Below are 144,179 nucleotides of genomic sequence, written 5' to 3' on the forward strand. Positions count from 1 at the left end.
AGAATGATTTTAGGTCTTTCAGATTTGTCGCTGGCTTGATGTTCTGAATTGCTGCAAATCTTCTGGGATCAGATTTAATTCCAGCGATTGAAACCATATATCTAAGAAATTTTGTCTCGGTGTTGAAGGATTTTTTTTCTCTAGGTTGACCTTCAAGTGAATTTTATCCAATCTGCTAAAAACGGTTTCGATTTTCTTTAAATGTTCTTTAAATGTCTATCTGATCCTCTAAAACATCATTTATCATGCGCTGGAATATCGAAGACGCATTCCTCAGGCCAAGTGTCTTAGAAATTAGTTTTTTCCAGTCTGAGGAATGTTCTTTCTGGGCATCATTTTTATGGAACCCAGATGTCAGATCTATTGTTGTAGAGAAGTTGGCTTCGGCTAGGCTTGCTGGAGTATTCGTAATGTTTGGTACGGACGACACTGTTGCTGTATTCAGCCTTTCAAGTCGATCACCATTCTATATCTTTTTGCACTTGATGAATCAGGGTTTTTGGGCACTATCCAAATTGCTGAATTGTATAGACTTCTCGAAGAGCGAATAATTTCAGCTTTTAACAGCGTTTTGATTTGTTGTTCTACTTGCTTTCTCATACTGGCTGGGTATGGATATGACTTGGTGTACAAAGGCTCCTCAGTACTCGTTTTTGTTATGTATGTAAATACATCTTAATGAATTATAATGTGAACTAACCTTAATCATAAATGTATCATCACATAAAACAGTTATGTTTTATTTATTAGTATTAGCCATATTTTATACCTATGTAATTTTAGTTTTTATAAAATAAAAGCAGTTGTTAATAAGACACTGACTAATGCATTATTACTTTTACAAAATGGTGTCAGGTGTAAAAGAATAAAATCAAAAATGTAAAATTTTTTCTAATTAAAATAAAATAATTTTTAAAAAATTAAAGTCGACACAAATTAAATATGAAATCAAAATAAAAAATAAAATATTTAAATTAAAATTAAAAAATTATAAAGTCATATTGAATGTATATGGTGTAATATCATATATATGTACCTACACGTGTCAAATTGTATATTGATATTAATATTTCAAAGTCAAACAGGTCATATGCGCATGAAATTATTAATTGTAGCGGATAATTAATTAAATTTGTTCAAAATGCCAAACGAGGAAAGTTCATCGAAATCATCAATACCATCATTTTTACCAGCACAAGAAATAAGAAATGTTATCAGTCGCCACAACAATTGCTCCAATGAATTTAAAGGCATCCAATCTTTCTTTAGCTTGGAAAAATTGGAAAAACCAATTTAAAATTTTTCTACGTGCTTCTAGTTTGGAACATGAAACAGAACAACGGAAAGTAGCTTTATTGTTACATCATTTAGGATCTGATTCATTACATATATTTAATTCATTCAACAGTGAAATATGATGATCTAATTAAAAAACTAGATTCATATTTTATACCGAAAGTTAATATAGCTATGGAATGTCACAAATTTTTTAGTCGAAAACAAGCTAATAGTGAAATGATTGAGGAGTATGTAACAGAATTAAAAAATTTGAGTCTCACTTGTGAATTTAATGATCTACGTGAAGATTTGGTTAAAGATATGTTTATTTGTGGGCTGTCGTCAAATCTTTCACATTTTTAAGGAAGATTATTAAGCGAAGGTAATATAAAATTACAAAAAGCGATCGATATAGCTAAAAATATTGAAATTGCAAAAATCAATACATCACAACTACAACAATCAAATGAAAATTCTCCTAATTTCGTCTCAGCTTTAACACGTTCTTTTAACAAAAAAAAATATCAAAAAAGAATACCACAATCTAACCAGAAATCGTCAACAAAAAACTTGGAAAAATTTAGTCAAAATCAAAAGTCGTCAACATGTGGAAAATGTGGACAAATACACAAAACAAAATATCCCGCGTATGGAGTTGTATGTCGTCTATGCAAAAAAACAAATCATTATGTCAAGATGTGTTTTCTTAACAACAAAATTAATATGCGTCAACCAGTCAAATATGTTAAAAATAACATATTTATACAGCAGCAGAAACACAAGAAAATGATTTCTTTATTGGAAATCTTAACATTAACAACATCACATCGAATTCAAAAAAAAGTGCAACAACGTATGAATAGAATGCAGAGGTAACAATTAATGGTAATAAATTTATTTTTCAGATTGACACAGGGGCACAAGCCAATGTTATTCCAATCAATATTATTAAAAAATTGAATTTAATTAAATTTATTAAAAAATCAGAAATTAATATTTTTACATTTAGTGGAGAAAAATTAAATATATTAGGTGTCATAGATCTTAAATTAAATTTTAAAAATGAAATATTTTATGAAAAATTTTACGTGCTCGATATCAATTACTGCAAAAATATTTTAGGACTAAAATTTTAGGATTAAAATTTAACAAGGCCAAATCAAAAATATTTTTAAAAGAAATTAAATTTATAGGTCACGTCTTTAATAAAAATGGAGTTAAACCGGACATTGATAAAATTAGGTCAATTCTAGAAATTCCAACCCCTAAATCGGTGCCAGATGTACAACGTTTCCTTGGCATGATGAATTATTTAGGGAGCTTTGTTGATAATTTGTCAATAAAGCTCCAATTGTCAAAAAAAATAAAAGATAATTTGTCAAAAAAATGAAAGTTATTGATAATCAAAAAATAAAAATTTGCGCGATCTTTTAAAAAAGGACATTCCCTGGGACTGGGACTCGATTCACGAACAGGAGTTCAACAATCTAAAGACTGAATTAACAAAAACGCCAGTTCTAACTTATTTTGACCCAAAAAGACAACTGACTTTATCTGTTGATGCTTCTGGCTACGCATTAGGTGCAACTATTATACTTAACGGATTAACTTATCCTTAACGGATGCGCAACATAACTACGCTCAAATAAAAAAACAGCTTTTAGCTGTACTTTTTGTATGCACTCGCTTCCATCAATACATATATGGTTTAAGTATTTTGGTTGAAACCGATCTTAAGCCATTGGTTTCGTTATTAAAAAGGCCTTTGTATCAAATACCTGCCAGACTACAAGGTTTTATGTTACGCCTTCAGGCATATGATTTAACTGTTCAATATAAACCTGGTAAATTTCTGTATATAGCAGACACACTTTCAAAGGCTTCGTTAAAAAAAAACTCATTAACCGAAGTTGATAAGGATATATCACTTCATTGCAATTTTTTAATGTCACAAATTTCACTTCCTGATTCGGATTTTATTGAAATTAGAAACTGCACTGACTCTGATAGATTATTTGAAAAAATTAAAGAATATTTAAAAAATGGATGGCCTGAAAATAAAAAATTAGTAGATAAAAGTGTAGTATTATATTACAAAATAAAGGATGACATACTTACATATCATAGACAATATTCTATTAAAAAATTTTCAGATTTTAATTCCAACTAGTCTACGTGATAAAATGCTACATCATTTACATGAAAGTCATATGGGAATTCAGCGTTGCCACAATTTAGCTTAATCTTCCATTTATTGGCCAAACATGAACAATGACATTTATAACTTAATATCAAATTGTGAAACTTCTGCAAAATTTCAAAATTCTAATCCTAAACAGGAACTTAAATCTCATGATACGGTCGAAATTCCGTGGCTTAAGGTCGGTTGTGATATATTCGAATTTAACAAAAAACCATATTTATTATTCGTGGACTATTATTCAAAATTTATTGAAATAGATCTTTTAAATTCTGGATATGATAGTCTTCAAGTAATCACAAAACTTAAATCAATATTTGCGAGACATGGTATACCACAAATTTTTTTTTGGATAATGGTCCACCTTATAATTCTAAAGAATTTAAACAATTTTGTCGGGACAAATTTTTATTTGGGATAATGGTCCACCTTATAATTCTAAAGAATTTAATTAATTTTGTCGGGACTGGAGCATTGAACATAAGTCCTTACTTACCTAGGTCAAACGGTTTAGCTGAAATCTCTATTCAAGCAATTAAAAAATTACTTACGAAGTGTGAAGAAACTAAAAATGAGCCATATGTGGCTTTGCTACATTATCGAACCACTCAAACAAATGGTATGGCAAGTTCAGCTCAAATTTTGAGGTCCAGAAGTCTCAGAACAAAAATACCTGCTATCACTAGGAATTTCGAGCCAAAAATTATCAATACATATGTCTTCAAAAACAAAATCAAAATTCTTCAAAATATTATAATAGGGTTTCTAGAAATTTAAAACCAGTCAAACCGGGTGAAAAAGTAATGTTTAAAAAGAATCCAACTTCTATTTGATTTCCTGGAGTCATAACGCAAAACTGTAAAGAACCTCGATCTTTTATTGTTCAGGATAGCGAGGGTGTTCTGTATCGCAGGAATCGTGAGCATATTTTGAAAGGAAAAGAAGAAAAACAAAAAGTTGATGTAGATTTAAATGTTGATATTCAAAAATCAGAAATTGAAAATACAAATAAAATTGAAAGTTTTGATAGTAACAAAAATAATGAAAACGAATATATTACTCAAAAGGGTAGGAAAGTAGTCCAACCTAGTCGATCAAATTACAAATTAAAATAAATGCGTAATATGTAGTCTTATTTGAAAGTAATAAGAATTTAAAGTTAAATTAAGCATTATGTATTTTCTGCGAAATGTACAAAAATATAAATTACTTAATTAAATAATTATGTAAATTCAAAAAAAAAAAACTTCGCTGTCGTTTATTGGATCAAATATTTCTAGTGTTTCCTTATTATTTCCACGATTTTTCCTTGCGTTGCCTTCGTTAAGTTATCAGCTTTTATTTTAATAATAGTAAATTGTGCGTTTGTTTTTAACGAATTTTTATATCTGGCTTGATTCTTAAGGTGCTTTCTCCCTGTCTATTGTAGCCTCAAGTTCTCGCGTTCCGACGAGAAATTTAAGTAGCTTGTTGTCCCTTGTCTCGAATTCTAAGTATGGAACTCTTGAGACGCGTCCGTCACAAAATTTATTTCCACTATTTGTAGTTTTCGATTCTCGTTCATTTTTTCTGCTGGTTTTGGCGGCCTAGGTGGAGCTTACATTACTTTTTGATGTTGTTTTTGATTGGTTCGGTACTCTGCCGGTAATGCTTCCTATTGGTAATACAGCTTTTGTGGACCAATCTTTGATTGTTGACATTTTGAGTCGAACATCTTGTTCAACTGTATATTGGTTTTGCTGTTAACATTTCTGTTGTATATGACGAAGTTTCGACAGCTTTCATTCTTTTGCTCTAGGTACGTTGAATATGCTTGTGGCGGCGTTGACGGTTCTGAAGCATCGAATATCTGGGCAATTCTCCATTAAATCCTCGGATAAAAACGTGCAATTCTTTGTTTCTCTGCTTTTCTATCGTTTTGATATTCTTTACTATTAAAGAGAATCGGTCCACTCTAGCGTAGAACTCGTCAATCGTTGAAGTTCCTTGAGTCAGCAAACTCATTTGGTGTTCCAATGTACGAATAGCTTTATTTCTGGCCAGTCCTCATTGAACAAGTTATACGAGGTGAGAATTGCGTCTGCTCTTCCTCTTCTCTTGCCTCTTAACGCCTGCAAAATCGCTCTACATATGAGTTTATTTTGTAGTACTGATTCTACACTAATCACCCATGACATGTACTGTACTGCATCACCGTCAAAGGTTGCTAAGTGTCTTACGCAGTCTGGAAGCCTTGATTTATCTTTCAGGTCGTTTTTTGGTACTTTCATATATCTTTGTCGTGTTTTGGTCCTGTCACATTTCTTGCCTGTTGTTGTGGCGTGCTTAGCTGTTACTACCACCTTAATTTGGATAGTATTTATAAGGTATGCTTGCGGTAAGAGTCCGCTAAAATCCAATAGAAATCTGGGCGCGATGGACTCACAATTAGCGGCTTTTTGGTCTGCGACTGATCCCTGAGGCACAGCAGAAATTATATGTGCTGCCTTGCACGGGGGAGTTATTCCCAAAGGCTAAAAGAGGAAAACTCCGAAATAAAACGAAACAGATGCAATAAACAAAATACAATGACTGTATACCCCAGGGGATAATCAAGTAATGCTTGAAAATTCAAACTCTTCGGAGGCTGGTCTGATGGATTCTGGGTGAGACCACTAAATTCGTAGTAGATCGGATGTGCGAACTGCAATGAGGTTCACCCTGTTAGCTATTAAGGTTGTTTGGTTGCAAAAGAATTGCAAAAAAGAAAATAAAACCGAACAAAATCAAGTTAAATTTAATGAACAAAGTTCATTAAATTTAACTTGATTTTTCTTCTCCAAAAATGAGAAGAATAACAACACCTAGCAAAGTGTTGAAGGGAGTATCATATTCACAGGCGCTTCAAAGCGAAACAAGATATAAGAATAATAATAAGGAACCTAAGAACAAAACCCTATAAATGAAAAGAACTGGCACAAATATTAAGCAAATGTTGTATAGTATGTCAAAGTAGATACATTGAGGTGTATACGTGAACACCAAAGAAATTAAGAAAAGATGTACGTAAATGAAATACGTATAGTAACTTGGAATGCTAATGGTGTTATATAATGTAATAAGAAACAAGAATTAGAGATATTTCTTAAAATGAGAATATAAATATTTGTTTACTGTCGGAGGTTATGATTGCAATTAAGCAGTAGAAACAGTTGAAATTCAGCTTGTTCCGATAAAAATTAAGTCTACTAAACAAGACTTTAGAGTTGGTGCTATATACTGCCGACCAAATTGCAGGATCAAGAAAAAAAACTTTTAAAGATCTCCTGTAGAAACATGGATATTATATCTAATAGAACGTGACTATAATGCCAAGCATACAGATTGGAGTTTTAAAATCACCTCAACTAATAACTAGGAAGATAGCTAACAGAAGCTATTCAAGAACTAGGTTGTTGCTATTACTGCACCGGCACTCCTACTTATTGGCCTACTGGCACTAACAAGATTTCTGATGTTATAGACTTTTTTATGACTAAAAGAATATCAGAAAACTTTCCAAGCCTTGAAGATAATTATGATTTTAATTCAGATCACTCTGCTGTCATATTAAAACTAAGTGAAGAAACAACTAGAACATTATATATAGCACTTTGACATATAGCACTACAGATGGGGTGAGCATATAATCAAGAGAACAATTAGATCTTGAGCTAGAAGAATTTATTGTAATAATATAAAAAGCTGAATGGAACCATACAAAAATGTCGATGTATAAACGACAGCAAATAGCTATCCTGAAGAAGTAACAGATTTAATAGGTGAAAAGAAAAGTAATCAAGGTGACGCGAACGTAGATGGCAACGTTCGCGTCACCTTGATTGAAAAAACTGTCTTAAACAGACTTTCCCAGGTGCTTAAGAGAATTCCGAGAATTTAATTCGGCGACATATGAAAATTATAAAATATAAAGAACTTGTCAGCCACGAAGGAAACGAATTATTCCTTGTGGAAGGCGATAAAGAACAAAAAGAAAACCGAATTATTTGCTGATCACTTAGAAAGCATATTCACACCAAAAGGAGTAACATTATACGTGAGTTTATGAAGCCAGCAGCATAGTTGCACTTACAAAAGTAGAAATTGCGCAAGAAACAAGATCCCTGAAGTTGAAAAAATCTCCAGATTTTGATCTTATAACTACGGAAGTACTGAGAGAGCTACCAGGCGAAGCTTTGAAATATTTGATGAAAACCATGAATGCAGCTATAGATTTTGGATATTTTCCTTGTGCTTCGAAAGTGGGAGAAGTAATTATGGTATCCAAACCTAGGAAATCCTTGAGAGAAACAGTTTGATTTAGAAGAAACCATTTTACAACAGACCAAGTCCATAGAATAACAAATATTATAGAAAAAAGCATAGAAGGTAAAGGAATCTGTTCTACGTTTAGAAATATTTCTAAACGTAGCACTGGCATTCGGCAAGGTATGGCACAAAGGCCTTATATTTGAATAAGGACAAATGATACCATCACCATTTGTAGCTATTTCGGAATCTTACTAAGCTGATAGATTGGCTCTTCCCAGTATGGGCCTTTCCCAGTATGTCAAATGCATGCAACTGACGTTAGTCATGAATTCCAAGGCAACATGACGCTAGCGTCATAAATCCCAACATATGTTGCTAACGCAATTGATTGTCATTTTAGTTTTTTTCGCATGTTTTTAGAGGCTAATGCATAAGTAATTTGTTTGAAAATTGCTCAAATTACAGGTGATTGTCATTTGCTAAATCAAGCGATTGACGTGATGACATGATCGTCAAATCTTTGACATACTGGGAAAGGGCCTATGTCTTTCTGAGAAAGACATTTGACATACTGGGAAAGGCCCATTATTTAGAATTTGACAAGTCGCTGAATGCTCCACGCTAAGAGAAATAAGAGCAGGTGTGTCTCAAGCGCAACGTTGTACTTACCTTACACGAGTGATCTACCACAAATAGAAAATGCTACGATAACCACTTTTGCTAGCGATACTGCAATATATGCAGTGGGATCGAGCATTGACGGTTCGACAAAAAAAAATACAGGAGGTAAGTAACAAAATAAGCCAGTGGACTAAAGATTGAAAAGTGGAGTTGAATGAAGCAAAATCGGTTCACATAAACTTCAGCAATCCATAACTCAGCAAAATACCAAGGTATGACTTTAGATGTCAAGCTAAGGTGGAAATAGCATATAAAGAAGAAATACATAGAATTAGAAAATAAATATAGAGAAAATTATTGGCTTCCAGGTTGTGAGTACGATTTAGTAATTGATAACAAAGTATTAATTTATAGCCAAATTATCAAACCAGTATGGCTATATGGCATTCAACTGTGGGGTTATGCCAAGAAGACTCATATAACAAAATTCAAACCTTCCACAGTAAAGCTCTACGGGGCATGGTAAATACGCCATACGTATATATGTATGTATGTACGTAACAGTGACATCCATAGAGATTTAGGCATTCCTTTGGTTCTAGATGAAATTAGGGGTTAGTTATTATAGGGCTCGTTTAGAACAGCATGTAAATATAGAAGCAGCTCGGCAGAATGTGGTTAATTGAGTCTGACGCAAATTTATAGCTCACATTTTTTTTTGTTGCGTCGCATTTTTTTTGCTATTCTGCTACACGCGAAAGTGGTAGAAAGTGGTACTTTAAATTTGTTGATGTTAAGTGATTAGAAAATTTAATTATTGGTTTTTAATTAACTGATGACGGAAAAAGCTATACATAATAAATAGTAAATAAGACAAAGGAAGACGATTAGGAACTTTACTTGGTTTTTGGTAAAAGCAGAGAATAAAAGTGATAAAGAAAACTGAAAAATGAGTTTTCCATTAACTCGATTAAAATTTAAAATTGCTGCCGATTGGTCGGTTTTACACTGGAATTAATAAAATTGCTCAATATTGCTATTGAAATATCTAATTATATTTATATCTTTTCCATTTTCTTTAAATATTAGTTTTCAGTCAAATTTGACAAAAAAATGTGACAATTTTCAAAAATGAATATTACAATATGGTATGAATATTTTCATATCATATTGTAAATCGGGCAGCTTCTCTGCAAGATAAACCTAATAAATTTTAGAGATGGTGCAAAAGCAACAACTTCAAGTGTGTTATTCCAAACAAAGGCAACTAATGATTTGAGATTATACAATAAATGGTCAAGTTCTGAGTAAGGTTATTTAACTGAGACGAGTCGATTCAAAATGAAATTTCAAGATCAAAGATCCTATTTTTCGTCCCCCTTATGAGGACAGGCAAAAATTGACTGATTTACCTACTTTAAACAAAAGACCCGACTTTTTTCAAGTTATGAAATCTAATTTCATTTCATCCGATATTTATAATAAAATCGTCGTCAACTCTAGTGTTAGGCCTTGTTCTCCTGATCTTTTTATAGTTCCATTCCATAGACGTTCAGTAGAGTGTTGAATCAGTGTAACAAGTTCAAGAACACTCTTGATTACAAAGGACACGATTAAAAAGCTTCCGCTTGCTTATGGTTAATTTATTCATTTCTAGTTGTTACCAATCTAATTAATACATATGAATATTGTAATTCTAAATATCAGTTATCTTCTATTTGGTTTGAATATACTTTAATATTTGAAATAAATTACTCGTAAATTGTATTTTAAAATAAGTTTTTTCTATAAATCGCCGCGAAATATTTCAGCGTAATAAACTCCAATAGTTCTTACATTCACTCGATATTGAAGATATCGGGATATACTCAGTGCTCTAAGTGAGGCGGGATGGAGTGGGATGCCATCCCAGTACTTTTAAATAATTGGAAATCCATCCTACTACTTAATAGGAGAGAAAAATGCGTTCCGGAACATGTTTTATAAAATTTAAGAAAATTTTCTAATGAATTTTAAAAATTTTTTTAACAAAAAATTAAATATATGTATGTAATTTTAAATAAGACCAATTTCAAATAGTAACGTATAATTTTTTTCTATTAATGAAATTTTCGTTACTACATTTCTTTGGTAACAATTTGCACAGTTTTTGATTCAATTTTTAGTTCATTTAATTTTGAATATAAATATTCTCGTTAGTTTACTTCCAAAGTTTGGTAAGTTTTGTTTAGTTATTTTTTTAAAAAATAACTAAAATAATACTTTTTTTTTTTTTTATTTTTTTTTTTACCATCCTACCACTTTGAGTACCCCACTTCGACCACTGGATATACTTAAATCTAGGTGTTGAGCTCGTATGAAATATACCGATATTACATACACAAATTAAATCATTCCTGCTCAATAAAAACAAATTATGTATAACAAATCTACTATTTTGAGTTGAAAACTTAATCTTCATCCCTGATGATACTCATTATAGAGGTATATAGAGAATAGAACTATTATTTTTTAAGAAAGTGACAAATTTCCTACTGCGTCTGCAAACACTCATAAAATCTATACCGATCCTTCAAAACTGCCTGTATATATAAAATCTTATGGTTGAGCTGAAGAGATGTAGTAAAAGATAATGTTTTGGAAATTATACAACCGAGTAATACTAATACACAAAATTGCCCATTATTACTGATACATAAAAATTTAGGTCCAGGTGGCAGGTAGTTCAAGTAATGCTCCCTCTATTTTTCAAAGTTTAATGTACATAGCAATAACCAGTGAGTTAGGTTTATTCAATAAGACGATTATACAATTTAATGCAAAAATTTAGCTCGACATAATAAAATTGAATAAATTAACTGAATAGTAAGATGCATGCCAGCGTTATGTTTTTAATCCAAATCGATTCTCACTAAAATACCAATTCAGTGCACAATTTTGAAAATATGCATACACATAAATATGTATGAGTTTCCATTTTCAATCCAACAATTTACCTGCAATTTCTTCATACCTCTCTAGCTTAATTGGTAGAGCTCCTGCCTAGAAAGCGGTAAGTCACTGGTTCGAGTCCAGTTCGAGGAGAAACATTTTTTAATTTTTCTACTTTGACTCATTCCTTTGATTATGTCATCCATATGTTCGGCAGTTGTATGAAGCAATTTCCATTAGCTATTGCTTCTCTTACTAAAGCCATAATTTAATAAAAAAATTCAGTAAAAAAATGTAACGATTTATTGTGGAAGACGTTATTTGGACAGCTTTGTTATCATATTTTTTTTCTCCTTAGATAATTAAATATTTTATAAGTAATACTATACATTTTTTTTCGTTTAATTAACAAGTTGTAAATACCGATTCCACGCCAAATTTTTTTATGCAATAATTAACAGCTGCATAAATAAATAACAATCTTTGTTCCACAGCTCGTTTATTATATTCAGTAATAATTTCTGTTTGCTCGTTACTTTTTAAAATTTCATCCACTAAACTTGTTAATGTACCTCCAGAAACAATTTGAAGGTTATTCCAAGTAGTATTTCTTATTAAGCAGCACTGATATAAGGGAGCCAAAATGTCAAAAAATACTTTATTTGGATTTCCAAAAGATTTTCCATTATCTAGAAATATAATGTTTCCTTTCATGATCTCATAGTGATGTCGATCTCCATTTTGAATAAGAAAATCGAAAATTGATAAATCAACATAATCCAATAATTTTTCGTGGTCGATACCTTTTTTTAAAGACCTGAAAATTTATGAAAATATGAAATTAAAGACTGTGGAGTAACTGAATAAATCAATTTAAATAGCATATACTTGCAATAGTCCTTGTTTTCTTCCCATTTAGCTTTCAAATGGTTTTTATAAGTTCTTTGCCAAGGAGATCTAACTTTCTTTAAGATTCCAGGAATTATAAGAATTGCAGCACCCTCAATCAAGTTATCATTGTCACCACAAATGTATTCTTCTTTCCTACAGTAATAACATTTTCCAAAAAGGCAATATTCCCCGGTAGCTGTAATAAAATTGAATATAAAATTATTTTATTCCGTTATGTAAAAGTGTTCATGTGTTTAATGTGAAATTCATGGACCAAGTGACTGTGAGCAAAGTTCATATGTACATTATGAACATATATTTGTATATATAGTTCTCCAGTGTAGAACACATACATATGTATGTTATATAAGGCCATGTGCTACCTAAAAAGTTGCGAGAAGGAACAAAAATGTCAATATCAATATTTCAACTCAAAAGTACAATCATAATTTTACATGGCAAACGATACGTGTATGTTATACGATCGAGCGTATATCACATATTAACAGAAGTTTGGTTACATTTATTAAAAATTATATATATTTAAATTATGAAAAAATAATATAAAAAAAATTTTATATTATTTTATATTATTTTTTAAAAGTAATATTTATAGCTATATCTAAATCTAACCTTATTAAAAATTAAATAAAAAGAATAGAATAAATTAAAAAAGTACTTTTGTGTTTGCTTTCTTATTTATTATTTAAATTTAGGTAAAACTAAAAACTGATGGATATCGACTCCAATGTAAAAAAATAAAATCAAAAGGGGTTTTGCGGACTGCATAAAAAAGACATTCCAATCACACGTTCATCAATATTGCAACCCAATAATATAATCATAATTTTACATGGCAAACGATACGTGCGAATAAACAAAATTTTATTTAAAATAGTACACACTTGACATTTTATGATATTATTTATGTATTATTTTTTATTAACATTGATTGATTTTAATTTGATTTTATTATATTTATAATTTGGTAAGTGTGTTTTCTATTTTGCTTTAATTAAGTAATAGCAAATAAGGTAACAAATAGTCTTGAAGATAATTCTTTGATCAATATCCAGCAAAAAATTGTACTATCGATAGAAAAAAAGGTAGCAGATTTCTCCTGCATATAAATACACTACGAGATACGACATCTTCTAATACGACATTTCGAGTTACGACATGATATAAATTTGGATCATTTTTATTCGGCTTACGACATTGTTCCTAATACGACATTGAAAATTTAAAAAAAAAAATTGTTTTTTTGACAGATTTTACTGTTTTTTGAATAAAAATCTATACCGAATATAGCTATAAGACGAGACTAAAAGCACATACTCCAACAATGAACTCTTTCTAGTTAAAAATTCTAGTAAGTAGTTTAGAATACGAATTGAAGTGATAAAATATCAACTTATTTAGATTTTATTTTATTTATTTTTGTTACATCATTGAATTTTTTTTATTTTGTTATTATATTTTGTTGTTTTTTTTTCCAACTTTGTTTCCTTTTTGTAAAAAAAAAAGTTAATTTTTTTATAAGATAGTTTGTCTAATTCACTTTTTGTTTCAATACATTTTTTTTCCTCCTCAAACGACAATTCGAGTTACGACATAAATTTCTGGGACCAAAAATGTCGTATCTCGAGGACTTAGTGTAAATGATTATAACTTCAGAACCACGCAACATAGAGTAACCATAGACATATTAATAAACTGACACTCTAAGAAACTGAAAAAATACCAACTATCAACATTTTGTAAAAATAAATGAGCTAACAAAAAATGGGTCAAATTCCAATATGCTTTTCTTCTAACTGGTAAATTCAAGCAAGTATTTCAAAAATATACATGAATTTAGTTTTCTAATAAATAATAATAATAATTAAAAAAAAAACTAAGAAATATAATAAATAAAATTTACAATGATAAAAATTAGGAATATATGAAATAACTTGTGGAAATTGTAGCGCTAAATGTATAAGACGAACAAAAAAATATAGCAATTAGAGTTAAAGAACATATAACACATATCAAATAATAGTAGACCCACGTCAACACGTCAAAGACAATAATAAATTAGACGATTGGCAAAATTGATCAACAAACACAAAAGACACCAAAATCTGGTGAACATAAGGCAAAACCAATACTATCGCCACTTTTTATCTTAATAAAACTGTAATATGGACGAATTGAAAATAACGACAAATGATCTTTATATTATTTTTTAGGATTTGTTTGTATTTTATTACTGTTTGATTCTATAAAAAAAATTATGTTATGTCTGTTAGGTTAAATTTTAATTTATTTACTATTAATCTATTTTATTAGTTAAATGTTAAAATAGATTTATTATTTTGAAGATGTTGTTTGCAAGTTTTCAATAATACATATTAATTATTGAATATATGTATGTTAAAAATAATTAAAACTAGATTGTACATTTTTATTTTATCAGAAGTCTTATTTGAATTAGTAAATATATTTCAATAAGAGAAGTTTGATTACATTTATTAAGAATTATATCTTTAAATTATGAAAAAATAATATAAAAAAAGTTTAGTCGAATTGAAGCTGATGATTAAAAATTAAATAATAAAAGTAAATAAAAAGAATAGAATAAATTAAAAAAGTACTTTTGTGTTTGCTTTCTTATTCAATATTTAAATTTAAGTAAAACCAAAAAGTGGTCGAAGTCGACTTCTTTTAAAAAAAAAAAATAAAATCGAAATTGGTTTTACGGACTGTGTTGCACAAATAATATAAAATTTGACATCTTAAATTAGACGTAAAAGTACATTGTATGACCAGTAACTATGCATGTATTATTCGATCAATGTAAATATCCATGTACATATGTATTTCAATTAAGTTCCATCCATGTATGTATTCTTAAAATTAGTAATAGGAAATAGACTGAAACCTATTCGAAATCTTTGCTTCGCCTATTAAAATACAGGTTATAATTCCATGTGTCATTGTTCTTTTGCATATCTGATAAAAACTCAAAGGGAAAGCAAAAGAAATATCACAATAAAAAGAAAAAATAAAACTATAATAACCGAAATTATTTGTCAGGTTGCGTCAATAATATTTTTACAGCGAACGTGCAAATAGATAAAAAGCGAAATGTCTCTAAAAAACTATAAATAGCTCAACATTTGCGAATGAAGAAACAATCAAATATTATTCTTTACATAGCAAACATAATTATCTAAACAAGCCTATGAATACTCTTCAAATTAAAAATGTATTGGCATGTAATCAGCAAACTTAAAAAAATTTTGGAAGAAGTTTTCCTCTAAATAAACCTAACAAAAATATTCAAATACACAGATGTTTATACCAAACCAGGTAAACATCGGGTATGTATTTTTATATTCAGAATCGGGTATTTTTATTTCGATTCATATGACCAAGCACCTTTTCAAAAAGAACTTCAACATTTTCTAAGGGCAATTTCAAAGAATTCATATACTGTTTAGAATTACAAAATATTACAAGAGGATCTTTCAGAAGTTTGCGGGCAATATTGCTGCGTGTATTTACGTTACAGATGTAAAGGTCATAGCATGTATATATTTTTATATATTTTCAACGACCTCAATTTTAACGATAAAACAGTTTTGAAATTGTTTGCAAAATTTTTCTACATCAAGAACAAACGAAAAATTACATGCAAATATGCAAGAAACCGTTTATGTTGGAGTCTGCTCGGATCAGAGCATTGAAAATGTTAGCATTGCTCGGAGCAATTAAAATCAGCAACAAAATATGTCTTTTTGCAACATCGGCGGCCGTCTGTATCAATTTGATAAAACTCTTCACTTCAAAATCTAGTCTGCAGTTCAGCGTTTATATTTCTAATAACATGATGTTTGAAGCCTACCCAATCTGTGGTTTTGTTGACTAAAGTCGTTAAGCTCCGTTTGATAGCTATTTTCTCACTAATATTACAGCTGAGTGATAGAGACTCAAATTGAGATTATCTTTCAAGTTCATAAAATTTGTTCAAATCCGTTTAAATATAAAAAAGTCAATAAAATCCAAGATTTTGTTAGCAATCAGTAGGCCGTTAATTAGCAGAATAGCTCTCCTTAGTTCTCTACCCCTAGTTAAGGTCAATCTCGAGCTCCCATCCACATGTTTGGTATTATAGTTACCTATTCCCTACCCCCCTTCCTGCGCATAAGAGATCTTTAAAAATATCCTTTGTAGCACTTTTCCAAAAAATTTAAAAAAAGAAGTGCTTATTAGTTTCACTCTGTCCGTCCGTCGGTGGACATGGTTACAAAACTTCTACAACCTTTAAGATAGAAAGCTGAAATTTTATATGTACATAGATCTTTACTAGAAACTTATTTCCGTAAAACAAAATTTTTACCTATCTCACCCACTCTAAAAGTTATACGCCCAAAAAACCTAAAAATGCCATTTTTTAACTATTTATTGCAGTGAAACCATAAGCATTTTTCAAATTTTGCAAACGCAGAAAGGCAGTGGATTGCTTCTCCTATCGCAGCATGGTATAGTTAAAATTTAAATCTGCAATTAAGTTTGCAGATGCCCTCTTTCAGCTCCTAACACAGGTTTTCGAAATCGCTTACACGCAAAACTACCATTGGTCAACTTTCCTGATGTAACGGCGCTTTTATATTACCTTCAAAGATTTTACTTTTGTCATAGCCCAAACTTTTGAAAAGGTGTTCACACAATTACACAGTATGTTCAACTACTCGAATCATTCCTTACTAATGGGTTACTTGAAATTAAACAAGAAGAACAATATGCTTCGCTTACAGATTTTGGGCCCAGAGGACCACAGGGAAGAATAATCGGGACCAATATTATACTTATTGTAAACTAATAATATTCCACAAATGGGGTTTATGACTTCGGCAACATTTGCAGACGATACTGCAATAATTGCAATAGGAAAAAATGTAAAAGAGTCAACTAATAAATTACAGAGTGCCAGTAACGAGATGGACTAAAAAATGAAACATAAGCCTTAACAAGGTGAAATCGATCCACGTAGACTTCACCAATAGAAAAATTTATAATTCTCTTTCAGTCTCAATCAATGGTGTAATAATCTCATATGCAAATGATGGGTGTATTATGGCTATAACCCAGCCAGCGTTTTTTCCACTGCCGCCCCCCTGTGATCAGACGCAGACCAGGAAACCGCCCTTTCTAGATCAGGCGCCCCTGAATTTTGTCAGAATTTTAGTGGACTTATACAACAAGCATGCCTGCTATGGGTATTTTACTCCCCAACCCACCGGGAAAATAATTTAGTTACTAGACTTTTTCAGTAGAGCCATTATTTTTATAAAAAGAGTTTATTTAAATATTTAAGGTTCCTACATGCTTATAAAATATAGTTGCATAAATAAACATATTTTCAAAGTTAAAAAAAGGTTGAATTTAAGCAAAAGCAATATGTGCAAACATAAAATTTTGCATGTTTTAATAAAATAAGTACATAAGCTACATAAGTCGGTATTTAGTTATTTAAACCAAATAAAAATTAATTCAAATGAATTAAACATGAATTATTCAAACAAAAATTTTACAAACAACGAGCTTTAAATCTACCTGCATTTTTTTCATTCTTTTCTTATACTTTAAATGTCTCCTTTAGAAGAAATAAAATACATATTAATAATTTTTACAAAATTCAAGAAAAATACCAATGCTCACGTGTAAAAACCAATTTACATTATCGTTTTTAACTTAGCTAATCTTATAAAGTATACATTGCAAAAATTCAATGCTTTAAAATTAGTTTCTTAATTATTTTAAAACGTATAAATTTAATTCACAATTTCTTTACGAGTATATCAAGCAAAATTTAATTTTACATTTTGATCTAGTTTTTGTGTTACCTAATTCTAATATAGTAAACAATTATAAAATATATGTTCAATATGCAAATTTAAGTTTTTTAAATCAGTAAAAGCACACTTGTGATTTTGATTCAATCTATGCTTATAAATTTTTCTATATATTTTTTCTAGGATTTTGCTGAATTCAATTTTGAATAGAAATTGTTTTTCTTTCATTTATATTAATTACACCAAAATCAAAACTTTCTTCATGTCCATCTATAGATCAACCTTTAATTTCCCCGTTTGCACAAGTTATTAGCAAATATTTATAAATTGCTATAAAGCAAAATTCGTTTTTTTTATTTAGTTCAGTTAAAAAAAAAATTCAACAAAATGATTCATAACTTCTTAATTTGCCTTAAGGTGGTAAATCTTTATCCATATTATTAATCTGGTTTCGCAAATATTTTTCCAGAAACACTTTCTTTTGAAGTCCTTTGACATAATATTTATCACTTTAATTAATGTGACCGTGACTTCGTATAAATTACCAAAAATGGAGTTGTTATGAATTGTAGCCATCTCCTTCAGATACTGTTTATTATCGTTTCCGACAATAAATTGCAGATCAATTATTAGCACATTTTGTGCCATGCTTTTTATGTTCGTTTTCAAATAGAAATGAAATTCTATTTTTATAAACTTACTTATTTATATACAAAATTTGTGCACAAACCTATTTTCTTAATCGCTTAAAAAACCAAAGGAATTGTTTGAAAATTATCACGGCAAGCAAGATTCGTAAATATAAACCCAAACTGCTTTTTCATCTTCTGATGTTACTTTAAAATCTAGCGTCTAATTTTATTTGAAGTTGTAAAATAAATATCACTTGCCCCAAAAAAATTTGTAATTATTTCCTTCCTTTAGTGTTGCGGTACTTTTATTACTTGTTATTTCTTTACATTTTACAGTGGTACTATATCCACTTTTGTCAGGATTATAATAACAGTAAGATTAACTTTTAGGAGTAGTCGATACAAATTCTGTACCATAAAAATTTTTGCTACAGAATGCAAATTCGTTTGTTAAATCTCCTATAAAATTTTCTACAATAATAAACAAACATTTTTTTAAAAAGTGTTTTAAAGTAAAGTTACAAACATATAATAATATACATTACCTGTTTGCAGCATACATTCGCGATTCTCAGTATTTTGTACAAATATCATAGAATCTGTATCGGAATAAAGAATTTTTTTTCCAATTTTACTCATTTCGTAATACAACAAACATCTAGCATGTGCTTTAGTTCAATTATAGGAGATTGGATTGATTTTTAAGTACTGGATTCAGTTCTGCAAAATTATATTTCAAACTACTCCAAACTTGATATTCACTTGCAACAAATGTAACTGAAATTGACGATTTTGCTAAATTTTTTAGAGAAGGATTTGAAGCAATTTTAGATTTATCTAATATTTCTCCTTATTTTTCGAAACAATAAATGAAGAGGAAAACTCTTTAAATTTTATCAACACGCTTGAATACCCAAAACAATCAATATTAAATTTCAATTAAAAAAATTACTTAGATCCTAATACCTTAAAAGGATTAAACTATTACAATACATTGTAATATAATAACAAAAAAATTTGTTATTATTTATCAGTAAATTTGTTATTTTTTATTTGTTAATTTATTTAAATTTATAAATAAAAAATAATTTTTTTTTTAACAAATAAATTATTTGTTAATTATTTAAATTTGTTATTCAGTAGAATGCTTAAAGAATCATGCGTAACAAACCGCTAATGCGTAAACAAACCGCTTTTAAAAAGTGAGGACCTTCTTTTAAACTTTATGCATTGAAAATATAGACCTTACGCATTGGTAAGTTTTCGCATAATTAAAACGAAATACAGGAGGAAAGTAATCATGGAGGGAGATACCCTCCAATATTTCCTTCCCTCGAGGCAATTTACATTTATAACAAACAAAAATATAACGGATCACTCCGTTTCCCCCGATTTGAAGAAGGTCATGATGGGTAGGGATGACACAAAATTTCGCGCACGAGTCAAAATAAAAGAATATATCTTATGTACATATATAATTTAAAATATGTTATTTTGAAAAGAAAATATAAATAATAAATACTATAACAAAGTAATTACCAAGACAAAAATTCTGTTTTACTTCATTATTTTTTTACTGTAGGTCAGTGGTCGAAGTGGGATACTCAAAGTGGTGGGATGGTAAAAAGAAAAAAATATTATTTTAGTTATTTTTTAAAAAAATAACTCAACAAAATTTACCAAACTTTGGAAGTAAACTAACGAGAATATTTATATTCAAAATTAAATCAACTAAAAATTGAATCAAAAACTGTGCAAATTGTTACCAAAGAAATGCATAGACTACTATGTACTACGAAAATTTCATTAATAGAAAAAAATTATACACTACTACTTGAAATTGGTCTTATTTAAAATTACATATGTATATTTAATTTTTTGTTAAAAAAATTTTTAAAATTCATTAGAAAATTTTCTTAAATTTTAAAAATCATGTTCCGGAACGCATTTTTCTCTCCTATTAAGTAGTGGGATGGATTTCCAATTATTTAAAAGTACTGGGATGGCATCCCACTCCATCCCGCCACACTTCGAGCACTGCAGTGTAGGTGCAATTAACATGAATGCTGGAGTATTATGAAATTTTTTTTTTCTTTTTTCAATTAATATGAATAAGCACAAAACAATAAACAAATAAAATTTCAGATTTGCTATTCAACTTGAATTAGTATGAATTATGAACTTGAAAAAAAGATCATCTTTATTCTTTTTTTAGTTAGCATGTTACTCAAGCAAAACATAAACAAAATACAAATAGAACTTCTTTCCAACTTAAGTTACACATTTAACAATTGATAGAACACATTGGGGGGATGGGTACGTAAGTGAGAAGTTAACTGAACTGAGTTTAGGGTAAAAAATGAGTGCGGTAAATCTGGAAGCATCTGATCTAGAGCGGACGCCTCTCTAGTCTGCGTCTGATTTCTCAGGAACGGCAGCTTCATATAAAATGGAAAACTTTCAACCTTCCAGAAGGCAACGGAAAACCACTGGAATACATTTTCCCGCGAAAAATCATATGTCAAATAACACAAAACAACGGCCCTCAGTCTCCGGCAAAACGAGGAAATGAGATGCAATGTATGAAAATTCACATATTGGGTTTTAGTAAAAATTGGTGGCTGAACTTGGGAACATGCTCGTAAAATGAAGCCAAACTTTACTATTCAGTATTAGTCGACAGTATTACAACAGGGCGTGTATCCAGCTACAAGTATCTTGGATATTGGGTAAATGAGCATTGGACTTGCGAACAAGAAATCAAATGTCGTATTGAAATGTCGTATTGAAATGTCGAGAAGTGCATTTATTCAGTACAAAAAGTTTTATGCAGTGCAGAATTAAATTTGGACCTTCGACTACGTTTTGTGAAGTTTTATGTACGGACTGTACGTGCTTTTATATGGGGTTGAGTCATGGAAGTTAAGGACTACCGACATGAATAAGCTCGAGACATTTTAGATGTGGATATGTAAGGTATGCTTAATATGTCATGGGTAAATCATGTCACAAAAAATGAAGTGCTTCGAAGATTAAGTACGGATTGAGAACTTCTATCGAACATAAAACGAAGAAAAATAACAAAATTTCAACATGTAGTTAGAGGTCAGAAATGCGAACTCCTTCAGCTCATCCCGCAGGGTAAGATCGAAGGAAAAAGAGGCATGGGGCGTAAGCAAATGTTATGGTTACGCAACATTAGAAACTGGACAGGTGTATCAAATATTGGCGATGTGACACGCATGGCACTGGATTAGGCTGAGTATGAGAGTATTTTACCCAGAATTCAATAGCTGCAACAGGAAAGACATTTGACCGCTAACATCCAATAGTGGATAGGTATGCAAGAGAGAGAGAACACATTGACTTTTTTTTTAAAACCTACAAAAATTCTTTTATTTGTTTCAATAAGAGAAGTTTGATTACATTTATTAAGAATTATATCTTTAAATTATGAAAAAATAATATAAAAAAAGTTTAGTCGAATTGAAGCTGATGATTAAAAATTAAATAATAAAAGTAAATAAAAAGAATAGAATAAATTAAAAAAGTACTTTTGTGTTTGCTTTCTTATTCAATATTTAAATTTAAGTAAAACCAAAAAGTGGTCGAAGTCGACTTCTTTTAAAAAAAAAAATAAAATCGAAATTGGTTTTACGGACTGTGTTGCACAAATAATATAAAATTTGACATCTTAAATTAGACGTAAAAGTACATTGTATGACCAGTAACTATGCATGTATTATTCGATCAATGTAAATATCCATGTACATATGTATTTCAATTAAGTTCCATCCATGTATGTATTCTTAAAATTAGTAATAGGAAATAGACTGAAACCTATTCGAAATCTTTGCTTCGCCTATTAAAATACAGGTTATAATTCCATGTGTCATTGTTCTTTTGCATATCTGATAAAAACTCAAAGGGAAAGCAAAAGAAATATCACAATAAAAAGAAAAAATAAAACTATAATAACCGAAATTATTTGTCAGGTTGCGTCAATAATATTTTTACAGCGAACGTGCAAATAGATAAAAAGCGAAATGTCTCTAAAAAACTATAAATAGCTCAACATTTGCGAATGAAGAAACAATCAAATATTATTCTTTACATAGCAAACATAATTATCTAAACAAGCCTATGAATACTCTTCAAATTAAAAATGTATTGGCATGTAATCAGCAAACTTAAAAAAATTTTGGAAGAAGTTTTCCTCTAAATAAACCTAACAAAAATATTCAAATACACAGATGTTTATACCAAACCAGGTAAACATCGGGTATGTATTTTTATATTCAGAATCGGGTATTTTTATTTCGATTCATATGACCAAGCACCTTTTCAAAAAGAACTTCAACATTTTCTAAGGGCAATTTCAAAGAATTCATATACTGTTTAGAATTACAAAATATTACAAGAGGATCTTTCAGAAGTTTGCGGGCAATATTGCTGCGTGTATTTACGTTACAGATGTAAAGGTCATAGCATGTATATATTTTTATATATTTTCAACGACCTCAATTTTAACGATAAAACAGTTTTGAAATTGTTTGCAAAATTTTTCTACATCAAGAACAAACGAAAAATTACATGCAAATATGCAAGAAACCGTTTATGTTGGAGTCTGCTCGGATCAGAGCATTGAAAATGTTAGCATTGCTCGGAGCAATTAAAATCAGCAACAAAATATGTCTTTTTGCAACATCGGCGGCCGTCTGTATCAATTTGATAAAACTCTTCACTTCAAAATCTAGTCTGCAGTTCAGCGTTTATATTTCTAATAACATGATGTTTGAAGCCTACCCAATCTGTGGTTTTGTTGACTAAAGTCGTTAAGCTCCGTTTGATAGCTATTTTCTCACTAATATTACAGCTGAGTGATAGAGACTCAAATTGAGATTATCTTTCAAGTTCATAAAATTTGTTCAAATCCGTTTAAATATAAAAAAGTCAATAAAATCCAAGATTTTGTTAGCAATCAGTAGGCCGTTAATTAGCAGAATAGCTCTCCTTAGTTCTCTACCCCTAGTTAAGGTCAATCTCGAGCTCCCATCCACATGTTTGGTATTATAGTTACCTATTCCCTACCCCCCTTCCTGCGCATAAGAGATCTTTAAAAATATCCTTTGTAGCACTTTTCCAAAAAATTTAAAAAAAGAAGTGCTTATTAGTTTCACTCTGTCCGTCCGTCGGTGGACATGGTTACAAAACTTCTACAACCTTTAAGATAGAAAGCTGAAATTTTATATGTACATAGATCTTTACTAGAAACTTATTTCCGTAAAACAAAATTTTTACCTATCTCACCCACTCTAAAAGTTATACGCCCAAAAAACCTAAAAATGCCATTTTTTAACTATTTATTGCAGTGAAACCATAAGCATTTTTCAAATTTTGCAAACGCAGAAAGGCAGTGGATTGCTTCTCCTATCGCAGCATGGTATAGTTAAAATTTAAATCTGCAATTAAGTTTGCAGATGCCCTCTTTCAGCTCCTAACACAGGTTTTCGAAATCGCTTACACGCAAAACTACCATTGGTCAACTTTCCTGATGTAACGGCGCTTTTATATTACCTTCAAAGATTTTACTTTTGTCATAGCCCAAACTTTTGAAAAGGTGTTCACACAATTACACAGTATGTTCAACTACTCGAATCATTCCTTACTAATGGGTTACTTGAAATTAAACAAGAAGAACAATATGCTTCGCTTACAGATTTTGGGCCCAGAGGACCACAGGGAAGAATAATCGGGACCAATATTATACTTATTGTAAACTAATAATATTCCACAAATGGGGTTTATGACTTCGGCAACATTTGCAGACGATACTGCAATAATTGCAATAGGAAAAAATGTAAAAGAGTCAACTAATAAATTACAGAGTGCCAGTAACGAGATGGACTAAAAAATGAAACATAAGCCTTAACAAGGTGAAATCGATCCACGTAGACTTCACCAATAGAAAAATTTATAATTCTCTTTCAGTCTCAATCAATGGTGTAATAATCTCATATGCAAATGATGGGTGTATTATGGCTATAACCCAGCCAGCGTTTTTTCCACTGCCGCCCCCCTGTGATCAGACGCAGACCAGGAAACCGCCCTTTCTAGATCAGGCGCCCCTGAATTTTGTCAGAATTTTAGTGGACTTATACAACAAGCATGCCTGCTATGGGTATTTTACTCCCCAACCCACCGGGAAAATAATTTAGTTACTAGACTTTTTCAGTAGAGCCATTATTTTTATAAAAAGAGTTTATTTAAATATTTAAGGTTCCTACATGCTTATAAAATATAGTTGCATAAATAAACATATTTTCAAAGTTAAAAAAAGGTTGAATTTAAGCAAAAGCAATATGTGCAAACATAAAATTTTGCATGTTTTAATAAAATAAGTACATAAGCTACATAAGTCGGTATTTAGTTATTTAAACCAAATAAAAATTAATTCAAATGAATTAAACATGAATTATTCAAACAAAAATTTTACAAACAACGAGCTTTAAATCTACCTGCATTTTTTTCATTCTTTTCTTATACTTTAAATGTCTCCTTTAGAAGAAATAAAATACATATTAATAATTTTTACAAAATTCAAGAAAAATACCAATGCTCACGTGTAAAAACCAATTTACATTATCGTTTTTAACTTAGCTAATCTTATAAAGTATACATTGCAAAAATTCAATGCTTTAAAATTAGTTTCTTAATTATTTTAAAACGTATAAATTTAATTCACAATTTCTTTACGAGTATATCAAGCAAAATTTAATTTTACATTTTGATCTAGTTTTTGTGTTACCTAATTCTAATATAGTAAACAATTATAAAATATATGTTCAATATGCAAATTTAAGTTTTTTAAATCAGTAAAAGCACACTTGTGATTTTGATTCAATCTATGCTTATAAATTTTTCTATATATTTTTTCTAGGATTTTGCTGAATTCAATTTTGAATAGAAATTGTTTTTCTTTCATTTATATTAATTACACCAAAATCAAAACTTTCTTCATGTCCATCTATAGATCAACCTTTAATTTCCCCGTTTGCACAAGTTATTAGCAAATATTTATAAATTGCTATAAAGCAAAATTCGTTTTTTTTATTTAGTTCAGTTAAAAAAAAAATTCAACAAAATGATTCATAACTTCTTAATTTGCCTTAAGGTGGTAAATCTTTATCCATATTATTAATCTGGTTTCGCAAATATTTTTCCAGAAACACTTTCTTTTGAAGTCCTTTGACATAATATTTATCACTTTAATTAATGTGACCGTGACTTCGTATAAATTACCAAAAATGGAGTTGTTATGAATTGTAGCCATCTCCTTCAGATACTGTTTATTATCGTTTCCGACAATAAATTGCAGATCAATTATTAGCACATTTTGTGCCATGCTTTTTATGTTCGTTTTCAAATAGAAATGAAATTCTATTTTTATAAACTTACTTATTTATATACAAAATTTGTGCACAAACCTATTTTCTTAATCGCTTAAAAAACCAAAGGAATTGTTTGAAAATTATCACGGCAAGCAAGATTCGTAAATATAAACCCAAACTGCTTTTTCATCTTCTGATGTTACTTTAAAATCTAGCGTCTAATTTTATTTGAAGTTGTAAAATAAATATCACTTGCCCCAAAAAAATTTGTAATTATTTCCTTCCTTTAGTGTTGCGGTACTTTTATTACTTGTTATTTCTTTACATTTTACAGTGGTACTATATCCACTTTTGTCAGGATTATAATAACAGTAAGATTAACTTTTAGGAGTAGTCGATACAAATTCTGTACCATAAAAATTTTTGCTACAGAATGCAAATTCGTTTGTTAAATCTCCTATAAAATTTTCTACAATAATAAACAAACATTTTTTTAAAAAGTGTTTTAAAGTAAAGTTACAAACATATAATAATATACATTACCTGTTTGCAGCATACATTCGCGATTCTCAGTATTTTGTACAAATATCATAGAATCTGTATCGGAATAAAGAATTTTTTTTCCAATTTTACTCATTTCGTAATACAACAAACATCTAGCATGTGCTTTAGTTCAATTATAGGAGATTGGATTGATTTTTAAGTACTGGATTCAGTTCTGCAAAATTATATTTCAAACTACTCCAAACTTGATATTCACTTGCAACAAATGTAACTGAAATTGACGATTTTGCTAAATTTTTTAGAGAAGGATTTGAAGCAATTTTAGATTTATCTAATATTTCTCCTTATTTTTCGAAACAATAAATGAAGAGGAAAACTCTTTAAATTTTATCAACACGCTTGAATACCCAAAACAATCAATATTAAATTTCAATTAAAAAAATTACTTAGATCCTAATACCTTAAAAGGATTAAACTATTACAATACATTGTAATATAATAACAAAAAAATTTGTTATTATTTATCAGTAAATTTGTTATTTTTTATTTGTTAATTTATTTAAATTTATAAATAAAAAATAATTTTTTTTTTAACAAATAAATTATTTGTTAATTATTTAAATTTGTTATTCAGTAGAATGCTTAAAGAATCATGCGTAACAAACCGCTAATGCGTAAACAAACCGCTTTTAAAAAGTGAGGACCTTCTTTTAAACTTTATGCATTGAAAATATAGACCTTACGCATTGGTAAGTTTTCGCATAATTAAAACGAAATACAGGAGGAAAGTAATCATGGAGGGAGATACCCTCCAATATTTCCTTCCCTCGAGGCAATTTACATTTATAACAAACAAAAATATAACGGATCACTCCGTTTCCCCCGATTTGAAGAAGGTCATGATGGGTAGGGATGACACAAAATTTCGCGCACGAGTCAAAATAAAAGAATATATCTTATGTACATATATAATTTAAAATATGTTATTTTGAAAAGAAAATATAAATAATAAATACTATAACAAAGTAATTACCAAGACAAAAATTCTGTTTTACTTCATTATTTTTTTACTGTAGGTCAGTGGTCGAAGTGGGATACTCAAAGTGGTGGGATGGTAAAAAGAAAAAAATATTATTTTAGTTATTTTTTAAAAAAATAACTCAACAAAATTTACCAAACTTTGGAAGTAAACTAACGAGAATATTTATATTCAAAATTAAATCAACTAAAAATTGAATCAAAAACTGTGCAAATTGTTACCAAAGAAATGCATAGACTACTATGTACTACGAAAATTTCATTAATAGAAAAAAATTATACACTACTACTTGAAATTGGTCTTATTTAAAATTACATATGTATATTTAATTTTTTGTTAAAAAAATTTTTAAAATTCATTAGAAAATTTTCTTAAATTTTAAAAATCATGTTCCGGAACGCATTTTTCTCTCCTATTAAGTAGTGGGATGGATTTCCAATTATTTAAAAGTACTGGGATGGCATCCCACTCCATCCCGCCACACTTCGAGCACTGCAGTGTAGGTGCAATTAACATGAATGCTGGAGTATTATGAAATTTTTTTTTTCTTTTTTCAATTAATATGAATAAGCACAAAACAATAAACAAATAAAATTTCAGATTTGCTATTCAACTTGAATTAGTATGAATTATGAACTTGAAAAAAAGATCATCTTTATTCTTTTTTTAGTTAGCATGTTACTCAAGCAAAACATAAACAAAATACAAATAGAACTTCTTTCCAACTTAAGTTACACATTTAACAATTGATAGAACACATTGGGGGGATGGGTACGTAAGTGAGAAGTTAACTGAACTGAGTTTAGGGTAAAAAATGAGTGCGGTAAATCTGGAAGCATCTGATCTAGAGCGGACGCCTCTCTAGTCTGCGTCTGATTTCTCAGGAACGGCAGCTTCATATAAAATGGAAAACTTTCAACCTTCCAGAAGGCAACGGAAAACCACTGGAATACATTTTCCCGCGAAAAATCATATGTCAAATAACACAAAACAACGGCCCTCAGTCTCCGGCAAAACGAGGAAATGAGATGCAATGTATGAAAATTCACATATTGGGTTTTAGTAAAAATTGGTGGCTGAACTTGGGAACATGCTCGTAAAATGAAGCCAAACTTTACTATTCAGTATTAGTCGACAGTATTACAACAGGGCGTGTATCCAGCTACAAGTATCTTGGATATTGGGTAAATGAGCATTGGACTTGCGAACAAGAAATCAAATGTCGTATTGAAATGTCGTATTGAAATGTCGAGAAGTGCATTTATTCAGTACAAAAAGTTTTATGCAGTGCAGAATTAAATTTGGACCTTCGACTACGTTTTGTGAAGTTTTATGTACGGACTGTACGTGCTTTTATATGGGGTTGAGTCATGGAAGTTAAGGACTACCGACATGAATAAGCTCGAGACATTTTAGATGTGGATATGTAAGGTATGCTTAATATGTCATGGGTAAATCATGTCACAAAAAATGAAGTGCTTCGAAGATTAAGTACGGATTGAGAACTTCTATCGAACATAAAACGAAGAAAAATAACAAAATTTCAACATGTAGTTAGAGGTCAGAAATGCGAACTCCTTCAGCTCATCCCGCAGGGTAAGATCGAAGGAAAAAGAGGCATGGGGCGTAAGCAAATGTTATGGTTACGCAACATTAGAAACTGGACAGGTGTATCAAATATTGGCGATGTGACACGCATGGCACTGGATTAGGCTGAGTATGAGAGTATTTTACCCAGAATTCAATAGCTGCAACAGGAAAGACATTTGACCGCTAACATCCAATAGTGGATAGGTATGCAAGAGAGAGAGAACACATTGACTTTTTTTTTAAAACCTACAAAAATTCTTTTATTTGTTAACATGTTGGTACCTACATCAAAAACAAAATACAAACCTTGCCGACCAAGATTTTACAGATTTGCATCATTTCCTTAGAACAAGTACAATATAAAAATTAACAGCTTTTTTTATTAACTTAAGCTTTCAAAGATCGGCGACCGCAACTTCCACAACAAAAATATCTACAACCAACTACTTTTCTTCATATCTACGAAAACTTTTAAGTATGACACAATCAAATTTTCTTTTTTCATTTACCAATTCGCTTTTCTCATTCTTTTGTACTCCACAAAAAACTTAAAACAAATCAACCATAAAAAGCTTTATACAAACCAACCAATCAAGTACGCGGATTATTTTCACTACCGATTTTTTCCTTGTTATTCAAAGAAAATTTCTCAATAGTTTTCATTGTTTTTTGCATTACTTTCCATTACAAAGTACATGGAGAATCTTCTTGTTCACACAACACATTGCATTTTTATTTAAAATGCAATGTGTCATAAAAACGAGTTAACAAAACTTCTGAATTGTTGGGTTTCACCGGTTATACCGAACGTTCATCTTTAAAGCAACATTAATATGAAACAATAAACTTACTTTTGTCGAACGGACAAATTCAGTCCTGGGGAAATGATTCAATTTCTCCAAAGATCATTTTTGGTAGAGTAGTTTCTTGACGTTATTAATCTTGCGAAATACATAATTAGAAAAATTTGTACCAAAATCTAATGAAAAATTTGTGCCAAATGAAAAATTGGATGAAAATTTTTGGCACATTAAAAATATTGTAAATATGTACAATAAAATATAACTCAGAACAACAAAACTGCAAAGATTTATTTATCAAATTGATACTGAAGATGACCGACCTGTGTTGAAATTACCAATCAAGAAATCAGTTACTAATAAGAGTTAAGTCCTTCGTTTTCTAAATTTATTTTTGGAATTTTATGCTTGGGAAAAATATTAAAAAGACATAAGAAATATTGCAACAATATTTTTCATTTCATCAAGAATATTTTTTAATCGGTAACATGGCTGAAATAGGTTGGACAGACGTTTCAAACTATATTGTTGGTTACATTTTACGGTCAGATGGTTTATCTTTAAAGTTAAGAGTAATTTGCGATACATTTTGTGCAATCTGTTATTTCAACAATCCAGAATATTTTCGACGTTTTCGTCAAATATTGCTTTTATCGTTTTGCTTTATTTGCTAATATTTCTGAAATTGTTTTTTGGCCAGATCATCCTTCAGAAATGATCGACTTTTTCGGGATGAATGCTTCGAATTACGGTTCGACTTTAGCATCCTATCTTGCAACAATATGTCTAAATTTCCTGGCTGATAAGAACCCAGTTTCTAAAAGTAGCAAAAATCATAAAAGAATTTTTTTATTTCTTTTTTGTAATATGGCTACAGGAATCGCATAACCGTTGACTACGTTTTAAGAAGGACTTGACAAATCTTAATTCAGTTAACATAACATGCAAAATTTTATCTTGCATTTTATTACATTAGGTTAAAAATGTTCAATATCATAAAGCAAGAAAACTTCAAAGAACCAAAGAGATTTTTGGTGAAAATTAAAATATAAACAAGTAAAAACGTTTCAGTTGGCTTAGATCGACTGAATCTGAGCATAAAAACTTATTAAGGAAAATATTTAGAATTAGCTTTCATGCTTGTATAGCTTGTTACCGCAATCTGCCAAACTACTCCATAAAAACTCACGCTTGTGTGTGACTTATAACAATTTGTGAAAGTTTGCTGAAATTCCATTATCGGGAATATATACAAGATTTTAAAGACTTAAAATCTTGAAACTTAAATGGTTTTTTAAGCTATAGCTCTTTGACTTAATTACTTAAATTAAAGCTTAAGTAGCCACGCAAAATTATGTAAAGAACAATTTGAAAGTTTTAAACAATTGCACGGGAATTAGTCGGGACGAAAAGCAAAAAAATTAAGGTTGGAAAAAAATTGGAGTTTTTCTAGAGTTCGAATGTTTATGTTCAAGAAAAAAACGCTTTTAATTTAAAGCGCTCTAACAGCCTTTTAAAAAACTGTTTGTTTGAGGCTTCTATCTTTTTTGGAACAGAAGTTATAAGCAAAAAACTCAGATACGTTTAAAATTGTACCAAATTTTCTTAAAATCCAAGTGAATTCGAAACAGTTTCTATTTGGCACTATGTTCCAAAAACAATTTTCATTTTCTTTGACCGTCTATCCGATGGTATATGGCTGCCAATTTGTTATAGAATCACCTTATATATATAATTTTATGTTTTATTGTTTTGATACGAAATTAAAAGACGTTTTTTATTTTTATTTATTCTAAATTTTATTTTGATTTATTGAAATAGTTTTACGATCTCAAAATTCAATTATTCACATATTACACTTTGAAAAAAAAAACAAGATTCATTTTTTTAACAGAATGCTCTTTTACTTTTTAATTCCTAAAACGAACTGTACTTTTTATAATTTCATGATTAATAATTTTGATTCTTACTTAAACTTATTTCTAAAACGACAAACGTTTTACAACAACAAATATCACGTTTGCACTTGACTTACTTATAATTACAAAATTATAATTTAATTTTGTTGTTTTCAAATTTACTTACTAATTTAATGCGATCTAATGTTTCAAGCAAAAAACAAAGTTCATTCGTCTTTTCGCTTGAAACATGAAGTTTTTAAAAACAAAAAAAACAGATGTTGCATTGCAATTTTAATAAAAGAAATAAAAAATAATAATTTTAATTGAAAAGGTAGTTACGAAATAATTATTGGAAAGATGAATTAAGTGCAACTTGGTTGGGTTGGCAAGTGCGTTGTGTTGTTAGCATAATAGCTCCGCCATTAGGATTCGATTACCGGCGAATCTCCTCCGATTGTATAAAAATATTAGGTGACTTTAATTTAAATTTTATAAAAACGAAAATGGAAATAATGAATAAGACTGTAATTATAATTAAATCTTATATTAAATTTGTGTACCAGCTTTTATGATGACTGAATTTCATCATATTATAAATAAATAAGTATTATTTATTTGTGTGTAATACAAATCATCTACATGAAATAGACTTGAAATTTTCGCGACAGTTATGTTGCGGTTTACATATGGTGAAATTCTGTGATGATATTCTTCTTCGAAATTTTCTAATTGGAAAGTTCCGAGAGAAATTTTGCAAAAACAAAAAAAACAGATGTTGCATTGCAATTTTAATAAAAGAAATAAAAAATAATAATTTTAATTGAAAAGGTAGTTACGAAATAATTATTGGAAAGATGAATTAAGTGCAACTTGGTTGGGTTGGCAAGTGCGTTGTGTTGTTAGCATAATAGCTCCGCCATTAGGATTCGATTACCGGCGAATCTCCTCCGATTGTATAAAAATATTAGGTGACTTTAATTTAAATTTTATAAAAACGAAAATGGAAATAATGAATAAGACTGTAATTATAATTAAATCTTATATTAAATTTGTGTACCAGCTTTTATGATGACTGAATTTCATCATATTATAAATAAATAAGTATTATTTATTTGTGTGTAATACAAATCATCTACATGAAATAGACTTGAAATTTTCGCGACAGTTATGTTGCGGTTTACATATGGTGAAATTCTGTGATGATATTCTTCTTCGAAATTTTCTAATTGGAAAGTTCCGAGAGAAATTTTGCAATTGGTAAATTTTATTAAGTTATTTGCTTTAATCATTATATCACTTTGCTGGACACTGTTATTATAAATCGAAGTTTCTTTTAAGATTTTAGTTATTACGATATTTCTTAATATTGGCTTTATTTCTATTAGTAAATTTTTGTTTGTAATGACAAGTCATTAAATTCCTAGTTAGTAAATTTGAAACACATTCATCCTCAATTGGGATAAGGTTTTTTTTCTGAATATTATTATTTTCCACATTTTTAAAAATATTTGTTTTACAACTTATAGCTCTATTATAATTAGTACTTAGTTGTAAATTATTGTCTTTATTTGGTACTTTAACAATTATATTTCTATAGCAATTTTCTTTAAGAAAGTTAGGTAGCAAAATTACAAAAACAATAGTTGTATCATTAAAAAATACAGAATTTCTTATGAATGGTAAGGTTTCTACGCACACATTATGGTTACTGATTTCTTTATTTGAAAGTACATCTTTTGCTAAAATTTCTAATCTGCTTAACAATATTATTTTTTGAATATTTTCTATTTGTTTTAATAAAATCCTTACATTCTCACTAATTTCGTTTTTTATCATGAAAAGTTCAAGTTTAGTTTCAATTTCTACTATACGATTACGAAAATTATTAATAGTTTCACTTATATTTCTTTGCACTAAATTTACATGTTTAGTAATTGCTTCGACTTGATCAAATCAAATCAAATGCAATCAAATTTACTAAACCTAGTTTCGTAACGTGATAAATAATACTATTGAATTCGTCTTTCAAATGATCAAAAAATTGTGTAAAGAGTTGGGATGTCAGTTTTTTCGTGTAATTTGTTTATATTGACTTCTATTGTAGTTACACTTTCTTCGTATTTTGATAAATCTATTATATGAAAAATTTTTTTGTAGTTGTACATGATCTTCAATTCTTGTTCTTGAAACAAAATGTATCCGTTACCGGAGACCAATTCTGTAATTTCTATAGATGATTTTAGTAAAACTGGACATGGACATAAGAAGAGTAATAAAAGGATGATTGCTGAAAAAAAAGAAGGGAAATCTTAACGATTTTGGAATTTATACTTCTTTTTAAATTGATTGCTGTAGCGAGGATGAACTTCTTTATTAATTTTATAATGATCTTCGCCAGCCTGCACCGTTTCGACTTTCTTATGATATGACATTTTGGTCACTCTATTCAATTTTAGATAGCTAGATGGCTTTCCGAAGTTCGTTCTTTTGTTTAAGGAATTTATGGTTTTTTCTTTAATTTGTTTTAAACGATTATGAATTTTCGGGTATTCTTCTGGGGAAATTTTCCCGTTAAGGAATTCTATTGGCCTTCTACCGGTCGAACTATGAATTGTATCATTGTACACTAGCATGCTTTTTATTAATGGGTCTTCGCTTGAGGCTCTTTTTCGTTAACCCCTAAAATTCTAAAGTATTCATTTAGCGTGTTGTGAAAACCTCTCGATGTCAGCATTACTACTATGATTGTTGGGAGTAGTAAAATGAACATCTATTCCCTCGTTCTCTAATGAAGCGATATATTGCATTAAACCGTTTTTGAGGTCATTCCAGTTTCTTGATTTAAATGGGATAATGTTTGCATGCTTGGTAAATTTATCTATAAAGGTTAAATAAGGATTTCCTTTACTTTGAAACTAGATGTCCATATGAAACTATTTGTAAAGGCCTACAGTGTGTCTCACTTACTTTAAACGGTAATCTTAAAGGATTTCTTTCATATTTCGCGCTATTGCAAATGTGACAATCGTTAATTATTTTTGGTATTTCCTCTCTCATTTTAGGGAAATAATATCTTTGTTTTAAATTTAAATAGACGTCGTTAATACCACGGTGGTTAGTTTGTCGGTGCTGATCTAAAATAAATTCTTGGACTTCATTACGATATACAATGTTCTCCAACAAGCGAGAACATTTTTTTAATTATTTTAAAAGTTTATTTCTACAGAAATGTTTCAGATATGTGTTTTGAAATATGGTGTAAATGTTTATATCATCAAACATGACACCTATGTCTAAAAATGTTAATAAAATATTCTTTATCAGGGTTCGTAAAACTTTTCTATTTTAATTTTTGTAGTTGGCCCTGTTTTAAAAATTAATTGGGTTTTATAAAGATTAATTGGACCTTCTGATATTGGGATATGTTCACTATTATCGTCGTTAGCAGAATGTATTGTTGCATTATTTGACCATGTATCGGCGTGTTCTACATCATTTGTGTTGATATGGACTCGAGAAAGGGCATCTGTGACCTTATTCTCTTTTCCAGAGAGATACTCCACGTCGAAATTAAATTCTTCTAATTTGATTTTCCATCTTTGCAATTCGAAGTTGGGCTCCTTTAAATTATAGAGCCACTGGAAAGGCTCATGATCGGTTCTGATTGTAAATTTCCGACCAAAGAGATAAAGGCGAAAATACTTTGTTGCCCATACTATAGCAAGCAGTTCTTTTTCTATAGTCGAATATTTGCACTCATGTTCATTGAGGGTTCTTGAGACATAACAAAGTGGATGGTTATTCTGAGAAAGCACGGCCCTAAGTGCGAAATAGCTAGCGTCGGTGGTCAAAATAAACTTTTTTGAGTAATCAGGATATGCTAAAATAGGATCAGTAGAAATTAATAATTTTAAATTATTGAACGCGTTTTGATATTCTATGTTCTTAATATCAACATGTTTTCCTTTCTTTAAACAGTTGGCTTAGATCGACTGAATCTGAGCATAAAAACTTATTAAGGAAAATATTTAGAATTAGCTTTCATGCTTGTATAGCTTGTTACCGCAATCTGCCAAACTACTCCATAAAAACTCACGCTTGTGTGTGACTTATAACAATTTGTGAAAGTTTGCTGAAATTCCATTATCGGGAATATATACAAGATTTTAAAGACTTAAAATCTTGAAACTTAAATGGTTTTTTAAGCTATAGCTCTTTGACTTAATTACTTAAATTAAAGCTTAAGTAGCCACGCAAAATTATGTAAAGAACAATTTGAAAGTTTTAAACAATTGCATGGGAATTTGTCGGGACGAAAAGCAAAAAAAATTAAGGTTGGAAAAAAATTAGAGTTTTTCTAGAGTTCGAATGTTTATGTTCAAGAAAAAACGCTTTTAATTTAAAGCTCTCTAACAGCCTTTTAAAAAACTGTTTGTTTGAAGTTATAAGCAAAAAACTCAGATACGTTTAAAATTGTACCAAATTTTCTTAAAATCCAAGTGAATTCGAAACAGTTTCTATTTGGCACTATGTTCCAAAAACAATTTTCATTTTCTTTGACCGTCTATCCGATGGTATATGGCTGCCAATTTGTTATAGAATCACCTTATATATATAATTTTATGTTTTATTGTTTTGATACGAAATTAAAAGACGTTTTTTATTTTTATTTATTCTAAATTTTATTTTGATTTATTGAAATAGTTTTACGATCTCAAAATTCAATTATTCACATATTACACTTTGAAAAAAAAAACAAAATTCATTTTTTTAACAGAATGCTCTTTTACTTTTTAATTCCTAAAACGAACTGTACTTTTTATAATTTCATGATTAATAATTTTGATTCTTACTTAAACTTATTTCTAAAACGACAAACGTTTTACAACAACAAATATCACGTTTGCACTTGACTTACTTATAATTACAAAATTATAATTTAATTTTGTTGTTTTCAAATTTACTTACTAATTTAATGCGATCTAATGTTTCAAGCAAAAAACAAAGTTCATTCGTCTTTTCGCTTGAAACATGAAGTTTTTAAAAACAAAAAAAAACAGATGTTGCATTGCAATTTTAATAAAAGAAATAAAAAATAATAATTTTAATTGAAAAGGTAGTTACGAAATAATTATTGGAAAGGTGAATTAAGTGCAACTTGGTTGGGTTGGCAAGTGCGTTGTGTTGTTAGCATAATAGCTCCGCCATTAGGATTCGATTACCGGCGAATCTCCTCCGATTGTATAAAAATATTAGGTGACTTTAATTTAAATTTTATAAAAAAGAAAATGGAAATAATGAATAAGACTGTAATTATAATTAAATCTTATATTAAATTTGTGTACCAGCTTTTATGATGACTGAATTTTATCATATTATAAATAAATAAGTATTATTTATTTGTGTGTAATACAAATCATCTACATGAAATAGACTTGAAATTATCGCGAAAGTTATGTTGCGGTTTACATATGGTGAAATTCTGTGATGATATTCTTCTTCGAAATTTTCTAATTGGAAAGTTCCGAGAGAAATTTTGCAATTGGTAAATTTTATTAAGTTATTTGCTTTAATCATTATATCACTTTGCTGGACACAGTTATTATAAATCGAAGTTTCTTTTAAGTTTTTAGTTATTACGATATTTCTTAATATTGGCTTTATTTCTATTAGTAAATTTTTGTTTGTAATGACAAGTCATTAAATTCCTGGTTAGTAAATTTGAAACACATTCATCCTCAATTGGGATAAGGTTTTTTTTCTGAATATTATTACTTTCCACATTTTTAAAAATATTTGTTTTACAACTTATAGCTCTATTATAATTAGTACTTAGTTGTAAATTATTGTCTTTATTTGGTACTTTAACAATTATATTTCTATAGCAATTTTCTTTAAGAAAGTTAGGTAGCAAAATTACAAAAACAATAGTTGTATCATTAAAAAATACGGAATTTCTTATGAATGGTAAGGTTTCTACGCACACATTATGGTTACTGATTTCTTTATTTGAAAGTACATCTTTTGCTAAAATTTCTAATCTGCTTAACAATATTATTTTTTGAATATTTTCTATTTGTTTTAATAAAATCCTTACATTCTCACTAATTTCGTTTTTTATCATGAAAAGTTCAAGTTTAGTTTCAATTTCTACTATACGATTACGAAAATTATTAATAGTTTCACTTATATTTCTTTGCACTAAATTTACATGTTTAGTAATTGCTTCGACTTGATCAAATCAAATCAAATGCAATCAAATTTACTAAACCTAGTTTCGTAACGTGAAAAATAATACTATTGAATTCGTCTTCCAAATTTTTTTGTAATTGTACATGATCTTCAATTCTTGTTCTTGAAACAAAATGTATCCGTTACCGGAGACCAATTCTGTAATTTCTATAGATGATTTTAGTAAAACTGGACATGGACATAAGAAGAGTAATAAAATGATGATTGCTGAAAAAAAAGAAGGGAAATCTTAACGATTTTGGAATTTATACTTCTTTTTAAATTGATTGCTATAGCTTGGATGAACTTCTTTATTAATTTTATAATGATCTTCGCCAGCCTGCACCGTTTCGACTTTCTTATGATATGACATTTTGGTCACTCTATTCAATTTTAAATAGCCAGATGGCTTTCCGAAGTTCCTTCTTTTGTTTAAGGAATTTATGGTTTTTTCTTTAATTTGTTTTAAACGATTATGAATTTTCGGGTATTCTTCTGGGGAAATTTTCCCGTTAAGGAATTCTATTGGCCTTCTACCGGTCGAACTATGAATTGTATCATTGTACACTAGCATGCTTTTTATTAATGGGTCTTCGCTTGAGGCTCTTTTTCGTTAACCCCTAAAATTCTAAAGTGTTCATTTAGCGTGTTGTGAAAACCTCTCGATGTCAGCATTACTACTATGATTGTTGGGAGTAGTAAAATGAACATCTATTCCCTCGTTCTCTAAGTAATTTTTAAAATTAAAACTATCAAATTCCTTTTCTATGTCTGTAACAATTTTTTCGTATTCTATGTTCTTAATATCAACATGTTTTCCTTTCTTTAAACAACTGGTTATCGGTTTTGCAAGTTTGGCAAACTCTTTAATAAATTTACGATGATATCCGATAAGACCTAAGAAAGATTTTATTTCTTTTTGTATTCTTGGAATCCGGAATTTGTTTATGGCATCTAAATTGTTGGGATTTGGCTTAATACCATTAGTTGTTACAATGTGGCCCAAAAATTCTATCTCCGTTTCATGAACTCGCTTTTATCAAACTGAATTTTCAAATTAACACTATTTAGTTTTTGTAATATTCTATGTAAGGTATCAAAGTGTTCCTCTTTACTAGTGCTAAATACAATAATATCGTCCAAATAGACATAACAGCTTTTGCCGATGAAATCTTTTGAAACAGAATTCATCAGCCTTTGGAAAGTGGCAGGAGCGTTTTTGAGACCAAACGGCATCCTGACAAATTCAAAATGACCATTGTTCGTATTAAAAACTCTTTTTTTATATCGTCTTATTTGGCGAAAGGTGAAAACCTTTCGCCAAATCTAGAGTAGTGAAATACATTGATCTACCCAATTTGTCTAAAATATCCTCGATGTTTTGATAAGATATTTATCGTCAATTGTGATGTTGTTTAGTTTACGATAATCGATGACGACCCTCCATTTTTGTTTGCCCGATGCGTCTTGTTTCTTTGGGACCACCCATAATGACGCGGAATAATGGGAATCTCTATGTCTGATAATACCTTGTTCTAACATGTCATGAATTTGATCGTTAATTTCTTAACGATCTAACGCAGTTTTATATTTGCGTCTACATTAAAACTAGAATTGGGTTCTTCTTTTACTTTATTATTAAGCCTTCTTAAAATTTTTTTGATATTATTGTACAATTCTACACTATTCGACCTAAACGTTACATCCCGTAGTTTATTATAAATTTGGAGTGAACTTTTCTTTTCCCCAAAATTTCGCGTATTTTTGACCACGTCTTAGCATTGTTATTTACATATATCTATTATTCCCCTAACACTATTAGTTAATTTACTTTTAATTCTACTAAACAAAATATTTTGACTACTTATTTCATATTTATTTAATTATTGCTGGTATAATTAATTCTACTATTTCTATAAAATTGTTTAAATCATTACATTTCCCATCGAATTCCGGTAAGCGGGCCTGTTTTACATTTTTCAACATTTTGAAGAAAATATTCAACCGATTTACTTGAAATTTTATATATAAGCTCAGCTCGACCGTCCGCAAAAATTCGTATGTTTTGGAAGAAATCAGGCATCGACAACTAGAGGTTTACTACGGGCCAAATATACATTTTTGTGTATATAAAAAGAAATAATCAACCGATTTCATTGAAATTTAATATATGAACTCCTCATATTAAAGCAATGAACATATAACTTTTTTGGAAAGATCAGGGCTCGAGAACTGATTTGCGGGCCGATTTTACATTTTTCACCATATCCACAGTACAAATTGATGGAATTTCTTGAAATTTAATATTTGAGTTCTGGTTGTTACCGAAACTAACTGGCGAGTATTTCAGGGAATTCAGGTAGCACAAAGCGAAACTCTACTAAGAGCCAAATTTACATTTTTCTAAGTATGCTAACTATAAGCTTACTAATGTCCTAAAAATTGGAAAGAAGTATTTAACAGACATTTTTATAATATTCTGTAACACTTTCATTTAACTAGACAATACACAATGCGGTCGGTTATGTGCTGACCACATCAGATTTTTTTTTTTATTATTACACTTTTAGAGTTTTTATTTTTCTAGACAAATTTATTAAACATAAATTTTTATTTATAATTTTGTAAAAACATTACACGAGTATGTTTTTACAAAATTGTCAATTTAAAGTTTTCTGTTATTATACTTGACGCATCCTACCGACTGCGCCAATTTTATGTTTTGTTGTTTTGATACGAAATTAAAAGACGTTTTTTATTTTTATTTTTTCTAAATTTTATTTTGATTTATTAAAACAGTTTTACGATCTTTTTAATTTCTACAAAATTCAATTATTCACAAGTTAAGTTTTCGCTTGAAACTTGAAGCTTTTAAAAACAAAAAAAAAAAACAGAGGTTGCATTGCAATTTTAATAAAAAAAAATAAAAAACAATAACGAAAAGGTAGTTACGAAATAATTATTGGAAAGGTGAATTAAGTGCAACTTATTTGGGTTGGCACGTGCGTTGTGTTGTTAACATAGCAATATGTATGCACATCCAGCAGACAACTCCATCCTGTTTGTTTCCTTCGACTTTAACCAACTCAATTAGAGTAGGCTATAACGACAATCCGAGACTTTCAAAACGCAGTATAAGAAGTTTTTTTTTCTTTTATTTCTACTTCGCTCCTAAAAGGAGCACACGGCGGGTGCACGATATTATATATAAACATAAACCAGTTTCTTACGTTATTGTGTTTACTAGGTAGGTGACGAACCCACCGCAGTTTTATATTAAATATTTAAGGTTATTGAGATTTAATATTTTATTTGCTGGTATTTCTAATATTGGATATTGTTTACTGCAATGTGGCATTTAGTTAATATTAATTTTTCGTTTTTTTTTATATGCAATATGTATAAAGCTTTATATTATTGAATATGTATATTTGAATCCTTCTGTTAAAGGACCAGTATAATGACCATTGCACCACTGGTCGGTTATCAAAAGTTTTAATACGGTTTAAACGCCGTCTAAATACAGTTTTACAACAACGAAAAGCTTTTTACATCGCTGCATTGTATGTAAGTAGCATTCACTACTTTTTGGAATATTACATCAATATGATGATAAAAAACATTACACATACATATGATGTATATACTATAACGTACGTTGTTCGTTTTCAAATTTGCTTCTAATAAATCGTTGTTGCAAAAAATATATTTTTTTGTGTTTAAAACTTTTGCAATAAGTACGTACACTCCACTATATAAACTCATATATGTACAATATAACTTTCTTACACTATTAGCATATAATATAAATTTCCTATACTGAAACCAATCATATTAAATCATATTACAATTATTTTCCCAGACTATGTATTTCAACAACCATTTAAAGTCACATGTTCTAAACATAGGTATTTAAAATAAATAATTATTTCCCATAAATACTTTAAGTTTATCATTTTTTTATTAAACTAAAATTGCTGAACTAATATAAAATATGTATAAATACTGTATAAATAAAGTGAATAGAATCAGAATAAAACTTAACTTAAGTGAATTAATTAAACTTTTGAATTATAAATAAATAAAGTGTATTTTTGTTGATTTAAATTCGCATTTTTTCCCTAAGTAAGATAGTTCGCATTGAATAAGTATACAACGGTTTACTGTATAATTTTTCGAATTCGGTTCGCAATAACAACTTAAAGCTTTAAAAATAAATTATTTAAAAACATAACAAGTAAAAACGTTTCAGTCGGTATAAACCGATTGAATTATACCCTACACCTTTCGTTATTGTGTAGCAATTACTCGAACCTCTGAAATCATTCTATAGAAACTTCACGGACGTGTCTGACCTATAATTGGACATCCGACTGCCCAGTTTCATGAATCTGACCTTATAATTTTTCCAAATATTTAAAATTAACTTTTGTAGTTGTATGGTAAGTACCTGACCTTTCAATTAATTCTACTAAAACTTCATAAATATATCTGATCTATAATCGGACACACAACTGCCAAGTTTCATGAATCTGACTTTATTATTTTTCCAAATATGTAAAATAAGCTTTTGGAGTTTTATGGCAAGTACCTGAACCTGTCAAGCAATTCCATCAAAACTTCACAAATATATCTGATCTATAATCGGACACACAACTGCCAAGTTTCATGAATCTGACTTTATTATTTTTCCAAATATTAAGAATAAGCTTTTGGAGTTGTATGGCAAGTACCCGAACCTGTCAAGCAATCGCACCAAAACTTTAGAAATATGTGTGACCTTTAATTGGACACACGACTGCCAAGTCTCACGAATTTGACTTCATTATTTTTCCAAATATTTAAAATAAGCTTTTAGACTTGTATGGGAGCTACTCGAACCTGTCGAGCAATTCCACCAAAACTTCAGAAATATATTTGAGCCATAATTGAACACATGACTGCCAAGTTTCATGAATCTGACTTTATTATTTTTCCAAATATTTAAAATTAGCTTCTGGAGTTGTATGGCAGGTACCCGAACCTGTCAAGCGATTCCTCTAAAACTTCAGAAATATATTTGACCTATATTGGACACATGACTGCCAAGTTTCATGAATCTGACTTTATTATTTTTCCGTATATAAAAAATTTGCTGTTGGAGTTGTATGGCAGCCACCCGAACCGGTGCAGCTATCCCATTATAATTTTTAGAACATATGTAGAATATAATTGGACACATGTATACAAAATTTTATATTTATAGCTTTATTAGTTTTTGAAATATTTAAAATAAACTCTTGGAGTTGTATGGCAGCTACCCGAACCCGTTGTCCGACTTAGTCCAATAACAATAGGGTTCGTCCTTGGCACAAAAGAAAAAACTTGTGAAAGTTTGGTGTCGATTGCATTATTCGTTTTTGAGTTATCGTGCGATCGGACGGACGGACGGACGGACGGACGGACGGACGGACGGACATGTCTAAATCGACGCAGAATTTTACGCTGAGCAAGAATATATATATATGTCCATACCGCAGATGACTCCTTCAAGTAGTTACAAACTCCATACCAAAGTTAATATACCCTTCACGAAGTGCAGGGTATAAAAATCATGAATTAAATCTATACAAATTTGAAACTTTGAACTTATACAGTGAATGTTGTTTTAAAAGTGTGATACAAACTTAAAAAAAAATTTATTTTAAAGTGTGTTGTGTGTTGTGCTACAAATCAACGGATTATTGATTAGTGAAGGGTATATTGGTGCTGGTTCTGGTAATCACCCTGCGGATACGGACTTCAACTTGGATTTCAATCCCTCATATACCGATCTAATGGACCTATCGAAATTAATGCTGGAAGAGTTGATGTAAGTGAATTTATTATCATTGATACTATTTCACACAAATTTTTACACAAAAGAAAAGAAAAAAAAATATAAAACATAAATTTTTAAATAAAAACTAGAAATATATTTTTAATTAAAATAAAAATTAAAATCAAAATACATAAAAAAAATTAAATCTTTTATAAAAAAAAAAAATGCAATAATTTTTCAAATTAAATTAAAATTAAACTCATAGAAAATTGTAAAATTAAATGAAAAACCTAAAAGAATTTTCTCTGCACCTTATCCAAAATTCAAATCCAGAAATATTGAAACTAATAGCGAAAATTACAGCTTAACATTAGATTTAACAGATTTATTCGAAAACAAGACTTTTGATGTGGCTACAAACTCTGCTCCAACTACCACTACCCCAGATATTTTTAACTCTTTACGAGTACCTGATGCCATTAAGAATCTGCCACAATTCCAAGGCAATTCCAGACTTTTATTCGATTTTATTAATAATGTAGAAGAAATTCTTCGACTAATTTCGCGTACACCAGGTACACCGTATTTCAAACTTTTACTTAGAGCAATTAGGAACAAAATAGTTTGTCCAGCCAATGAAGTTTTAAATATGTATGGAACGTCTCTAGATTGGGACAGTATAAAACGAAATTTAATATAACATTACTCCAATTTCCTAAACCCGAACCAATGGACATTTCCTCTAGTAATACAAATTTCCGCAAACCTTCTCAAAGCAATTTCTTCAGGCAAACTAACCAACCTACATTTACGGGTAAGCAACTTTTTAACATATCCTCATCTCCCTATCAAAATTTAGACCAATATTACAAAAAAAACTATCAAAACTTATAGCAATATGATGACCAGAATCGTCAGAATTTGGAACCCGAAATTCACGACCAAAATTTTCGTCTCAAGGCCTCGAAGAACCAATCGGATACATAGATATCAAAAAACATGGATCCGTCCTTCCATAAGTTAATATAAACTCTCCTTTCGGAAGACCTTAAATTCCTTATAGACACAGGTTCATCTTCATCTTTCATAAATCCTGAGTATATACACTCGGAAGACCTCCAAAAAACAAATCCTTTAATAATTAATACTATTTTAAATTCTCATACACCAAACAAACAAGTTACATTACCAAATTTTATCGAATTCAAACAACCTTCCTCGTATTCAAATTTCACAATTATTTTGATGGTTTACCTGGTCTAGATACATTAATATTCTTGAGAGCCGCTGTAGATCTTTCAAGCAAAACATTAAACACTAGGAACTCAAAATTACAAGTACTATTTAAACCTAATTTCATGTCGAATAAATATATCATAGAACCAAACTATGATATATTTATAGAACCGTTATCATAGTTTATCATAGATAAATATATACAATATTTATCTATATATACATAGAACCGGTAGATGTGGAAATGGAAACATTTTCATAAATAAAACAGAAATAGCACCAGGGTTATACATCCCTGAAGGAATTTACAATTGTCGCTATTGGTATGGTGTGGTCGAAGTTATAAACTCTTCGAATAAAAGTCAAACGATTTTGGAACAACCACTCCGTACCAATCTGGTGAATTCATTGAAATTAACAATTTTAATGTTAAATGTCCTTCCAATTCTTTTTCTGCCGATATAACTAATTCAATCAGGGCTTCTCACCTTAATAGGGAAGAAAAGAATCTACTTATAAGTATTTGTGAACAATATGACAATATATTTTACAACGAGAACGAAACTCTAACTTTTACTAACCACGTGAAACACAGGATAATGAGAACAGATGACATTTCCATTTATACGAAATCATACAGGTACCCATTCATACACAGAAAGAAGTTAAACGACAAATTAATGACATGCTTAATCAGTCTACCATTAGTGGTAGATACCCGTCGCCAAATATAACAGAAATTTTGGATAAGCTTCTTTTATTATAACAATTATTTTCCCAGACTATGTATTTTAATAGCCAATTAAAGTCACATGTTCTAAACATAGGTATTTAAAATAAATAATTATGTTCCCATAAATACTTTAAGTTATATATCCTATTACATTATTGTTTCTCACAGATTTTTGTCAATTCTAAACATTCAAATTGCATACTGTTACCTAACTTTTATAATTTCTTTGTTAAACTAAAATTGCTGAACTAATATAAAATATGTATAAATACTGTATAAATAAAGCGAATAGAATCAGAATAAATCTTAATTTAAGTGAATTAATTAAACTCTTGAATTATAAATAAATAAAGTGTATTTTTGATAATTTAAATTCGCATTTTTTTTCCTACGTGAGTTAATACGATACGTAATTCGTGCAAGTAAATATTTATAATAAAATAAAGTTGGGTCAAACCAATGGTTTGTATTGTAGCACTTTTCCCTTCAACAAGTGAAAATTTTGCTTTTTAATACAGTCTATGTATACCTATAACACTATTAAAATTTTTTCATTCATATACAAAACTATTCCAAGGATTGCATATATTTAGGATGATGCATATATGCAGTCTTTGAAATAAAGCAAAAATTAATATAAAAAGGGGTTAACATAATGCTCGATTTTAAGGGTTAATTGTGTGAGTTAAGGAAAATAATTATATTTTTTAATGTCATGGAATTTACCGTTAGCTTTTTGCGTTTATAGAAATTTGAAAAAACGTGCGATTTCGGAAATATAAGGTGTCAAAAATTCAAATTTTACAAATTTCAAGGGGCGATAACTTGAGAGGGGGTGGAGATGGAAAAAAAATTTCTTCTAACGAAATGAACTATTTGTTAATGTCTAAAAGTCCCCAAAATTTCAAGCTGCTGCAAGCTGGGGTCTAGAAGAAAAACGACATCAAAAATTTGGAAAAAAAGGACTTTAGATAACGGTAAATTTCAACGGCCATTTTGTTTTTCTAAAGTTTAACTGTAGTACACCGCGCTAGGGAAAACAAGCCGCTGCCTTTCTGCGTTTGCAAATTTCAAAAATGCTTATGGTTTCATTGCAACAAATAGTTAAAAAAGGCCATTTTTAAGGTTTTGGGGGGGTATAACTTCTAGAGGGGGGGAGATAGGTAAAAATTTTGTTCTACGGAAGTAAATTTCTAGTAAAGATCTATGTACATATAAAATTTCAGCTTTCTATCTTCAAGGGTGTAGAAGTTTTGTAAACAAAAAAAGTGTCCACGGACGGGCGGACGGACGGACGGACGGACGGACGGACGGACGGACGGACGGACGGACGGACGGACAGAGTGAAACTAATAAGCACTTTTTTCAAAAAATTTTTTGGAAAAGTGCTAAAAAACACTATAAGATTTTCTTTAAAAAAATACTATAATTTAATTTTAGTAATTTAATATTCATGCCTTTGTATGTCCTTGAATTTCTTTACTTTTTAGCACTTTTCCAAAAAAATTTTGAAAAAAAGTGCTTATTAGTTTCACTCTGTCCGTCCGTCCGTCCGTCCGACCGTCCGTCCGTCCGTCCGTCCGTCCGTCCGTCCGTCCGTCCGTCCGTCCGTCTGTCCGTGTGTCTGTTTACAAAACTTCTACACCCTTGAAGATAGAAAGCTGAAATTTCGTACTTATATAGATCTTTACTAGAAATTTATTTCCGTAGAACAAAATTTTTACCTATCTCCCCCCCTCTAGAAGTTATACCCCCCCAAAACCCTAAAAATTGCCTTTTTTAACTATTTATTGCAATGAAACCATAAGCATTTTTGAAATTTTGCAAACGCAGAAAGGCAGCGGCTTGCTTCCCCTAGTGCGGTGTACTATAGTTAAACTTTAGAAAAACAAAATGGCCGTTCAAATTTACCGTTATCTAAAGTCTTTTTTCCAAATTTTTGATTTCGTTTTTCTTCTAGACCCCAGCCTGTAGAAGCTTAAAATTTTAGATGCTTATAGACATTAACAAATAGTTCATTTCGTTGGAAGAAAATTTTTTTCCATCTCCACCCCCTCTCAAGTTATTGCCTCTTGAAATTTGTAAAATTTGAATTTTTGGTGCCTTATATTTTCGAAACCGCAAACGTTTTCAAATTTCTATAAACATAAAAAGCTAGCGGTAAATTCCGTGACATTAAAAAATATAATTATTTTTCTTAACTCAAACAATTAATCCTTAAAATCGAGCATTATGTTAACCCCTATTAATATTAATTTTTACTTTATTTCAAAGATATGAATGAAAATAATTTTAATAGTGTGGTAGGTATACATAGACTGTATTTAAAAGCAGAATTTTCACTTGTGAAGGGAAAAGTGCTACAATGCAAACCATTGGTTTGACCCAACTTTATTTAAGAAAAATTTTAAAATTTACTAAATACTTTTCTGAAATAATTTCATAAATGAATGTTTTGAAGAATATGGTTATAGACAACGCAATCAATTTCAATTTTGATAGTAATATCTAGAATTAACTTTCACTGTTAAATGGCAATTACTCCAACCTGTCAAAGCATCCAATACAAACTTCACGTATATTATGTCAGACCTTTGAGTGAACGCACGACTGTCAACTTTGATGAGTCTAGCTGCAATATTTTTCCAAATTTTTAAAATTTTCTTTAGATGTTCTATGATAGCTACTCAAAATTGTCCAGTCATTCCACCAAAACTTCAGAGTTGTATCTAACCTGAAATTGGACGCGTGACTGCCGAGTTTCATGAATCTAGCATTATTATTTTCTTCCTGTTAATTAATCCTTCACAAAGGTATAAAAAGCAAGGAAGAAGATATAAAATAGACAAAAGATTAATCCGACAGAATTGAAAAACTCTAAGTTTCTTAAAAGAAAAGTACCTAGATGTTTGCAAAAAGTAATTTCAACTTTTTCGTTACACGCTCTACTTTTATTTTACGTTTTGACCGCGTATTGTACATATTTTAGAATAGTGTTCAAAGTCAAGAGGTCTTAATATACATTTTGGAATATGACACAATGCAAATTTTACCTTTTTGAAATATTCACAATTCACTTTTAGGATAATCTTATAACACTTTATTCTTACTTACACAGTCACGTTGCAACGAAACGTGCTGAGAAAACAAATTTAGCTTTGACTAGAAAATATGCATCAAGCATAAAGTTTGAAATTGAAACGAAAATGCGAAAAATGCTTATGCGCAAAGTTATGTTTCCGTTTGTAAATTATTATTATAAAAGTATGTATATTTTAAAATATGCTATTATAGGGTGTTCCGGTTGTTTCCGTAACTCCCCCACCCTTTGACAAAGGCTTTGACTGAGTTATTTTAATGTTTTTCTTATTTTTATAAAACAAAAATATTACAACTACAATAATTTGACGTTGCTCAAATTTTATCAAATTTGTTCCTTTAAGGTTAATATCAAAACCATTGCAATTGTGAATAAAATTGGTTTTTTCAATATTTTTAGTAATACTTAATCCAACATTTATTTCTTTAACGGGCGGTTCTTTAAATATTTTAAAATTACAGTTAGTTTGATTGTACGTAAAAAGTTTTACACTCATTTATTTTTTCTAAATTTTACTTTAAGTTTTATAACGCGTTTGAATAATATATGGCCCTTTTGCCATCAATTAAAATTTCCAGTTCTATGAAGATTTTAGTATACAATTTACGTGAAAACACTGGTACTAAAATCGTGATAACTAATTCTTTTCCAAATGCAACAGTGCTAATCCTAATATTTAATAGGGTATTTAGACCTAAGATATTTTGAAATTCTCCATCTGTTAATATATTTTTTGTATACCTAGTCTACTAGTTAGAATTGTTTAGCGATATAGCTGTTGAGTATAGGCCCATTTGGTCTTCTAACTGAATTACTTTATTATTTAAATCGACTGTTAAATTTAAAAGTTTGATTCTAAATTGTGGATCATTAATGCTGTCGGTATTAATTTTTACTTCTTTGTTGTTTTCCTTAAAAAGGGTGTTGTTATTATCTGTCAGTATTAATTGTAGTTTGTGATAAATTTCGTTTTCGTCATCGCTATTCATCACGCCGGCAATATATTTTAGAATTTAGAATTCTAGCCCCATTAATGAGGGACGATCAACGTTTAATTTTTGGTGAGAATGCGGAACTAAATTGTTTATTTTTTGTGTCAAGCTATTGTAATAGTGTAGTACTGTACTTAATATTAGTATAGTTAAAGTTGATTTGTCCAAAACGGGATTTGAGGTTTTCCAAATTACCTGCTATATTTCTTTATATTTTGAAATGTTGATAACATGAAAAATTTCAATTATTTGTGAGACCGTGATAGTGATGATTGAGATAAATATATTTATCAACTTGTAGAGAATTTGTATTATGAATTTCATCTGAAATAACAAGCTTTGATAGAAAAAAATTAGTTAAATATTGGTTGAAATATTATAACGGATAATAAAAAAAGTAATATTTTATGTCCTAAAATTTGATTAATAAATCGCTACCAGCAAGACAAAACATCTTTTTGTCAAATTATATCCAATCAAATCCGTGCAAAAATGATCGATTATTGTTCTAGAAGTTGTGCCTATTCTTGTCGCAAATTTATCATTTATATTATTATAAACCACAAAACCATTGCACAATAGTGTATTCAAATAGTTTTTTACATCAGGAATAACACTGTCTAATAAATTAATATTGAAATCCCCTAAGATTAACGAATTTCTAAATTTATCTGTCACCTCACGTTTTTCTACAAAATCGTCCAAATTTGTCTGATGTGCCCTATAAAAACACATCACATGAATATTTAGTTTTGGAAATCTTATTGCAAGGATATTTGAGTCGCAAAAATTTTCCTGAAATACCAAATTACTACCTATATCATTAGATATATATATATATAGCAGCGCCACCATATGATTTGTCACGATTGGAAAAATACGCAGTATATCCGGGAAGATTATAAAATTGGTTTTAATGCTTTAGGAGCCAAATTTCAGTTAAGACAATCACATGAATGTCACAATGACAAGAATTGATCAACACTTCAACATCACTTAATTTGTTTCAAATGCTTTGAATATTCAAATAAATTATATTGAAACCATTTCTATAATTAATCATTGCATTTGCACTTAATCCCGTAAAATAATTAACATTGATTTTCTCTTGGATATCAAGCAACATTTTTGTGACCGGCAACAATAATAGCACTACAGTGTAGCAACATTAGGCAAAAGAGAGTATTTGTCATATTGATAAGATTAGTATCTAAGAAAAGGTGCTTTAAGCCAAATAAAACAAATAGTGTAAAGTGCAAAATGTAAAGCACAGTTTTTTGTAGTGTAAAGTTAAATTCAAATAAAATATTTAATAGTGTGATAAAATATTTAATAGTGTAATAAAATATTTAATAGTGTGATAAAATATTAAATAGTAAGTAAAATTAAAATTATTTTTGCTTTGAAAATAAAACATGTGCTTTTGAGTGATGAATATAAAAAAAAAAGTATATATGTTTTCAAAATTATTTAAAAATAATAGAATGCCTAAGATTTCATAAAATAAAAAAAAAAGAATATTTTATCAAGAAAAATTAAAATTAAGATTAAAGGTTTAAAAATTAAAAAATTTGTTATAAAAAAATTAAATAATTAATTGTGTACAAGAAAAAAGAACAAGAATAAAATAGAACAAAGTTAGGTGTATGTAGTGTTGTAATTCCAGCAGGAAAGAGAAAGATATATAAATTAGAAATCATTTTAATTAGTAGTATAAGTTTAATTATCATTAGTTTATATATTAAATTTTTTTTAAAGTGCTGTGATATCATTAAAATTATTGATGTTATAAATTTTGCTGGAGGCGGTTTTTATTTCTGATTTGTTTTGCCTCATAATAAATTTTTCTGTCTTTTTTGCAGACTAGAAAAATGATTTCAAATATATATTTTTCTGTTACCCATTTCTGTTGGACAAATTCTGCAATGAAAATATGCGGTTTTTTTTGGCTGACATTAAATTCTGTTTTGCTTCATTAGTACGAAAATATACCACATATTGTTTATTTCTATTCTTGCCGCGTATATTTGCATTTAATGGCGCAATTCGCTCGATATCGATTTCATCAATATTTGAGTTCAATTTTTTTGATATTTTTAAAAGTAAATCTTTAAGATTACCTCGTTTTCTGGTAAACCTGATAAAACAATATTGTTTTTATTTATGGCATATTGATCCTTGTCTATTAGCGACTCCAGATAGTTAACTTTATGCTCCAATTCCTGATATTGCTTCTTGTTTTGATTTATTTCATTTTTTAGGCGCCTATGTTCTTAGATTAAGGTTTTTTGAATTTTAATAATTTCCTCAAATTTACTGGATATAAAAGTTTAAGATGTTTGAATATCAATCACAATTGAAGTCATGTTTTTTAAGTATAGTGCTATTTGATTTAACGTGCAACCAACTGGATTGAAAGACTCAAGAAGATAGATATTACCTTTGGGTTTAGAATGCAAATTACAAGATGTAGTAGAAGAATTTGCAACATTATTATCTTCTTCATCAGCTACCACGAAAGATTCATAATTAGTGGGACACCGTTGGCACCTCCAAAATGCTAATGCGAATGTGTGCTGATTCTCATACGAAAGTTTAATGCGTATTGTAATGTACATGCATATGCATGTACAAGAAACCACGAACATTGTAGTATGCACAATCACTTCAAGTATCTACAACATATCATTTAAGTTATACACAATTTTCTTGCAAATATTATTTGGTAAGTATGTGTAGGAATACGAAAATGTGAAAGAATTGTTATTTTTTACTATATACGTACCTTTTACGTACCTTTAGCTATTTACATATAAATTTGAATAAAAAATGTAAGAAACGATGTATAATACGTTAATAATATTTAATATTAGAGGAAGAAACTTCATGTGCATTACTTTTATTAAAAATATTAAACATGTTCTTAGTATAAAGTATAGAACAAAATTTGTAATAAAAGTATGGAAATTGCTGGTAAAATCATCTTAAGTCTTAAAAAACATCAAATATGCAAAGTTAAAACATCTCAAGCCGACTTAAGAATGCAAAAAACCATAAAACAAAAAAGGAAAAAACATCTTAAGTCGGGTAAAAATATCTCAAGTCAAAAAAAAATTTCAAAAACAATTTTGGCATAACATCTTAAGTCCTTAAATCTTCAATTCAACGAAAACCTGTAAAGCTAAGGAAACGGCTTCTTAAACCAAAAAAGCGGTCCTCGATTTACTTTCATTACGTGTATTCAGAACTTCTCTAACCCTAATAGAATTTATGCAGCATTGAATTGAACCTTCCTTTCGTTATACTGAAAAGTGAGTAAAAAAAATCAAATATGCAAAGTTAAAGCATCTCAAGCCGACTTAAGAATGCAAAGAAGTTACTTAAGATCTTTTGCCTTGCTGGTAGCGAAATAATTTGTTATGTTGTAGAATTTGAAGTAGAAGCGACTTGCTCTGAAACTAAGGTTTTCGTTCTACTTCTGTGTTTAGTTCAGGTTGTTTTGTTTTATTTCTAGTTTTTGATTGGTCTTGAAATTTTCTTTTCTTTCTAACATGCGTTTTACAGTACTTATGATCTGTTTCTACATCTATAAGATGCTCCGCATTTTGTACTTTTGTATTGATTTTCCCAAATTTGGAATGGCTTTCCATCTCTTGCATATTTAATATAATCTATTCTATCTTTATTCAAATTATCAAGCGCCGAAATCTTCCAGTTAAGGATTTTATTATAAATTTGTTCATATCCGTATTCTTTTATTTTAATGTATAAGTATTATTGTAATAACCGTTAATTGAAATAAGTTGTTTTCTACAGGTAGATTTCCCTTAGTTTTTTTTAGTAATCTCAAATGCTCGTCCACAGTATTGTGAAAGCATTCAACATCCGAATTGCTATTATGATTCGAGTTAAACGTATAATTTGTTTTAATATCTTACGTTAAATGTTACTATTATTAATTAACATACGATATCAAAATATGTAATAACAAAAGCTAAGCTCAATTTAAGTGACCACGAAGTTGTCCAAATATATTAACCATTATTTATAAACATGTTTTTATAATTATATAATTTAATTCTAAAAATTGTTTTTTACATATTGTATTAATTTTCTTTTAAAAATTTTTAAATTAGTCTCTATTTTAGTTTCATGAGGTAGATTATTAAATAAATTTAAACCTTTATACATTAACATATTTTTTTGTTTTCTCTTTTTTAAAAAAGTTCAATCAAAAATTAAAAAGGTTTCTTAAGTTATAATTGTGAATATCACCTGAATACACCAATCTGTTGCATAAATATGTTGGATACAGTTTATGTTTCATTTTGAAAACTATTATTGATATATTTACAATTACGTTTGATAGACTGTCAACCAAATTAGCGTTCTCAGCATGTAGTTTATTGACGTGTTTTTTCCAACTTTCAAGATAATTCTCATGGCTTTATTTTGCAATTTTTGTAGTCTATCGAATTGTTCTTGCGAAAATATGAAAATAACAGACGAACTATACTCAAAATGTGGTTTAATAATTACATTGTACATTTTAATTGCATTTGAAAGTGATAATTTTTTTCTTATTTTTGATAGGAAGTATATTTTTTTGGAAATTTTTTTACATATATAGTTGTTATGGCTCTTAAAACTTAATTTATCGTCTAAAATTATGCCCAGATACTTAAACTCATTTACTATTTCAATTTTACTGCTATCAATCAAAATGTCGACATCATAATTACTGTTGAACAGCATAGACTTAGTTTTATTGATATTTAATTTAAGTTTATTCATTTTGAACCAGCAACATAGATTATTTAAATCGTCGTTAACAATATTAACACACTCCTCAACAGTATCACAACACACATATAACAAAGCATCATCTGCAAATAATACCAGTTTAGATCGCTCAACTACCTTTGCAATATCATTAACATATATCAAAAACAAGAGAACGCCAAGAACACTGCCTTGTGGTACTCCAATAGAAACACCCAAAGAATCAGAAGTTGAGTTATTAACTTTTGTTTTTTGAGTTCTGTTGCTCAAATATGACTCAAACCATTTAAATTTCATGTTAAGTATTCCATATTTTTTTAGCTTTTCTAGTAAGATGTTTCTATTAACGGTTTCAAACGCTCTTTGTAAATCTAAAAACACAACTAATATAACCTTATTATCGTGTATTTTCATCTTCCAATCGGTAATTAATAGATTTAACAATGATTCACAACTATGGCTTGCTCTGAACCCAGATTGATTCTCGTATGTTATGTTAAACTTCTCCAATTATTTTTGCTTCTGTAGAAATAGTATTAATTGGGCGAAATTCTTCGCACTTTTTTGTATTTTTCACTTTTTCTACTGGAACCACTATTGTCTCTTTCCAGATGTCTTTAAAAATACCGGTTTCCATCGATTTATTTATTATTGTAAGTAAATTTCCTCCAATCAAATCAAAATCAAGAAGTAGTTTCACACTTACAGAATTATTATTACCGATCGTATTGTGTAAACAATAGGTAGGTTATGTGATGGCAACAAATTTTGCATATCGAGTTTTCGGTGGGAACGTACTTCTCCATAGTAGGGAAGTGTAAATAAACTATTTTTAGCAACCTGTCGGTCTGTCGGTCTGTCGGTCTGTGTGTGCACGCGTGTATCTCGAGTTCGGCTGAACCGATTTTGATGAAAAAGTTTGGCCTGTTTTACATTTTTGAACATCTTGAAGAAAATAATATTCATTTTGAATATAAGCTCAGCTCGACCATCCGCAAAAATTCGTATGTTTTGGAAGAAATCAGGCATCGGCAACTAGACGTTTACTACGGGCCAAATATACATTTTTGTGTATATAAAGAGAAATAATCAACCGATTTCATTGAAATTTAATATATGAACTCCTCGTATTAAAACAATGAATTTATTACACTTTTCACCATACCCACAGAACAAATTGATGGAATTTCTTGAAATTTGATATTTGAGTTCTGGTTGTTACCGAAACTAACTGGCGAGCTTTTCAGGGAATTCGGGTAGCACAAAGCGAAACTCTACTAAGAGCCAAATTTACATTTTTCTAAGTATGTTAACTATAAGCTTACTAATGTCCTAAAAATTGGAAAGAAGTATTTAACAGACATTTTTATAATATTCTGTAACACTTTCATTTAACTAGACAATACACAATGCGGTCGGTTATGTGCTGACCACATCAGATTTTCTTTTTTATTGTTCATGCTCTTTAGCAAAAATTCAAGATCCTCTAAATTAATTTGTTTAAATTTAAATTCTGAAGTACAATAATCAATCATATTTGTATAAGGTAAATCTTGTATTTTTTTACTAATTTCATGAATACTATTTATAAAATATTCGTTGAATTTGGTAGCACGTATTTTATTATCTTTAACAATTTCATCGTCAAAATTAATATCAGAAATTTCACTTTTTTTTTATTTAAAACATAAGATTTTATATTGGTCCACATTGAATTCTGATCTTGCGAATTTTCAACTTTGTCACGAATAAATTTATTTTCTGCTTGATTAATTTTGTTTTTATATAAATTTCTTAAATTTTTATATTTTCTCCACTCTTGACTAGTATTAAGCCAAACCGCTAAATTGTATTGCTGATTTCTTTGTAATTTAAAATTTTCCAGATAGTTTGTATGTTTAAAAAGATTTTATGTTTTTGAAAACGCAAAACTCATTTACTATCTCATGGAGGTTGATACTAAAGTTATTAGCTTTTATATTACAATTTGTATAATCAGTTGTCATAATATTACTCCTAGTAATTTTTAATATAAATTTAGTTTTATCATATTTTAAAATTTTAATACTTTTAGTTACACAATTGGTTATATGACTATTTTTGCTTTGCAAAATTATTTCTAATGTTTCGTGATCATTTATTTTATCATTAGGCTTAACATCAACTTTAACTCTTTCATAGCAATTAACAATTACCCAATCAATCAATGTTTTAGAATTTTGAGTAATACGGGTATAATCACTCAAAAATTTGTTTAAACAAATTATCTTCTAATATTTCTCCCATTTTAATTTTTGTATTATCATTTTTTTTTCAATTAATGGTAAGGTCGCCTAATATTATTGTATCATCATTTATTTCATTTAAATTTTTTATAAATTGATTAAAATCAGGAAAAAACTCGTCATTCATATTTAAATAACCAGGGGAACGATAGAGACCAATAACATGTAAAACTTTTTTGCCATAAGATAATTTTATGTGCAATCACCATAATTTTTTTCGTAAACAAGTATTGCACAATACATCATATTTCCAATTTTGTTTAACATAAAAAGCAACACCACCAGTATGTCTAGAATGACTGTTTAAGTTTATTAAATTATAATCATTAACATTAACCAAATTTACATTATCATCATCTTCATCTATTAAATGAGTTTCTGTAAGACAAATAATTTCAGCTCGACTGTTAAGAATTAATTCTTCTAATTCAGCAAAATTGTTAAATAAGCCCTGTATATTTAAATATAGACATTTACTGTAATCTAATTGCTAATATTGAGTTCTCTCAGTTTCAATTTTTAATTTTTTTTGTAGTACCTTACACTCATTACTAAAAGCATGTTGAAAATATTACACTCATGATCATTTAGTCCAAGACTCTCTTTTATTTTTTTACAGTTAACACATTTTAAAGTGTTGCTATTACATGAGCTGGCCTTATGATCAGTTCCAGAACATTTATAACACACAACATTTTCGGCAGTACATTTGTTAGATATATGATTAAAGCCAAGGCAATAACACCTCAAAATATGCACTTTTTCGTAAACCCAGCAACTGTTAAAGACAATCATTAACTTTTTTTTACTTAAAATCTCTTTAAACGCTTCTCCATCTACTATTGCATTAAAAGTATGTTTATTCTTATAAGATTTATATACTTTGCAAGTAAGACAAGTAATACTTTGCACAGTAATATTATTTTGAAATTTTATATTGGCAAGACTACCTCATAGTTGTCATTAAATTTGTTCTTTATTTCTCTTTCATTCATTTCAGCTGAACTTTTATTACCACATCATATGGATACTGTACCATCATTGCTCTCATAAACATTTTTAATTTTTACCGGTACTTCACATATATTTATTTTCTCTTTTAAATCTCTCACAGTTTTTTTGCTCTCTTGAGCGTTTTTTGGCCTGACTATTACCGGTAATTTAAGTTTATCAGCATATAAAATATTTTTTGCAGAAGGAGTATCAGTGGCGGTTTTAGTTTTCAACTCTTTAGAAACTTAGATTTAGATTCGGTTTACCGTGTCAACTATCAGCTTTTTAGCAATCACCTCATTTACCCTTTCTACAAAAATTTCTACCAGTTCAACTTTATTCAAATTTAATGTTTTTTTTAATTTTTCAAAATCATTTTTAAGTGAATTAATGTGTGTTAAACATTCCCCACACGTATAACCAATGCATATATTACTATTAAACAAATCTATATCACAAGTTTTTAAATTCAAGCATTTTTTTGTGTGAAAATATCGTTTACAAAAACCTTGACAAAGAAGTTTATTATTTTCATTTCTAAGGCTTTGTTCGCAAATACCACATTTTAAATCCATTATTTTGTATTATTTTAAAAGAAAATTAAAGCTTAAAGTATATATAAAGGTTCAAAAAAAAACAATATGAAAGTGATATGATTGTATTTAATAAAATGAATATATGTATCCAAAGGGATTTAAAGTTTTTACAGTTTATTTTCTTTTCACTTTTTAGTCTTTTTAGTCTTTTTTTTCCTTTTTTTGGTTTGATAAATTCTCAATAATAATTAAAAATCAAAATTAATAAATCAAGTTCACATGAAACCAAAATTAATATTTATCAAAATATGTATTCAATTATTAAGTTTGTGAAACAATTATTTATTTAAAAAGATAAACAATTCTAAGAATTAATATTGGGTAAAAAATAATTTCACAATGTTGTCTATTCGGCAGTTACTTTTACTCATTTCTACACTTTTAAGTACAACTAGTAGCAAAAATATAGGTGAAAAAATTAGGTTTATGAAGTATAATGAAGAAAAATTTTTATACGAACTAAATTTTAATAAAATACATAGATGACTTAAGTAATGAGGTCCACTTGAACGTTGATTGTAACATAGATGAAGTTACTGATAAATGTAAGTCCTGTGTGAGAACGTTAAGAAAGTCGTTTACTAAGCGAGCTATAACAACTGAAAATAAATAAAAGAAGATTATATAAGCAAGGATCTCATGGGAAGAGTACAAATCAGCAAGAAATTTTTGCAGAAGAAAATGTTTGATGATCAGAAATATTTATATTGAAAGACAAATTTCTGAAAAAATCTGTTAATCAAAAAATTTCTCACAAAGAAGTGAAGAAAGATTTAGAATTTAGTTTTGAATATCAACAATAGAAATATTTTAACTGAAATCAATATAAATAATGACATTATCAATGACGAGAGAGAAATCACAAATAAATTAAATGAGTTTTTTATAATAAGCGCAGAAAACATAAATAAAAGTATTCCTATATTTAATTATGTTGACAATATGAAAAAAATTAATGGTTGAATATACAAGAAGTAAACGAAATAAAAAGTTTTATAAGTAAAACGAATTCTACAGACGATTATGTTGGTCTAAAGACAATTTTTTCCAATGTTAAAAATAAATCCCTTCAATTAGGTTTCCGTGACTTCAATAGTGCGCTTACAATGTAAACTTTACAGAGTATAGCATTGCAAAAAGTTTAGTAAAAGCTCTTGACGTTGTACACTAAATGCGTCAAATACGTAGTGGACACGTAAAATAAACGTAAAATGGGTATCGAAAAAATCGAGTACGCTTTTCTTATACATGACATATAAATGTTGCCAGAAATTAAATAAACTAGCATATATTTTTAGCAAATAAGTTCTAGTTATTAAGTTTTTTTCCTAAACTACAGCATAAAAATGCTGTTTTTAATGATATGGTAGCGTTTGTTGAAAAAAAACATTTGCACAGAACTTTAAATTGAAAATTTCAAACAAACGTCAAAGAATGTATTAATATTGTAAAAATTGTATTCCAAAATGTATTAAAAGCTTTAGCAGTTTTTTTGCAATGTAAAGGTATTGAAAGCTCTGAGGCGGTAGTATTATCTTATTAATACCGTATTTAAACGTTTTATAAAGCATTATTGAAGTCACGGTTTCTTTCCAGAATCGTGGAAGGATTGTTGTCCCGATTGTTTTCAATCAAGAATGTAAAGAATGGTGAACATTTAAGACCAATAAACATGTTATCTATTTTTGAAAAAAAAACTCAGAAAAAATCGTATATCTCCAACTTGAAAATTATTTAATGCAAGCAAGTACTCTGTGTGATGAACAATCAGGCTTCTGAAAGGGTTACTCTACGGAAACATCGGTTAATTATATTATTAACGAGTGGAAAAAAGAAATTGGCGACGGAAAATTTATAATAGCAGTGTTCCTAGATCGCAAGCGGGCATATGAAACCGTCGACAAAGATGTACTACTGAAAAAACTAAGTAAATATGGCATTAGAATCTGTTGTGTAACAACAATTATTCTGAAATCTAAATTTTTTGTTATTATTTGTCGGCAAGGCCTTCATTGTAGCATTAGAGTGTTGTGTAACAACAATTATTCTGAATTCTAAATTTCTTATTATTATTTTTCCATTTACTTAAATTACCAAAATTGATAAAATTCTAATTTGTCAAACTTAATATTAACACACATGTATGTTATTTGCAAACATTATAGTTAGTTTATGTAAATATTCTCCATTCCATATTTTCCATACATAACTTTTTCACAATATTTTAGTAGGAGTCAAATTACATATATTTTGTTTGTTAATTTTACTTTAAGTACACTTAAAACCTATATGATACGTGCGTTAAGTTAACATGGAAAATTATGAATTTTATAAATGCATAAAATTGCTTACTAGTCTATTTTTGTGGAAAATAATTAATTTTAAGTAGTATAACTTTTGTATAAATAGGTCAGATTTTTAATAAACAAATTAATTAACTTCAAACGAAGCAACAAGAAACTATCAAACATTTTCAATTAAACTACCTAACAATTTTCAATTACAATCTAACATTTTGGGGCTCAATCGGGATATCTAGTCACTGGGCTAGATAAACTCAACAGACATTTCGTCGCGCAGAAGAATATCTAGTCGCTAGGCTAGATAAACTCAACAAACAAAAAAATACAAAAAAAATGTCACAAAATTTAAATCTGAATGAAACTGCTGCCGAACAGAAGGAGTTACGAGAAGACATAGAGAAGTTACTGATTACTTTAAGAAAGATCCAGCTTCAAGAAAAACAGCAGAATATCCAGAAGCTAGGCTAGATAAAATCAACAAACTATGGAAACAGTTTAATATCAACAACTTGATAATAAAAGAGTTTTGGAGTGCGAACACTGATCATACATATTTCAAAACTGAATACTACAACAAGGTGAAGCAACTCAAGGAGAACCTACAAGACCGACTCACAAGTACGGTACCAACTCAAAGCGCAAGCCAACCCAAGGAGCCCATAAAGTTAAAAAACGAATAGCGGAGTGTGTCGTTTGTTGCAAATATAACGCACGCCCAAACACCCAACTTATGGGTGATCCAACTTCAGCCAGAGTAACCATTTCCCCACCGTTTACTCACCCGGGTATTAACTTTGCTGGTCCAATGCAGCTTAAATCAACCACGTTGCGTAACGCCAAGATAATAAAAGGTTACATTTGTATGTTTGTTTGCTTTGTAACTAAAGCGTTTCACCTTGAAGCCGCATCAGCCCTATCCAGCGAGGTCATTATTGCCGCATTAGAGCGATTTATTGCAAGACACAGAAATGTGACGCATATTTACAGTGACAATGATACAAACTTTGTAGGAGCATACAACCAGTTAAAAACCAACGAGAAATTGGGTCATCTTATATAAGAACAGTTAATTCAAGGGCATTTTATTCCCCCAGGTACTCTACATTTTGATATACTATGGGAAGCTGGAGTTAAATTGATAAAACGTCATCTATCAAAAACCATTGGCGATACTAAACTCACATTTAAAGAATTTGGAACCCTTCTATTAAAAATCGAAACTAATTTAAATTCCCGTCCACTTACACCATTTACAGGAGACATAGATGATATAGAAGCGTTAATACCAGGGTACTTTTTGGTATGCTCAAAACTATTCAATGTACCTACCAAAAACATAATGAAAATGCAAGAAAATCGGCTTTGGTGGTGGGAACTTGTAGAACAAATGAATCAGCAATTCAAATGTTGCTGATTCATTTGTTCTACAAGTGAATCAGCAACATTTGAATTGCTCAAATGAATACCTACTTAGACTCCAAACATGTAAGAAGTGGCAACAACCAAAATATAATTTAACAAGGGGCTCATTGGTTCTAATACGCGAATTAAAGAATTTTGGAAGAGCATAAAATTCAAAATGATCTTACAAGAGTAGTCACACTTAAGACAAATAACGGAGAAATTAAACGCCCGATTACGTCGCTTATACTTCTTCCTGTGAAAACTTCAAATAATGAACCATTTAAAGTAGTGTCAAGTCATGATAAAGCTGAAGTCAAGCCAAGGCCGTTATTAGATAGAACCCAGCCTTACTCTACCACATAATAACAACCCAGAAAGCAGAAATCGCACCTCTACACCACAACTTACATTATCAAGTAATGTCGCTGTAACATCTGTCCAGAACAGCGAATCTAATAATAACAAACCATCTAGGAAACGCCTTACATATATTATCACAAGTAAGCAAACGAAGCAACGTCAAAACCTCACATTGAATTGAACGTCAAAAAATTTACAGACAGAAGAAAGCCTACCTAAGATTTTACCCTATACTCCGTCGCTTCATTTAACAATAATCTACGAGTGTATTTTGAAGGCATAGGAGAAGTACATTTCATTTATGCAAAGGGAAGCTCGTCGTCTATTATGACATGACCTCTTTTTATCAAAATTTAAAAGATCTACAAAGAGTATCTAATATTCTTTTAACAAATTGCTCATATTTGTTTAAACCTAGTCAATGCCAGGTACTAAACCAACTTATTTCTAAGCGGGTCTCATCATTGGAGCAAAACAACAAACTTCTTCAATATAAAGCTGGTGATTGATAGCTATCAGAACGAGTACGTCGATCACCATTCGATTTTGCTTGAAAGCTGTCAAATATTCTGTTTGGCATCCTAGAACAAGATACAAAATTGATGATGCAAAATGAAGTAGTCATACTATGCAGGAGTTATTTAAAAAATTATACTTCTATACTATGACCATATTCAATTTAGTGAAACCATCTGACGAAAGATTTAGAGAATTAAGTGTTAGTATTCAGAATGCTACAGAATCTGAACACTATCTTGTCGCTGCCACAATTTCAGTTATCTTAATGACTGTCGAACTAGAACAAGAACAAAACTCAATCTTAGATGATATGACACCAACACAATCAGAACTTAACCATCACATTATTATTTCTCGAAAACTTTTAAGAAAACATTTTATGTTTCGTTGAATGGTACGAATCCTTTGGAATGCATCTTTTCTTCCTATATATCTTGAAACTATATAATTCCTATATAATTTTTTCAAATTTTCTTTTCACCAGTATGTCCAAAAAAGGTAAAACTTCATTTTCCTCAATTTCGAATCTAAATTCAATGTTTCTATGTAATTTGTTGATGCATCTGTTTATATTCTCCAGTTCTTCCTTGTCCACTATCGCGAAGACATCGTCAACATACCGCATCCATACTCTAGGCATCAGACAGTCCTCCTCCATCCTTTTTTTCAATTTGGACATAAATAAGTTTCTCTGAATTCGAAGTAATTCTCTTCCATGCAAAGTCTTGCTAATTTGTGGTATTCTCTTACTTTGTTGCTCCAATTTTCTGTTTCTCCTGCTTGTGTTGATAACCATACTTTCAAATATTCAAGAGCTTCGTTAACTGAAAAGAGCGCTTTGACATCGAACGATACCATTAATTCATCAGGACCAATCTTTAAGCCTTTCGTTTTTTTATAAATTCCACTCTATTCATAATAGAACAGGAACGGAAATCCATTTCCCCAAATCTTTTCATGAGGCATTTCGCAATTTTGTATGTTGGGGCGCCGTTAGTGGAAATGATCTCCCTGAACTGCTCACCCTCCTTGTGAATTTTTGGTAGACACACCAGTTTCGGAACTGATGGGTTCGGCATCGTCAAGTCGTTGATGTTGAAGTCCAGAAACTTGCACTCCTTTAAAGCTTTCTTAACCTTCTCGATTTGTTTTTTTAATAACTGAGTTGGCATTTCAATTTATTTTTTGTGGTTCTTCTATGTTTTTTATTTTTGCTGTACATCTTTTGAAACTAATTTCAAGACTGTTTGGTAGCCCTCTAAATTTATTTTGTAGATTAGATGCAAATTGTCAAATTTACAAGGGTATTGCTAACGCAAACATGCCTAGTCTGAAAAGAAAAATTGGTTAATTAGTTCAACTGTAGTTTCTTAAGTGGGCCTTATGGATTCGGCGGCCTGATTAAGTTGTGATGGTAACTCGATTGTCTTTTGCCACTACTTCTTTTTTCCCTTCGTTTTCAACATTTGTTTTATTGCAGCATAAACACTTTCTCCAGCTTGGTATCATTTAGGTGCTCTTCACTTTTGTTCTTCCCTGTCAATTTATGTTTTTTGACTCTTTTTAATAAGACTTACTAAGTTCTCATTGACCTTTGATTTGAAATTCACTAAGTCTTGGTAATTTATCCGTTGCAATCTTCCGAAAAAGATATAGTTTGGTCTTTTTCCTGTAATTGTGTGTATGGAGTTATTATATCGGTCTACCGCGATGTCTGCTACATATTTCTTTCATATTAAGATCCTTAAACTCTTCTTGAAGGCGTCTTATAATTTCAATGATTGTGGAATGAACTTTTTTCACAGCTCCATTGACTTCGCTTCTTTGTGACAGTATTAAATAAATTTCGATACCAAGCGTTTCAAGTAATCTGTGACAACTAGGCTGACAAAACTTATTTCGTTGTCCATTATTATTATGGTTAGCGCTGTGAAAAAATGGATAATTTTAATGAGTTTATTCCTTATTTGAATAACAGATCTACCTTTTATACGGAAGAATTTTGAGAATTTTGAGAATTTGTCTATACAACTTATGAAATTCTCTTGTTTAATTTTGATTATGTCAATATGTAAAATGTCGGTTGGATAGGTTGGAACCGGTGTTTCTAATAATTGTGGATTATTAGGATGGCGGTCATACCTGTTAATATTGCAAATATTACAATTAGATGCGTATTTTTTTATTCGACTAGTCATCTGCGGAAAATAGTATTTGTCCAGTAATTGGTGTTTATTTTCTTGCCAGTTCCTGTGTGCTCTTTTATATTCCTCTTGAATAACTCTAAACTGGTTCTCTTCATTTCTGAGGTCTTCGACTATCATTTGGGTTATTCTTATTTTGTAACTCTGGAAAGTGTCATGAAAGATTTCTTGTAATTGCTCAATGAATTGTTTCAGTATTTTGATACTATTGATAAGTGTTGGTATTAATTTTTCAGTATTTTGATACTATTGATAAGTGTTGGTATTAATTTTTCCTGTCTTTCTATGGCTTTGGGTGTGGTTGTTCATACGTTCTAGCGGCAACCTTGAGAGCGTATCTTATATTCTTCGATGCGAACTTTCCAACGTTTTAATTTCGAGTTGTTATTACCGTTGCTCATTGTGAAGGGAAAATAAGTAGTTCTGCTGATATTAATAGTTCTTTCAATTTTTGGAATGTTTTTAATTCTTCTTCTTTCAAGCTTATTTTGACCTTTTTTGATTGATTTGGTTTGATCTGGCCATTTTCTCCCCGTGTTAATTTTCTTAAAGGATTGGCTATAGCAGCAAAATCCTTTATGAATCACCGGTAATAGGATGTATGGCCGATGTAAATGCTTTGAGGTCTTTGAGATTTTCTATCGGCTTTATTTTTTGGATGGCTTAAATTTTCTTTGGGTCGATTCGAATTCGTTCAGTTATTATTATAAATCCCAAAAATTCGGTTGAATTTTTTAAAAACCCGGTTTATAACTGCCTTTATTTCCTTTAAAGTATCATCTCCTACGATGCCGTCAAAAGTTTTAAGTTCAGGTAGCACGAAGAATGTAGTTTCGGTAGAGTTGCCTGTACTGTCGAAGAATTTTCCTGTAATCTTTTTTGTAATTTTAATATTTCCGCCCGCCGATCTTATAATAAATGGTTTTTCTACAGTGTGGTAGATAATAATGGTGGCCTACTATGTAGTGCTACTTTCGCTAAACGATTTTCCCATTCTAAATTTTAACACTATAGAATCGAATATCGCAAATTTGCGTATGCGAAAGTAGCAAAAGTGGTACTACAGAATGCTACTTTCGCATACTTTTTATTCACTTGCCGTTTTGTTTACGAATTTTATTGCGAAAATCTAAGTTTTTGAAAAAATAAAACTAAACAATCTAAGAGTTATGTATATTTATTTTGCTTTATTAAATCAGAAAAAAACTTGCATTTCAAATTTACTTTTGCAATTAACTAAATTTTTGTAATTAATAATTATAATTTTAGGTCAAAATAAAATACAAAAACCATTCCGGTTTAAGAAAATAGTAAAATAGCATTAATTTTGTGCTAACTAACCAAATTTTTTTCGTGTCTCTTTTCTCGATTTTACTCCTTCTCAGTTTTATTTTTATGGGACTGAACTTTTTATCTACAGGCTTCAAAACTTCAGTTATAATAAGTAAAATGGTTTGTTGAGCAAGAACAATACTTAAATCTTAACCTGTATAAAAATCTTTTGCTATCCATATTTGTTTAAAAAATTAACAACAATTCCCTCCTTAATATTATACATACATTTAAATGTATGACTTTTTTAAAATAGTTCAAATGATTACTTTGAAAAAACTGTCAGAAATATCAAAAACAAAAAATTTTACAAAATGTTGCCAGTTTAAATTTTTTACGATGCTATTTTGTACTTTTAAATAGTACTTTTAAATAGTAGGCCACCAGGTTTTGAACATGGAGCTAGTTCAGTTCTTATGAAATTTTTATTTGCTACTGTATCTATCAAAAATTTCAATAGCTTGTTGTTTTTAGTGGTTTACTCTAGGTATGGTACGCTAGAGATAATTCTTGATGTAGTCTTCATAATCTTCTTCTTCCTCTGGTTCGGCGCAAAAGATTTCCTTGTGATTTGGTTAGAAGTTACCTCTGAGCCTATTCATATAGTTAACGTTTAACTATATGGATAGGCCATGTTGGTCCAGCTGGGTTTGGGGTTAAGCTAGTTTTTGACAATTAAATATTATGTCAAAAATTCGGTTAAAGGACCGGTGCCATAACCACTGCACCAATGGTCAGATCGATATATAGGTTTATCATTCACTATTTCATAGTCCAGACTTTCTACTGCATGAGATCACGATACGTATTCTGTTGGATTGCTATAAAATGGTCTAAGTTCCTTCACCGTATCGGGCAATTTATGTCCTCTAGGTCTTTTTCATCTTTTGGCCCTTGCAGGCCCCTTTGAGGAACATTTTGAGCTGTTGCTCCGGCACTTTTAAAGCTCTGTCCCATTTGGTTGGCTCTTATTTCTAATTTTTTAATCATTCTAGCTGGGCAATTACTGATCCAGTCAATTTTGTTAACGCAGTTTGGATTACTCCCATTTTATTCATTTAGTTAGTTGATTCACTTACAAAATGCAAAATCCAATGTACATCGGATTGTAAAAAAGATCCTCTTGTATTGACATTTCCTCAAAGATTATGTAGATTCCTTGGATTGACGTTTCCTCGAATAGTCGGATATCTCATAGTGGTTCCGCTTGGGTAAAAACGTTTATGCTTTTAATTACGCTACTAATGGTACGATGAGTATCACTCCGGTGCAAGATCCTGTGACTATGTTCTCACGGCTCTAAACGGTCCTATGTTCTCACGGGTATAGTGCTGTTGTGCTTGTCCTGTCACGGTTAACGATCTTAATCGTTTGAAGTTTAAAAATAAGGAACTTTATTTGGATGTTAATCCAAATCTTTATTGTACTTCAATTGAATTACAAAATTAAACTTAACTTCTAATCTACAAATTGATTCTATTTAAACTTATTAATTGATTACTTTGCATTTTAAAAGTGTGAGAAATAACTGTGCTAAGTATGCAAAGTAAGCAATAAGAATTTAAAATTAAAATTTACTTAAAAAATAAAAGTTTCAAGTTATAATGTTATAATAACGAAAAAATTATGAAATTTAATTTTAAAAGCAATTTTTGTAGGAAAATTTCTGTAAGAAAATTTCCGTTGATATCTTTTTCTAGTATTGCGCGTGTACTATGTTATGTATGATTCTATCGTTAACTTACGTATTCACAATTATTTATATATTCCGTTATTTTCTGTCTTATTTTAGACCAGTAGAATTTTCCAGAACTCTTTATTTCCTCATTGATTTCGTTGATACCTCGTTGGTTATTTTCCAAATGTTTTCTTTGTATGAGGTTTTTACATTTTATAATTTTGTAATTGGGGAAGTGATTTATAACTACATTGTTTAGTTTTTCTAAGATTTTGTCAGAAGTAAAGATAGCATTAATGTTTTTTGGGTCAATCTGGTGTTTGACATTCAAAATCAGGGTCTGTCTCACAATAGTAGAGTAATTAATTTCGTGTTGGTTAAGGGTATATGAGATACTTGAAATGGGTTTTTTTTCTAACTAACAGCACACTGGCTGGCGTCCGTTGTGATCTTAAATGTTTTTTCAAAATCAGGATAGGATATTTCAGAAGATATTAGTTTTTCCTCCAGTGTTGGGCTTTGCAAGAGTTTGAACAAGAATGGGCTTTGCTATTTTAGCGAAGTTACGAATAAATTGCCGGTAATATCCGGCGATGCTAAGAAAGCTTTTAATTTGCTTTGGTAATTTGAGAGCTTTATATTATTTATTATTTCTATCTTTTTTTGATTAGGTTTTATTCCTTTCTCGTTGACAATGTGCCCCAAGAATTCCACTTTCTTTCTGAGAAAGTAGAATTCTTGAGACACATTTCTAACTGAAATCGGAATCTTGCATGTTTTAATTCAGTAAAATCTTTTTCAAATTGCTTATATGTTCCTTTAAGACATTGGAAAACAGCACAATATCGTCCATATATGTTAAACATTTCGTTTTAATATGATCTCCGAGAAAGTTATCCATTAAGCGTTGAAAAGTACTGAGCCCGCTTTTTAAGCCAAAAGGCATTCGACAGAACTAATAATGACCGTTGTCGACTGAAAACCCACTTGTTTCTATGTCTCTTGAATTAAGTTCGATTTTTGAGGAACACCTGATTTTAAATTTATAACTGAAAAGTATGTGCTTTTTCCCAGTTTGTCGAGTGTTTTTCCAATATTTGGTATGGGGTACGCATCGCTTCTAGGTTTTCATTCAGCTTCTGATGCACCTTTGTATCAATATTTGTACATTTATATCCAATATGATGATAGGTGTTTAATTAATGATTATTAATAATATTAATAAATTTTGGGTTATATATTATAGGTATACAGTAATATGCGTTCACATGTAACTAATATTTTTTTATATTATGTTATTATATGTTTTATTATGTTATACTATGTTATTATATGTGTTTATTGTAATGGGCTCATAGTACGACTGCGTCGTTTACGTTGGAACTTGCAAGTAAAAAAAGGAATTACAATGAAAACAAAAATTTTATTTGTTAATACATTTTCACTTAATTATGAAATTATTCTTATTATTTTTATTTAATTCATTAATAAAAATATTGTTATTCAATTCCATTATAAAAGTACTTTTATTTACTTCATGTATAAAATTATTAGCACTTTAATTGCTCACATTTATAAAGGCACTTTAATAATCTTATAAAACTATGTTCTTATCCAAAGAGTCACGTTGCAACGCAACAAGCTGAGAAAACAAATTCGGTTTTGAACAAAAAATATGCATCAAACCTATAGTTTTAAATTGAGACGAAAATGCAAAAAATGCTAATGCGCAAAGTTATGTTTGCGCGTGTAAATTATTATTATAAAAATAAATTTTAAAATATGCTATTATTGTAGGGTGTTCAAATTGTTGCCGTAACCATTAACTACTATAGAGAAGACATATACCAAAGCATATCATATACTTAGCACGCTAATTGCGTGTTAAGCCAAAAGCACGGATTGGAGGTTTTTCTTGGAGCTAAAAATGTCTATGTATGTGTTGTCAGAAACACACTTAGGGAAGGCTTAATTAAGCTTAAAGCTAAACACAAAACTGCAAACTATAAATGAACTAGCTTCTGAAGTGGATGGTTTAATCAAATTTATATAAAAAAACGTCGGACGACATAAGATTCTCAAGGCTATAACTGATTTAATAGTACAAAAAAGAGAAACTAATAGTAAATGGCAAGAATCGCGTTACCCGGACAATGAAACGATTGTGAATTGACTAATTAGTAGAAACTAATTTAGTAGAAAATTTTCTTTTGGATGAAAGCACATTGGTTCTATTTAAGAAAAAGAAATTTGTCAAACAATAAAGTTGCTTAAATCGAATAACGCCACGGTTTTTATCTCGTTACTACTGAAATATAAAAAGAATTGCCAAGAAAAGCATTGAAATTTTTGAAAAAGGTAATAAATGCAACAGTGAACCTAAGGTATGTTTCTAGTGCTGGGAAAGTAGCGGAAGTTATTATAACTGGAAAACCGAGGAAACCATTGAATAAGGAAAACTTTTTGAATTGAATGAGGATATCAAAACTTTTTAGAAAATTGTAGTTAACGCGGCTGTTGCCTAAAGAAAAAAAGGGCGTGTACAAAAATTTTTACGCAGAGCATGCAATCTACTTTTTGTAAACATTTTGGTAAACAAATGTATAATATAGATTGACAATTCTACTTTAGTGTACCTTTGGTTACAAAAAAAGATATATTTTTCCACTTACATTTGATGTTTTTCTCCTATTCTTTTTTCAATGCATACTGAAATTTTCCTGTGGAAAAATATGTTAAGTTGGTGTCAATTTCGCTTGTTTTTGACGTAAAGGTGCAAAATAAATTTAGTACTTTTTTACTTTCGTTAAAAATTCAGAATTTGCCAAAATTATGAACGTCTAATTGTCTGCAGATCTTTTCTTTTGGTAAACGGGATAAGAAATTGTCTCCAAATCAAAATTTTTTATTTAGAACAAAGCATGCAATAATTGATCAAGTACACAGAATAACAAATATTGTGGAAAAGGCGTCACAAGAAAGGCGAGTAAGTTCGATAATATTTCTGGACGTGGCCCAGGCGTTCATTAATAAACAATAAACCCAATAATTGGCAATTCGTGAAGTTGCTTGAATAATATTTATCTGACAGACTTTTTCGAAACAAATAAGACGAGGAGTATTCCACGCTTAGCGAAACCTATTATTTTATTAATAAGTCTAGATTGGCAGCATACGATAAGTTGTTGATATATAACCAAATCATTTAGCTTATATGGATGTATGTGATTTAGCCTAAAGTTCTGTCATAGCACCTCCGTACCTTCCTTCACGGAATATAAACAGAATACGCAACAGCGCAAAATTAATGGTTGGGTTAAAGTGCCCAACTATTGATAGGTTTAAAGACAGTTTGGTTCCGTCTATCTTTGTCTTTCGATGATTTTTAACTCCTACATTAAAAAAATTAATATATGACAGTAGTTATGAGAGTCGTAAATAATATTGTAAAACCTCGGAAGACACTACGTTTTTTTTTTTGGAATGGCCAGATTTGACACAAAAAAAGACTATCGAGAACAAAATTATAATAGCATCACTTAATTTGCAACTCCGAAATAACGAAAAATTTCTCAAGTTGATGATACAAAAGTTTGCTAAATAGAAATTTGAAGTGAAACTTCATCGTCCCCACCGTCCTGCAGTATGAATATGTATATAAGTTCTGGCTCAACGTAAAATTCTGCGTTGATTAGACATGTTCATCCGTCATCCGTCCCTTCAATCGACTGATCACACGACTAAAGCAAACTTTCACAAATTTTATTTCTTCTGCCAAGGACGGATCCTGTTGTAATTGAATCAAATCGAGAGAAGAGTTCGAATAGTGGTCGTACAATTCAAAGAGACTATTTTAAGTATTCCAAAAACTAATAAATAAATTTATATCACATTTTACATTTATTGTGAAAATTATAATGGAATGGCTCCACAGATTCGGTTAGCTGCAATCAGCCCTAAAAGCTAATGTTAGTTATCCGGAAAAATAGTAAAGTCAGATTTATGAAACTTGACAGTCACTATGTCTTATTGCAGGTCAGACATATCCGTGAAGTTGTTATGGAATGATTTGACATGATAGGGTAAATATTATATATTTGAAAAAAAAACAAAGCTAGCTGCAAGGATTTTCGTGGACATGTGTACAATCATAGCGCAAATATATCTTTAAAGTTTTTATGGAATCACTTGAAAAGTTCAAGTAGCTGCCATAAAACCATAGAAACTAATTTTAAATGTCTAGAAAATAACTTTTCATATTCACATAGTTAAACGCAGGATATTTATTAATTGGTTTAGATCTACAGAAACGTTTTTACTCGATATCTATATGATCAGTATACAATCTTCACATATTTTACTTCCTTTCACACTTCGACGACACTTATTAACATGTTTGAACGATGATTAAACAAATCATTTTCAAGAAAAAATGTGAAAAAAAGCTTTTAAGTTTCAAAAAACACATACATATATGTACATAAAAAATGATATTTTTTTTTTATAAATATCGCTCACTTTAAAAATCCTTCAAAAATATTTCAGCTGGAGTTTTTTAGTAATTACTAAATTTTATTTATTATCGCTGAACTTTTTTCTGTTACAGTTTTCAAATAACAGCGTTTCAACCGATACATGGCACCAAAAAGTTTTATAGCAATAAGAAAGAAACGTTCAAAAATCGATTGAATTTATGAAATCTAGACTTTGCTTAATAACGAAAATTATCACAGCCAATATTCGTTATTTTGCTAAATAATGAATATTAGCTGTGATAATTTAGCAATTTGATCATTTGGTTCATAGAAAGTGTACGAAATTACAAAAAGAAAAAATTGATTTTTTCGAAAAAAAGAAATAAAAATACACATGCAGAATTTGTACTTTTAGAACTAAAAATCAAAAAATGTAAACACAAACATCGTCAAAGTTAAATTTTATTCTGTTGTTATAAAACAAAATATTTTAAATGCTGTTCGAAGTAAAAAAAATAAAGTTAAATGATTGTTTTGGTGATGAATATGCTAATAATCATACTTACATAAATGAATGTTTAACTAAGCATAATAGAATGTTACTGGCTAAGGTGAAAAAGCTAAAAGCGAATAATAAATGTAAAATTGTTTAAAAAACTGCAAATTATATATTATATATAAGAATAGAAAGTAATACTGCTATCAGAATTACAAAAATACCTTTTTAATATTTAGTTTGTTATTTAATATTTTTAAATTTATCTAATTTTATATTCTATAAATAAAAATAACGTAAATAATCTTTTTTCAGATTCCTTGTTAATTCTGATATGAATAGTGAAATGAATCATTTCTGTGTTGCTAAACTTAATACGAGTAACACAAGAAGTGTTAGTTTCTCGATTGTGCTTCAAAATATCCGTAGAATGCATAAAAATTTTGATTTATTACTTTCGCATTTGGTACGCCTTGATCATTTGCCTATTCTGATATTTTTGTCTGAGATGTTCATTTACGATTGTGAAATTTCAAATAATGAAATTATTCCAATTACAAAGTACATTTAGGTGCCTAAATGTAACGAAACAAATCGTTCTGATGGAGTAACCCTAATTTAACTACTTGTGATATTATTGCTGTTGACTGTGTAATTTCCGGAATGTTATAGTGCTTTATTGGAAATTATAAACTGCATGGGTGTGAAATAAATTTATTTATATGGGTATTATCTTATTATCTTGAAAATTCTGTGTAAAAATATGGTTTTGTTTTTTGTTAACTTTTTATGTAACTCGAATCTGCTTGATGATTTTTAGGTATGCTGCATTTGGGTTTAAGGTACATCTTCATTATCTAATCCTACACGCAGTATAAATAATTTTGAAAGTTTTATTGATAACTTCACAGAAATAATAATACTGATTTTGTATCTGATATTTTTGATTTTGATTTCAATATAACAGATCATTGTATGATTGGTCTACTGTTTCACAGAACTTCAAAAAATTTAAGGACTGAGTAAAAAATTGTGAAAAAGAATGATTTTAGAGCTTCGTTAACTTGCTTGAATTCTGATAATTGTTCATCTGCATAATTTAACATTTTCCTAACCAAGTTTCAAAACTATATAAATTCTTGCAGTCACAGTGCAAATCTGAACAATAGTAAAAAAATCTGATGTGGTCAGCACATAACCGACCGCAATGTGTATTGTCTAGTTTAGTGAAAGTGTTACAGAATATTATAAAAATGTCTGTTAAATACTTCTTTCCAATTTTTAGGACATTAGTAAGCTTATAGTTAACATACCTAGAAAAATGTAAATTTGGCTCTTAGTAGAGTTTCGCTTTGTGCTACCCGAATTCCCTGAAATGCTCGACAGTTAGTTTCGGTAACAACCAGAACTCAAATATCAAATTTCAAGAAACTCCATCAATTCGTTCCGTAGATATGGTGAAAAATGTAAAATCGGCCCGCAGATCAGTTTTCGAGCCCTGATCTTTCCAAAAAATTTACATGTTCATTGTTTTAATACGAGGAACTCAAATATTAAATTTCAATGAAATCGGTTGAATATTTCTCTTTATATACACAAAAATATATATCTGGCCCGTAGTAAACGTCCAGTTGCCGATGCCTGATTTGTTCCAAAAGCTAGAAATTTTCACGACGGTCAAACAAAGCTCATATATGAAATTTTAAGTAAATCGGTTGAATATTTTCTTGAAAATGGTGAAAAATGTAAAATCGGCCCGCAAATCAGTTTTCGAGCCCTGATCTTTCCAAAAAATTTATATGTTCATAGTTTTCATACGAGGAATTTATATATTAAATTTCAATGAAATCGGTTGATTATTTCTCTTTATATACACAAAAATGTATATTTGGCCCGTAGTAAACGTCCAGTTGCTGACGCCTGATTTCTTCCAAAAGTTAGGAGGTTTCATCGCCGGTAGAGCAAAACTTATATATGAAATTTCAAGTAAATCGGTAGAATACGTTCTTCAATATGCTCAAAAATGTAAAACAGGCCCGCTAAAAAGTGCAGTTCCCGAGGCCTGATATATACCAAAAGTTGATCGATCCGTGCCATGGTGGAAATAAACTTACATATAAAATTTCATCAAAATCGGTTCAGCCGAACTTGAGATACACGCGTGCACACACAGACCGACAGACCGACAGACATACAGACCGACAGACCGACAGACCTACAGACCGACAGACCGACAGACCGACAGACCGACAGGTTGCAGTATTTTACTTATTCTTTTGTTCAAATAAGTGACAATCTTGGTCTAACTTATATTTATGATGATTCTTTGCATTACGATATTTATCAACTTAATACTTTCGTTTTTAAGAGTTTTTTTTGCATTTGAAATTTATGAAATTATAAAAAACTCTAAAAATGTCAGTTTCTTGCTCTCATAACCATATTTCCAGTACGGTCGTAAAATATATTGCATGGTTTATTGCGGGCATTTTATCATATATTTTTAATTTTAGTGTTAGGCAAAGAATTTTTTCTGATGCTCTCAAAGTAGGAGTAGTAGTTCCTCTACATGAGATGGGCGATTTGTCAAGCTTAAACATCTACATTCCCATCTTGCTTTTATCAGCATTTACAAAAATATTTGAGAAGGATATAAAAAACAGATAAAATATGTTCAGTTTACATAAAATATGAAAAATTATTCTTGATGAAAATAAAGCACTAATAAAAAACACAAAAAAAAAACTTCGCTAAAACGAAATATGTTTGTTTCATGAAACAAATCACCCCAACATTTTTTTAGTTCTCTTAAAGTTTCACGCTTAATTGTCACTATGTCATAGTATCTTTAGTGAAAATCGCAAAATATTTACCTTTGATAAACATAGTTTTTTTTAAAAGTAAATCGCCCTTTTGGTATACCTCTTGTAAATTGATTTTACGACCAACCACTAAAAATTTAAAATGATAAATGTGTTTAGAGAAGTATGTTTATTACCTTTCTTTTAAAATTAAATGGCAATCCTTTATTTTTGAACTTACCTAAGGGCATCCACGAAATATTTAAAACTGCTCCTAAATAAAAAGAGTATATTTCTGCACTATGTCGGTCCTTACCACTATAAACTGGACCTTCAATAACAGTTTCTTTCGAATACCATTGTGGTTTAAACAAGACTTTTTGTGACGAATTCAAATGGAGTAGCAGTTTAAGTTGAGTGCCTTTTAAGGCATTTGAAACTTTTAAAATGGGTTCAAATTTTAAAGCTTTCAAGAGTTTTCCAATGGAAGAATCGTCAGGATTATACAAGCCATGTTTCTGCAAGTAATAAAAAATATTTTGTTCGAATGCAATTTACAAAAAAATTGTGATGTGAATCTACATTTAATATCTCCATTTTTACTTATAGACAAAAATATGATTAATATGAAAGATAAATTATTTAACATTAAGTTAACTCATTTTTACCGACCGTATCGTGTAAACAATAGGTAGGTTATGTGATGGCAACAAATTTTGCATATCGAGTTTTCTTTGGGAATGCACTTCTCCATAGTAAGGAAGTGTAAGTAAACTATTTTTAGCAACCTGCCGGTCCGTCGATCTGTCGATCTGTCGGTCTATCGGTCTGTCGGTCTGTGTGTGCACGTGTGTATCTAAGTTCTACTGAACCGATTTTGATGAAATTTTATATGTAAGTCTATTTCCACCATGGCACGGATTGATCAACTTTTGGGATATATCAGGGCTCGGGAACTGCACTTTTTAGCGGGTGTTTTACATTTTTGAATATTTTGAAGAAAGTATTCAACCGATTTACTTGAAATTTCATATATAAGCTTTCCTCGACCGTCCGCAAATATACGTTTTTGCGTATATAAAGAGAAATAATTGACCGATTTCATTGAAGTTTAATATTTGAATTCCTCGTATTAAAACAATGAACATATAAATTTTTTGAAAAGATCAGGGCTCGAAAACTGATTTGCGGGCCGATTTTACATTTTTCACCATATCTACGGAACGAATTGATGGAATTTCTTGAAATTCCATCAATTCTGGTTAACTGGCGGGAATTTCTGAGAATTCGGGTAGCACAAAGCGAAACTCTATTAAGAGCCAAATTTACATTTTTCTAGGTATGTTAACTATAACCTTACTAATGTCCTAAAAATTGGAAAGAAGTATTTAAAAGACGTTTTTATAATATTCTTTAACCCTTTCACTTAACTAGGCAATGCGGTCGGTTATGTGCTGACCACATCAGATTTTTTTCTGTTCGAATTATTATAAAAGTAGGTACTGTAATTGCACACTTATAAGAGTACTAAATGATAATAAAAGGTTTGTTTTTCATTCCTACTTCGCTCCTGGGAGGAGCACAGGACTGGTGCATGATATTGTAGGTAACCATGAACCAGTTTCTTACTTCATTGAGTTTACCAGGCAGGTGACGAACCTACCATAATAAGAAAAATACATACTCTAATTTCAAAAGTGGAGTTGAAAAATATTTAAGGGTCTGAAAAACTGCAATACATACATTGTAATTCATGATCATCAAATTATTGGTGGCTGTACGAGTTTGTTGGAAAAGCCACAAATAATTCCAAAGTTTTTGAACATGTATGTAGACGCTCTTTGAAAGTTTGGTGTTTTAAAACTAATATTTTATTTGTTACAATTTATAAGGATATAAACTAAAATTAATTTAAGAGAAAAAGTTCATTATATTACTACTTATTTTTTTAGAAAAAATAAAATCAACAGTTTTAACTTTAAGTAATTTTTTTAGAACAAATAAACTCACATAACTGACTTTTTAGGAAAGAATTTTGACTGAATTTTTTAGGAAAGAAGTAGATAGGAAAATTTTACGAATACGAAATTATGTATATGTGAAACAAATTTATAAGTTTTAAGAGCATAATGGAACATGTAAATTCTATGATAATATAATTCTAGTTAAAGACAGTTTTCTTAATTATGGATGAAGAATACAACCTTGCACGTCAAGTTTGGAGACAATTTCTGCTTGCGTATTTTTCAGCGGGAGTCTCTCATCTCTTCAAGCGGGAAAAAGTAAACTAAATAACGTTTTGTGCATTGCATTTAAATGTGTATAGTAAAAATTAATGACACTAGTTTTCCATATTCGACCATTCAAGCTTAGTCAAAATCGGTTTTGTATTAGAATGTTACATACCATTCCCCGATATGTTTCAGCTAGCTCATTATTCAGAAAATTTAATAAAACAGGGAATTCGATTTAGAATTAAAGCAAGATTTCATAGTCTCGAAGTTTTTATATAGATAATTATTCAATATTTGGAATCAAAGAAAGTCCAAGTGTTTAAACATGTCATATCTTAACATAAACATCTTAATAAATTGCCATGTCAAAACATGCGTAAAATTCAACTTTTGTTGTAAACTTTTATAATAAACTTTTATATTTATAAAATTATAATCTATATATTTATATTTTAATTATACATTTTTTTTTAATTAGAAGATAGCTACTAAAAGTTAATAACTTCGTCGTAGGAACTCCACTTTGTCTTGGTGAGGGACTGAGAAAGATCGATGATCTTGAGAGCGATGTATCAGTATCTGACCGGTTCAGCCATGCCGATAAGATCGACAAGGAAATCTAAAACTTAGAGAGCTCCGTGGTGAGATCGCATTTAGGGAGTAGAAGGATGAGTTTAAGCCTTCTGGTCTGGTGATTCTCGCCCTCAACCCTGAAGTATTAGTTACACCTCAGTAGTGACGATTGCAAGATCGATTGTACAAATGCCTTATACTGATAAGTCGGCTATGCCAGAAAGGACCGTCATTCCGGACACACTTGTGGGACTAAAAATGGAACAAAACATCAACAACATCGAAAAAACTAAACTTAAAAACTAAACTAAAAATCGCATCATCAACAAAATACAACTACGTCGGCAAGAGTAAGTTGACACCTCGTTTGACGATAAGATACTGGCCTCCAACCATTAGTTTAGCTTTGAAGATTTAATATGCGCCAAAGAACCCAGTCAGAGAACGTCGTCACAGAAATAGCCAAAACCGAAAACCGAAGGAACCAGTCATAGTTGCAAGAGCAGAAAATCTAAAGGACCATGTCAATTTCCTTTAAAAGAGGTTTTCTAAGATCAAGTAAATTTTGAACAAGATTACCCAAAATAAGGCCAAAGATAAACTCTGTTAAAGTGATGCTCTGGACAAAATCAAATACCAGAAGGTAAGTGATGAGTTCAAAGCATATTGTGGATTCAAAACCTCTTGAGAATATGAAACGCAACAGGTCCCAGGATGATGAAAAGCTTGCTCTTTTGAGGGTTGCCAAGCCGCAGATATCCACAGCACAAACAACCCCACACCTAGCTCAAAAAAAAAAAATACGAAGAGAACAAATAGTGTGGGACCACCTACAGTTTGGAGTCGTCGACAGGAGGTCGTCCAACATGAAACTGTCGGTGGAGCTCTGGTGTAAAGTAAAGGCGAAGCTTTCGGGGATGGTAATGGAACATCTAATAACCATGAAGGACAAGGGTGTCTTAAGTTTAGAGTCAACCGGCTTTCGGCGAATTTTCCCAGCTCGATCGTCGCTGAGATTGGCGGCAAGGGAGACGAATCCAAGATTAACTTCATCCTTGCTAAGAAATCCCAAGAAAAACCTTAGAACATATTCGGAACCCTAGAATGAGTATTGCGGGAGACAAATTTCACTCGAAATGCGCCTCGGATAGCCTGATGGTGTTCCTATATGAGGAAGCCATCGCTATTATTCAAGACAGTAACAGGTTCAAAGGACTCAGCAGCAGAAAATATAACCTCTTCTGCAAGCTAGTAGAACTAGATGCAGAATCTGCATGTTAGTTAAGAGACACATCATTTATTTGCTCTAATTTCAGCATCGAGGATTTGGCGGTTACAAGGCTGGAGGAAGAAAACGGCGAGACTCTGTTCATAGACTCGGCTTATATAGCCCATAATATATCTTACCTCACCGCCAGAAACCTCTAACCTGGTATAGGAGGTCACAACCAAACGATCCAGTTTGATCATTGGTTGTGAAACGCCAGACACACTCTCTGGACGATCTCAGAGACAAACGAAGTAGGTAAGTCCTTTTTCGATTTTATCTTAAACAGCAGTTTAGAAATAGCCAATAGAGGCAACACTCTCATTTTTACTTTTCCCAGCACAAACAGCTTTGTTGGCTGGGAAGATCTCGTAACTATAACACTTTAAACCAAATTGTTTAGTCCAGAACTTGGGAGTGCCCCACAAGAGACCATTTTTGGATTCTCTTCACGGTGTGGTTCGAGACTAAATATCCTTTACCATATAGGAACCCAAGAAGAACGAATTGAGTTAAATTTAGGGGAATCGTGCGAGACAAGTTCATGGCTGTGATTTCCATGGTTTTGTGCAATGTGGAAATAGGGTATGCCAGACTAAGCAGGTTACTGTCTAAGGGCACTCTAATCAATTTTTTGGAGAAGTCTCGATAGAACGTGAACCGAGATGTCCGTGGAGATCCCAAACTTATTTTGACGTTGAATTTGTTCCAGAGGCTGCTCAGTAGGGCCTGCCGCGTTGAACACTTTGAGAATGACTGGAATACTGAGATGATTGTCTGAGCCCCGGACAACTTTTCAACACGTGCAGCGCCTGGAATGGATGGCGACAAATGGTGTCGGAATGGAAGTTCCAACAATCCTGCAAGACACTAGGCAATTTATAGTCTTGCGACATCTAAAAGTTTTCAGAAGCTGTCTTAACTGTGTCACGTACCCAGATCAAGGAGGCGTGTAAAGGTGATTTTCATCCCAAGTCCGGGAAGCAGGGGTCATGTAAACCTGAAGGATTTTAGGCTGTTTAGTTTGACTTCCTTTGTGTTGAAAGCTTTGGAATGTATCCTGGAGATGTAATGAGATATAATCATGTGTTTAAACTTTATTTCTCTACCCACAGTTTTGAATATTATGTTTCGTTAGCTTTGGACCATATCCTGGAGATGTAATGAGATATAATCATGTGTTTAAACTTTATTTCTATATGTTTACTCACAGTTTTGAATATTATGTTAAGTATATATGGGGTGTGCCAAAATTGACGCAAGAAGCAATTTTCATAAAAACAGGGGTTTATAATTAAAAAATATAATTTTTTTTTTGATTTTTACGGTATAGGGTTATGTATGGAATAGCATATCCGAATAATGGCCTCCACGACTTTGCTGACACATATGCACTCTTTTGTTGAAACTTTCCATGATTGTTTCGCATAAAAGTGGCTAAATTTCGTTGGTACAGCGCTCAAATTCCGCCTTCAAGGCTTGAGGGGTCGTGGCCTTGTTACCATAAACTAAGACTTCAAAAAAACCCTAAAGAAAAAATCCAGCGGCTTTAAATTATATGATCTGGGCGGGCAATTCTGATCACCAAAACGAGAAATTACACGACCAAATTATTGAATTATTTCTCGGGCTATATAACAAATCTCACCGTTTCGTTGAAGCCATATGCCGTCCACATCCATTTTGGCACAAAAAATTAGATTATCATGTTGCGATAGGAAAACATTGCAAATAAATGTCATTTCGAAGAAGAATAGTCCTATGATGCCGTCAACCTAAAATCGGAACCAAACAAATCCCAAATACGACAATTTTGTCAATGAGCAAAGCTATCACGATGAAATTAGGCCTCATTGCTTAAGGTAACTTTGTTCAAGAAATCAGCATCCACTTTGCAGCGCTCCATTTTTAATAACCCAAAAAGGTAATTCTAAGTATTTTAAAAACAAATCTTCATGCTCAGATTCTCAAGGGTACGATTCACTCGGTTTAGATCGACTGAAACGTTTTATTTATTTTAATGTTCTTCATCCCCACAATTTTGTGTTAAATTTGTACATTGAAAATCTTAAAATTTTATTCAATAAAAGTAAAAAATAGTAATCATTTTTTGATTTTTTACATTTTATTAAAGCTTTTAAAATCTTGATATAGAAACGTTTTTTATGCTATATCTCTTGTACCGTAAAAGATTTTTTAACGTATGAGCACTTAAACTAAACCTTTAAAAAATGCCCAAAAACCTGTAACAAAAAAATTTAAAGTATCTAAAACTTTCACACAAAATTATGGATATGAAGACATCGAATGTTTTCCCAAAGTTCGAATGCTTGATATTCCAAAAGTATATAAAACGCAAAACCAGGTAATATTTTGCTTTCAAGCCCTCTTGTAATCTATTCAAAACCTGTTCATTTAAAGCTTCTATCTTTTTTGAAAGGGAAGTTATAAGTAAAAAAGCTTGGACAATTAGAAGTTTCACGAAAATTCGTTAAAATCCTTGTATCTCGGAAACCGTTGAGTTTTGACAACTAGTTCCAAACAGAAATTTTACCCATTTTTGATGCTCTAGCCAATCACCCTGCATATAATGTTTAATAAGATGGTGTTTGAGTTTTGGAGTTATACTAAATATGAATAAAATAAAGAATTATAAAGGTAAATTCAAAATATTCCAAAGTACAGCATAGTGGGTACCGTTGTTAGTCTAATCACCAGAAGGTTATTAGATCGGTGCCTGCCGGAGTATTTGTGAATTTTTCTTTTTTTGGATTATTTTTAATTTTTTTGTTTTATTTTTTTAATATATAACAGATAAATATTGGTATAAGTTTACGAATAATTTCCGAATATACATATTTTGTTAAATTTTGAAAACATACGTTATGTACTTATGTACATATATACGAGAAGGTCCGGCTAGTTCGAATGAGGGCGGAAAAGGAGAAATCCAGCGACAACACAACGAGTCTAGGAGACCTATATGTACCCTTCGGGGCGCCGTGCTAACTTAACCTAATCTAAGTATATAGCACATACATGAGCATGTAGGTATATTTTTTTTAAAGCTTCGTAACGAACTTTTTTTAAAGTTTCTATCCGTTTTGAATATTATGCTAACCCTACCTTATATTAATTTTTGCTTTATTTCAAAGACTGCATATATGCATCATCTTAAATATCCTAGAAATAGTTTTGTAAATGAATGAAAATAATTTTAATAGGGTGATAGGTATACATAGACTGTATTTAAAAGCAGAATTTTCACTTGTTCAAGGGAAAAGTGCTACAATACAAACCATTGGTTTGACCCAACTTTATTTGTTTTCTATTTATTTTACAATTCATCCTTTTTATTTCATTTATCCTACTGAAACTGCGCTCTTTAACGAACAAGGACGTTTTTATAAAAATGTATCTAGTTTTAAATTTTTTATCGATCAACTAATTGCTTCATTGTTTCAAAATGAGCTAACTTTATTTTATTTTACAAAATACAAAAATGTTCTTAAAAACAAAAAAATTTGTTTACAAAATTTGTTTTTACAACATTACTATGAAACATTGGTTATCTTAAAATAATTTATACAAATTTTTTTGTTATATTTTTTTTTTTAATATATAACAAATATTGATATAAAAATTTTTTTAAATTTTCAAAAAATATATTGCTAAATGTTAAGTATACATGTATTCTTAAAATTCTTCTTTATTAGAAAGTATGAGAAATAACTTTCAACTCATAAGAAAATTATAAGAGTAACCAACAGCTAATTATATGAAATTTACAAAATTATTCTAACCAAATGTTCTTGTACATTGAAGTCTAAGTTCCGTAATCAGACTCCAATCTTATTAAGAAAAAGCAAGGAAATACGAAGTAACATTATAAAATTTACAAAAATGTAATTTTCTACGATTAGGAATATTGAAAAAGAATTTAAAATTAAATCTTAAATTACATGCCTCTCACATTAAGATAACCAAACCTCATAATAAGCAAAACTTTAAAATAATATAAGCTTCGCAGTGGTAATATGCGCCTCTCAATAAAAAAATCAAAGCTCAGAGTAAGCTTGCTAAAAAAATTAAAGCTAGTTTGTAGGAGCTTGCGGCTTCCTACAAACTAACCTAAGTGCACGTTTTTGAAACATTAGAAGCGATGTGATCCTAGCCAAATATGAACCCCCAACAAACAATACCATACTGTAATTTAGAGTGAAATAAAGCATGATAGACAAATAGAAGAATACACAACTGCCAAGTCTCACGAATCTGACTTTATTATTTTTCCAAATATTTAAAATTAGCTTTTGGAGTTGTATGGCAGGTACTCGAACCTGTCAAGCAATTCCACTAAAATTTCACAAATATATCTGATCTATAATTGGACACACGACTGCCAAGTTTCATTAATCTGATTTTATTATTTTGCCGTATATAAAAAATTTGTTTTTAGAGTTGTATGACAGCCACCCGAACCGTTGCATGTGTAGAATATAATTGGACACATGTATACAAAATTTTATAGTTATACCTTTGTTAGTTTTTGAAATATTTAAAATAAACTCTTTGAGTTGTATGGCAGTTACCCGAACCCATTGTCCGAATTAGTCCAATTACAATAGGGTTGGTCCTTGGCATAGAAGAAATAACTTGTGAAAGTTTGGTGTCGATTGCATTATTCGTTTTTGAGTTATCGTGTGATCGGACGGACGGACGGATATGATGGAATATATATATATATGTCCATACCGCAGATGACTCCTTGAAGTAGTTACAAACTCCGTACCAAAGTTAATATACCCTTCACAAAGTGCAGGGTATAAAAATTAATAGGTTCGAAATATTTTTTGAAGAAGAATGTGTACACGCATCTAAACGTAGAATACGGCCAAGAATAAACTATGAACTTGATTGTAATACATTAGAAAACCTTCGTTTAGCACGTATTACAACTGAGCATGTTCTGACAAAAATTGCATTTTGCTAATCTCTGCATTTTGACAACCTCCTCCCACAATTTTTGCTTTTCTACTTTCGCGCTGCCAGTGTTTTGGAATGATCCAAATATTATGTCCTAAAAATAGTTTGTACTATTGTATATTCTTTACAAATAAATATAAGATTGATTTTTGGTAGGTACTTGCTTCATTTTTACCGACCGTATTGTGTAAACAATAGGTAGGTTATGTGATGGCAACAAATTTTGCATATCGAGTTTTCGGTGGGAACGTACTTCTCCATAGTAGGGAAGTGTAAATAAACTATTTTTAGCAACCTGTCGGTCTGTCGGTCTGTCAGTCTGTCGGTCTGTCGGTCTGTCGGTCTGTGTATGAAATTTTATATGTAAGTTTGTTTCCACCATGGCACGGATCGATCAACTTTTGGTATATATCAGGCCTAGGGAACTGCACTTTTTAGCGGGCCTGTTTTACATTTTTGAACATTTTGAAGAAAATATTCAACCGATTTACTTGAAATTTTATATATGAGTTCATCTCGACCGCTCGCAAAAATTCATATGTTTTGGAAGAAATCAGGCATCGGCAACTAGACGTTTACTACGGGCCAAATATACATTTTTGTGTATATAAAGAGAAATAATCAACCGATTTCATTGAAATTTAATATATGAACTCCTCGTATTAAAAAAATGAACATATAAATTTTTTGGAAAGATCAGGCATCGGCAACTAAACGTTTACTACGGGCCAAACATACACTTTTGTGTATATAAAGAGAAATAATCAACCGATTTCATTGAAATTTAATGTATGAATTCCTCATATTAAAGCAATGAACATATAACTTTTTTGGAAAGATCAGGGCTCGAGAACTGATTTGCGGGCCGATTTTACATTTTTCACCATATCCACAGAACAAATTGATGGAATTTCTTCAAATTTGATATTTGAGTTCTGGTTGTTACCGAAACTAACTGGCGAGCATTTTAGGGAATTCGGGTAGCACAAAGTGAAACTCTACTAAGAGCCAAATTTACATTTTTCTAAGTATGTTAACTATAAGCTTACTAATGTCCTAAAAATTGGAAAGAAGTATTTAACAGACATTTTTATAATATTCTGTTAAACTTTCATTTAACTAGACAATACACAATGCGGTCGGTTATGTGCTGACCACATCAGATTTTTTTTAATAATTTCCAAAACGGCAAGCTTTTTCTCTTTTGAATTTGTTCGTTTTATTTTTTTTTTTTTTTGGTTCTTAACACAAAATTAATATTAAATTTTGGTATTTTTATAAACTAAATCCAATGAGTAATAAAACTGTAATGATAAGTTCTTATCAAATTATAAAAATTACGACACGTTCAATAATTTTGCAATTTTCTTGGTTCAACACTTACCATTTTTACTTATCAAAAAATGATAAGTTGCAAAGTTGATTAGTGAGTGAAATTTGTAAAACTTTGGGGCAACGCTTACAAACTTATGTTGTCAAAAAAAACTTATTTTGTAAGTTGTTAAGTAATAAGTGATTGGTGCAATAAGGCCCAGTTTTCCAAAATCTTTAAATCAAATTCGATGTACTCAGTAATAGTAGAACTACCACTACCTGCATAACTAAATGCAAAATAGATCCCAAAATTGCTGGCGAAATAAAGAATTGATATAAATCAAGAAAGGAATGGGCCTCCGAACCTAAGTCCTGACGGACACCACAATACAAGAAGGACAATTCACTTACAACACCACCAATTTGAACTCTTTGCCTGCAATTGAAAAGATATGAACCAAACGTGAATGAAATTTCTAAAACCTGCAAGGTATAGCTTGATTTCAAGATCTACAAGATCAAGCGTTTTAGCAATACCAATAAAAATTACCGAACTGAATAGGATGTTATTAAGAGTTCAATTTAAGTACAGCATACTCTATCAATTACTAAAAAAATTTAGCTTACTTTAGCTTAAATGACAAAAAGGTCATTTTTATAAGCTTTTCAAAAATTTTAGATAGAACAGGTAGAATTGACAATGGTCTAAAATGATTAGTCACTGTAGAATCATTCTTCTTAAATATAGGGATAACTAGAGCCTCTTTAAAGGATTCAGGAAATAATTCAGAAAAAACGCAAAAATTAAATATGTAAATGTTTAAGCACATCAACAATAAGAAACGCTATATTTTTCAAAATAAAATTAGAGACGTCGTCGGAGGCAGTGGATATGGAGTTTACCAAGTTATGGACTCAGAATGTCAAGCGAGGATATTGGTGTAAAAAGTTTCGGGAAAAATTAAAAACATTAATTAAAGGTCTCCCGGCGTACTGGGCTACGAAATATCCGCAGTAAGGTATGCTTGTGATAACAGTCCACTAAAATCCAAATAGAAATCCAGACGCGACGGACTCACAACGAGCGGCCCTCTGGTCTGCGACTGATCCCTAAGGGACGGCAGAACTTATATGTGCTGTGAGGGCATTATTCTCAAAGGCTAGGAGAAGAAAACTCCAAAATAAAACAAAACAAATACAATGAACAAAACACAAGTATTGAATACCCCAGTTGGTAATCCAGTAATGCTGGAAAATCTACACTCTTCGGAGACTGGTCTCATGGATTATGGGGGAGACCACTTATTGCATAGTAGATCGGCGTTGATGGACCCATTTAGAAGGAGATCAGGGGTCATGAGATCACCCCCATTGGTGATTGCCGACAAAAATGGCTGAGTTATGGCTGATAACTCTAAGAAAAAGTCTAATAAGTTTGCAGAAGACAAACAAATGAAAACCCAAGAGGGTAATATGAGAAGGCATCTTATAAAGAAGAGTAAATTGGATACTCGGGACTCGAGAATAACCGAGTTGGAGAGTCTTTGTAAGGTGCTAGAAACGAGATCTGATAAAATCAAATAAAATCTGGAACAACAGAAAAGAAGAAAAAAGATGCCTAAGTTATTGTATATGAAACCGATGAGGAAGAACTGGCTAGAGAAACTGATTGGCTCCTAAAAGTGAATAATGCAAAGAAGCGAAAAATGGAAAAATCTCCTGAAATAAATTCAGAGAGGACAGTTAAAAAAATAATGAAACCATCCCTAAAATGAAGGCTGAAAATTCAAAGAAGCACAAGCCTCCTCCGGTTATATTAAGCAACATTGAAAACTATTCCCACATAGTTAAGATATTAAAAAAAGAAATAATAAACGTTAGAGTCAATATCATGAAAAATGACCAATTAAAAATAAATGTGGAAAACGAAAATGAATGCAGATTACTAATAAAAGCTATAAATAAGGCTAGACTGAGTGGCACACGTATGAGAATAAACTGACTTAAAGTTATGGCTAGAAATCTCCATCCAACGTGTGAGCCAGAGAACATAAAAGAAGAGTTCATTAGGCTTTAAATGCCTAGATGTTGTAAATAAAATCAAAAGGAAAAAAGAAAGTGAAGAATATATTTCAGTAAATTTTCCACTCTTTATATTATCTTCTGACCATTCGGAAGAGATAACCAAAATCCATAAAATAGAATACTTGCTCATAAGAGTAAAAATTGAAGCTCTTAGAAGCAGCAAATCCATTCCGCAATGCAAGACATGCCAGAGATTTGGACACACAAAAGTTTTGCCAAAGAGAGGCTAGATGTGTAAAATGTGCTAGTAATAATATGACAACAGAGTGCTACCAGAAGGATTATATCAGCCCAAATGTGCGAACTGCAATGAGGCACACCCTGCTACCTATCGAGCTATCAAAAGAATTGCGAAAAAGAATATTAAAAAAGAATAAAACCAAACAAAATCAAGTTAAATTTAATGGGGAAAGAGCTTCAAAAAAAGAAAGAATAGCGACACCTAGCAAGGTTTTAAAGGTAGTATCGAATTCACAAGCGCTTCAAACCAAAACAGAATATAAGAAAAATAAGGAACCTGAGAACAAAATCCCACAAATAAAAAGAACTGACGCAGACAATATGAACGAGATCTCTGATGCATAGAAAATGGATACACTGAGGTGTATACGGGGATACCAAAGAAATTAAGAAAAGATGTACGTATAGTAACGTGGAATGCTAATGGTGTTCTTATTAAGAAACAGAATTGGAGATTTTTCACAAAACGAAAAATTTAGATATTTGTTTGCTGTCGGAGGCTCATTTGACATATTATACGGACCTTAAAATAAAAGGCTATGATTGCTATAAAGCAGTACATCCCAGCAATGAGCCAAGAGGAGGTAGTGCAATACTGATAAAAGAAAGTATAGAATAGAATGAAGAATTCAAGATAGAAACAGCTGAAATTCAGCTTATTTCAATAAAAATTAAATCGATTAAACAGGACTTTAGTCTTGGTGCTGTATACTGTCCACCAAATTGCAGCATTAAGAAAAACACTTTTAAAGATCTCTTGTACAAACATGGACACAGATATCTAATACGAGGTGACTATAAAACATACAGATTGGGGTTCTAGAATCACACCTAGAGGAAGACAGCTAAGAAAAGCTATTCAAGAACTAGGTTGTTGCTATCACTCTACTGGCACTCCTTCTTATTGGTCTACTGACACTAACAAGATTCCTGATGTTATTGACTTTTTTATAACCAAAAAAAATATCAGAAAACTTCCTAAGGCTTGAAGATAATTATGATTTTAATTCAGATCACTCTGCTGTCACATTAAAACTACGTGAAAAAATAACTAAAACATAATTTAAGCCCGTTCTGGCAAATACCACTACAGATTGAAATAGCACTACAGATTACACTTTAAATACGAAATAATAAACAATATTGACGTAAATATTAATATACAATCAAGAGAACAATTAGATCTTGAGTTATAAGGATTTTTTAAAATCATGCAAAAAGCTGCATAGGACAATACAAAAATGTCAAAGTACAAACCGACAGCAAATAACTATCCTGGAGAAATAACTGAATTGGTAGGTAAACAGAGAAGGGCCAGACGTAGATGGCAGCGTTCGCGTCACCCTGATGATAAAACTGTTTTAAACAGGCTTCCCCAGGTCCTTAAAAGAAAAATCCAAGAATTTAAATCGGCAACATACGAAAATTATATAAAAACAACTTGTCAGCTACGAAGGAAACGAATTATTCCTTATGGAAGGCGGCAAAGAGCAAAAAGAGACCGACTAGGGATTGGAAAGTGAAGTTGAATGAAGCCAAATCGTTTCACATGAACTTCACCAATCGGAAAATAGTGAATCCACCACAAATTAACTTAAATGGAACGAACGTAGCGATCCATAACTTAACAAAATACCAAGGAATGACTTTAGATGTCAAACTAAGGTGGGAAGAGCATATAAAGAAGAAACACAGAATTAGAAAATAAATATAGAGAAAGTTATTGGCTCCTAGGTCGTAAGTCCAATTTGGCAATTGATAATAAGATATTAATTTATAGCCAAATCATTAAACCAATATGGCTATATGGCATTCAACTGTGGGGTTTTGCAGAAAGACCTAAACGAACAAGACCTTTCGATTTAACACGAAATACCAATTTCCTTATGGAAGGTATTTAATTAATGTACGAAAAAACCAAGTTAGCGCGGAGGTAATAGTTGGTCTATAGGACCAGTTTTATACGTTCAGAAGTGTTTTTCTTAATGCTGCACTACAGCACCAACACTAAAGTCCTGTTTAGTCGGTTGAATTTTTATCAAAATAAGCTGAATTTCAAAAGAAAAATCTCCAATTCTTGTTTCTTATTAAGAACTTCTTTTCTTAATTTCTTTGGTGTCCCCGTATGCACCTCAGTGTATCCATTTTCTATTTTTAATAATCTTTTAGAGATCTCGTCAATTCTAATCAACATACTATATGAATTTGCATAATGTCTGCGTCAGTTCTTTTTATTTGTGGGGTTTTGTTCTCAGGTTCCTTATTTTTCTTATATTCTGTGCCTTATTGCAGTTCGCACATTTGGGCTGAAAATTATCCTTCTGGTTGCACTCTGCTGTCATATGATTACCAGCACATTTTACACATCTAGCCTCTAAAAACAAACATAATAAAAAAAAATTATAAAGGAACTTGTATAAGTTCTAAAGTTTTTGGTGCTGTAGTTTAGGTAATTTAGCGAATTAGATTTACTAACAACGTGAAAATAATTCCTTATAAAACTATAATCATATGTACATACCTAAAAAAATTATATGGATTTTTAATATAAAAAAAATTCACGTATGCTGTAATTTATATGAATTATGAAGCATATAAGTTTAATTAATATAGTATACACATGAACAATATATAGATATATATGTGATTATATCAGAAGTATGCATTCTGGGAGATATATCATATAAAGTAAACAAACTCGTTAATATCAAACGTAAAAAATTTTAAAAGAAAATTTTCAGTTGGTTTTAATGCAACTAAATACTTCGAAAAAAAAATTGCACTATTTTTTCTCCCCTGTAGTGTAGCATTTATTAAAATCTTAACAAAATGAGCGGAACGTGGAAGGTTTTTTTTAAATCAATTTTTTAATGTTTTAATAACACAAACCTTCAAGAATATAAGCACTAGTAAAGTAGAAAAAGATTGAATTTTAACGTTTTCTAATTAAAAATTTGAAAAAAGTTGATCTTGTGGGAAATTTATTATGTTAAAAAGGACCTTCTATAGGTCCCATAAGAATACGTTGATGAATTATCAGCTGTGAACTGTCACTCTCTCTTAGGGTCCAGGCCTGTATTTCTGTCAGCCGTGATTATAATACACACATTATTTTTCTGTATACTATTGAATTAAAAAAAAAAAACAAAAAAAAATCAAAAATGTAGAATGAGAATAGAAATAAAATAACAAATATTCTAAATAACTAATATTCTTAAATAATAGAACAATATTGTAGGTTGATATTGGGATACCAATATTTTTTTTTGTTTATAACAAAATTTTTTTGTTTAATATTCAAAAATTTTGAATGAATTTCAAAATTATATAATTATTCTATTGACATAAGAATTTCTACTATTTTGCTTTTCCTTCATTTTTTGTAAAAAATATTATCAATTACAGAATTAAATATAAATTGGTAATATATACTACTTATATCGAAATTTTGTTTAATAATGACGTGAATGTTGAATAAAGATTTTTATGTTGAATTGATGTGGTGTATATCATCCAAAAAATAAAAGTAAAATGCAATGGTACATAATTTATTTTATACATTTATCCCCAAAATAAAAACCACAATTTATCATAAGCTCGTGTGTGTATGCAAGTCTATAAATATCAGTAAATACATTTAACTGATTAACTATAAAGATGATTAACTCTTAAAAGATAAGGTTATAAGAAAGTTATTTGTGATCGACAATGTGCAATTCTGATTACAGTTCGTTCGTAGTATTAAAGGAGAAGGAAGAGTGGAAAGGGGACAGGCGCGCACTTTTTAGAAAATGCTTGGAGCGTCGAATAAACCAGGACTGGGCCTGTATATATGTAATGTAAAATATATGTTTTTGAAGAGTTATACGAAGTATGAATAAAGAATTATAAATATAAAGAATTATATTATAAATATAATTTAAGGTACTGTATAGCCTAATGGGAAGCGTAGTAGTCTTATAACGAGAAGGTTATTAGATCGATGCTTGCCGTAATATTGTCGTATTTTCCTTTTTTTGGATTATTTTTAAAATTTTTTTTTAATTTTAATTTGTTTTTTTTTCATTTTATTTTTTATTTTAATATATAACAGATGAAAAAATATTGTTATAATAGTTTAGAAAATTGAATAATATTCAAAACTGTGGCTAAACATATAGAAAAATAAATTTTAGACACACAATTATAGAATCATTGGGGTAAGCATACAAAAATAAATCATTCAAATAACCAAGAGGCTTAGGCATAAACAAAATAATAATTTTATTCAAATATATTATGTACATATGAACATTTGTATGTATTAGAATTGAACATTTTAAAATTTTGCGGTCGAATAAAAAATAAAATTTTAAGTACGTACATACATAATTATAAATATATACCTATTTTTTCAAAGCTCCTAACGAAACATAATATGTGGTAATGATTATTTTGATATGTAATTAATATATAATATCAAAACTGTGGGTGAACATATATATGTATGTAATAGAAATTACCACTTTAGAGTTTTTCGTTCGAACTAATGTCTTTATATCTAACAAGTCCCAATACTCAATTTTTTTTACGAAATATTACGAATTTTTGGCTTCGTTGCTGGTTTTTTCTTTAAATGCTACTGATCGTGTCATATTTTTTATTATTTTTTTCTTTTTTTTTAAGTAAAAAAGAGATTAATATTTTAAAAAATGTCAGGATATTATACACATTTTTTAAAAAGCTTCCCATTTAAATTCTATTGCACGAAAAAGAAAGAAAGGTAGGAGGAAAGAAAAAATGAAAAAAAAATTCAAATTCATATTTCAGTATGGTTTCAAATGTTAATGAGGAAGGATGTATGATTTTTTATGCACATTTTGTATTTCCCAATAAGGTAAGTTGAGTAGTGTCGGCTAACAAAAATGTTATTAAAAGTAATATAGGTTGACACATTTCAACAATTTGAATTATCTCATTTCGGTTATTTATACGTTACTTATAAAATTGTTTCAAATACTTAATTTCACTTAGTTTTTAAGTTATTAAAAATAAATATGTATGTATCTACTTCCAATAAATTTTTTTTTAAATAATTATTTTAAAACTATTTCAAACATGTTATATTGAGTGCTTCAAAAATTTTGCTGTGTTCTTTTTTCATATTTTATTAACAGGTAAACAAGAGCAATCTATTTATAAAATGTCCCTGCATGTGTATGTATGACTTATCTTAATTCTAAACGGAAAGAATTTTACATAAAGAACAAAAATTTTAAAATACCTGTTATTTTACAGTCAGAATTTTTGAGTCATTTGGTAAAATACCATTTATTTCAAAAATAAAAAAAAATACTCAAATCCGGCCATAAAAATATGTGATTGTTTTTTCCAAACATTTTAAATATTTTTTTTTCTTAGGTAATTGATATAAATGATAGTAAGTTTTTAATATTTTTTCAAATAAAAATAGAGGTAAAATTTTGAAGTTTATATAAAATTTGTATTTAACAAATAATATTTGATTGTATTTTAGATATTATTTTCTAATTCCCTCTTCAAATTTTTTCTTTACTATGTATTTATATCAGTATTTAAGAATTATCTTTCATTAATTATATTTTCAACTTGACACCACAGTTACTCCCCATATCTTGAGTTAACTTACCCTATGAGAAAAAAAAATTGTTCACTTAAAAATAATGAAATGCTTTCAGTAACATATAAAACGTTGAAGGCGAAGGATGTGCTTGTTGTTTTTCCGCTTTTTTTTAAATTTTAAAATAATTATCAATGAAAATATTAATATATTTTTTTGATTTTTCAAATATATTTTCTTAATTTTACCTGCTTTGTAATAAGTGTGAATTTATTTTAATATTTCTTCTCAAAAAATATCCACTTCGATTTAAAAAAACCCATATCAAATAAGGTCGTGCTTTCAAGTTTCTCTCTGAGCATTGGGACTTGTTAGATATAAAGACATTATTCGAACAATAAAAAATTAAATTTTAAGTACATACGTACATAAATTGTGTATGTTTAGTTTTTTAAAGCTTGCTGACAAAACAATATTCAGCACAATAGCAAATGAAGCATTGACCCTTTTTAAAAATGTGTACCTTGCAAGTTAGACAAACGGAATAATTTTTGCAATTATAATTGGCAGCTCTTGAAAATGTAAAATACGTCAAAATCGCAGCTAAAATTGTATGATTTAGCCCTCCTTAGAAAAGTACTTGCGAAAATGAGCGAAGTAGAAGGAGGATCGAAATTTAAGTGAAAATAACGAATCTTATGCTGATGAAACTGAATACATAAAAGTACTAATTTACGTGATTTTTCTTGAACTGCACAACGAGTACAAATTTATTTCACATTTGAATTTACAAACATCAAATCACTTTTTGCAAATATGATTAATTTGAAAAGTCAAATGATTAGAGTCATGTAATATCGGTGTCAACTTTGCAGAAGATGGTCATTTGCAGGAATCATAATGAACATCATATGACATTTTTGAAAAGGGCCGTTAATATTCAGATGCCACAAAACATCTAATGTCTTTGAAAAAAGCTGAGTGAAATCATTATATTTTTGAATATTTTTTCGTTATTTTTTGGTTTGTGTTTCTAATAATATAAAGTATAAAAGAAAAACATGTTTTTGTTACACAAATATTTTCACAGAATATCTAAAAAGTTTCAAATTCAGATTTTTTTTGGGACTCTACTCGCAAAACCCTATTTAATGCCTTTTGTCCCATGTCTCTAACCCTTCCAGAAGTACCTGTACTTTTCACTTCTCAAAAGCAGCCATATATTTTAAATGTAAAATAAGATGATTTTTATAGAGTTATAGGTTATACATATGAAATATGAATAAAATAAAGAATTAGATATGTAAATTCAAAATAATGCGTAGTTTTGTGGGTAGCGTGTTAGTCTGATAACCAAAAGGTTATTAGATCGATGCTTGCTATCATTTCATCGTTGATCCTCTTTTCTATAATACTCCAGTAGGTACAATTTTAGTTATATTATTTGGATATATAATATAAAGGTTATATAACATACACATTAAATTTTTGGAGCATTTAATAAATTTTTTTTAATTATTTATAAATCTAAAAATACGAATTTGAATTTAATAAAATACAAATTGGAATTGTATTGGACTGAGAAAAATACACACCTTAATATCTACTTAATAGTTTTTCTTTTGCGTTGAAATAAAGCGTATGTTCATTTACCGAGATTCAGTTTGCAATTGTCCTACACACACCCACGCCCAATATTCGCATCATTAATTCATATATTAGATTTAAATCACTTTCGAATAAACTACGGTGCTTTCAAAGAGGATTGCCACACGACTCTTAATAATTATTATGTATCCTACAACGTAAATATTGCAAATTATTTTCCTGAAATCTTATTTATAATTAAAACTTTATTTGCAGTTTGGAAATTAATTTATTTATTGAAGTATAACATTAGGCTTTCTTCATAAATTTGAATATCTCGACACTGAGTATTTTGTTTCAAAATCTACATAATAGACTTTATTGTCAGCACTCTTGGTATACTAGATCCTCGATTAACGACGACGATGCGTTTCAGAAAACTGGCTCGCAAGCCGAATCGTTTTTAAAAGGTTTCTTCCTAAAAGTTTGTATGTATATTCAAACATATGGACATAAATACTTGCGATGCAGTATACATACGTACATGCATATAAAATTTATACAGTTAAAATTTTGTACAATTTTAAGCACACATTATGTATGTATGTTTATATACGAATGTACTTAAATAAAAAATGCATATGTATATACATTTGTATATTATATATACATATACAAGGGTATATATGGCATATATTTCTGCCTAGGTCCTAACCTGAAATAAATAAATTTCAGGTTAGGACCTAGTGCATTTACAGTGGCGAGCAGAAGTGTTCAAATAATTAAAAAAATTTTTTTATATTTAATTTTTTTTTTATTTTTATAACAAATTCAATTTCATTACATAACATAAATTTTACTTCAATATTACTCTAATAATTCATAAAATAAAAAACAACAATTCATTAAAAACAAAAACAAAAAACAGTTAAAAATTCATAAAAGTCCCATTTGAACAGTTTTGCACGTTTTGAAATTTTAAACGAAATTTTAATATAAATGTGGTTTTAGTACTTTGACCATAGGCCTTTGTTCTTAATGACGCTCTTTATTCTCCGGGGCATACTTTCAACGAGATTTTGAATTACTTCCTTATCTAAGTTTTGCCATTCCTTCAAAAATCGTTCCCATAGCTCATTTATTTTTTTGGGAGACTCTTTATAATTATGTAACCGTTTTTTCACAATAGCCCAAAGATTCTCAATAGGATTGAGGTCCGGGCTCTGCGCTGGCCACTTTAGCATGGAAAAATCTTGGTTTTTCAGCCAATTTTGAACGATCTTTGCCATATGCTTGGGGTCGCTGTCTTGCTGAAAAATTATTTCACCGACCGGATAAGCACATTCTTCTACAAATGTAGGCAAATAAGTTTGCAGGAGTTCTAAATATAACTCTTTTGTCATTATTTTGTTTATTTTCACAGCTGGGCCTATGTGCCACCATGTAAAACAACCCCAATACCATAATGTTTCCTCCGCCGTGTTTCATAGTCTCTTGAATTTGATGCCTTTGAAGCTTTTTTTCATTTGAGCGATGCCAGTAATATGACTTTCCATCGGACTGAAATCTATTGACCTTGGTTTCGTCGGACCAAATTATACGCTTCCAGCCCTCAACGTTCCAGTGCTGGTGTTGTTTGCAAAAATTCAAGCGGGCTATTCTGTTTTTCTCAGAAATCGCAGGTTTTTTCTTTTTGATTCCAGCCTTTAAACCAATTTTATGCAAAGCTCTTCGAGCTGTCCACTCGCTTACATCTTTTCCCAACCTGCTAGCTGCCTCGTTCGGGGTTTTAACTTTCTTATTTTTCAGAGAGCGATACATTAAGCGAGCATCGGCCTCAGATAACAAACTTTTTCGACCCCCTACATTTTTTATTTCGTTTAAATTCCTTTTTTTTCTTATGTTAGAAACAGTCCCAAGAGATACTTCTAATAATCCGGCAATTTTCCTTGTTGAATAGCCCTGCTTTATCATGGAAACTATATTATTTTCCGTTTCTATAGAAATCTTTTTCATTTTGCAAATTTTAATGAAATTCTTTCCGTACAATAAAGAAATTTATATCTAAACAAAGGTTTTACGCTATTTAAATCTAAATAATACTGTTCCTAATGATGCGGCTTCAAAAGACCGGATTTGAAACGGTTTTTTTTTTTCATAAAATTTTTGAACATGCAAAAACGTGCAAAACTGTTCAAATGAGACTTTTATGAATTTTTAACGGTTTTTTGTTTTTGTTTTTAATGAATTGTTGTTTTTTATTTTATGAATTATTAGATTGATATTGAAGTAAAATTTATGTTATGTAATAAAATTGAATTTGTTTTAAAATTAAAAAAAAAAATTAAATATAAAAAAATTTTTTTAATTATTTGAACACTTCTGCTCGCCACTGTACATAAATTTCAGGAAAAACGTGCATTTACATATTTGCCACATGTAAATGCACGTTTTTTATATCGCATATTTTATTCACGTATGAAATAATTTTTACCATAAAAAAAATTAAAAACAAAATTTAACAACAATAGTAACAAAAACTACTTTCTGAGATCATTTATAGAACTTTCAGATTAAGGCAAACCTTTTACAGAAAAACGAAGCCTTTTTCAAAATATACAAAACTTTTCCAAATTACATGAAAGTTATTCCAAAATAAATGAAAGCTTTTTCAAAGTATGTAAATGGAATGAAATGGGATTTCATTTAATTTGGAAAATATTTCGTTTATTTTGGAAGGGACTCCATTTATTTTGTAAAAGGTTTCGGTTAATCTGCAAAAGATTTCCTTAATATAAATTTTTTTTCTTTTTCTTCACATTTCTAAACATTTTTAAAAAAGCGTCGTAACTGCAAAAAAAAGTCGTTGTGTGAATTAGAAAATTCTGGAATCCCACTTCAAACAGCTGTTAACCTACCATTGCCAGTATGAAGGCATGCAACCTTATGAATCCAACTGTGAATGTGAGGAAACATACATTTCAGCAAAAACTCTAATAAAAACGTTAATAAACGAGCATAAAATCGCTTTGCCCTCATTATTATGCATGGAAGGTACTACTAAAGCAGCAAATAAGGAGTTTAGAATTTCGGAAGAGAATCATTCAAAGATCCTAAAACAATTGAAAAGCCGATTAGATAACAAGGCGTTGAAGTTTCAGGAATTAACAACTGATGTTTTTGAGCTGCGCAAAATTACAACCTTCCTCTGCCAACCTTCAGAATTTAGTTGTCATTTTTCTTTCTGTGTTATGCATTGGAAATGGTGAGGATGTTGCTAATGCAATAATTATCCATCTTGTCATGAGTAAACTGGATTCGGCCTCCCAAAATAAATGGGAGGATTCCATCAATTTCGATAACTAACTGACTGGGTTAATAGCGTAAAGGTATTGGTTAAGAGATATGAGTTTCAAGAATGTTGTGACTCTAGATCTAACAATTTCGCTACATAACGCCAAGTCATATCAAAATAAATCGTTCATCCGCAAAAACTCTTCTTTGCGATTGAATTCGCGCGTTTTGTAAGGTTAGCGAACATTATATTTATTATTTTCGCTAGCCAAATTTTGCAAGGCTCAATATCCTTGATCGGTTTTCCAAAGTGCATCAACAATTTGAACAGCGGACACTCAGTCAAGTACACTCTGTTGCGCTCTACATAACACTTTATGACACGCTCTACAATTCGATTTTTAACCATGCTACTGTAAAATTAAGATTTAATAATTTATCGCAAATTTACAGCTTCTAATACTACCATCCATAATTTCCGAGATGCCACAACTTTCATTCAAAATTGACAATTGAAAAATTCCTCAAAACGTTCAGCTAGTTGATCCATGATTCTTCACTCAAAAAGCCATTGATTTATTGGTTGACGCTGATGTATTTTTTGATCTCTTATGCATTGGCCAAATAATATTGGAAAGTGGCTTGCCATCAATACATAAGCTCCTTTTGGCTCGGTTTTATCTGGCAAGTATGAAAATGATAGGAACATATGCACGGCAAGCTTGTTTTTTGTAGTAAATCAAAAATTACATCAATCAGTTAAGGATTTTTGAAAAATAGAATACTTTTGAAATAATACATCAACTGAACTCAATCAAGAACAAACTTCTTCTTACAATTTCATCCTTGAAAATGTTCGAACTTCACCTACTTGAATAATAATAGTCAAACTTCCTTTCAAACCGAATTATATCCAGTTTGGTTCATCGCATACAACTGCTGAATCAAGATTTTGTGGACTCGAAAAACGTCTGAACGCTGAAACCTCCTTGGAGTTGCAATATTCTAATTTCTTTGGCGAATGTTTGGCTCTGAGTCACATGGAGCTCGTTCCTAAATCACGGGAGCACTTCTTGAGGTCAAATATTATTTGCCACACCAAGTATTTAAGCTCGATTCCACAACAGATTCTGGTCTATAATTGAATGATGTGTTAACGGTTGGCTCTGTTGTCAATTTTTGTTGGATAAGGCTGATTTACTTAACCAATGCATCCTATGGAGAGATAAGGCTAACGAGCCTATGAACTTATGAAACTTATGAAACGGCATCTGCTTCTCATCATGCTACCGAGTCATTGATTTGATTTACAAAATTTGATAATACACATCCGTTCGGAGCAGAAATCATTCACAAATGTTTTTATGTTCATGATCTCTTTAGCGGTGGAAGTTCATTCCATGAACTACAACAACTTCGTTCACAGATTTCTTGCATACTTGACGCAGCTGGATTTGAGCTTAAAAATGTCATTCGAACAATCACTAGCTTTTATATGTAATCCAAGAATGTGATAGGGAAGAATTAATATCGTCCAAGGTATATATGAAATTAAAACTCTTTGAAAATTTTCTTCTTTTTACGACAAGGTTGATGAATTCTCTCATGTTGCTTCACTGTCTCTTCCATGGGTGTCTACGAACTCTTGAAATTAAACGAAATTTTCAAGGCCTACCCCAGATTTGCTACAAATAGAAGAAAATTTGACAGAATTTCTGAGAAATGGGCCTTACTTCCTGGATGTAGTCCCGACAGCTTTTTAAATTTCCATTAAATTAAATCTTTTAATAGGATCTCTGATGGTTGTTGCCCGGCTTGCCTCACTAACAAAATTAGGAGGCGGAAATCGATCAGATAACTGACGTAAGAAATTCCTCCGTATTCCACTCGTGGAAGACATTTATCGTTCCATGTGACCCAGCATTTACACATACAAGTTACTTGCATGCAAGTTTGTATAATATTAATTGTCAATTAGTTTTTCGAAATGTCAAATTACTTGCTATTATGACGTAGGCGTTTAGCAAGTTAATTTTTGAAAATGTCTTTCAGAAGAAAACAACTAGCAATATATATAATTGTTTATAAATTTTAGAAACCATAAGTTTGCTAAGTTTAATTTTTTCAAAATAAAATTCAAAAATTTTAAATTAAAAAAAAAAAAAAATCAAAACAACAAATTTTTTTTTTGTGAATTTCTCAATATGTCAAATTTCTTGCTCAAATTACTGGCAGCAAAATTTTCTTGCAAGTTGAACTGCAAGTAAACAAGCAAGTAGAAATATTTCAATGTGTTAGTAAAATTTTTGTATGTATTGCAACTTTCTTGCAAGTAACTTGTACGTGTAAATGCTGGGTGAGAGTCACATTCCTTTGGAATAGTCTCTCTTCATCACTAAGAAGTGAGAAGAAGGAAAGGCGAGGTGACATGTTGTACAAGCAGCATTTTTCCAAAACAAATTTTTTTCCAAATCTTTCCAAAACTAATTTTTTTCTAAATTCTAAATCTAAGTTACCATACTTTTTTACTTTTTATTATTTTTTATTTGTATTATATATATAATGCCATATACCTATATCTACAGGCCATCAAGCTCAGAGAGCAGATCAAAAATGAATTCCAAATTTATATGGAGTTTAAATGGAAGGTGCGTCGGAATTTATTTGTGTGAAGAAAATTGATCAATATTTTTGGCTCTACTGATTCTACATATTTTTTTAAGGTTAAAATTTTAATTTAAAAAAAAACCATTGCTAAATTCCATCAGAAAAATGCATTTAAAAAAAAAATACAATTTTTAGCGCATACAACCTCTCTTGTATTCCAAGTGGAAGGGTACTGAATTACAGAGTAAAATTTTTGAATTAAAAAAGAATTTAAAAATTGCAGAAAAAAAGCGAAAAAAATATAATTATAATCTAGATGGCTTTTTTAAGTTACACTAAATAAAATGAGATTCATAAAGAACACTTAAAAATTTCACAAAAAAAATAAAAAAATTTTATAATTAGCATACTTCGAAAACATAAAACATTAAGAATTGCTTTTGTATTTTTTTCCGATTCAAAATTTCGGAAAATATTTCCAGCTTGAAGTCTTGAAGTCTAATGAATATTATTTTTACATGTATGTATATTATCTATTAAGAGAATCACATGTTAACATATGTACATAAATATATTATTGAATTTGATTGTTTTTAATTGTTGAATTTGCAAACATCTTTTTGCTAAGTTTTGTAATCACCTTTTGCTTTTTCATTATATTTATTATATGTAATTACAGTAGCTATTGTTTAAGTTTCATTTTCGCCATAAAATTTTGCTTTGTATATAATTTCCAGATACTATATCTGATTTATACTACCAATTTGGAAATAAATAAAATACTACATACATATTGCTCTGTCTTGCAAATATTTCAAAAGCTTACACATTGTATAGCACAAAATTAGAAAGCATGCAAAATAGTCATGAATAGTTTTTAAAAGCATTTTTCTGATGAATAATAAAATTATGATTTTTAAAATTTCAATATTTATTGAATATAATCAAGTATTTTCTATTTTTGTATATGAATCAAGCCATTCAAATACATATTAATTTCTTCAAGATCAGAACATTTTATTTTTAATATATGAATTCACAATTGTTAACCGGAAACGACAATCCACTTCGTAACATTGTTGCTGTTTCAAGTTACAAGTCCCCAACCTTAAAAGAAATTATTATTGCACAATTGGCTATTATTAAGCCTTCAAAAAGCAATTGCATGCTCTTTTAGTAAATTATGAAGGATCCTAGGGGAACGCAAAAGAAAAGCAAATGTTTAGTACTAGTCTCAACCAGATCCGTGAGATGAAGATCCCAGAGTTAGAGATCCCAAATCTGCATTAATTATGTAGATATATTTACTTTTTGTTTTGCCTACCTAGCAACTTACTTACCTTTCTAATCTACTAATTTTCCATTTTTCATATGAATGTATGTATATATGTACTTCGCAAAATTGTTACATATTAATGTTACTTGCATTGATGCAAAATAAAATTTTGATTATAAACAAATTGCAGATAACTGCAATGTTGTCTGCTTGAAATAAATATTAAACGATCATTTCCAAAAGTATTTACTGGAATTTCTAAAATATCAAATGCAAGCAAAAAATTAAAGCCCAAATTCTAGCATGAATTTTAGTTCAGATCGAATATATTTTAGTCGGCGCATGTTTTTTATACGAGCAACAACAGTATCTGTAAATAAAGATGACAAAAACCAAAATCGAGTGGGTGATCTGCATGTCATTTTTTTTTTTTTTTGGCATAAATCAACTTCATTTTCGAAATTGAATAATTGAGCAAACAATTTTCGACATAAAATTTTTTTATAAAAGAAGTAATTTAATAAAACCAATTTGATAAAGATAAATTTACCTATGGAACACTCAAATTTGCGTTAAAATCATTGAAAATTCAAATTTGGCGTACCAATAAGAATGCGACTAGAGTTAAACTCACAATGAAGTCAATGTGTTTTTCTATAAACCAAACTGTTTAATGCCAAATTTTTAATTAAAATTTTTTTTGCAAGCGGTAGAACAATAGCAACACTTTAGAACAACCGTTTTCTACTTTGCTATTTTAGTTTAGTACCAAATTTAAAACCTGGAATTGTTAAAGGTTGCAATTCTGCAAACATAATAGTTTTATTAATCCTATTATTAAATATGCATTACTTACACCTCTCATCAAAGTAATTTCGTATTTTAAATAAAATTGTCACTCTAATTTATATATGTATTTATATTGTATACGTAAAATTTTTCGTTTTTACTTACATAAGATATCCAGTTCTTTGGAACATCCCAAATGGAATGATTATAATCACTATATTTAAAGTTAGTTATAAGTTTCAAACGCAATTTACTAAATCTAGGATTGACATTCAAAAATTGCGGTTCTAAAACGCCGACTAAAACAAAGGAATTTATACATGTGTTTATGACAAGCATTGATAGTAAAACAATTACCATATTCTCTAATAATCTTTTCAATGTCGACATTAAAATTATTTTCTATTTCATTTTCATATATTTTGCATAAAAAAACTATATTTGCAATATAATATAAAATCGTGGTTAATGCACCGCATACAGCAAAAACGTATATTTTTTTTTTACTAATCATATGTACATATGTTTTATTTTTCTGCTATACTTCATATTTTATAAAACATTTCCAACAAGAAAAGTTAGACACCGTTTACACATCAAGCAAAGTTTGACAATTCAATTTGACAACATTATGAAATTTCATAAGAAATTCTGTTTACACATCAAGTATTACTTAAATACACATCAAATCTGATGCCAAATTTAATTTAATTTTTTTAATCACATCGAAGTACAGCCAGGTATATAGTGAGGGTGATTCATTTGAAAAATAAAAATACGTGAAAAATGAATAACTTAAGAAAAAGTAGATAATGTAAAATCAAAGGAAAAATAGTTTACTTTATTACGCAAGAACTACTTTTTCCAAAAGATTTAATAAATTCCATTAAATTGTCGCCAACTAGTAATTCTTTTTAGCCATTTTAAATAACTTTAAATTATATAAAAAAACACTAAAAATACAAGCCTCACAATAAAAAGCTGATCACTGAGCTCTTAGCGAGTAAAATCTATCCTCGCCATTTTATTTTTTTATTTCTTCAAAAGCTTGATAAGAATTCAACAAGACCAATTTTCTCATACGATTTTGCTTGATTGGATGGAAACTTGATTTGTCATCGCTATCAACTAGCACAGATTTAATAGTTTTATAATAGCAGTGATACAGATGGAATATATTTCTGAGTTTTTAATAATTCAGTTCTAAAAAGTCACGTGTCGTTCGCGAACGAACTAATCTTAAAGAACGAATCATTTCACCAAACTTAGCTGATTAGTTCACTTCTTAAAAAATGAATCGTTTATCGTTCACTAAAATTTCCAATTCTCTCTTTTAGTTATTGAAAAAAATCACCGCATATACATATTTTATTTACAATTGGTAGTTTATAAAAATTTAATATTTTTCCTTATTTCTTTTTGTATTAATATTACACAATACAAGTGAAATTGAACGATGTACTAAATCCAATGTTCATAAAAACGAACGACATACTCTCTTTATGCAATGTTGATAAAAGCAAATGAAAAGTTAAAATGAAATACTATGCCCCAAAAAGTGACCCAACCAGTTGCCTATAAATACAATACAAGTAAAATTGAACGATATACTAAATCCAATACTCATAAAAACGAACGATATACTCCTATATGCAATATTGACAAAAGCAATTAAGAAGTAAAATAAATGAAATTCTATACACACAAAAGTGACCGAATCAGTTGCCTAATATTAATATACAGTGGAATCCGCTTATAGTCACTACTGTTTATAGTCATAATTCAGTTACAGTCAACAATTTCGTTGTCAACATCTTTTTTATTATATTTTCATGTATTTTCATTTGTTTATAGTCACAAACGTTTATAGTCACATACGGTTATTGGATCGTATTTTTTGTGAACCATATTCCTTAATTCATATATTTGACGTGGCTTATAGTCACATACTCTGAACGCCTTTTTTTCTTAAAGCGGTAAGTAGTTTTACTACCTACTTTACGGCAAATAGTTTTTAGTTTGTAGCGGCAAATATTGTAACTTAAATATTTTGTTCTGTCACTTTTGTGTATGTACATACATAGGTACATTATTTCCACAACAAAAATTTGTCATTAATTTAATTTGTAATTCAAAAAGACGATTTTTATTTATGTACATAATCATATAAGTACTTAATTTAAAATTAAATTTAAAAAAAAAATAAAGTTTTGAGTTTTATTATAAATTTTTTTTTTCTACTGACGCTAATAGGCATATGATGCTTATAGTCACACATTTTTATGAAATTTTTTGTGTGACTATAAGCGGACTCCACTGTAATTCAAGTAAAATTGAACGATATACTAAATCCAATACTCATAAAAACGAGCGATGTAATACGCAATCAAAGTATATCTCCATTCCGTTAGTTTTCGTTTGCATCTTGCTTCCAAATTCTTAAAATATTCCATTTTTTTGTAGAAATAGATGGTAATAAGAGTTGTGTAGGCAAGAAAGAAACAAAATATTGTAAACAAACGAGTGTATCAAAAACATTGAATTAAAATTAAATTAAGTTAGGTAAAAATTTTGTTATTTTTATTTTGATAATAACAAAATTAATTTTTCATTTTATAAAATTTAGGTAAAAAATTGGAATGTATCAAAGCAAAAGAGTTTGAAATTTCATGTATGAATGTACACATGCATGTACCTGGTACAGTAAATACACAGTATCAGGTAGTGACATAGAAATAAAGTAATTTATAAAGAAAAAAGGTGTATACATACTGATTACTTTATGAAATATAATTATTACCGGGAAATATATTATTCATGGCAAATATATTATTCATACCTACATAATGATTCACTTACACGTTAGTAATTTAGTTTAATTTCGAAAAATGAATTAACTGTAAAATTCATTTTGCTCTCATTATAATATGTATAAATGATTTGAAATTCTATACTTATATTTTTATTCGATAAATGGTCACAATGCAGTTAAGTTGATTTAAAATAAGCATGTGTTTTTTAAGTTTAATAAAAATAATTATAAGTGTAACTAACTTGAACATTAAAAATAAGTTGTGTATAAAAATAATAATTATAAGTGAATTAATAATTAAAATAAGTAAGATCTGATAATAATTATAAATGAATAAATAATTTAAAAAATTAATAATAATACAAAAATTATATTCAAAATTTAAAATATAGTGTTTTAATAAAATCAGAACACAAAATGGTCTTCTTGTTTAAATAACTAGGAAGCCATATTGGTGACCCTCGACTAAAAAACACGTGAAAAAAGACTAAAGGGAAATATTTATATATTTTAAATGTAAAAACTTTTATACATTTTAAATAAATTATAATAAAAATCTAATTAGTAAAACAGAAAATTTCTAAATAACAATAATTAAACACTAAATATTTAAAATATTTTCAAAAGTACACATTTATCTCTTCACATCTTTTGGCAACCAATGAAATTTTTGTGTCGGCTTTTTTTCATTCCAAACACTTCAAATAATGTTTACCCATTTTTATAAAAAAAAAAATTTTTTTTTCACAACTATTTAAATTTTTTTTTACTATTGTACGTCTTTTCAAAATTTATTTTTATTATTTTTAAAAATTATATTCTATAAATTATAATAATTTTTTAAACAATTTTTTTCTTCTTCGCTTTTATAATATAATACACATTTTTTGCCACCTTGTACTGGAATGAATTACAGAAATTATTGTGTCGCTTTTAAAATTCTTAATATTTTTCCCTAAACTTTATATAGGAACAAATAATAAAGTGTCGCCTTTCAAAATTACAATATTAAAAAAGAGGTTGACATCTATTGCGTACTCTTTCCCTCTCCCAAAAATTCTTATGTGTATAAAAATGAAAATAAGAAAGTATACATGATAAAAGCGAACGAGATGTGAAATAAATGAAATTCTATACGCACGAAAGTTACCGAATCAGATGCCAATGGAAATACAATACAAGAAAAACTGAACGATGTACTAAATCCAACACAAATAAAAACGAATGGGACCTGAAGTAAATGAATTTTTATTCTATGCAAATAAAAGTGACCGAATTACTTGCCAATATAAATACAATGCAAATAAAAACGAACGAGAACTGATCAAATATAAATAAAATGCAATACAAATACAAATAAAATTTACCTATTTACGTCACACATTTCCAATACTTTTATTTGGATTTGTATATTATTTTGGTAATATAATATACAATACAAATAAGGTAACTGATTCGGTCACTTTTATTTGTATAGAATAAAATATCATTTACTTTTTACCCCGTTCGTTTTTATGAGTATTCGATTTAGTATATCATTCAATTTTACTTGCATTGAATTTATATTGGCAACTGATTCGGTCACTTTTGTATGTATAGAATTTCATTTATTTTACTTCTCATTTGCTTTTGTCAATATTTCATATAGGAGTATATCGTTCGTTTTTATAAAATTGGATTTAGTATATCGTTAAATTTTACTTGTATTGCATATATATTAACAATTGATTCGGTCACTTTTGTGTTTATTTTACTTCTCATTTGCTTTTATCAATATTCCATATACGAGTATATCATTCGTTTTCATGAGTATTGGATTTAGTATATCGTTCAACTTTATTTGGATTGTGCAATATTAACACCGAAACAAATAAGGAAAAATATAAAATGAACGTCAATTACCAATGTAAGTGCAGTAATTTTTTTTAAAAACTAAAAAAGAAAAGTGGAATTCTTAGTGAACTTTTCATTTTTGAAAAAGTGAGGTAATCAGCTAATTTCAGTGAAGTGAGTCATTCTTTAAGATTAGTTCGTTCGCGAACGAAAAATGACTAGTTTTCAGTATCGTACAAAATGTTGAAGTTGAAGGTGGTTCTTGTTGTTTTTCCGCTTTTTCGTATTTATTTTAAGAATTTTAAAATAATTTTGAATGAAAATATTAATATATTTAATTGATTTTTTAAATATATATGCGGAATTATACCTGCATATAGTGTGTATTTATTTCAATATTTCTTCCAGCAAATAGCAACTTCGGTTTAAAAAAACCCATATAAAATAAGGTCGTGCTTTCAAGTTTCTCTCTTAGCATTCGGACTTGCTAGATATAAAGACATTAGTTTGCCAATAAAGTATTTCACGAGCTGCCGAAAAAAGTGTGATCGGAATGCGGGATTATTTTCATAGTTGTTCTATAATTACTACTTCAAAGTAAGATTTTTAAGATATACGCGTAACAATTCAGTTTACATTACTACTACGAATTCAGTTTACTACTACGAAAACTATTTTGTACTCAAAATAAAATAATTTCTGATAAGGAGCATTTATTAGAGTAGATTCTTTTAAATTAGCTATTACTTTAATAAAAAAGTTAAGTCTATATTTCAGTGAACTGGAAAATGAAAGCTTCTGAGAAAGAAGAAAACTTTAGAAAAGACACGAGAGTTTTAGGACTTTTACAAATAAAATAAAACTTATGCTTATGCTATTGCCAAATGTGTAATTTTTGCAATTGCGTTCTTTCTGGAGTCTCAATTAGAAATGTAAATGAATATTGTATTATCAAAAAACATTCTTTAATAAAGTTCAATTAATCAATATATTAAGCAATATTCTGATAGTAGTATCGAACGCAAATATTATATGAATATATCACTTAATAAACTCTCTGTAATAATCGTGTAAATGTGTCGAACTAATTTCAACGAACGAATCACTTCACGGAACTTGACTTATTAGTTCACTTCTTCAAAAATGAATCGTTCACCGAGAATTCCGAATCTCTTTTTTTATACCCTGCATTTCGTGTAGGGTATTTTAAATACTTGAAGGAGCCATCTGCGGAATGGATCTATATATATATTCTTCCTCAGCGTAAAATTCTGCGTTGATTTAGACATGTATGTCCGTCCGTCCGTCCGATCGCACGATAACTCAAAAACGAATAATGCAATCGACACCAAACTTACACACTTTTTTTGTTGTGCCAAGGACGAACCCTATTGTAATTGGACTAATTCGGACAACGGGTTCGGGTAGCTGCCATACAACTCAAAGAGTTTATTTTAAATATTTCAAAAACTAATAAAGATATAACTGTAAAATTTTGTATATGTGTCCAATTATATTTTACACACGCTCTAAAAATTTTAATGGGATAGCTGCACCGGTTCGGGTGGCTGCCATACGACCCCAAAAACAATTTTTTTATATACGGCAAAATAATAAAGTCTGATTAATGAAACTTGGCAGCCATGTGTCCAATTATAGGTCAAATATATTTCTGAAGTTTTGATGAAATTGCTTGACAGGTTCGAATAGCTCCCATACAAGTCTAAAAGCTAATTTTAAATATTTGGACAAATAATAAAGTCAGATTCATGAAACTTGGCAGTCGTGTGTCCAATTATAGGTCAAATATATTTCTGAAGTTTTGGTGGAATTTCTTGACAGGTTCGAGTAGCTCCCATACAAGTCTAAAAGCTTATTTTAAATATTTGAAAAAAAAAAACTTGGTAACATGAAACTTGGTAGTCGTGTGTCCAATATTTATCAGGTGGTTAATGCACCGCATACAGCAAAAACGTATATTTTTTTTTTACTAATCATATGTACATATGTTTTATTTTTCTGCTATACTTCATATTTTATAAAACATTTCCAACAAGAAAAGTTAGACACCGTTTACACATCAAGCAAAGTTTGACAATTCAATTTGACAACATTATGAAATTTCATAAGAAATTCTGTTTACACATCAAGTATTACTTAAATACACATCAAATCTGATGCCAAATTTAATTTAATTTTTTTAATCACATCGAAGTACAGCCAGGTATATAGTGAGGGTGATTCATTTGAAAAATAAAAATACGTGAAAAATGAATAACTTAAGAAAAAGTAGATAATGTAAAATCAAAGGAAAAATAGTTTACTTTATTACGCAAGAACTACTTTTTCCAAAAGATTTAATAAATTCCATTAAATTGTCGCCAACTAGTAATTCTTTTTAGCCATTTTAAATAACTTTAAATTATATAAAAAAACACTAAAAATACAAGCCTCACAATAAAAAGCTGATCACTGAGCTCTTAGCGAGTAAAATCTATCCTCGCCATTTTATTTTTTTATTTCTTCAAAAGCTTGATAAGAATTCAACAAGACCAATTTTCTCATACGATTTTGCTTGATTGGATGGAAACTTGATTTGTCATCGCTATCAACTAGCACAGATTTAATAGTTTTATAATAGCAGTGATACAGATGGAATATATTTCTGAGTTTTTAATAATTCAGTTCTAAAAAGTCACGTGTCGTTCGCGAACGAACTAATCTTAAAGAACGAATCATTTCACCAAACTTAGCTGATTAGTTCACTTCTTAAAAAATGAATCGTTTATCGTTCACTAAAATTTCCAATTCTCTCTTTTAGTTATTGAAAAAAATCACCGCATATACATATTTTATTTACAATTGGTAGTTTATAAAAATTTAATATTTTTCCTTATTTCTTTTTGTATTAATATTACACAATACAAGTAAAATTGAACGATGTACTAAATCCAATGTTCATAAAAACGAACGACATACTCTCTTTATGCAATGTTGATAAAAGCAAATGAAAAGTTAAAATGAAATACTATGCCCCAAAAAGTGACCCAACCAGTTGCCTATAAATACAATACAAGTAAAATTGAACGATATACTTAATCCAATACTCATGAAAACGAACGATATACTCCTATATGCAATATTGACAAAAGCAATTAAGAAGTAAAATAAATGAAATTCTATACACACAAAAGTGACCGAATCAGTTGCCTAATATTAATATAATTCAAGTAAAATTGAACGATATACTAAATCCAATACTCATAAAAACGAGCGATGTAATACGCAATCAAAGTATATCTCCATTCCGTTAGTTTTCGTTTGCATCTTGCTTCAAAATTCTTAAAATATTCCATTTTTTTGTAGAAATAGATGGTAATAAGAGTTGTGTAGGCAAGAAAGAAACAAAATATTGTAAACAAACGAGTGTATCAAAAACATTGAACTAAAATTAAATTAAGTTAGGTAAAAATTTTGTTATTTTTATTTTGATAATAACAAAATTTATTTTTCATTTTATAAAATTTAGGTAAAAAATTGGAATGTATCAAAGCAAAAGAGTTTGAAATTTCATGTATGAATGTACACATGCATGTACCTGGTACAGTAAATACAAGTTATATATCCAACTAATGAGATATTATCTAAAATAATAGAACTGAATTCTATTTAGCTCTAAGAGTAATAAAATATAAAATTTATTATATGATTCTTATAATTTCCACTTAAATAATCTAAATTCAAACATAAGAATCATAATTTCTTATTTCTTCTTTTTCTTATTATTATTCTCAAGTACTTGACCTATCCTAATTTTTAATAAAGAATTAAAAAATATAAAGATCAAATTTCACATTTATTTTTCAAGTTCAACACATTTATTTTTTAAATTATATTTTTTTTTTTTTTCGTTCATTAAGTTGAGGAATCATGTTACAAAACGACAAAATAAAAATTGTTTCACAATTTCCTTTTCAAGTGCAACAAACTAAATTTATTGCATTTGAAAAGAAGAATGTTACGTAAAATATAATTTTTTTTCTTGTTTTGATAAAATATGTTACTATGTAAAAAATTGAACAAAAATCGATTTTCGATTTTTGAATACTTTAATAATAAGATTTTAAAAAATAAAATTTAGTTTAAGTTTTGGTTTCGTCAGATTTAGTAATATAAAAAAATAAAATAAAATAAATTCTTTTGTTGTTTACTAAAAAACCTTTTGTTGTTTTATTAAAAAAAGTAACAAATTAAACTGGCGCAGAAACGGTAGGATCGCCAACTGACGCCATTCGGTATAAAGTAATTAATTAAAAAAAAAAAAAAAAAAAAAAAAAAATGCAAAACAATTAAACTTTACCGAAATAAAATCATTATAATATTAATAACAAAAAGTTATTCATTATTACTAAGACCATTCGTTTAAATTAATCAAGATAGTATCAATAATTTAAAACGGGTCTGAACTAAAATATTATCTGAAAACAAAAAAACAAAAAAGTGCGTTAGTTTTTTTTCTTAAAAAAATTTACGGCGATAAAAGAACATAGTAAAACAAAAAGAATTTCATAAAAAGAAAAAATCTAAAATTAGATGAAACCGTATCGAATTTTCAAAACAAGTAGAAAATCACTTAAACTCGAAATAATTGCTGAAGAAGATAAAGTGCTAGAAAATATTAAATTAATTAAAAATAATAAAAACAACACGACAAAAATGGCACTGGATTCAATTTCAACACGGGACTTAATCATGGAAGCAAGATCAATACCAATATTTAACGGAGACGGAACATTTGAGCTGACAGCTTTTATAAGGGAAGCTGACGCAATAATCGGACTGACAGCAGATGTTGCGCTGAAATCATACCTCAAGAACATAATTTTGTCAAAAATTCAAGGAGAAGCAGCTATTAGCATTAGGCGATTAGAAAATGCAACGTGGGACGAAATTAAAACCCAACTAACAAAATCATTTGGTATCCCAGAGTCGTACCTGAAATTAAAGGAAATGGCCGACGCTGTCAAATTTATAAATGTAAGTCAATTTTATTCAGAATTAACTATAATTTTAGATAAATTAAATTTAAAATATAAGTTAGATCCAGATAGTCCGATAGATTTTAAGCCTTCTAATAATGAACATAGTATATTAGAAAAATTTTTGAACAAACTTCCGCGGTCAGATAATATGTACCTGAGAATAAAAGGTGTAAAAAGTTTAGAAGAAGCATATTCTGAACTATGCCAAACTGGCATTACGTGTAATTCAAATTATAATAATAAAAATCAAAATTATATTGCAAAAAGAAATCAAAATCATGCGGGACTTCCAAATCAAAGAAGTAACCGAAATATATTTCACAATAATAACAGATATAACAATAATAATAATAATTATAATAATAGTGGTAGTCGTAATGTTTCTAACTTTAGTAGAAGTTTTAATAACAATTATAATAACTCCGGGCAAAGTAAATTCAATAGAACAATAAATAACTTTAGTAGAAACTCTGGTAATAATTATAATAACTCAGAACAAAGTAGATTCAATAGAACAATAAATTTTAACAATAGTAATAGAAATCACCAATCTCCAGAACCGATGGATGTTGACGTAAATACAATAACGCAAAATAACACACAAAATAACTCTGAACAAAATTTTCATTTACAGCCTCGGACAACACTCTACCAATAGTAGAATTTACTATCGGTAATAAAAAATTTAATTGCTTGATTGACACAGGCTCCACAACTTCTATCATTAATGACTCACTATTCCCAGAAATTAAAAAGACAAAATTAAAAGAGCCTGTAGAACTAAACACTTTATTTGGAAAGAGCAAAATTTATTACACATTAATAACTGATGTTCCCATCGAATTTAATCATAAAGCTCAGATACTTTGGAGGGTAATTAATTTAAAAAATAAAAATTTTGATGCAATTTTGGGTCAAAATGTTCTGAGAAATATTGGTGCAAAAATCGATTTAAAACAACACTTTATTGAAATTATGGGAAAAATAACAAAATTTAAATTTTCTTGTCCTTATGAAGTTGTTGACCAACTATATTCTTTAGACTTTAAAAATAACAATATTCTTGATTATATCAAAACTGACCATCTCAATAATGAAGAACATAAAATGTTGAAAAAAATTGTTTATGAAAATAGGGACCTATTTTACCAAGAAGGTCAAAATTTAACCAACATCAATTGCATAAAACATCAAATCATAACAACCGATAGTCGACCTGTTTACTCAAAAATTTATAGATTTCCTAAAATTCATGAACTGGAAGTCGAAAATCAGGTTAAGGAAATGCTATCACAGGGGATAATTAAACATAGTAGCTCTCCCTATAATTCTCCAATTTGGGTGGTCCCTAAAAAACTAGATCAATCGGGACAGCAAAAATGGAGAATCGTCGTAGATTATAGGAAGTTAAATGAAATAACTGTAGAAGACAAATTTCCGATTCCAAATATAGAATCACTTTTCGATAAATTGGGAAAAGCCCAATACTTCACAACACTTGATCTCGCTAAAGGATTTCACCAAATCCTTGTAGACGAAAAAGATCAGCAAAAAACAGCCTTTTCGACTCCTCAAGGACATTATGAGTTTGTTAGGATGCCATTCGGTTTAAAGAATGCTCCGGCAACATTCCAGAGGATGATCAATTACGTTTTACGCGACTTCATTAATATTAACTGCGTTGTATATCTTGATGATATATTAATTTTCAGTACCTCACTTCAGGAGCATGAAAATGCTATAATAAAAATTTTTGAAAAACTTAGAAAATTTAATTTAAAAATTCAGTTAGACAAATGTCTCTTTTTCTCTAAAGAATCGGAATATTTGGGACATCTTCTTACAGACAAAGGAATAAGACCCAATCCAAAAAAAATTGATATTATAAAAAAACTTAAACTTCCAAACTCTCGAAAATCAATTAAAAGCTTTCTTGGGATAACCGGGTATTACCGGAAGTTTATAAAAGATTACGCAAAAATTGCGCAACCTTTAACCTACTGTTTGAAAAAGGATAATAAAATCGATGTAAGTAATCCAAAATATATTGCCGCTTTTGAAAAATTGAAAGAAATTATTACAAGTGATCCTATTTTAAGATATCCGAATTTTAATTACAAATTTACCTTGACTACCGATGCAAGTGATTTCGCGATTGGAGCTGTTTTATCGCAAAACGGCCATCCGATTTCATTTGCCAGTAGAACATTAAATGACCATGAAACTCGCTACAGTACTATAGAAAAAGAACTGTTAGCAATCGTATGGTCTACAAAATATTTTAGACCGTATCTTTATGGTGTTAGATTCACGATAAAGACGGATCACAGGCCTTTGGTGTGGCTGAACTCTTTAAAAGAGCCAAATTCAAAACTCCAAAGATGGAGAATAAAACTAAATGAGTTCAATTTTGATATCGAATATGTGAAGGGCAAGGATAATAAAGTTGCCGATTTTTTAAGTAGAATTAATGTTGAAAATAATGAAATTAATGTATTACAGAATAATGTTTTGTCAGAAAATCAAAGCGGTGTAGCTACAATTCATAGTGGCGTCGAAAATTTGGGCGACCACATTCCAATTGTAGAAAACATCGTAAATAAATATTTAAATCAGATTCATCTTGTAGCAAAGAAACCTGGTGAACTGATTATAAAATACAATAAATATAGAAAAATTTTTATCTCTGAAGAAGACTTAAACAATGAAAATTATTTAAATGATTTCTTAAGGCGATTTATAAAAAACGGTACAACTGCAATTTATTCGGAATTAAATGACAGTAAATTTAATATTTTACAAAGAAAATTAATTGAATTGTTTAGTAATAATAGAAAAATTAAATTAATTAAATGCACAAAATTAGCTCAAGATGTAGAAAATGAAGATGATCTCATTAATATTATAAAAAATTTTCACGAAAAAACTAATCATCGCGGAATATTAGAAAATTTTAATGAAATCAAAGATAGTTATTTTTATCCAAAATTAAAAGATTTCATTTATAAATTTATAAATAATTGTAACACTTGTAATTTGGCAAAGTACGATCGAAGCCCAAATCAATATAAATTTAATTTGTCCGAAACACCTTCTGAACCTAACCAAATAGTTCATGGTGACACCTTTTATCTAAAGAAGGAAGTGTTTCTCACTACGATCGATAAGTTTTCAAAACACCTCTCAATTTTCAAGTTAAGCGATAGAAATAGCGTTAAGATTAAGAAATTCCATGTTTGGGAAACCAAAAAAATTTATATTTGATAATGAATTTGATAGCTTAAATACGAAAGATTTTTGTAGATTAGAAAATATAGAACTGCATTTCACTTCACCAAGAAGTCATACTGGTAATTCAGACATAGAAAGGGCTCACGGAACTGTCATAGAACATATAAGAATATTAACTATATCCGACCCGAATCTAGACACTGAAAGCAAAATTTTAAAAGCCGTAGAATATTATAATAATACGCTTCATTCAGTAACTGAAGTTAGACCATCGGATTTTATTAGTGGAAAAATCTCAAACTTTCAGGAAATCAAAGATAGGCTACAACAAAAAAAAGAGAAAATCATAGGTAAATTAAATAAAAATAGAAAAGATTTCAAAATCCCAAATGACTCTGAAATATTAATACAAAACCCTGCTATAGTCCGTTATAAAGAACTACCTCGCTACAAGAAAATTAAAGTGAAAAAATACGAAAATAAAATTACAGATACTATGTAATAATAAAAATTTACACCCTACCAGGATTAAAAGAAAATATAAATTCTTTTCAGGTAATCCATCAAATTAAAGTCATCCTTAGAATACTTTTTCAAATTACTATAATCGCTTCCATGATTTTACCCAGTAGTACAGCCATTATCACCTTAGAAAAAATTGATACAGAATCTGGTTTTACAACGATCCAACAAGAAGAAATCCCAATAGTTGAAAGTTATACTAAAATTCTTCATATTATCGATTTAAACGAAATCGAATATACCATTAAAACTATAGAATCCTATATAAACGAATCGTACAAATTGTCACAAGACGACATAATCTTTAAAACTTTAACTGATAAAATAAATAAAATTAAACATACGACTAAAACACTAATTCCTTATAGACATAAAAGAGCATTGATGAATGTTGGTGGTTCATTCCTTAAATGGATATTTGGTACAATGGACGAAGACGATAAAATTGAAATTGAGGAACATATGAAAAACTCGGAACAAAACACCCATAACTTAATAACGAACTACAATAACCAAATAAAAATTAACGACAACATTCAGAATAATCTTAATATTTTACAGAAAACTATAAACAAAAATCACATATTAATTGACAAACTTTTAAATGACGTTTCAGTGGAAAATAAAAATATAACAAAACAATTGCAATACTTGCAAATACTTACCAACATTAACCTTTTAAACGACGAAATTGAGAAAATCCAAGAAAACGTAATCTTCTCCAAACACCAAATAATGAGTAGATCAATCTTAACACCAGAGGAAATAGATCTTTATGATATCGACGTTTTTAAAATTCAGGAACTTAAGAGCTCCTTAGCAACAACAAATGATAATAAATTAGTATTTGTTTTGGCAATACCAATTTTGAGTAATGAAAAAGCTATTAAATATAAAATATTTGGACTACCAAATTCAAAATTTGAACTAGTCGATATTCCAAATTCTGATATTATATCTTTTAAAAATAAAACATATTATCTTACCCAGGAAAGATATATAAAGAAATTGCAATTAACTTCAAATTGTATTTCAAATCTTTTTATAATGGCATATGGTAACTGTTCTAAGACTACTGAAAAAAATTATAAAATAGAAGAAATTAATAAAGGTATGATTTTAATAATAAATGCCCAAAATCATACTTTAAAAAGCGATTGTAATGATATAACATATTTACTAAATAAAAATTATATAATTTACTTTAGCAATTGTACTATTGAAATAAATAATATTAAATTTTCAAACAAAAATAAAGAGTTTAAGTATAATATCGTTATTCCGAATTATACCACAATTAAAAATATTAATAATACAATTAAGTTAGAAAATTTAAATCTTAAGCAATTAGAAAATAATAAAGAAATTCACGAAATTAAAAATAAAAGAAAGTTTAATGAAAATTTAACATATTTTAATACAATTTTTGTAATAATAATGCTTTTTATTTTAATCATTTTAACTTATATGTTAATTAAAACAAGAAAAGAAAAACCTCTAAATAATATAAACAAAATTGATTCTCAACGTTTTGTCCAGGAGAACAAAAATCTTAAGGATGGGGGAGTTATATATCCAACTAATGAGATATTATCTAAAATAATAGAACTGAATTCTATTTAGCTCTAAGAGTAATAAAATATAAAATTTATTATATGATTCTTATAATTTCCACTTAAATAATCTAAATTCAAACATAAGAATCATAATTTCTTATTTCTTCTTTTTCTTATTATTATTCTCAAGTACTTGACCTATCCTAATTTTTAATAAAGAATTAAAAAATATAAAGATCAAATTTCACATTTATTTTTCAAGTTCAACACATTTATTTTTCAAATTATATTTTTTTTTTTTTTTCGTTCATTAAGTTGAGGAATCATGTTACAAAACGACAAAATAAAAATTGTTTCACAATTTCCTTTTCAAGTGCAACAAACTAAATTTATTGCATTTGAAAAGAAGAATGTTACGTAAAATATAATTTTTTTTCTTGTTTTGATAAAATATGTTACTATGTAAAAAATTGAACAAAAATCGATTTTCGATTTTTGAATACTTTAATAATAAGATTTTAAAAAATAAAATTTAGTTTAAGTTTTGGTTTCGTCAGATTTAGTAATATAAAAAAATAAAATAAAATAAATTCTTTTGTTGTTTACTAAAAAACCTTTTGTTGTTTTATTAAAAAAAGTAACAAATTAAACTTACACAGTATCAGGTAGTGACATAGAAATAAAGTAATTTATAAAGAAAAAAGGTGTATACATACTGATTACTTTATGAAATATAATTATTACCGGGAAATATATTATTCATGGCAAATATGTTCTAAATTTATTAAGATTGCAATAAAAATTAAAAATTTAAAGATAATTTATTTATTTTATTTATTAATTACAAATGCCTGTTGAGATCTTTCTCACAAAAGGTTCTACACTCCTGAATTGATTTTTAAATTATTGAAAAACACTTTCTTGAATATTAACATACTCTCTTAAACTTGGCTTAATTATGTATATTTAAATTACCTACATAATGATTCACTTACACATTAGTAATTTAGTTTAATTTCGAAAAATGAATTAACTGTAAAATTCATTTTGCTCTCATTATAATATGTATAAATGATTTGAAATTCTATACTTATATTCTTATTCGATAAATGGTCACAGTGCAGTTAAGTATATTTAAAATAAGCATGTGTTTTTTAAGTTTAATAAAAATAATTATAAGTGTAACTAACTTGAACATTAAAAATAAGTTGTGTATAAAAATAATAATTATAAGTGGATTAATAATTAAAATAAGTAAGATGTGATAATAATAATCATAAATGAATAAATAATTTAAAAAATTAATAATAATACAAAAATTATATTCAAAATTTAAAATATAGTGTTTTAATAAAATCAGAACACAAAATGGTCTTCTTGTTTAAATAACCAGGAAGCCATATTGGTGACCCTCGACTAAATGTAATGCATATACAATATACATACATTAATTACATACATTACTATATACCTACCTATTCACGATATACGTACATTACCATAATATATAGCATACATACATTGCTTACCTAAACGGTTTAAAATTTCATTACTTGCAAACAAGCGGCATATTATCATATGGTGAACATATGTTTCGCTTACACTTTATGATGTGTATAACAACAATGTATACCTTTATGTTTATATTATACATTAGAGTATAAAGCGGTATGCATAATGTTAATATGAAAAATGCAAGCCTATGCATTTTCAGTCATTATTATTGTTTGACGTAATTTTGGGTAATGAGTGAATGAAGGTATATGAATTGCACTTTCTTTTCCAGGAAATAGAAATAATTAACTAGAAACCTAGATTTTAAGAAACATATTGTAAATATTACAATAACAATTTAAAGTAAATTTAGAATAAGAATTTAGTATAAATAGTAGAATAAGTTTTTGAAATAAACAATCAAAGTTTTGAATCGAAACTACAAACATCTTGTTTTTCCTTTTAAAACTGAAGATTCTCCAAATCGGCAGTAGTGCCAAACTTGGATAGATCGGCGTTTATCGCCATTAGGGAAAATATAATTCAAATATAAAGAATATATATAAATATAATCTTATTACGTGACAACCCTGCCAAACATAAACTTATTACATGGCGACCCATGCCACAACTGAACCTACAATAAGACCACCAACACCTAATGACTATGTAGAATTAGAAAGACCACCCAAGCCCAAGGAACAAAAAACAAGAGGAGGAAGATTAGTCAAATTAAGACAAAAGAAGGCAGAACTACAATATTTAATACCAATATCAAACATCAAACAAAGAAAAGCATTCCAGCAAGAACTAAACCTAGTAATAAAAGAGCTCAAATTCCGTAAAAATGGGAACAGGAACTAGTAAGAATGAAGAAATTACAACGTTTAACAATCAACCATCAGAGATCCAGCCCATACAACCTACCATTACAACAAACCAGGAACAAACAATAGTAATACTGATAATAATACTAATAATCTTAACCATCGTAAAAATACTACTTAAATACTTTGCTACTTATTTAAAGAAAACGATTAAGAAAGAACTAACAAATATTACTGTTTAAAATAAAGAATATATAAACGAAAAATTCTCTTTTAATGTCCATCAATGAATTGTTACAACAAATAGAAACCCTAACGAAATTAGAAAATCTCTATTCTAGGGAAAAAAGAATAACAAATTCAGACTTAGAAGAAAGAAAAACAATAATAAATAACATCAAAATAAAATATAACAATATATTGAAAAATAGCGCTTTAGATAAGCAAATTAAAGCAGCAATACATGAAAAGTTCTTGAAAGTATACATAAATTTAACAAAAATTACAAAACTGGAGAATATAACAGAACAGGATACAACCCTGACATCAGATACAAGTAGTGAAGATAACAACACAACAATAATAAAAGAAGCAACAATGGAATTTGACATAGATAAGACAATTAAGATAATACCTCTATTTGACGGTGAAAGTCAAAATTTAAACAATTTTATAAATCTAACCAAATATTTATATGACGCAACAAAAGAAACAGATAAACAAAAATTAATTCAGTTTATCTATCATACAAGAATAAATGAAAAAACAAGAAACAAAATAATAACAGAAGCTAAACCTGAAAATTTCGTTGAATTCGAGAAAATATTTAACAAAGTTTTTTCAAACAGAAAAAACCAAACTACAATACACACTGAATTATCAACAACAATACAAGCCAACAGACCACTCAACAAATACATAGAAAGAATAGAAAAACTGATAGCTGAATTAAATATGGTACAACTACTCGAACTAGGTGAAGAACACAGAGCAACCATAGTAAAACTCAATGATCAACTTGCTCTAGGGACTTTCAAAACAGGATTATCAGAACCCCTACACTCACTAATATTCGCAGCACAACCCAAAACATTCAATGAAGCTGTCAAAATTGCCACTGAAGCAAGCACAAACAACAAAACAACAACAAATAACATCCTATACTACAAAAACAACTATTATAACAACAAAAATAATAAAAACAACAACAAATACAACAACGGTCTTAAGTATAGTAACAATAGGTTTCACAATAAAAATAGCTTCCAAAACAGAAATAATAATTTCCAAAATAGGAATAATAACGATAACAATAATAAATATAGAAATAATAAGAAATTTAAAGTTAGACAAATAAATATAGAACAGGGAAACGGTCAGGTCTCCGAGGAGCTCATCGGAGATATAAACAAAATAAATATAATCTAAATGAAAATTCAAAAATCTTTAAGATAAATAAAGATAATATAAATTATGTAAAATTGAAAACCAATTTTAACTTTTTAAATTTATTATTAGATACAGGAGCAGAGATCTCCATAATAAAACAAGAACTAATAGAAAATGAAGATTTTATAAATAGCAATGAAATATGTAAAATTACAGGCGTGAATGAACACCCAATTCATTCAGTAGGAACCATTTCTTTAAAAATAAAAGTTAACAATACTTATATGAGTCATAAATTCCATGTAGTAGGCTCAGAATTTCCAATTCCAACTGACGGCATATTAGGTTCAGAATTTTTCCATAAATACAGATGTATTTTAGATTTTGATACATTCTTGTTTTCTATAAAGGTCAATGGAGAAGAAATTGAAGTTCCCATTGAAACCAAAATACCAAATTACAATCAAATTAATATTCCTGCACGGACAGAAATAATATACCCCCTAAACATAAAAATTGAAGAGGACAGTGTCATATTAAACCAAGATTTAGGAAAAGGTATTTTCTTAGCAAATTCAATTATACCTGCAAAGGGTGTACCCCATATAAAAATCCTAAATACAAATAACCGAAGTGCTACAATAACAAATTTGCAACCCAAAATAAAACCTTTAAAGAATTACGACATATTAAAAATTTCAAATATAAAACAAAATAGAACTGAAGAATTATTGAAAGAACTAAATGTGACTACTTTAGATGAAAAAGCAAAACAAACTATTCTAACTATCTGCAAAAACTTTTCAGACATATTTCAATTAGAAAAAGATAAATTAACACATAACAATTTCTATACACAAAATATTCCACTTCAAGATAAAACCCCAGTTTACATAAAAAATTACAGATTACCTCAAACACAATTAAAAGAAATACAAACACAAGTAGATCAACTACTTAAAAACAAAATTATAGAAAATTCCAATAGCCCATATAATTCACCTCTGTTAATAGTACCCAAGAAATCTGAAAATGACGAAAAAAGATGGAGATTGGTTGTAGACTATAGACAATTAAATAAGAAAATAGTCGACGACAAATTTCCACTTACACGTCTTGAAGATATTTTGGATAGTCTTGGCAGAGCAAAATATTTTTCAACACTTGATCTAAGCAATTCATTTCATCAGATAGAATTAGATAATGAATCAAAACCAGTGACTGCTTTTTCAACAAATAAAGGACACTACCAATTCAAAAGATTACCTTTTGGCTTGAAAATTTCTTCCAATAGTTTTCAGAGAATGCTCTCTATAGCTCTAGCTGGACTAGACTCAGAAGCCTTCATATATGTCGATGATATAATAATTTTCGGTTGTAGTTTACAGCACCATAATAATAATTTAGTTAAAGTATTTCAAAGACTTAGGGAATATAACCTTAAGTTAAATCCCAAAAAATGTAATTTCCTAAAAACTCAAGTGACATACTTAGGACACTTAATCACAAAGGATGGAGTAAAACCTGATCCATCTAAATATGACACAATAATTAATTACCCCACACCAAAAAATTGTGACGACGCAAGAAGATTCGTAGCTTTTTGCAATTATTATAGAAAATTCATACAAAATTTTGCACAAATTGCAAAACCACTTAATAATTTATCAAAAAAGAATGTAATATTTAATTGGACGGATGATTGTGAAAAATCATTCCAAACTTTAAAACAAAAATTAATTAAACCCCCTATTCTGACCTATCCAGATTTCAATAAAGAATTTATTATAACAACAGATGCCTCAGATTTTGCCTTTGGCACAGTTTTATCTCAAGGAGAAATCGGAAGTGACAGGCCAATCGCTTACGCTAGTAGATCTTTGAATAAACATGAATTAAATAAGCCAATAATAGAAAAAGAATTATTAAGTATACATTGGGCTATATCCTATTTTAGACCCTATGTATATGGCAGGAAATTCACAATTGTTACAGATCATAGACCTTTAGTAAGTCTATTTACACACAATAATCCATCGTCTAAAATGACAAGAATTAGAATAGATCTTATGGACTATGACTTTGAAATAAAATTTAAGAAAGGAAAAATAAATACTAACGCAGATGCTTTATCACGCATCCAAATAAATACAAATACATTAAAAGAAATGATCCCTACCCACGCCATTAATATAGTAACTCGTAGTATAAGTAAGAAAAATAATACTATAGATAAAAACAAAAGTAAAAATAATAATAAAAATAAAGAAAAATGTTTTATATGGAATTGTACTTCCATTACAGAAATAAATGGTATACCAAAAATAAAATTTGTCGACAATAAAAATGAAAATAATAAAAATCCGGTAGATAAAGAAAACATGCCAATAATAAAAAACGGGGAAATTATGGTACCGATAGTAAGTGATAATCCATCTCGCGACTTAGGTTCGATCTTGGAGAAGCTTATTATTTTTACACAAAAGAAAAATATAGAAGTGCTAGCCTTGTCAAATAAAGACAAAATTTTTAATGAAATAAATATGAATAAATTGAAAAAATTGTACAATAAAATGATAAATGAAAATAATAGGCATGAATTAAAAATATTATTATATACCCCACCAATTCAAATCAATAATAATGAATTAAAAAATAAAATTATAGTAGAACATCATAATAGTCCTCAAAGTGGACATACAGGTACCAAGAAAACTATAAATAAAATAAAACAAAAATATATATGGAAAAATTTAAATAAAGATGTAAAGAAATACATCAGCAACTGTCAAACATGTAATAAAAATAAAATAACAAAATATAATAAAGAAAAGTTGCAAATTACAAACACGCCATCAGCACCTTTTGAACAAATAAGCATGGACACTGTAGGCCCTCTAAGATTAAGTAATGACTTTAGATACATATTAACAATACAATGCGAACTAACAAAATTCGTTGAAGCAATACCACTTCAAAATAAAAACGCAGAAACTATATCTAAAGCCTTAGTTGAAAACTTTATCTTAAGATACGGTAATTTTAAAACAGTTAAAACAGATCTTGGCACAGAATTCATTAATGAAACTTTTCAAAATATAATTAAAATTTTCGGTGTAGAACATTTAAAATCTACACCTTACCATCATCAAACTTTAGGCGCAATAGAACGCAATCATAGATTTCTTAATCAATATTTATTATCTTTCACAGTAGACTATGAATGGGATAAATGGATCCCATACTTTACTTTTTGCTATAATACAATGCCTCACGTAGACACTAACTATTCACCTTTCGAATTAGTTTACGGGAGAATAGCCACTTTACCAACTGATTTAAATTTCAATAATAATATTCCAATTCAAGACATAGATGACTATGCCTTAGAACTAAAAGCCAGATTAAATTATGCTGCCAAACAGGCAAGAAAATTAACTGAAACCGTAAAACAACAAAGAAAAGATAAATATGATATAAATTTAAAGCCAATACAATTTCAAATAGGCGATTTAGTATTTGTTAAAAATGAAAATAAATACAAATTAGATAGCCCATATAATGGTCCATACAAATTAATTCAAACAGACGGCGTAAATTCCAAAATAAAAATAAAAAATACAATAAAAACCATACATAACAATAGATTAAAACTATACAAACAACAATAAAATTTTTTTTTTCAATAAAAAATTTTATTTTTCCGAACGGAAAGGGTGTAATGCATATACAATATACATACATTAATTACATACATTACTATATACCTACCTATTCACGATATACGTACATTACCATAATATATAGCATACATACATTGCTTACCTAAACGGTTTAAAATTTCATTACTTGCAAACAAGCGGCATATTATCATATGGTGAACATATGTTTCGCTTACACTTTATGATGTGTATAACAACAATGTATACCTTTATGTTTATATTATACATTAGAGTATAAAGCGGTATGCATAATGTTAATATGAAAAATGCAAGCCTATGCATTTTCAGTCATTATTATTGTTTGACGTAATTTTGGGTAATGAGTGAATGAAGGTATATGAATTGCACTTTCTTTTCCAGGAAATAGAAATAATTAACTAGAAACCTAGATTTTAAGAAACATATTGTAAATATTACAATAACAATTTAAAGTAAATTTAGAATAAGAATTTAGTATAAATAGTAGAATAAGTTTTTGAAATAAACAATCAAAGTTTTGAATCGAAACTACAAACATCTTGTTTTTCCTTTTAAAACTGAAGATTCTCCAAATCGGCAGTAGTGCCAAACTTGGATAGATCGGCGTTTATCGCCATTAGGGAAAATATAATTCAAATATAAAGAATATATATAAATATAATCTTATTACGTGACAACCCTGCCAAACATAAACTTATTACATAAAAAACACGTGAAAAAATACTAAAGGGAAATATTTATATATTTTAAATGTAAAAACTTTTATACATTTTAAATAAATTATAATAAAAATCTAATTAGTAAAACAGAAAATTTCTAAATAACAATAATTAAACACTAAATATTTAAAATATTTTCAAAAGTACACATTTATCTCTTCACATCTTTTGGCAACAAATGAAATTTTTTTGTCGGCTTTTTTTCATTCCAAATACTTCAAATAATGTTTACCCATTTTTATAAAAAAAAATATTTTTTTTCACAACTATTTAAATTTTTTTTTACTATTGTACGTCTTTTCAAAATTTATTTTTATTATTTTTAAAAATTATATTCTATAAATTATAATAATTTTTTAAACACTTTTTTTCTTCTTCGCTTTTATAATATAATACACATTTTTTGCCACCTTGTACTGGAATGAATTACAGAAATTATTGTGTCGCTTTTAAAATTCTCAATATTTTTCCCTAAACTTTATATAGGAACAAATAATAAAGTGTCGCCTTTCAAAATTACAATATTAAAAAAGAGGTTGACATCTATTGCGTACTCTTTCCCTCTCCCAAAAATTCTTATGTGTATAAAAATGAAAATAAGAAAGTATACTGCTTAACTCTTTTAACTAAGGGAATTTTTTGTATACAAATATTGGTGAGTGATTGCATTAGTGTGATGTAAACGGAGAGTCGAACTACTTGTTAGTAGATATACTTTGATACGCAATATTGATAAAAGCGAACGAGATGTGAAATAAATGAAATTCTATACACACGAAAGTGACCGAATCAGATGCTAATGGAAATACAATACAAGAAAAACTGAACGATGTACTAAATCCAACACAAATAAAAACGAATGGGACCTGAAGTAAATGAATTTTTATTCTATGCAAATAAAAGTGACCGAATTACTTGCCAATATAAATACAATGCAAATAAAAACGAACGAGAACTGATCAAATATAAATAAAATGCAATACAAATACAAATAAAATTTACCTATTTACGTCACACATTTCCAATACTTTTATTTGGATTTGTATATTATTTTGGTAATATAATATACAATACAAATAAGGTAACTGATTCGGTCACTTTTATTTGTATAGAATAAAATATCATTTACTTCATACCCCGTTCGTTTTTATGAGTATTCGATTTAGTATATCATTCAATTTTACTTGCATTGAATTTATCCCCTCTATTATGTATATCGGTATCGGCCGATAAACGATAATTTATCGGCAAAATTTTGTGTTTGTATTACCAACATTGTTTATCGGTAAATTTTATCGGAGTCGGGAAAGCTTTTTTTCCTGTATAGGAAACGTATTAGCTGGTATTATGAAAACGATAAATTGTCGGATTTTCACCGATTTAAAAGCGGGTACAAATTTTTAGACGACAGATTTTTTTTTTTGTAAAATCTTTATTTTATCAAGAAAACTGGTGTAATTAGTTGCTTTTTTAAAATGTAGGCATTTTTTCTAAATTATTTTCTTTCAAAATGTTATTCATATATTTTATTTAGGAGTAAAATCGTAAGCAACAAAAAACAAATTGCGCGGTTAGTAGAAAAAATGGAAGAGGACTTAAACCTGGCAAGGAATGATAATCTGAAATTCTGGATAAACCTAAAAAATGTGTACATATTATATAAATAATAAAATAAAATAGGTACCTAAACATACATTTTGTTGTCTAAATCCAATGGATTAGTTGAATCTCTTATATGTCGTCTTTGAATAGCTTGCGTTTCTTCACTTTCAAAATATAATGCACGCGACATTTTCCCGATATATGTATATTTTTATTTTACAAATTTAACAGAAAATAATTTGCTTACAACAACTTTTTAGCACATCAAAGCCAAATTCAAAATAGTTTTAAAAAATTTTTGAAAATAACTTTTGAAAGAAAACAAATGTCATTAGAAAAAAAAAAAACTTTTTCTCCAATTTACAAAAACAAAAATTTGTATGAAAAAGCTTCTTTTAATCGGTTGAAATATTTTTATCGGTATCGGTTCATAATACAGAAGAAACTTAAAACCGATTAGAACTGCCGATAATATATCGGCCGATACCGATGTTCATAATAGAGGGGTATATTGGCAACTGATTCGGTCACTTTTGTATGTATAGAATTTCATTTATTTTACTTCTCATTTGCTTTTGTCAATATTTCATATAGGAGTATATCGTTCGTTTTTATAAAATTGGATTTAGTATATCGTTAAATTTTACTTGTATTGCATATATATTAACAATTGATTCGGTCACTTTTGTGTTTATTTTACTTCTCATTTGCTTTTATCAATATTCCATATACGAGTATATCATTCGTTTTCATGAGTATTGGATTTAGTATATCGTTCAACTTTATTTGGATTGTGCAATATTAACACAGAAACAAATAAGGAAAAATATAAAATGAACGTCAATTACCAATGTAAGTGCAGTAATTTTTTTTAAAAACTAAAAAAGAAAAGTGGAATTCTTAGTGAACTTTTCATTTTTGAAAAAGTGAGGTAATCAGCTAATTTCAGTGAAGTGAGTCATTCTTTAAGATTAGTTCGTTCGCGAACGAAAAATGACTAGTTTTCAGTATCGTACAAAATGTTGAAGTTGAAGGTGGTTCTTGTTGTTTTTCCGCTTTTTCGTATTTATTTTAAGAATTTTAAAATAATTTTGAATGAAAATATTAATATATTTAATTGATTTTTTAAATATATATGCGGAATTATACCTGCATATAGTGTGTATTTATTTCAATATTTCTTCCAGCAAATAGCAACTTCGGTTTAAAAAAACCCATATAAAATAAGGTCGTGCTTTCAAGTTTCTCTCTTAGCATTCGGACTTGCTAGATATAAAGACATTAGTTTGCCAATAAAGTATTTCACGAGCTGCCGAAAAAAGTGTGATCGGAATGCGGGATTATTTTCATAGTTGTTCTATAATTACTACTTCAAAGTAAGATTTTTAAGATATACGCGTAACAATTCAGTTTACATTACTACTACGAATTCAGTTTACTACTACGAAAACTATTTTGTACTCAAAATAAAATAATTTCTGATAAGGAGCATTTATTAGAGTAGATTCTTTTAAATTAGCTATTACTTTAATAAAAAAGTTAAGTCTATATTTCAGTGAACTGGAAAATGAAAGCTTCTGAGAAAGAAGAAAACTTTAGAAAAGACACGAGAGTTTTAGGACTTTTACAAATAAAATAAAACTTATGCTTATGCTATTGCCAAATGTGTAATTTTTGCAATTGCATTCTTTCTGGAGTCTCAATTAGAAATGCAAATGAATATTGTATTATCAAAAAACATTCTTTAATAAAGTTCAATTAATCAATATATTAAGCAATATTCTGATAGTAGTATCGAACGCAAATATTATATGAATAGTATCACTTAATAAACTCTCTGTAATAATCGTGTAAATGTGTCGAACTAATTTCAACGAACGAATCACTTCACGGAACTTGACTTATTAGTTCACTTCTTCAAAAATGAATCGTTCACCGAGAATTCCGAATCTCTTTTTTATACCCTGCATTTCGTGTAGGGTATTTTAAATACTTGAAGGAGCCATCTGCGGAATGGATCTATATATATATTCTTCCTCAGCGTAAAATTCTGCGTTGATTTAGACATGCATGTCCGTCCGTCCGATCGCACGATAACTCAAAAATGAATAATCCAATCGACACCAAACTTACACACTTTTTTTGTTGTGCCAAGGACGAACCCTCTTGTAATTGGACTAATTCGGACAACGGGTTCGGGTAGCTGCCGTAAAACTCAAAGAGTTTATTTTAAATATTTCAAAAACTAATAAAGATATAACTGTAAAATTTTGTATATGTGTCCAATTATATTTTACACACGCTCTGAAAATTTTAATGGGATAGCTGCACCGGTTCGGGTGGCTGCCATACGACCCCAAAAACAATTTTTTTATATACGGCAAAATAATAAAGTCTGATTAATGAAACTTGGCAGCCATGTGTCCAATTATAGGTCAGATATATTTCTGAAGTTTTGATGAAATCGCTTGACAGGTTCGAATAGCTCCCATACAAGTCTAAAAGCTAATTTTAAATATTTGGACAAATAATAAAGTCAGATTCATGAAACTTGGCAGTCGTGTGTCCAATTATAGGTCAAATATATTTCTGAAGTTTTGGTGGAATTTCTTGACAGGTTCGAGTAGCTCCCATACAAGTCCAAAAGCTTATTTTAAATATTTGAAAAAAAAAACTTGGTAACATGAAACTTGGTAGTCGTGTGTCCAATATTTATCAGATCCCAATACCAATATTCAATATAGATCACATACATTTGGGAAGTTTTAGTGGAATTGCTTGACAGGTTCGTGTACCTGCCATACAACTCCAAAAGCTAATTTTAGATATTTGGAAAAATAATAAAGACATTTTCATAAAGCTTGGCAGTTGTGTGTCCAATTATAGGTCAGACATATCCGTGAAGTTTCTATAGAATGGTTTCACAAGTTTGAGTAATTGCTATACAACAACAAAAGGACCTTGCACCTTTTAACAAGTTAACACGCGTGAAAACAAAGTATTAAAAAATGCTGATCTGCAAATATTGCAACTTTTGAGAATGAACTTTTTGTTGCGCGTGTTGAAAATGCTGAAATGCAGTTCTACAAATCGTGGAATTTTTTATTCAGGTGAAGCTTTCTGAACTTAAATTCATATTATTTTCTGATAATTAAAAAAAATCTTTTCTTATTCTAACTATTGGTTGAAGCGGTACTCTTTATGTAAAAGTATTTAATTGAAAAATAAGAAAATAAAAATATAAAAAAAAGGTTAAACGTTTATTTATTTTATTATTTTTATAAATCAAAGACAGAAATAATTAACTGTCGCCCGAGCAGAGACCCAATAAGCTTATCATAATTTAAAAACATAATGTCAATATGCCATTAGGCCTCGCGAGTGTTTGTGTAAATATTGTGCTCAATAAGAAAAACTTAGATTGATATAAACTACTAAAAAAAATTTAATATTACTAATCAATTAATCATACCGCACTTAAGTAAAAATCAAAATTTAACTAAAGACTTTTAGAAAACTTTATCAAAACAAAAAATCAAAAATTAAAAAAGGAAATTTTAATTAAAAATCAATAACAGTAAAGAACCGCACAACGCTCACAAAGCAGGGACTGTGGCATAGCGTAATCAAACCACTTTGACAAGAACAACCAAGGAAACGAGGCCCATTAGTAGTCTGGATTGACAAAAAGCAGTTTCTGCACTCAAAAGTGTTGCGAACACCCGCCTGGTCTGTCATTGTAGGAGGGTTACAGGCAAAATGAGAACAATAGGGTAAATCACATTACTGTAAGTTATTTTTGATTATTTAAAAATAATAAAACTCATTGAAATTAATTACCAATAATTAATTGAAACTGCGAGTACCAATCTAAAACCTAAAGAGGGAAAAATAATAAAACTCGAGGATCAATTACATTTAATTAATTGAAACAACGAGTATTCGAAGAATTTTTGAAACATAAAAAATTGTTATGACCATAGGTTATGACACTTATTGGGTCTTAGAATTATTACACTAATAAATATTAGAGTTTTCTGAGTGTGATTAGAGAAATACTTACTGCAAGAAGAACAACTTACCTGGAAATAAAGAAAAATAAATTACTTTTCATAAAATAAAATAAAATATGATGAAGTATTTTCAATAAAATAAAATATAAATTTTTTTGTAGTACTGTTGTTGGTTAAATGCGTCAATAAGTATCCGCATAAAAGGAGAAAAGCAGTATACCGACCATATTAAATTTTAGATTAGATTTAGATTTTCAAATGAACCGAGTGGGACAGTAGCAAACCCCCATATAATATCCCCATCCCAACTATAAAGCCGAAGATATCCCCAAGGGAGTTGGACAGAAGTTCCTGAACACTTAGTAACCCATGTCCAAGACAATTCCTGTGCCGGGAAGCCAGTGCCGGACAGTCGCAAAGGATGTGGACGGCGGTTTCGTCACAGGGGGAGGCAAACGCGACCTTCAAGGCGGTGGAAGACCACAGAAGGGTAGCGGCAGCAGAAATGCAGCTCCAGATCCCCTCTGCGCCAGCACATCGGCAACTTCGTTGCCCGCATGGCCACTGTGGCCCGGCATCCAAATGAGCGTGACTCTGTTCTCCGATGCCAATTCCACAAGTGCAGCAAGGTAGCCCCAGACCAGCTTGGATGTAACCTGAGCCTAATGAAGCGCCAACAATGTAGCCCTGCTGTCCGAGAAGACATAGATGGTACGGTTTTTATACCCGCTTTATAAGTTGACTTTCAGACAGACCTCTATTGCATGTATTTCAGCTTGGAACACCGTGCAATACGGGTCAACGGTCGCATATATACACATGCCCCCGTATACACCCGAACCCACACCCGACTCCGTTTTGGACCTGTCTGCATACCACGCGCTACAACTCGACTCCAGTACCAGGCCGCCCCGATCCCATGTCCATCGATTGGAAAGCGGAACCCTGTAGCTGCGAAGTCGTACCGCGGCAGACAGGCATCCGACATGGTTATTCTTGGAATCGGATCGCTCTCAATGAAGTCTCTGTGAGTCAAGTGGCAAGTCACTAACCGAGCTTCCTTCAATATATGGAGCAACCGTCCACATTGCTCCTGTTACTTCCAGACAAACCAACCCCTGCAGCATTTCCAGCTTGGCCCGCACACCCGCCTGCTTAGCCATATGACACCATACAATCGACGCGTAGGTGACAATGGGCCTAGCAAGGGCCGTACATAACCACAGTGCTATCCTGGGACTGAATTCCCAGGTCCCACCTATGAAACTTTCACACGTCCATAGGGCCGCCACAGCCCTCCCGATAACTCTATCTATATGGGTACTCTAGGAGGGACTTGTTAATTTATTCCTGCTTCTGCGTCGGGTGAAGGCAACCAACGTGCTCTTGCTGGGATTTATATTTAACCCAATGTTTTCGCACCACTTTTCCACAACACGTAAATTTTGCTGTAGAAGGTCAGAAATAGTGCTCTCAAATTTTCCCCGTACGACGAAGGCCACATCGTCAGCGTATCCCCAGACACGTGCTCCGGAGCCCCTAAGAGCAGCGATTAGATCATCCACTACAATGGACCACAGGAGGGGCGAAAGAATCCCGCCCTGCGGACATCCTTTTGTAACGGCTCGTCGTCGCATCAATCCCTCGTTTGTGCAACGACTCACAGATGACATGATATGGAGTGTTGTCAAAAATTCCCTCCATATCAAGGAAGCAACCAACTGCCACTTCCCGCACTTCCAGTGAGTTTTCAAGGATCCGCACTAGACTGTGCAGAGCGAGTACAAAAGACCTTCCCGACTGATAGGCCTACTGAGACTCATGCAAGGGATTGCTTCCCAGTGCACCGTCCCGTGTAAATCTATCAATCACTTTTTCCATTGCTTTCAATAAAAAAGAAGTAAGGCTGATTGGACGGAAAGACCTTGGGTGCTTGATCGCTTACCTGCCTTCGGAATATACGCCACTTTAGCCACCCTCCATTCCTCTATATATGTTGGAAACCCCTCTGCAAAAACACAGGATATACCCCACCTAATATATTAAATTGTGAATTTATTTTTTGACATAATTAAGATATTTGTTGCTGTTGTTGTTTTGTCGTTGTTGTTGTTGTTTGCTGCTGTTTGTAGCTGCATTGAATTTTCAAACTTGGCAGAGATTGAAAAATATTTTCACAATTAAGGAATGTGAAACCTTTTTAAAACAAGAAAACTGATGGGGCCCAAAACCGCACTGTCACCTCCTAGTGGTGGGCCTCGGTAATGGCGGAGGATAAAGGGGTGATTGAAACGATCAAAGTTACGCTCGTTTCGTGGTCATGTCTCGTGGCGAGCCTTTTACTTTGTGAGTTTTAGCCCTATAAGCCAGCTGAAGACAGGCGTCCCAAGTCAAGGTGAAACAGCATATGCCGATGACTGCGTGGCTAATGGTATGCCGGGCTCTGCTATGGGTGACTTTACTTTCCCGCTCTATTCGTGGGACCAAAAATGGAGAACATAAACAATAACAACAAAAACAGCAACAACAAGAACAACAACTGTGACAAGCACAAAAACTGCAACAACAACAACAACAATAACAACAACAACAACAATAACAACAGTGACAATTACAACAACAACAACAACAATACTAAGGACAACATTAATACAAACCCAGTTAGTGCTCAAGGGTCTTCGGAACCAGAGCTTCTCTCGACTGACGCAGAGGAGAGGAAAATTCGGCGCCTCCGATGGGGACGGATAATCAGGATCCTCTTGGACCTATTATCCAATAAACTGAGGAGGACCTGAAAAGGTTGGACATAAGGGGAAGAAAACAATATTTCTCTGGTGCATCCAAGTGGCTTATCGCGGCTTATATCAGGGATGGCATGTCCCCAGAGGATGCTCACAGATATGAGAAGGAAAGGCTAGAAAAGCTGAGGGCCTGCGGATCGTGTGTTGTGGCCGACAATCCCCAGAAAAGGGAAAGGTCGAAAGCAACACCCCTGATGCAGGGCCCTCAAAAAATAGGTCGATGAATGGCAATGTTGAGGAAAAGGTCCCTGGGAACATTCCTCAGCAAAACCCGAAAATGACTTCTTATCGGAATGCAGAAGCACAGGTCAAGGTGGCCATCACTCATAGACTGCATCCAGAGGAAAAGCTATCGGAAGTTCAGATGAGGAAAATCAAAGTAGCCATCATGGATGAAATGGATAAAGTTGTGGACTCTCATCCACAATTCACTGCAGCGTTGCAAAGGGACGGATGAATATTCGTAACATGCAACAATCAAAACACCAGGTAGTGAATAACCAGTATCTGCAGGAAGATGAAGCCTTGGGACGGTTGTGACGTCGTGGTAGTGGATGTCGACGACATGCCCAAACAGCATGTCTGCGTCACCTACGTACCAAAGGACGAGACAACCGTCAGTTTCGAGACAACCGTCAGGACAAATTTCTAAGTAGGATAGGGAAGCAAAATCCCGTGTCTTACTTAACAAAAAAACTTATCAAGATAAGTTCCTGGAGAGTGCTGAGGATAGATAAGGAAAAGGACGGGGGCTGCTCCATCACCTTTTCCGTGGATGATTAAAGATTAGAAGATCTATGGAAAGCGGAGTTCCGACTTTTTCTGAATTTCTTCCGTGTTACCTTTCGGGTTAAAGGAAGAAAATCCTCTCAAGGTGCTGACGACAGGGCATGACAAAATAAAAAACCAATGATCACCGCGACAACGACGAGCACTTCAGGCCAACCAAAAGAGCCAAAACTCATTGGAAAGCCTGAAGCTCATTGGAAGGTCCTTCGACCAGCACGCCAAATACAAGCGTCTCGGGTGAACCAAAAGGGCTCAAGCCCATTGGGAAGCCCAGAACTGCTTCGGTATTTGCTGTTGGAGGGGCTAACGTGGCACCTGACACGGCAAAGAGGCTGTGGCATGGCAGGCGCCCACCAAGATGTGTAAAAAAGCGGCAATGGGAGGCAAGGCTCATGTAAAGCCTTTGTCTAAAGGCCCAAAGCCCATAGACAAGAGCCGGAGGAAATGATATGGCTGTGAGGTGCATCCAAATAAATCCACAGCATGCTGGAGCATCTACTGATGGTCTAGCTCATAGATTTATGTAGGATCACCTCGATATTGCCCTTATCCAAGAGCCTTACATAGTGAAGGATCAGGTTAAGGGCCTAACAGGTGAGCTATTGTATGATAATACAATTGGGGGCAGGCCTAGGGCTTGCATTTGTTTAGTAAAAGACTAACGTATTTTCCCATTCCAGATTACTGTTCTAAGGATCAGTTGCTGCGTTGGTGAAGGTGAAGTCTTCCGGGGGTTGGACAGAGTTCACTGTGTGCTCATCCTACCTCCCGGGGGGCTGTGACCACCCGGACGAGCAACTGAAGGATCTAGTGGACTTTTGTGGAAGGAGGAACTTCCAACTTATAATAGGAAGTGAAGCCAATGCCCATGTCAAACATCCATGTCCGATCATAGGCAGATTAGGTTTGATATCATGGTCTCCGGGGGCCTGGCAGAAGAAATATATCAGGAGGGATGACTGCCAACGATCCCGTCTAGTCTTCACGATGGGCAGGATTAAATGGGCTGTTTTCTCTTTCAGGCCCTTCAAATCTCCAGGTGATGCCGGGATATATCCTGCATTCTGCAGATTAGTTTCCAACATATCGCCAGAGCACTGTTGAAAATTTTTCGTGCCAGCTATCCGTGGGGTTACATCCCTCAGGCATTGAGGGTGGCTAAAGTGACGTATATTCCGAAGGTGGGTAAGCGACCAAGCAACCACCCAAGGCCTTTCCATCCAATCAGTCTTACTTCTTTTCTATTGACAGCAATGGAAAAAGTGATTGATAGATTTATACGGGACGGTGCACTAGGAAGTAATCCCTTGCATGAATCTCAGTAGGCCTATCAGTCGGGAAGGTCTTTTGTACTCGCTCTGCACAGTCTAGTGCGGATCCTTGAAAACTCACTGGAAGTGCGGGAAGTGGCAGTTGGTTGCTTCCTTGATATAGAGGAAATTTTTGACAACCCTCCATATCATGTCATCTGTGAGTCGTTGCACAAACGAGGGATTGATGCGACGACTAGCAGATGGGTTAATCGGATGCTACAGGATAGGATTATTAAGTCCACCATAGCTGACGATATACTCTTCATCTCCGCTGCAAAAGGATGTCCGCAGGCCGGGGTTCTTTCGCCCCTCCTGTGGTACATTGTAGTGGATGATCTAATCGCTGCTCTCAGGGGCTCCGGGGCGCGTGTCTGGGGATACGCCGACGATGTGGCCATCGTCGTGCGGGGAAAATTTGAGAGCACTATCTCTGATTTTCTACAGCAATAAATAAATTTACGTGTTGTATAAAGATGGTGCGAAAGTGTTAGGCTAAATATAAATCCAGCAAGGATGGATTAACGAGCCAAATTCTGTTTGGTGAACGTATTAGTTACTCTAAGGAGGTGAAGTATCTGGGGGTAACATTGGATGATCGTCTCTCCTGGAATACCCATACAGATAGAGTTATCGAGGGGGCTACGGCGGCCTTGTGGACGTGTAAGACTGAGTCAGGTGTGGATTCGGGCGTATACTGTGTCCGCCCGGACACGCGTATATATGCAACGCTTAATCCGTATTGCACGGTGTTCCAAGCTGAAATAAATGCAATAGAGATCTGTCTGAGAATCAATTTAGAAAGGGGGTATAGAAACCGCACAATCTATGTTTTCTCGGATAGCCGGACTGCACTGTTGGCGCTTCGTTCAGCTCAGGTTACATCCGAGCTGGTTTGGGGCTGCCTTGCTGCACTTGTGGGATTGGCATAGGAGAACAGAGTCACGCTCATTTGAGTGCCGGGCCACAGTGGCTATGTGGGCAACGAAGTTGCCGATGGGCTGGCGCAGAGGGGACCTGGGGCTGACTTTGTGTAGCCGCTGCCTTTCTGGGGTCTGCCTTCTTCCGCCGTGGGGGCCAGATTTACCTACCTGCTCGCGGCGGAATGCGGCCGTCACTAGCGGGACACGAGAGGGTGCCGTCATGGAGGTTGTTTCTTTCGGCGTACTCCAGCGAATTCACCGCAGAGTTGCTGGGGATGAGCAGGAGCCCAGTTCGCACTTTTGCGAGTTTCTTCACGGAGCACTGCCCGACGAAGTACCACCTGCATAGGCTGGAGAAGTCGGGCTCCCCCCTGTGCAAATTTTGTGGGGGTGGCGATGAGAGCGCAGTGCACATTCTCTGCGGCTGTCCGGCACTGGCTGTTCGGCGCCGCAATTGTCTTGGACGTGGGTCCGTAAGCGTTCGGGAACTGTTGTCCAACTCCCTTAGGGATATCTCCGGCTTTGTGGTTGGGACGTGGATATTATAGACGGAAGAATGGGGGAGCTACAGTAAGTCAAAAATGGCTGATGACCGCATCCAAGTGATTCCGAAGAATCTCCGAGTCAGGAAAGTATCTTGAGGCCATAAGCTCCAACCTCTGCTTTCCGTTTTCAGTCGTGGAGCCATCAGACCGTTCCATTAGGCCCAACCCGCTAGCACACTTTTTGGGAAGCACCCTGTGAAGGCGCGCACTGCTGGCAAGTTCATCATAGCCCTTGTAAAACGCCCTCAACGAACTTCTCTTCGCTTGCCTAATTTCTTTATTGTATTTCGTGAGTGAGTCTTTATACTCCTCCTACGAACCCGACGCCTTGGTCTTATTAAATAGCTTTCTGGTCCTTAGTCTAAGCCTTGAAAGCCCTTTATTCCATCACGGGCACTTTCTATTGCTCCGCCTCGGCATAGCGCGGCAGCTCCCAAGACAAAAGTCTACTAGGTCTTTCAGTTGATCGTCTCCCGGGAGGTAGGATGGGCACACTATAAACTCTGTCCAACCTCGGAAGACTTCACCTTCGCCAACGCAGCTATCTGATCCTTGGAGCAGTAAACTTTAATGGAAGATATTTTAGTCTTTTATTAAAAAAAATGCAAACATTAGGCCTGCCCCCAATCGTATTTTCATGTAATAACTCACCTGTTAGGCCCTTAACCTTATCCTTCACTATGTAAGGTTCTTGAATAAGGGCGATATCGAGGTGATCCTTCATAAATGTATGAGTCAGAACATCCGTGGATGCTCCGGCATGCTGTGGATTTATTTGGATGCACCTCACAGCCATATCCGCCTCTTGTCTATATGCTTGGGCCCTTTAGACAAAGGCTTAACATGAGCTTTACTTCACATTACCGCCTTTATGTGCATCTTTATGTGCGCCTGCCCTGCCACAGCCTCTTTTTCCGTCCTACGTGTCACACGGGCCCCTATAACAGCAACTACTGAAGCAGTTCCGGGTTTCTCAATGGGCTTGAGCCCTTCTGGTTCACCCGGGATGATTGTGTTTGCCGTGCTGGTTGATGGTCCTTCCATTTGCCTTGTCGTTATTTTCGGAGTGACTTCAGACTTTCCAATGAGTTTCGACTCTTTTGGTTGTCCTGAATTGCTCGTTGTTGTCACGGTGGGCGTTGATTTCTCAAATTGTCCTGCCCTTTCGCCAGCACCTTGAGGGGATTTCCTTCCATTAGCCCGAACGATTGCACGGAAGAAATCAGGAAAATTCGGAATTCCACTTTCCGTAAATCTTCTAAACCGGAATAATCCACGGAAAAGGTGATGGAGAAGCCCCCGTCCTTTTTCTTATTTATCCTCCAGAAACTCATCTTGAGGTTGGGATATTGCTTCCCTATCCTGCTTAGAAATTTTTCCCTGGAGAGATTGACGGTTGTCTCTTCTTTGGCACGTAGGTGACGCAGACATGCTGTATGGGCATGTCGGCGCCATCCAATACCGCGATGTTGCAGCCCTCCCAAGGCCTCATCTTCTTGCAGACACTGCTAACCCACTCCCTGGTGTTTGTATTGTTGCATGTGTTGGATACCCATCCATCCCTTTGGATTTATCCATTTCATCCATGACGGCTACTTTGATTTTCCCCATCTGGACTTCCGATAGCCTTTCCTCTGGATGCAGTCCATGAGTGATGGTCACCTTGACCTGTGCTACTGCATCCCGATAAGAAGTCATTTTCGGGTTTTGTTGAGGAATGTTCCCAGGGACTTTTCACTCAACATTGCCCTTCATCGACCTCTTTTTTGAGGGCCCTGCTTTAGGGGTGTTGCTTTCTGACCTTTCCCTTTTCTGGGGATGGTCGGTCATAGCCCCCGAACCGCAGCCCCTCAACTTTTCTAGCCTTTCCTTCTCATATCTGCGGGTTTCCTCTGGGGACTTGCCAGACGCTTGAACACTAACTGTGTTAGTATTGATGTTGTCCTTAGTATTGTCATTATTGTAATTGTTCTTGTTGTTGTAGTTGTCACAGTTGTTGTTATTGTTATTGTTGTTTTTGTTGCGGTTGTTGCTATTGTTCCTAACTTCCGTTTTATTCCCACGAGTAGCGCGGGAAAGTATGGTCAATCATGGCAGAGCCCGGCGTACCATGGGAAGGCTTGTTTAAACTGCACCTGGTATCCAGAGTTCACATATTAACGGCTATGTTGCCCCTTAGCCACGCAGTCATCGGCTTATGCTGTTCCACCTTGACTTGGGACGCCTGTCTTCAGCTGACGTATAGATACAGGGCTAAAACTCACAAAGATCTATGAGACGGAACATCCGTGAATGCCCCGGCATCCTGTAGATTTATTTGGATGCACCTCACAGCCATTTCATTTTCTCCGGCTCTTGTGATAGCCATATCATTTTCTCCCGACTTTGATCTTTTCAATTACCCCTTTATCCTCCGCTATTTTAAAACAAAAGGAATTTCAAAATAATAAAAATAATTTCAATTTGAGCTCATACAAAATCTTTCATTCTGAAAGATAAATAATTTAGTCTGCATAAATAAGAGTAAAAGTGACCACGAAAAATATTTAAAAAAAAATATTATATTATTTGAATTAAATTGTAGATTAATGAATTAATAACAAAATTTTTTATCGTAGTTATATTAACTTTAATTAACAAATACTAATAGACTAACAAAACTACAAATAATTAAAAATTATAACTACCGTGATTCAAGCCCGTTCGATACCTAAGGTGAGGCTGCCTTAGGCACGGTGATGATTTAACTAACAAAATAAAATATTATACTGAAACACAATTTTTTAATTTTTTTCTTAAATTTTAAACAGCAAAACCTAATTATAAAATAAAAAGCAAAGGAATTATTAACCTTTTAAATTAATTAATTTAATAAAAAGCAAAGAAATTGTTTTTAAAATAAATCAGTTTTTTTTAAATAAATTTAGAATATTTCATTTAAAACAGATTTTTCAATAAAAATTTTATTAGATGTTTTATATAATTTTATAATAATTTTAATAGAATTTTAATAGATTTTTTCAATAATAATTATATTTTGAGAATTTTAAATAAAAATTTACAATCGAATTTTTCTTGTTTAATAATAAAAAGATACAATAAAAAGAAAGGAAAAATACACTTGTAAAAGGTTAAAAGCAAACAAGCAGCTTTAAATATTAAATTACTAATTTTCACAAACTGCCATTTTTTCATAAAGAACTTTAAGATATTCTACTTCCAAATTTAATTTATCTCCATTAATATTTATCGACACCTTAATATGCCAACTCGCGCAAACTTTGATAAATATCCACTCCTGAAATACCATCCTACCGGGTTGATTGTGAGGATGATGTTAGTCCAATTCACGCATCTCCTTTACATGAACACGAAAGATCTTAAACCATCAGAGAAACCATTAGAGAGATGTTTCAGTACGAGACGAGGGAAATGTTTAAGAACGGAGGAATGTCGAATTTATTAGAAGAAGAATTTTTTGACGAGGACATAAATTTTGAAAGTGATCCAGATCTAATAGGCGTGGAGCTAATCCCTGATGTAGTTAAAGGACTACGGGTCTTCTCAGGCGAAGCTGTAGAATACGGCTCTTGGAAAAAAGCGGAGAGCGTGTTCTCAGTATTTCTGGGCATTTGCGAGGGAAACCAAAATATTATGGCTTCTTTAACGCCATTCGAAACAAGATCATGGGCAGTGCAGACGTAGCTCTCGTGTTATATAGTACTCCACTTAATTGAAGAAGCATAGTGAAATGTCTCGACTTGCACTATGCGGATAAAAGAGACATCGTCACGCTGGAAGAGCAGACGTCTACAAAATCAGAAAGAGGTTCTTCGGTGGAAGATTTCTATACGGAAATCTATCACCATTTATCCCTAATATTGGAAAAACTTTCGGCCAAGGATCTTCCAATCAATGCTCGGTCAACTAAAACTCTATATTACAGGGAAAAAGCAGTTAATGCTTTTATTAAATGCTTAAATGGAAACCTTTCACGCTTCTTAGTCATGATAGGACCGAAAGATCTACCTCAGCCTCTGCACTTTTCATAAAAGAACAGTCAGAGAAGAAACAATTCTAAATATTTTAATAACAATTATAGTTACCGTCCGCAATCATATTCGAGACCTCACTTTAGCGGAGGCAATTTCCAAAATAAAGAATGGCGGCCATACAATCCTTACTTTGAAAATAACACTTATAACAATAATTTCCCACGACCCCAATTAGATTCTCAAACAATTACAATTACAATAGAAACACCAATTGCAATTACAATAGATATTCAAAATTCAAAGGTTACAATCCACGGAGAAACGTTTTTCACAAAAGAATTATCAACCAGCAAAATATTACCGGTTATCCTTCAACCCCGAATGATAGGGAGTGCATGAACATTTATCTTTGGAATTACTAAGAGATGTTAGCATCAACAACACCTAAGAAATTGAGTTCCTCAAAGGTGAATTACTTACCAGTAGAATCTTACATTCTATCATTGTCGGACCAGTCATCATTGTCATGCTAATATTCGGAGCGTCGATAATTATCACCATAAGAAGAAGGAGACAGCGCACACAAAGCGATTACAAAAGCACTGCCGAGAAATGGTGCATCACAAATCAAAAATCTCTACTTTCCAAAAAGAAACCCTTTCAGCACATCGTTCTTATAACACCGATCGAGTTGCGCGTGTTGAAAAAGCTGAAATGGAGTTTTACAAATCGTGGAATTTTTTATTCAGGTGAAGCTTTCTGAACATAAATGCATATTATTTTCTGATAAAAAAAAATTTTTTCTTATTCTAACTATTGGTTGAAGCGGTACTCTTTATGTAAAAATTTTTATTAAAAAAATAAAAAAATAAAAATAAAAAGGTTGAACGTTTATTTATTTTATTATTTTTATAAATTAACAACAGAAATTATTAACTTATATAAACATATGTAGTAACTTCTTCAAAGCACTTAATGGTGGTCAGTTAAGAATTTTGAGTATAATCATGACAC

General features: G+C 30.4%; 2 protein-coding genes across 2 annotated transcripts; one reads left to right on the forward strand and one right to left on the reverse strand.

Annotated features, from left to right (window-relative positions):
• Window positions 1-11,600: 11,600 nt before the first annotated feature.
• Window positions 11,601-104,635, reverse strand: LOC129615666 (glycosaminoglycan xylosylkinase homolog). The gene is made up of 6 exons (XM_055530992.1): window positions 104,419-104,635; window positions 104,227-104,360; window positions 76,473-76,749; window positions 76,304-76,381; window positions 12,209-12,407; window positions 11,601-12,137 (listed from the first exon to the last, which is right to left on the reverse strand). Exons 1-6 carry the CDS (start codon window positions 104,573-104,575, stop codon window positions 11,726-11,728), a joined length of 1,257 nt encoding a protein of 418 aa, XP_055386967.1. The 5' UTR covers window positions 104,576-104,635; the 3' UTR covers window positions 11,601-11,725.
• Window positions 104,636-113,299: 8,664 nt separating this feature from the next.
• Window positions 113,300-118,729, forward strand: LOC129615661 (repetitive organellar protein-like). The gene is made up of 8 exons (XM_055530981.1): window positions 113,300-113,743; window positions 113,804-113,967; window positions 114,016-114,248; window positions 114,383-115,459; window positions 115,565-116,530; window positions 116,955-117,300; window positions 117,609-118,558; window positions 118,710-118,729. The coding sequence occupies exons 1-8, from the start codon at window positions 113,300-113,302 to the stop codon at window positions 118,727-118,729; spliced, it is 4,200 nt and encodes a 1,399-aa protein (XP_055386956.1).
• Window positions 118,730-144,179: the final 25,450 nt, after the last annotated feature.

The sequence above is a fragment of the Condylostylus longicornis genome, unplaced genomic scaffold, assembly GCF_029603195.1.
Source record: "Condylostylus longicornis isolate FDR11 unplaced genomic scaffold, ASM2960319v2 ptg000143l, whole genome shotgun sequence".
Taxonomy (NCBI): Eukaryota; Metazoa; Arthropoda; class Insecta; order Diptera; family Dolichopodidae; genus Condylostylus; species Condylostylus longicornis.

Coding starts and splice junctions, on each gene's coding strand:
- LOC129615666 (XM_055530992.1), bottom strand. CDS start 104,575: ATGATTAGTAAAAAAAAAATATACGTTTTTGCTGTATGCGGTGCATTA. Junction 76,750..104,226: donor CAAAGAACTGGATATCTTAT/GTAAGTAAAAAC, acceptor TATTACTTGCAG/AAACATGGCTTGTATAATCC. Junction 76,382..76,472: donor TATTTCGTGGATGCCCTTAG/GTAAGTTCAAAA, acceptor TTAAATTTTTAG/TGGTTGGTCGTAAAATCAAT.
- LOC129615661 (XM_055530981.1), top strand. CDS start 113,300: ATGAAACCGTATCGAATTTTCAAAACAAGTAGAAAATCACTTAAACTC. Junction 117,301..117,608: donor TTTCAGGAAATCAAAGATAG/GCTACAACAAAA, acceptor GATTTTACCCAG/TAGTACAGCCATTATCACCT. Junction 118,559..118,709: donor TCTTTTTATAATGGCATATG/GTAACTGTTCTA, acceptor AATTTACTTTAG/CAATTGTACTATTGAAATAA.